Raw genomic sequence first — 118,778 nt, 5'->3', positions numbered from 1 at the left:
TTCTTATTATATCTTCACATTTAATTAATAGCTTAGTTTACCATGAACTTTATTGCAAATATTTCTCCATATGAATTTTAAAAAATATTTCATTTATTTCCAGAGAGAGGGGAAGAGAGGAAAAAGGAGAGAGAAATATCAATGTTTGTTTGTCTCTCACATGCCCCACCCTGGGGTTGACCCACAACCCAGGCATGTGTCCTGACTGGGAATCAAATCAGTGACCCTTTGGCGTGCAGGCCAGCACTCAATCCACCAGCCAGGGCTCCACATGAACTTTTAAGTTTATTTTATTGATTATGCTGTTACAGTTGTCCCAATTTTTCCTTTGCCCTCATCCATCCAACACCCCTCTTCACTCCAGCAATCCCCCCGTTAGTTCATTCATGTCCATGGGTCATGCATTTAAGTTCTTCAGCTTTTATCTTTCCTATATTATTTTTAACACCCCCCTGTCTACTTTGTTCCTACCAATTATGCTTCTTGACCCCTGCGCAAATTCCCCTCTTCTCTCCTTTTCCCCTCCCAGCTGATAACCCTCCAAATGTTCCTGTTCTGGTTGTTTGCCTAGTTTGTTTGTTTTTTATTTTTGTTTTTTAGATTCAGTTGTTGATAGTTGTGAGTTTGTTGTCATTTTAATGTTCATAGTTTTGATCTTTTCCTTTTTCTTAAATAAGTTCCTTTAACTTTTCATTTAATAATGGTTTAGTGATGATGAATTCCTTTAGCTTTACCTTGTCTGGGAAGCACTTTACCTGCCATTCCATTCTAAATGATAGCTTTGCTGGGTAGAGTAATCTTGGTTGTAGGTCCTTGCTTTTAATCACTTAGAATACTTCTTGTCTGCAAAGTTTCTTTTGAGAAATCAGCTGACAGTTCAATGGGAACTCCTTTGTAAGTAACTGTCTTCTTTTCTCTTGCTGCTTATAAGAGTCTCTCTTTATCTTTAGCCCTTGGTATTTTAATTATGATGTATTCTGGTGTCCTCATTGAACCTAACTTTATTGGGAATCTCTGTGCTTCTTGAACTTTCATCTCTATTTCCTTCACCAAATAAGGGAAGTTTACTTTCATTATTTTTTCAAATAGATTTCAGATTTCTTGCTCTTTCTCAAATAATGGTTGCTAATGCTGCTATTGAGTTCTGTTTACATTTACATTAATGAAATATTATGCTATTTATGTTATTAAATATTTTATCACTTTTTTTGCTTCAAAATTTTGTTTTTTATTTTCCTCTTCTAAAACCTGGGTGTATCTTATGGTCCGAAAAATACGGGTTTTTTTGAAGGAGTATTTTATTGAAGGAGTGCTCACCACAAAGAAAATTATGCAGGAAGGAAATAATGAGAATATGGTAGGTAAAAGAGCTGAGCAAGTGTCAAATCCGTGTTAAATTCTAGTCTTGGCTCAATCTACAGATTAACAATGGTTTCTGAAGCATAAATTGCAATGTATGGGTGTTCCGCGTGCATGGGTGTGTCTGTGGGCTTCTAGTGTGTCTCCTTCTGTTTATTTCCTGCTACTTGTGTGGAAATTATGCATTTATTCTCTATTACTTTAATAATTACCTTGGCTATTTTCATCTGCGTACATGACAAAAGCAACAGGTAGCTACCATTGGCAAAGATCAGGAGCAAGGGAACGGTCACCTCCTATGTTTGGAACAGAAGCTGGTGCACCCACTTTGGAAAACAGTTTCATAGCACGTAGTGAGGTTGAGCACGTGTGTGTCCTGTCCCCAGAATTTTCAGTTTTATGTCCTGGACAAACTTTTGAGCATATATCCTAAGAATGTTAACAACAGCATTGTTGCAATATTTTTTAAAGGAACAACTCAAAACATTCATTAATTGTAGAATGAAGTAACAACTTCAATTACATATGGAATACTGAGCAACAATGAAAATAGATGAAAACAGAATATGCAATGGATGGGTGGATCTCAAAAAATATGTTGAGCAAAACAATCAGAAGAATAAATAGAGTATACCTCTATGCAAAGCCCACACACAGGCGAAATTCACTGATATATTCTTGTGAGTACACGCATGGGTGCAAAACTTTAAAGAAGTAAGGAAATGATTAATAGAAAGTGAAATTTGGTAATTATTTCTGGATTGGGGGGTGGAGGGGGATACAAGCTACGGTGGAGGGAATTTCTCACTGTTTCTTAACCTGGGTGATAAGGAAATAGTGCCGATCATGCATAAATGGTTTGTATATACAAGCGGATGTAATTTTAACTTGATTAGTACGAAATATTTTAGAACTTAAGCTCATAAGTACCCTCATATGCCTTCCCTATTCAATTGCCTAATTAATACCATTGAGGTATTTTTATAGTGTCATGTTTGTCTTTTATAGTGGTTACAGTTTTTAATTATACATTTAACTGGGTGTCTATATGTTTGCTCTCTGTTTTTCCCACTTACTACATATTCCATGAGAGATAAAACCATATCTCTTTTGTTTACCCTGCTGAGGTTCAAAAACGATTTCTTCTACATGGGGTCGTACATGGTTGAGCTTTAAGGTTTTGAGAACTTCTCTATATATAGATAAATTTTGCTAGAAGTTGGAGTGGGAAGTTTTACTAAAGCAATTATGCAACTACTCCATTAAATAAGATAACATAAATAGAGCAGCATAATACATGGTACACAGTACATTCTCGACAAATGTCTGTAGCTGCTGGTGTTGGTGATGGTGGTCTGCATCTTTTTATTTAACTCTAACACCCAAAGTCGTTGTCCAAGTGATTTCATTCAAATTCATTTCAGTAGTTAAGTATTCATGTCACAGTCACTCTTTCCTGTTGGAAATATATACAAATATGGAACATTTTGTCAATCCATGAATAATGGTAATGGCATCGACAGCCTAAAGCTATGGAAATCCAGCAGGGCTAAGAGCAACTGAAGTTTTCATAGTGGATAAGAAAGGTCCCGAGATCTGGGATAGAGGTTGAGTGAAGGAGCAATCACTTCCTAATTCTAATCCTCAATCCACTTATCATGGGGTGACTTATTTTACTATTTTAGCAATGGAGTAACATCAAATGTCTTTCTTTTATCAGGGAGAGTTCCCATTTATCAGAAAGAAAATATGATAACTTTATATAAGAGACATCCTTGAAAAATGATTCAGAACCCAAGAGTGGGTGGAAAAATTAATTTACTATGTTTCAAACAATAATTATAGCAATAAGATAAAATAGAGTAATAAATATCAGATCACAGGCAAATAATTATGAAACTTTTGTTTTTGTTATATATATATCATTTTTAATTGGAACCAAGATGCTATCTATTCATTATGATAATTATGCTAATATCAAGAATGGTAATGGGGAAGAATGGCCAATAGCAATTGTAAGAAACAGTTGATTAAAAATTGACTTTTCTTTCACAGATGTTAAAATATTATTAAAAAGTATACTAAATTAAATAAAATAAGGCATATACACACACCAATACTGATTTATGTTATTAGATATATTTTTTTGTATGGACTGTGGCCAAAAACATTTGAAGGCCACTGCCTTTGAAAGAGTATTTTCTGTTCTTTAAATTAGAGGTAGATAGAATATTGCAAAATCATACATATATCAGACTGTTCAACTGTGGTTCTTATAAAAAAGTCTTTGGGAAATTAAAACTAAAGTAATATTTATAAAATTGACACAAAATTCATATATATGATCAAATAGTCAAGTTATAAATTAAATCAATAAAAATATTTCACTGACCATGAAATATACAAGCTAAACAAGATTGTGAGCATAATATTTGGCCCACTGAAGACCTTTATTCACAAAACACCAAGAAATTAGCCATAAATTTCTCAGGGACATAGACTCATAAAAGTTGTACCAGATTTTTTTGTGAAGTATACAATTTATTGCTAGCTATGTGTAGTAAGTTTTCAATACTTCTTTTTTTTAAGATTTTATTTATTTATCTTTAGAGGGGAAGGGAAGGAGAGAGGGAAAGAAACATCAATGTATGGTTGCCTTTCATGCGTCCCCTACTGGGAACTGGCCTGCAGGGAACCGGTCAATACTTCTAATAACTAAAATGAATAAAAATAATGAAACAATCACAGAAGCTTTTGATATCATTTGCTTAATTTGCTCTAAACACTGCTATTTTTTTCTTCTGCAGCATCAAGTACAGAATTGAGCAGATTGATAAATCTATAAACGTCATGGAAAGAATTGTAGAGAGGAACTGGGGCCACTCGGATGCCATTTGGTTCCCGCCTGTCACACTGTGGGGGGAAAGTAAAGTCACAACAGTTAGCATTATTCTCATAATGAATATCTGAATTAAAGACAAACTTATATGTAATAGTCATATGGATTTCACTTTAGTTAAAATATAGTGTTTCTTGTTGCTTGAAACCCTCCTTTTAATTATAACTAAAATATTAGTGGGTTACTATAAAATATGCAAAAGTACTTTCTGAAGTCCACTCAGCAATCATTTTTTAAAATTTATATTTATTTACTTTTAGAGAGGGGACAGGAGGGAAAAAGAGAGGGTTGGAAACATCAACGTGTGGTTGCCTCTCAGATGGCTCCCACTGGGGACCTAGCCTGCAATCCAGGCATGTGCCATGACTGGGCATTGAACCTACTACCCTTTGGTTTGCAGGCCCACATTCAATCCACTAAGCTATACAAGTCAGGGGACAGCAGTCATTTTCTTTATGCATTTAATAGAGCATATAAATGATTTGTCTGTGGGGAGACCCTGGGGAGCCTGGAATCTTTTAAATGAACTTAAATGAATGAGTACTAGACACTATTCTGGAAAGGTTTAGACAATTATCCTTGCATTGAAATCTCTAATTCTTAATCTTGCAGGAAATGAACTGACTGAATTTTTGGCATAGGCCCTGAGAAGAAAATTCATTTGATATGAGTATTGAAAAAGATTTATCTGCTGAGATGGACTTCCTAGGATGAAAAAAGGGCCTGGTTTATAGATAAGAATCTGGTGACCATTAGCGGACTGGGGCTCTTCACGCAAAGTACTTGGTACACCGAGAAACACTTCAGATTAAACTCTTGGCTCCCCACAGCTTGTTTATGCTATCTGAGTCAACAACTGGGGGGGACCCCTATCTTTCTATGAACAGAATGAGACCTGGCCAATCCATTTAGAATAGCACAATTTGCATCCTTATTTTAATCTGCACTGACCAATCAGAACTGCACAATTTGAATGCTTTATTTACATAAAATGGACATAATTAGAAACCTAGGTGGAAACTTCCACTATAAAAGTCAGTCTCCCCTTTGTCAGGGAAATGGTGAACACAATTTAGATTAGTACCTGAACCTGTATTCCCAGGCTGTATCTCCTTTTGCTCAAATAAATGTTTTTATTATTTATTACAGTGTAAAATTAATTTTGTTTTATACTGAGACTGCTGAAATATTATGAAATGGGCCAAGAGAAGTTGGCTGAGCCTGAAGATCATCACAACTATCTTAAGAAATATCCACTACAGGCCAGAGAGCATAGTAAATGGTTTATGTGTGTAGATCCATTTAATTCCCATAACAACTTCTTGAAGAAAGTTTACAAGGTGTGTCCAGAAAAAGCCAAACCATTGTTAATGTAACAAGAACAGTTTGTACCACATCGATGTAACCTGGCAACTAAGGAGAATGAACTGGAATGAGCATGTGTGAACAATGACTACTTCACTGTACTAGTCAATGGGGGTGGTAGACACCACTGAGTGAGCGTATGCATTGTGTGGCAGTTACAATCAATATGATTGAGCGAGCACAACAACAAATCCTCATCAGAGTTTGTGTTAAGCATGAACATTCCTCTGTGGAAACTTTGGATGATTCAGAAGATCATGGGCAGCTGGTGATCAGCAGCTTTATCACAACAATGTGCCCACTCATGCATCACGTCTTGTGAAAGGGAAGAGATTTTAGACTGTCAATGAGATTCAGGAAAATACAACAGGACAGCTGATGGTGACTGCAAGAAGTGTGTGAGGTCCCAAAATACCAAATTTGAAGGGGACTGAGGCATCATTATCCTATATAAAATGTTACTTGTATCTACTTATCTTCAGTAAATGTCTCTGTTTTTCATATTGTGTGGCTGGATACTTTCTGAACAACCTCACATTTGCAACCAAAAAACAGATGTTAACTAACTTGCCCAAGAGCATATAGCTTGCACACAGCAGGGATGGGTTTGAAATGCTGATATCCCGACTTGTGCTTCCAGAATCTGTGGTGACCTCTTCTAAAAGTTTCAGAGGACCACAGGGGTGGAACGGTCCCTAGATTACATTCTCACTGGAAATAGATTTGTTATCACCATTTTTTCCTGAAATTATTCTGTTAATACTTACTAGCTTCTTTCAAAAGACTGAGAAGACCCTTCAGGTCCAAAGGTTAAAGAAATTATTTTATACAATGTTAACATTCCTGAGATATGTCCATGTATATTTTATGACAAGTGACAATGTTCAAAATAAGTTAGTTTAATCAAACAACAAAATAAGACTGACTTCTTTTTCCTTCCATCATATTGAATTGTTCTTTAATTCTGTTTATTCAATAAATACATATTAGGAATTTTACTAGTAAAAATGGCTTAAAACATATCCTAATTATGATGAAACAATATTTGCTGCTCAAGCTATAAAGAAAGTGAATGAATTACATAAAGCTGTTCTCTATATGTAAAATTTGTAGTTTCTTCTCTTTTATCTGAGATGACAGATCTCCGTGTCTTTCAATTAGCAAGTGCTGAATATTTAGTTGGCACTTAATTTATCCTTACTAACTGTCTGATTGATGTTAAATAACAAGCAACAATGAATGAACCAAATAATCCAGATTTTACCCCTAATGTGCAATGCATAGAAAACCCTAGTAGTAGAAGCAAAAGATATACTTACAACCACTCCTCTTTTTTCTAGTTCTTGAAGTACATGTGTTATTGGAACAGAAAATGATAATGTCAGCTGGCAGCCACGATCCTTGATGTTGGATGGTGTAATTATGTTCACAAAAGGTTTCTTGGTTTCTGCTTTATCTTTTCCATAATAATGCTTGATCATGTATTCCAGATAACCAGTAAGCAAAATAGACTTTCTTCTCAATGCTTTCATGGTTGCTTTGTTAAAGATCTGTAGAACGAGAAACAGTCAGATAAACAATGTTAATCCTTTGATTTACAAAGAAGTAAAACTAGACTGTAAATCACACATAAAACAAAGAAATGACCACATTTAATATCTCCAAAACTCATCCCATTTTAAACAGCCTTTTGTAAAAACATGTGGTCTTTTAAGTCTTTTCCTACTAAAAATAAAGCTGATATAATGTTTCTTCAGAGTTATTTTAAATTAGCTTAGTATAATTAGTATAAGCATCCCCTAATAAATAAATTTAAGTATCATAAAATTCAACACTTTCTCCAAAACCATTTGTTACAATCATAACAAAGGAGACTCTTTTTCTATTGTGATAGAAAGTTTGGTCCACAAAACGATATAATAAGAAGTACATGTGCACGCATTATGTGGAAGCTGGTGTTACAAATGTTATTCAGAACTGTTTTGCCAATTCCTAAATCTCACCAGTTCAACATTAAGAAAACAAGCAGGTAAATAGTAAAGCTAAGTTTTATCAGACAAGAAGGCAAAAATGTTAGATGATACATTTATTCGTTCTGAAGCAGCAGACTTTCTTTTTCTCCTTTTTTTTTCTGTTTTTCTTCGTTCATCATTCTTTTTCACCGTTAAACTCTAGCACTGGTCTGAAAGCACTGCAATTCCCTGCCTGAGGTGTCTTACATTAAGATGAGTGACAAGGGCACACAATAACTGGTGTTAGATCATTAGAGGTCAGAACAGACACGCTTTTCTAGCTTATTCCTTCAGGTCAAGTAGAGTTTAAAAATACATCCTACATCGAAGAGCTGAATGAACTTCAGACAGAGTGTGATGCACTGGCGTGCTACTTACTGTCCCTTTAGTCTATCATGTCACGCCACAGAGCCAACACAGGGTCATTTGGTGATAGCTAGACTTTATAAAGCCTGTAAAAACACTTATGTCTGTACACTCATATATGCACATATGTGTGGGCAGGCATTCTAATAAATCCCAAACAATTTAGGCCTATATTTTCTTTGCTTTTATTGTATGGAGGCTATAGATTTGGCTGAAGGAGAGGAAGGGAGTTGCAGTTTTTTTCTAACCTTTATTTTCTCTACAAACAATCATTTGAAAAACAAGACAATTTTTACCAACCTGGACTTTCTCACCCAGAATCACATATCCCACTGCTACTTGCATTCTAGTTGGATACATATATGACAGGCATTTCAATATAAACATATTCAAAACTGGATTCCTGATATTCCTCCCAAAGTCACTTCCTCCTACAGCCCTCACCTCCTCAGATTTTGACAATTCTCTCCCTACCAGTTGCTCAGGTCCATCACTTGGGTGTCACCCTTGACTTTTTTATTTCCCAAACAATTTCACACAAGTCCATCTGAAAAACCTGGCAGCTCTATTTTTAAAATACATCTAAAGTAAGACCACTTCTAACTACCTGTTTTACTATGTCTCTGGCCTGAACCACTCATCTCCCAAAGGGAGGATAGAATGGCTTCCGTCTCTCCTGCCAACCAGACCTCATAGATGATGTCCACAGCCGGGAGAAATGTCAGCTACAAGTAAAGATGGTCTCTGTTTCAGCAGGCATCTGAGAGCCCAGTGAGAAGGACACAGTAATGCCCTCATATTCATGGTGTTTTCCCTGCCATCAAAGGTCCAAAAATATTACATAAAAATTCCAGAAATAGACCATTCATAAGTTTTAAATTGTGCACCATTCTAAGCAGCATGATGAAAACCTGTTGCACTTCTCCTCTGGCCCAGAATGGGAGCATCTCTTTGCTCAGTGTTTCCATGCTGTGCATCCTGTTCCTTAGCACCATTCCCACACCAGACTGACGGTCACGATATCACGGTGCTTCCAGTCAAGCAAGTCTTTGTTTTACTTAATAATGACCCCAAAGTGCAAGAGTAGTGATTCTGGCAACTCAGAAATGCCAAGGAGTTATAAAGTTTGTTTTTTAAGTGAAAAGGTAAAAGTTCTCTTCTTTTTTAAAAAAAAACTTTATTTGATTTTATTGATTATGCCATTACAGTTGTTCTATTCCCCCCTTCATTCCCCTCCACCCTGCACCCTCCACCCCCACCATTCCCCCCTTTAGTTTATGACCATGTGTCTCAAGTTCTTTAGATTCTGTATTTCCCATACTATTCTTGCCCTCCCCCTATTTATTTTCTACCTACCGTCTATGCTACTTACTTTCTGTACCTTCTCCCTCCTTCTCTTCCTCCCACTCCCCTGTTGCTAACCCTCCATGAGATCTTCATTTCTATGTTTTCTTCTTAACAAGGAAAGAAAAAAATGGCATGTTGAAGTGCCTAAGATCTATGGTAAAAATTAGTTTGTGAAAATGTAAGAAAGAAAAGAAACTATAAAGAAGGTGAGCATAGATGTTTTGAGACCATGTTTGCATAACTTTTATTACAGTATATGAGGGGTACCCCCAAAATTTTTTTACTAAAAAAATTTTTTTACTAAAAATGGTGTATTTATCCTTATATGTTTTTACTAAAAATGGTGTATTTATCCTTATATGTTTAAACTTGTCAATTCCAAAATACTCTCCACTGATGCAATATTCCTATCAAGACACTTTTCCACTGCTCAAAATTTGTGTACTTGATTTTGATGCTTTTTATTGCTTCTGCTATTTTTTGTTTCACGTCTTTCACCTGGGCAAAACAATCTCTTTTGAGGACTTCATTTCATCCGGTGAATCAAAAATAAAGTCTCTGGGGGTAAGATTAGATGAATAGGGAGGGCGGGGCACAGGGGTCATGCTGTTTTTGGTCAAAAACTGCTGAACACTCAGCTCGGTGTGGGCAAGTGCATTAATAAATTGCCCACCATGAAATAGACAAATGCACTGAATCTTCAAAAAAAGTCACTGAAGCTGAATGCAGCCTCTCACAATGGCTGCTGGTGCACTGATACAGATGAGTTCCTGGACACTCACCTAGTGGAGGAAGCCTGTACTGCACCGGGCCTACCTACCAGAAGATAATTCTGCTTTCTTTCTGGGGGAGTGGGTAGGGATGCCCACTTGTACTTCATTTTTAATGATTTTAAAGTATATTTTATCGATTACACTATCCCATTTTTCTCACCTTTATTTACCTCCACCCAGCACTCCTCTACCCTCCAGCATCCTTCTCCCCACTTTGTTCATGTCCATGGGTCATACATGTACGTTCTTTGGCTTCTTCATTTCCTATATTATTCTTACCCTCCCCCTGTCTATTTTGTACTACCATTTATGCTTCTATTCACTGTACCTTTTTACCCAATTCCTCACTCCCACTCCCCACTGATAACCCGCCATGTGATCTCTATTTCTGTGATTCTGTTCCTGTTCTAGGTGTTTGCTTAGTTTGTTTTTGGGTTCAGTTGTTGATAGTAGTGAGTTTGTTGTCATTTTACTGTTCAGATTTTTTTGTCTTCTTTTTCTTAGGTAAGTTCCTTTAATATTTTATATAATAAAGGCTTCGTAATAATGAACTCCTTTAACTTGACCTTATCTGGGAAGCACTTTATCTGTACTTGCATTCTAAATAATAGCTTGGCTGGGTAGAGTAATCTTGGATAGAGGTCCTTGTCTTTCATGACTTTGAATATTTCTTTCCAGCCCCTTCTTGCCTGCAAGTTTTCTTTTGAGAAATCAGCTAATAGTCTTATGGAAACTCCATTGTAGGTAACTGTCTCCTTTTCTCTTGCTGATTTTAAGATTCTCTCCTTATCTTTAATCTTGGGCAACTTAATGATGATATATATGCCTTGGGATGTTTCTTCTTGGATCTAAAATCTTTGGGACTCTCTGAGCTTCCTGGACCTCCTAGAAGTCTATTTTCTTCACCAGATTGGGGATGTTTTCTTTCATTATTTGTTTAAATAAGTTTTCAATTCCTTGCTGCTCTTCTTCTTCTCCTCCTCCTCCTCCTCCTCGCACCTCTATGATTAGCATATCGTAGTGCTTAAAGTTGTTGGAAAGGCTCCTAACCCTCTCTTCATTTTTTTTGAATTCTTGTTTCTTTATTCTGTTCTGCTTGAATGTTTATTTCTTCCTTTTGTCCCAAATCATTGATTTGAGTCCCAGTTTCCTTCCCTTCACTGTTGGTTCCCTATATATTTTCCTTTATTTCACTTTGTGTAGCTTTTATTTCTGCCTTCATTTCTTCCTTCAGTTTTCAACCAAGCTCAATCATTTCTGTGAGCATCTTGATTACCAGTGTTTTGAACTCTGCATTAGACAGATTTTCTATATTCTCATCTCTTAGTTCTTTACCTGGAATTTTGATCTGTTCATTTGGGCCATATTTCTTTGTCTTGCACCTGTGACATTGTAAGGGGCAGAGCCTTAGTTATTCACCAGGGTAAGGCAATCCTCTTTGCTCTTGTGGTGCTCTCTGTAGGGGTTGGGTCAGAGGGGGAACAATGACTCTTGCTCAACTCTCACCCCACTTTCTGTCACTTTCCTCACTTCCCACAAGCAGATATGCCCTTTCAGATGCTGATTCGTGGGTGGGTGGGTTTGTATACATTCTAGGACCCTGTGGGCTTCTCCAACATACTCTCCTGTGAGACTGGGAGTTCATCCTGCAGCTGCACCTGCATAGGTTTTTACAGCCAGAGGTTTTGAGTCTTTAGTTTCCTGTACTGAAACCCTGGGTTTCATGGTCTGTCTTACTCCCTGATGCTCCTCCTGGTTTCTCTATGTGTGAATGTGGGTGCTTCCACTCTACCAGCCCTTGCCTTGTCCACGCAGCCCGCTGCCTTCCCAGGTGTCCTGTCCACCTGTCTGCCTGTCTCCATCCCTCCAACCAGTCTGGATGAATGCTTATCTTCTTGGTTGTCAGAGTTCTAAGCAGTTTGATTTGGGGGTAGTTTTGCTTGTTTTTGGTTTTTAAATTGGTTGTTGTCCTTCTTTTGGTTGTATGAGGAAATGAAACATTTAGGCCTCCATGTTGGCCAGAACTCCCCACTTGTACTTCTTAATGATTCCGGTAACCCCAGTTACATGGAGTTTGGTAGGAAGCAGCTCTTCATGACCTTGTTTAAGACAGAATGTAACACATCTGGCAAAATGAGGACTCAAGGAAATCCTCCAAGTTTTAGAACAAGTGAGCCTGGTTCAAGAAACAGCACTCTCGTAGAGTACAGGGGCATCATCAGGCAAGACGTGGCCCACCAGTGTTTTGACTAGCAGGTTGGGAAGTTCAAAAACTTAGAGGATATTTTTGAAGCTTCACTTGGGAGACTAACAATTATTTGAAGAAATTTTAATAAATAATTCTGGAGAATTTTTTTGGTTCTGATGTGGGCCACAGAAGATGCAGATAGGGGCAATGTGTGAAGTCGTACTTTTAATGTTCATTTGTGCTCATAGGTTAGCAAGACTTTGGGGAATATTATTTAAATTCGTACTTTTTATAAGAAGTTTTCCTCTTGAGGATTTATCTTGGTAACTGGAAACCATTTTTATAACAAATATTTCAGGTTTAACTTGCTGCTATTCTTTGTTAACAACAAAATAACTTAAATCTAAGACTATTTTCCCTTTTATAACTACAAGGGTAGCTGCATTCTTAGATGCCCTAAAGGTCTTCTCACAGAGTACAAAAGTCTCTTCTGAAACATCACATAAAACTATCAAGGTGGGCTAATAGGAGGAGTTAACAGATAATAAAAGAGGAAAAAAGATCCTATTTTGGTCTTTGCTTCTTGCTATTTCTGTGCTTTCAGTGCTGGAATAATATTTTTTTAAATAAAAAGTAACTTGAAAATACCCAGTTTATAACAAAATTCTGGGCAGAGTTTCCTCTACTTGGGTTTCTCTCTCTCTTTCTTTTTTTCTTGAGTAAATGAATGCAAAACTAGAAAAGTTAGATAAATTTAAACAGAAAAAAAGTAAGCATAGCCTGATGATTTTAATTGTTATATTTTTTTCTATTAAAGTCCTAATAATGGCTCCCTAATAACTTTCTGTGGCAATACATAATTTCTTCTGACTTCCCATGTATTTTATTTGAATGGTCCATTTTTATTTTGAAGCTATTTATTTCATTTTAAATTTATGTCCTGGAAGGCTCCAAAAGTCATTTATACAAGTGTATTTCTACATACAAATATGATCTTTCAAAATATAATATAGATATCCTTTCATTTCAAGTTAGTAATTAAAAGATCGAGGAGACCTCTGAAGTGCTGTGGTCTAAACATCTTCACTTTAAAATCTGAGGCAAAACTATGAACAAGTAGTTGTCATTTGTATAAGCCACACTTAGTGTCCACATGAGGGGTGAGTATTTGCCAACTGGCTCCTACTCTTGGGCTCTTTTCCTTGACCTACAATTCTTTTAAAGGTATTGCATAAATGATTTAGAGGCAAGAATATAAAGAAAAAGACAGTTTGATATTGATTGTAAGGTGTTACTTTGAAAGTATCGATCAAATGTATGTAAACAAAGCCATTTTAATCTTTGTTTGAAAATCGTACTGTAAATTTGAGATCATGGTCATGAACACTGATTCTTATGCATAGAATCTCTCCTGCAGTTGACAGTTGGCAGTGTGCAATATATTTTGAAAGAGAAGTGGGGACAACAAAGAAAAGTAGTTTTATTCACATATTTATTTATCTAATTTACTCAAGCTTCAATTATATATGTTTTACATGCAATAACTTTTAAACAAAGTAAGTATCAGCACAGGTAATTTACTCATGCATACTGACATGGCAAACTCAAAATCATCTAGAAAGCAGAATAGTTTACCACTAGGAATAGAATGGGAAGCAATGGAATGTATGAGTTTGTAACTTCAAAATTTTGAAATTTATGATGTGGAGAAAAATTTTCTTTAAAAAAGTTTTCTTCAACATAAGGTTTGATTACTTAAATATAATTTTGCTTAGAATATAGCCTCAACAGTGAATGAATGACTTCAGTAAGTATTTCTATGAGGCTTCAGAGAAATACTTAGTGAGCCCTAGCTGGCGTGACTCAGTGGATTGAGTGTCAGCCTAAGAACTAAGGGGTCACCAATTTGATTCCCAGTCAGGACACATGCCTGCGTTGCAGGCCAGGTCCTCAGTAGGGGGTGCATGAGAGGCACTGACACATTGATGTTTCTCTCCCTGTGTTTCTCCTTCCCTTCCCCTCTCTCTAAAAATAAATAAATAAAGTCTTTTTAAAAGAAAGAGAGAGACTTAGGTGATAAGAAGCTCCAGGGAAATGTACCTCCCTCTTCTGGTGGCTCTTAGGTCCTTTTGCTAGGTTTAAGTTAAAATTAAAGAAAAAGAGAAATCAGTCTTCCCATTTTAGCTGATAATACAAACCTTGTCTAGGTGACTAAACTACTCTGATAGGAAACTAGTGGTAGGAGAAATAAGAATCTGACTCTTCCCATTGCAGAGGGGCAGAATCCTTCCTGGAAGAGCCTGCCCACTGCAGAGGAAATAGCCAACTGGAATGTCTAAAAGAAAAAGTCTTGATATGGATGAGTACTTACAAAGATAAAAAATAAGAGGAAATAACTTTAGGTACTAGGTTTTTCCTAATATGCCTTTGTGTCTGTTTCAAATAATGTAATTCATTCTCCCTGATATAAACTGGCAAAGTAAGCAAATCTTTGTTTTAAAATGATTAACATATTTTTATAAATGTATATTATAAAAAACAATTCAAATATCATTATTTAATTTGATAAGCATATTCTCCCCCAAAATATACCACCGAATAAAATCTTGTTCCTCGTTCTATTTTAACATTTAAAACAAAGCTAAAATGTTTGAACAGCACAAGTTCCATCTAGTGGTCAAACTGAGTACTGGGCTTTTTTTAAACTGGGATGGAATGAAATGAGTGGATTATCAAAACCTAGTGGTAGTTGTTTAAAAACAGAAGAACTTGGCACTGCTGCCCAGTGGGCAAAATGAGAAACTGCTATATATAAATGTTGACAGATTCCTAGCATTTTAGGTTCAGAAGTTTTGAAAGTCTTTATCCAGTCACTCCACAAATGGTTTCCTAAAATATTATAAACTAGATTATTTTAGGAGGTTTTACATTTTTTAAATAAAAATTTTATTTGAATAGCTATATATTTGAAATATCTACTGAAAATATATATGGTCACTTATATTTTACTGAAGTATGTGTATAAAAATATATAGTTTAATATACCTATTAATATTATGATATATTATATAACTATTAAAATACATTTACTTAAATTAATTTAGTCTCACTCTGAAATCAATTAATATTCAAAAATTAGCTGGAATATATAGGTAAAGATACATATGGAATATATAGGTAAATACATATGAACATCTAGATATATAGAAATAGGCAGATTATTTATGCATATCTAGGAAAATAAATTAATTCCTTGGAAATTATTATTTATGGTAAGAGTAACTTTATTTAAGTAAATAAATATAAATGAATTTAAAGAAAATATTCAGCCAGTAAAAGCAGAAATTATATATGGATATAATGGCACAGAAACCCCAATTTTAAAAAGTTACAGGACCTCATAAAACAATATTACCCAATCTTGGTTTTACTCTGACTTTTCATACATTTTTTTTTTAATTTTCCCTCCTTAAAGCTGGTCCTCCGATAGCTTCGTCACACGGCACTTTCTCAGCTCGTTGGTTCACAGAACTAGAAGAAGCAGACTCCCCAGTAATCACAGCATCGTCTGTCACATGGCGCTTTCTTAATGAATAAATATTGAATGATTGGATTAATTGAGAATTAACTACTGAATGTTTATTTTGTACATAGAGAGACCAGTAGAAGATTAAATAACCCATTCAAGTTCACACAAATTCGAAGTGAGATTAAAAATATGTCTCCCTTCATTTGTTCTGTTTAACATTTACTAAGTGCCCAGCATTCAGCTAGGGACTGGGTATCTACACAAAAGGTAACGATTCGCACACAGTCACTGTCCTACAGGAAGAAACCACCCTTAGCACAGCGTTTGTGTACAGCGTTTGTGCACAGTGCACACTTAAAATCTCACCGATTATCAGTGAAAGTACTACAACATGCCCCAGTCAGGTACCAAAAACGTAAAGATGCGGGAAGATGGGAGCAAAGATCACCTACCTCTAAACTCGCCTGTAAGGGACAGATCAACAATATCGGAGGGTTTGAAATTCTAAATCCATGGGCCCCGGGGATTAACTGCAACTCTGAAAAATTAATATCATGTCATGTTTATAGAATTTATCTTTAAAAATGTTCATTATTTGATTTTCTTCAATAACAGTAAAGTAGTAGAGAGACAAATAATAAGATTAAAATGTTTTTATCCGCAAGACTTCTGTGATATTTAAGGGAAAACCCATGAATCTAAAAATTGGCACGTTTCCCCATTCGCTGGCAATGATTGTCTCCCCTGCTCTCACCTTTTTGTCAACCTGCCAAAAACTAGAGTCCTTAGACAGAAGATAAAAATGGCCTCTTTTAGAAGCTTCTCTGGACCCCGACCTCTGCTATTTCCCAAAGCCATATTCCTTGTCCGATTCCATGCTTTGCTTTTCTGTATGTAACCATGTCAATGACAGAAAAGTATCAGGATTTAAAGGGCTTGTAACTGTAATGTTGCCCAAAGACAGACATATGAATAAAATGACCTTTGAAGGTAACTTTCAACTCTAGGTCAAATGGCTTCTCTTAGGGGGAAAAAAATAAAAGAGGCCTAAAAAAACAATCTGCCTAAGTGTGATATAGTAAAAAAGTAAATGCCAGATAGTATACTAATTAGAATGAGAGTGAATAGTAGAAAGTTAAATCCAATAGAGTTAAGATTGCTGACTAGAGTCTGAATTAAAACTAAAACTGCCTGAAAGAAATTTAGAATATTCTGTATCTTTAGAGATTCATCTAATCCAGATTAGGCAAAGTGTGCCCTGTGGTCCAAATGTGACCCTCCATTTGTTTCTGTAAATAAAGTTTTATTGGAATAGAGCCACACTCATTCATTTATGTATGTCTATGATGACTTTAGCACTACAAGGGCAGAGCTGAGCATTTACCACAGCGACAGTTTGGCCCCAAAAGCTTAAAATATTTCCTATCCAGCCCTTCACAGAAATACTTGGTCCAGTTCCCTCATTTACAGATAAGAAACCCAGCACAAAGAATTTAAGTAACTGGAATAACAATATAGCTAATTATTTCAGCAGCCAAGATAAAAAAGACACCTCCTGATTTGACTAGAAGAGCCCATCTTGATCCTTTGCATCTTGATTTCTGCAAATGTGAATTGGGTTAAAATACTATCTCAGGGTTGAAAGCAATTGGAACCACCAAGTTTGTTTAAGTTGAACTCTCACAACATTTGTGAAGCTTTTTGTATCCCACATGATTGAAAACAGTTACAGAGGAAAAGAAACTTGAGAGTCCACTGTGCCTGGTGTACGTTCATTTCTACCTACTGGGGTTTAACTGTTACTGTTTAGTACGTGGCAAAAGTTACAAAAGAAGGACAAATTGGGTGAAGAGGAGATAAAAGTGAATGTTTCTTTAATAACATTGCTGTTTGCTGTTTGAAATTGTCCTTACCCCCCAACCAAATCTTGAAAGAGATGTTATTCATATGAAATATGTAAGAATAAGAAGAAAAAAACAGGATGATGTAGCTTGTGTAGCATCACACAAGTATTAAGCAGTAAAGTGGGAATGATACCCAAGTCTCTCTGGGTCTGACTTCAAGCCAAAAACTGCTTCTTGTCCTCACTGCCTCATGCTTTGGATACTCCACATTGATGAGATCTGAGCCCTTCATGTTAGATTTTATTTCCTTTGATCTCCCTACAAAGGGATAGACTCAAAATCATGTTAAAAGCTACAAACACCTAGTCTTACACTGGAAATGTCATTTCTTACTTTAAAAATTCTCAGTGGCATTTTAGAAGTGCCCTCTCAGTGCCCTCTCCATGTGGCATGTATATTACATATCACACAAAGACAGATGAAAATTAAGAAAAAGTTAAAATAAAATTACAAAGTAAAATGGAGTACACTTACTGTTATCCATTTTAAATCTAGTGCTGAGTTCATGACCAAACCATCCCACTAACCTAAAATATAAATAACATCATTAGATATTTTGGTCTACAAAAATAAGCACAGTTAGCACATTAATCCAGGGCCTGCATAGTGAAACCACTTGCGATATGAACCATCAAATACTTAAGTATATAAATTCTATATGATATCTTAAAACAATGAATGCTTATAACCTTATCAAGAATAAGGATAAAATCAATTTATTCCTATTAAGTGTTATATTGTTTTTGCAAAGAGCTATTAGATAGTGACCTTTTTTATTTAAAATAAAATAAAAACAAAAAATGGTGAGATTTTTTCTATTTTAAAACAAAAATAAAGCTCAAAAAGAAAAACAATTAAAACAATATTTTTACAATAAAAACTTTAAAGAGAACTGGCATAAAAAAACCTTATGTAATAGTTGAAAAATTTTGAATAACTTTCTAAAGAAATTAATTGCCTTCATATTTTAATAAAAATGTTAATTGGCCAGACCTAAATATAAGATATACATGAAAATCACATATATGTATGTGTGTGCATGCATATTAGATGAAAAATTACAAAATAGATTAAAAACACAAAGTTGAAGAAAGAGTAATACAATATTTCTGATAATCAAATTTCACCTCAATAAATTTTTACTTTTAAAAGACTATAAAGCTGACCAGAGGGGAGAAGAAAGGGAAGTTAAGGGAAAAAAGGGGGAGGGATTTGGAGGAACGAATAGGAAGGACACAGGGACGAGAACTAAGGGGGGTGGAAATGGGAGGGAGGTGGGGAGCAAGGGGCAGGGGAGGCTGGGATGGGAGAAATAGACAAAAAAATGTACTTGAAAAATAACGAAATAAAATTAATAAAAAAATAAAAGACTATAAGGCAAGTGAATAAAGAAAACAGTAGAAACTATAAAATAATACTCTATAAGACAGAAAATTACTAAGTAGAATTGTAGGAATAAGACTCATATAGCTTGACAATAGGAGAGTTAAAAATGAGTTTACAAAAATCAGGAAAAAATTAGAAAATGAAAATAAAATACACACAAAAAGAGAAGAATTTGGGAAGAATGCAAAGAAGTCAGGAAACCTAGAAGACATCAAAGAGGATAGCTGTAAGGAAAAAAATAAACAAAAAGGGAAAGATTTAAAATAGTTTAGGGAGAAAGTTATAAACATAATAATCAGACAAAAAAGATCTATAATAAGTGAACTCTCAAAGAAGAAAAGCAAAAGAAAAACTTTTGAAAAAGTTGTAATTCAGGACAATTTTGATTAAATAAATACTGATTTGAATGAACATACTGAAAATATATGCAATATTACCTCTGAGAGACTTGGGAGAATTAACCCAGTGTCATTAATTGTATTTATAGCTTATTAGAGTTATTGAATCTTACAGATGAAGAAAAAATTGTGGTTCCAAGCAAAAAATGTGAAGACAAAACCAAGGAAAAAAACATCAGCTTGGCTTCAAGTTTAACTAATACAACCATAATGACAGAGAATACTGTAGAAACACCTGTAGTACTCAAAGAAAGAGAAGGAAAACATAATTATAAATATTATGTTTCAGTAAGCCAAACTGTACAAAAGTTACTGGTATTGATCAAACAAGGTTTCAGCTAACAATTTTCCCATGACCTCTTCTTGAAAATCTACCTGAGGGTTAACTTAAGTCAGCCAAGAAAAGAATGGGAAATCATGACAAAAAGATATGTGGTGACTAATGAATGCATTTAATTATTAAAATAGGATTAAACAAATGTGAGGACAGAACATAAAAAAGGAAATGTTATATGACAATATAAAACTAGGCAACTAGTAGAGGGAAATGAACTATTGCACTGGTAATCTATAACTTACTGGTAAAAGAATAGAAATACACTCAAGTTAAGAAATACAAAGTAAACTCTAAGAAGTATAAATTGATGAAATATAGATTAATGAGAGAATAGATAGGAGAAAGAGAAAACCTGCTAAATCTATTGTTGTTTATGCAATGGAACTAATAGAAAAAAATAAAAATGTAAATTAAGAAGGACATATTTCACAAATACAGAAGAAAATATTTCAAAAATCTCTATAGGACCATAAATGAGCCTGAATAGTCTCAGCAAGAACAAAGTAGGAGGGATTATAATACCTGATGTCAAACTGTATTACAAGGCTACTGTAATCAAAACAGTCTGCTACTGGCATAAGAACAGACACACAGACCAGTGGAACAGAATACAGAGCCCAGAAAAAGACCCATCTTTCTATGGTCAATTATTATTTGACAAAGGGAGCAGGAGCATAAAATGAAGTAACATTAGCATCTTCAATACATGAGGTTGGAAGATCTGGACAGCTACATGCAATAAAATAAATAAATAAAATTGGACCACCAATTTACACCAAGCACAAAAATAAACTCAAGAAGGATAAAAAACTTAAATATAAGACTTCTCCAACTTAAAAGTCCTGGAGAAGAACATAGGCAGAACAATTTCAGATATTGCACACAGCAATATATTCACCAAAATGTCCCCTAGAGCAAGGGATATAAAGAAAAGAATAAACTAATGGGACTACACCAAATACTAACAACAACACAAAACTTCTGCAATGCCAAAGAAAACATCAGCAAAAGGAAAAGGCAACCAACCATATGGGAAAATGTATTTGCCAATGATACTTCTGACAAGGGTATGATCTCCAAAATTACAAAGTACTCACACAAGTCCACTCCAGGAAGACAAACAACTGGATTAAAAAATGGGCAAAAGACATGAACAGACACTTCTCCAAGGAGGACATACAGAGGGCCTAGAGACATATGAAAGGATGCTCAGCATCAGAGAGATGCAAATTAAAACCACAATGAGATATCACTTCACAGCAGTCAGAATGACCATCATAAACAAATCAACAAACAACAAGTACTGGCAAGGTTGTACAAAAAAGGGAACCCTAGTACATTATTGGTGGGAATGCAGACTGGTACAGCCACTGTGCAAAACAGTGTGGAATTTCCTCAAAAACCTAAAAATGACACAGCCTTTTGATCTGGCAATTCCACGGCTAGGATTATACCCTAAGAATCCTGAAACACTAATTCAAAAGAACCTATGTGAACCAGTGTTCATAGCAGCATTATTTATAATAGCCAAGTGCTGGAAACAGCCTAAGAGTCCATCAGTATTTGAGTGGCAAAAAAACTGTGGTATATACTAATATATACCACAATTGTATGGAATGGAGTAGTATTCCATTCCATATACAATGGAATACTACTCGGCAGAAAGAAAGAAGGAACTCCTACCCTTTGCAACAGCAGGAATGGAACTGGAGAGCATTATGCTAAGTGAAATAAGCCAGGCAGTGGAAGACAAATACCATATGATCTCACCTATGAGTGGAACCTACTCAACAAAACAAATAAGGGAACAAAATAAAACAAGAGACAAGGAAATAAAGAAGTGACAGTGGCAAGAGGGAAGGAGGGGGGAGGGGAAAACAGAGGATTGAAGGGAAGGGATTAGGTCAAGGAACATGTATCAGGGACCCCTAGACAAAGACAACTGAGCGTGGGGGGTTGAATGTGGCAGGTGGGGAGTGGGTAGGGCAGGGGAGAGTAATCGGGAAAAATGGGGACAATTGTAACTGAACAACAATAAATTGTTTTCTTAATAAATTATTTTTAAAATAATAAAATATGAATAAGCAGAGAGTCTAACTGAAAAATAAATAAAAATAGCAAAATAAATCTCATGGTTTGTAATATGAACTCATGTTAAACTTTAGTTCAGATCCCATTTTGATCCTGGTCATGGGGTAAACTGAGAGAAAATTAAAAAACTTATGGCATATTTTTGTATGAGATGCTGAAATTTATCATAATATATATCTACTTTGAAAAACATTAAGAATTAATTTAAAAGATAGATATACAAAATACCTGAAATTTTCTGGTAGTAATTTACATCCTACACTCAAAAAATTCTGAATTTGTATTGTATAGAAACAAAAAAGAACTTAATTATTTTATTAAAAATAGCCAAAAGTTTTCTAAAATACATATTTTCATGTTGAAGGAAGTATCTATTTAAAAAAACATTTGAATTATGGTTACATACATTCCAGTCAAAGCAGTCATTAACCATGAATTTTACATAATAGTAATTAACTTAATACTTTACCTATAAAGATGCCCACTTTTGATTTTCAAAACTTCAGGGCAAGCTTTATAGAAGAGTTAACTTGCTAAAATTTTAACAGACTAAACTCTGAGTGCCAAGGTTATTCTAGAATTGTTTGATGTTTGAACTGAGAGCTAAATGATGGAATTTGAATTGTCTGTGGGAAAAAGTAGGGGAGATAGGATATATTTCAAAATGGAGAAAATAGAAAAGGCATTTCCTCAGTTCAGGCAAAAACATTTATTTCAAATTACTTGAAATTCCACGCAGGTCACTGCATTTATTTCAAAGATCTCAGCAATGAATTTCACATTGTTTGTGGTTGACATTCTACCTAAACTATACTATTTGTTATGAGGTAAAATGTAAATTGCCAATTCTATATGAGTTATTCCCGTCCATCCCAAAAGTCTTGCTTTAAAGGAAATTGTTTGGGATGGTTTTATTTATATCCTCAAAAATCAATGATTATATTTCAATAATCCTGCATACCACCAACCTTCTTCCCCATAAGCAAGTAAAAATAATAACAAAGCAAAAAGAGAAAAAAAATCTACCTAGGAAATAAGAAGGAATATTGTTCACATAAGTAAACAAACAAATATCTCAGCTTACATGTAGCATATATATTTGTGCCTCCAGGAGAGGCGGTTACTGTTTGCTCTTTCTTTGGTCACTAGCATTTGAACACTGATCCGATTTTCAGTTGTATCCGCGGACACTGTGAGTGACCACCAAATGCCAATTCATTGTTTGGCTCACTGAGCAGTTTGCATGATGTGCCTCCCTGGTCTGTCTTACATTCCCAACACAGACAGACTATGAGGGCTAATCCCCTCTCACCTCCCTTTCCCACTCTTACTCTTCTTTTTGTGCTATATTGTTTTAACCTAAATGGGTTCTGCTAATTTTTAAAGTTCACTAAATTTCTAGAAGTGTGCTTAATATTCAACTTTAGAATTGTTAAATAATTTTTTCAGAATAAAGTATTAAACCCTAGAAAATGGATGGTCTAGTTTAGGTTCTGCTCCCATTACTATGCTATTTTGGTCACACGTTAATTCCCAGTCTCCCCTCACCTGAAAAATGTATGGATTTAAGGACAACTATTAATATAATATTACTTGGGAAAATATTCGGGATAGTAAAATCCTTGAAGACATTAATCAAGAATTTTTTCATCATTTACAAATGGTTTCCTGCCACTCCTTCTCCAGAGTGAACCACTAAATTTCATTGCTTTGGGGTCATTTGTGAAGTGGAGAGCACTGCAGATAGTACCAAAACACCTTTTAGCTTTGACTTCTATATTGGGCTTTTGAAATTTAGAGCAGAGACAGTCATCTTTAAAAGTCAATGTTTCTGGTTTGCAATAGACAGATGTTTTGGAATTCTAATTGTCTCATGCCTCATATGGCCCAGCATAGATTTTGTGCTGTAAACAGCAAAAAAGAAAAGAGAATAGAAGAAACAATGAATGTAACCCATGAATAAGCTCAAGTTTTCTCACGCTAAGGAAAGAGAAGCTTTAAAATTGGAAGAGAAAGATTGGGTTCACCTTATTACTACTGAGCCACGCTGCACACCTTGTCCCAGGTAAGTTCTCAGGGATGGAAAGTGAGAGGTTGAGGGGTTAGTAGGAACTTTGGATGTGTTGAGGAGGACCTAATGATAAAAATTACCTGAGGCATGTTCCCTCACCTTCTGAGGCATTCCAAAGAGTTTGTATATAATCTCTTTATGCTAAATTGATACCACAGTCTTCATGTAAAAATGTCGAGAATGGACCTGAGAGAGTACCTCCGTTTACAACCTAGACTCATACTCTCCCAGGAGACCCGAGTGTCTCAGATTCCTGTGCCCTCAGAGAAGGGAGTAGAAGTGACTGAAATACTCATCATCTTCATTGGAACTGGAGGGTTGGCATAAAGAGCAAGGGGTCATGGTAATTCCACAAATATCTTGGAACATGCAGCAGTAGAGAGAAGATGATCACAGAGATGCCAAGTACATTGTAATGGATTCCAGGACTTGGCTATGCACCAGGTGCCTCATCCATACCTATTTCTGCGTGCTCTGAGTATCATTCATCCCTGCCACCTTAGATGTCTTCCTAAGGGCAAAGGACAAGAAGCAAGCTCTCTACTGACAATACTTAAACTATGAATTTACTGAGAAAAATCAGAAAATTACTCAGTTTACCTAGAAGTTACAAGATGGTATCCCCAGTATTAAATAAGTTGATAGATAAGTATGAAGAAAATAAAAGTATTTGCCCACCTAAGTTTAAGACCTGATGGCATATACACACATAGCTCTTAAAAATTATCAAATTTTTTACAAAAAGGCAACATTTTTTCATTTTTTAATGGGATCACTATAAAAATGGAGAGACTATTTCAATGCTTTTTTATTTAGCAACTTTCTTTTTCATTTTTGTGTATTTACTAATGCACTGGAATCAATAATAAAATTAAATGTATATTTATCAAAGTTCTGAAATAAAATGTTTTTGCATTAAATATCAGAATCTGGTTTACTTAATTTGGACACATAAGTGAGCTACATCAATGAGTAAAATTGAATGGGAAAAGAAAACCACCATACCAAATATTAGTTGATGTTTATTATAATGTGTATTTATCCAAAGATGACCCTTTCAGAAGGCAGGGAACCGTGCTGGGCACTAAGGAAAACTCAGTCTCACCCTCTCTATTGAGGCTCAGATTGTGTTTGCATGAAAAGGAGAAAGTAAGAAAGGGGTTCCTCCCTGAATGAACGTGATCCATTCACCATCATCTGGAACAGAGAAATTGACTGTACTTTCATTTTATGTCTTTTGAAAGAGAAGGGAAAAAACTACAGTTGTTAAAAAGAATTATTTATGTTTGTATTTACATATAAAAAGGGTCCCTCCTCACAAGGTGTGGCTGGGGGTAAGAATTAATTAAACAAATGTTAACCCAACAAAAGGGTGGCCAGGTACCCCTCCCAATCCCTGCTTCCTAGTGTTCATGCCTTTGAGTGACCCTTTTCCTCTTAATTATAGTGTTACCTATGACTCTTCAATAAGAAGCAAGGATTCAGGGCACATAGTGAAATGGAAAGAATCGAGAGGGAAAATGGACTCAGACCTACATGTCTGATATTAAGCAGAGCTGAGGGAGACAGAGTTGCTGACAAATCCTATCAGGAGTGGGACATTGAATGGATTTAAACCCTGAAAGAAATGAAACCAAAGACTCGGGAAGATAAGTGTCAGTTTCATCAACATAAATATTGAATTTACTCAAAGAAGGAAAGTAGAGTAAGAGAAGCAGAAGAAAATAACAGATTTTATAGACATGTTTTAGACCATAATTCCCTAACAAGAAGTCGTAAATGTGTCAAATTACTCCAGAGCAGGAGAATAATATAATTTCCTATTTAAAGTACCACAGAAGTCTAGTATCCAGATGTGACAGTGATGTCCAGTGATTAAACAATTACCTGAAGAAAATATTCATCAAAATAACTAAACAAATGATAAATACAAACTCTCTTACAGTTTTCTGCCAAGAAACCCTTTAAAAATGGGGAAATATATTCCATCTTGTGTGTACTTCACAGTCAGTACTGGTTAATTATTTTCAGACTGTCACTGATTTTTCGTATGATGCTTTTTTTCCTTTGCATCTATATTCTGATATTAAGTATTAATAATTACCATGTTCTTTTAATCATTGGTACTATCTATCTTCAATCTAAACACAATTCTAAATGTCATTTACTCTGGATATAATTGCATCTTTTAAAAATAAATTGTTCTACACTTTGACTTGATAAAAAGAAATTTAATTATTTAATTGGGCATTATAAAAATGAATGACATTTTTATCTTATTAAAATTTATTTCTATCTATAATCCCTTTTGAAGTAAAAATATTCTTTAGATCACTTTAATATCTAACATTTTTCAGGTTATCCAAATATTTTCATGAAAAACAATATCAATTATATATTTTAAATTTAAAAGCCCATCATGATATAACTCTTTGCATAATTAGATTAAAATTTTGGAGAACATTGTTCATTTACATAAAGTAAGAATACAAAAAATCTATTTACTAAAAGAATATGTTAGATAATTTTTTTCTACCTTATTGTCTTCCAGATGATAAAAAGTGAATGCAAGCCCAGGCGATTTGACTATTCAGTTAGCAAAGGTTTTGTAAAAATGGTCAAACAAGTTTAACCTAGGGGGAAATGTACGTTTTTTCTCACTAGGTCCTTGCAGTTGTTTCAATAATTCTGAGAGCAACAAAAACGAATGGTAATTGAATTCTAAGTCAGACAATGTTCTAAGCAATTACTTAATCTTCAAATACTCTTAAAAAGTAGATACTATTATTACCCTCATTACACAGATAGGGAAATTGAGGTTTCAAGATGCTTGACAAATAGCTTAAGATAACACAATTATTAGCAGATGAAGCCCAAATGTAGAAAGAATGCTGAAGTATATTCATAATCAAAAGCAAAATCACCAGTGGTAGAATATTTAAAAACAAAATCACCAGTGGTAGAATATTTAAAAACAAAATCACCAGTGGTAGAATATTTAAAAACAAATCTGAAATTCTATACAGCAATATTCTCCAAGTGACTTAAACACTGCACTTAGGCTTCTGAGCTGGCAGCATGCCAATTAGATAGCAGCCATGTGCTTTACTTATGCAATGCTTTTTTTCCCACCTTAACATAGATTCTTTTGACTTTCTCTGTTCTCTTATCATTTCTATAGTCAGTTTCTCTTCTTCAAAATACACTAAACTAGGCATCTAATTTAGGGAACTTAGGTAAGCACATCACTCATATTTATTATACCCTGAAGTCTTTACAGATGGATCGAGAGCTGCTTAAAGTCAAATAAAGAAGTGCTTATTTCAGAAATTATTCATTCAAACTCAAAATACATCACAAAGAACCTCGGGAAAAGTTAAATTTATTTTAAGATTTCTACCCCTTGGAACACAGGACAGGTAAAATCAAAATACAACAGAAGTATAGTCTAAATAAAATCTTGGCACAAATCTTAAGAAACAAATATTCTAAAGTTAACTCAGTAAAATTGAAAACCATTAAATTAGTTTATAAGTAGCTACTATCACAAGCTCATAAATCATTCCTACAAGCTGAACTTGAACAATAACAATTAAGATGCAATCTCATAGTACATAAACTAGAAATTTGAATCCTTTGCCATCAAAAATTTAAAATCAAGCAGGGAGTTAGATTACTTAGAATGAAAATATTAACATAATTTGGAGAAAAGATCTTGGAAGAAATTCAATAAATAATAAAAAAGGAAAAAATTTTAATATGCTTAGTGTTCTTTGAACATTATATATTCCTAAAAGAAATTTCAAATAAATATTATCCAATGGAAAGCATCACTTATTATAATAGCATCTTGAGGAATGATATTCAGATTCAGTAAGAGAGAACCACCAGGGACCCACCAAATGTGATTTTGCAAGCTAAGAATTATGAAATGAGTTATCCAAACTCTCCTTGATCTCTTTAATAAGCCTTTAGTGGCAGCATCTTCAGTATAAATCCCTAAATATTTCATGCACTGAATTAATTTAACTTATTCTGCAAACCTCTTATACCTCTTCTCACTCTGTACTTCACCAAAAGTAAACAAAATAACTTATCCCAGTTTTCTTAGCCTGTGTTAAATATGCAATTAATCACTGGAACAAAATCCAACAAATGAAAAAAATGAGATCATTTTTTTAAGAAGGTACAATTGCATTAAAGGCTGCTTTTATAATGTCTCTTAATTTAACCATTTATCATTTAACATTTAATAACATAAGTCTATACTTAGAGATATGAACCTGACTGAGACAAAATTTTATTTTTCCCTTTTGTTTTCCTCTTTCCTTTCCTCTTCCTCATCCCTTTCACTTCTCCTCACTTCTCTTCTCTCTCTTTCTCTTTCTCTTAAGGTCACAACTTGGCAATAAATACAACTTAGTTTTACTGTGCTCATGGTTTCAAAAAGTGTGTTCAATCAGACAAACTGTTATAGCATTGCAAAAACAGGGGACATTTGGGATACGACATAATTCATTCATAAGCAAAATCTGCAATAGCAACTGGGGATAAGTTGGAACCTGTCATCTTCCATCCCAATGTCCCCTATAACCTAACCTCAAGTAAAAGTGTATTACTTAAAACCTTCTTCAAATAGTCACATTTCACAAAATCAAAAGTAACACAAAGGTTGTTTTATTCAGAAAGCAATGAGACATTTATTCATTCACATAGCTTTGATATATTCTTAATTTTCATAACAAAATTTTTGACTGCTAAATTTTAAGAATTACATACAAATAACTTTCTCATACTTGAGAAAAGGGTAAAGATGAGCAAGTTATAGTAAAGTTTGTTACAAATTTGTCTGCACTCACTGTGCTTTATTGCATGCACCTCTCGAACAAAGGGGAAGAGAAAGAGGCTCACCAAAGCCACTGAATAGTCAATGACACACAGGTTTAGACCAAGTTGGTTTTAGATTCTGAACTACCCCTACCAGCAATGCCCCTTATTCCGGGGCTTCATTTTCATCATTTGAGAATCAGAGAGTTTAAAATCTAGAAGGGAAGTTTAGAGAATCGCTCAGGCCTAACCATTTATTTATTTTTCCTATGAGCAAACTAAGAACTGGTGAGGCAAAAAGACCTATATTTATAATCTTGTTCCAGAGGGACAGTCAATGGTTCATCTTTATCTTTAAGATAAAAATTGAAATGCTTCCTTGGAATGAAAAGACTTCAATGCCCTGGCCCAGACGTGGATGCAGGTAAAACCACTCTGCCTGGAATACCCATCACTACCTGCCCTCCCTCAGTCTGACACAGGGTCAGGAGGACTTCTCCAGTCAGGTCTAATGTTACTTCTTCAGCAAAAATTTCTTTAACCTCTCTCTCTTTTTCACTCTTCATAACTGAATAGTAAATTCTAGGACATAGGGTTTTATGCCTGTGTCCCCAGTGCTTTGCATACTGCTTAGCTTAGAGTAGATGCTCAAGAAATATTTTTAAAGTTAATAAATAAAATAACTGTATGACATTTGATTGATGATTTAGCATCTTTTCTCCCAAACATCGAATGAATATTTGATTATTATTTCATTCTTGCCCATCTACCCATACTTTTCTCTCTGTGCTCTCAATTTCCTCAGAACCCTGTCCTGCTTTCTTCCTCTCATTTCCATTGCCATATTTTAGATAATGAGCAGCTCTCTTCTGTATGATTGCAAACATTCCTTAACTGGCATTCATGTTTCTATTCTTATTTAGAGTGCTACAACCAACCTTTTAGAATAGATCCGAAATTCTACAACCTCTCGTCACACCTCTCTGCTACTCCCCTGCCTTGAGTTGTGGTCACTTCTTGCCTGCTTCCCATAATGGTTCCCCAGCAGGTCTACCAAAGCCCACCGTTATCTTCATACCGTCTATTCCTAACAATGCCACCAAAAAGATTATTTTAAAAGCTGCTATGTCACATCACTTTTATGGCAAAATGGGCAATGGGTCCCCAGTCTCCATATTGCCTTATAAGAGCCTGAATTTCTGGGGCCCTTTCTTTCTTTAATTTCATCTACTAATCCCCAGCTTGCTCAATCTATTTAGCCATGGGGACCTTACTGATGCTCCTGAAACAGTCAAGACACACTCCTGCCCTTGGATCCTTTGACAAAATATTCCCTTTCCTGGAGCACTCTTCCAAAATTACTGCTTGGTTATCTATATCTCCTTTGTCCTTTTCAAGCAGTTATTTATATTAATATGAATTGTTTCCATTACATATTTAATTACATCTTTAAATATTATTCAATAAGAGGCATCTTCAAATATGTCCAATGAGCTAACAGTATATTAAGCATAGTTATTTTATAAATACGTCCTGATATTATGAGTTTTAGTTAATGAAAATTGTTTCCTGAAGTTCCAGAATAATGTGTTGTCCTTACAAGAGTTAAGTAAATTCTTTGTATGAAAGCTTTATTAACAAATAAGGCCTTTGGAAATTTCCTGCATATAGTTTCTTAAAATACGTTATATTTTTGAAATATTGGTTTATAATACTTTGAGACAATGCTGATGTTAAAAGTACACAGAAGGAATGTCTGCATTTAGAACTTTAGAAAGAACTATTTGCCATGTTGATTAAATGATTATAAAATATTTTTAAGTTTCTACAGCTAGTTTTCATGAATATATTTGGTCTTTTTAGAAGCATATGGAAATACATATTTAATTTGGCAGTATTTTGCAAGTCATAGCCCTTCAGAGTAACTTGTAAAGTAGAAATCCTTTCACGTGCTAGAAAATGGTTTGTCTCTTATGCTAAGAATAAAGAAAGAGCTATATATTAAACAAAAATATTTAAAAATATTTTCTTAGGTATTGTGGATAATGGAAGTAAAGATCAAAGTGACAATGTCCCTGTACTTAAGAATTTCAGAATTAATTTATCACCAATTTTTAAGTAGCCTCCTTTAAAAATAAAAATAGCTAAATTGTCCTTTTCTGCCTCAGTTGCCATGCTTGTACCCAGTCTTCTGTGATTGGCCAAAGCAGATTGAAGATGGATTGATATAGGTACCAAGGCAAGTCATCTATCCATGACCTGGCTGTGATGAAGACAAATGTCAACTCTAGAGAAAAGGATAATTCCCATCCAATTAAATCTCCTTTGGAGTAGAATGAAAAGAAGAGAGCAGAGAGAAAATGGATCAGGTGTGTTCAGACCTTTGTTCTGAGCTACGTTTTACACATGGTCTTGAGGTGTGTGAAGTTAAGCTGCCCCAGTCTTGGACGACCAGGACACAGTGGGCCTGTGTGTGACCAGCAGTCCTCCATGCTGCCCCACACAGCATGTGTCACTGCACTCACTGCGACTTTCTGGCAATCATAAAGTGCCAGACACATGTATTTTCTCCACTGGAACAAATAAAAGTTTAGCAGTAACTCTTCGTAGTTAATATTAACAATGATTACAAAACCTACAGATTTCAAAGGTCACTTTAGGGATAAAACTCAAAACAATTAAAACAAGAGCTGAAGCTCTTTGACAAGTTTTACTTTTTGTGTCTTAAAGGTTAAATGACCTCCTATATCTTCAGAGACACTAGATTGCAATATTAGAAGAGAAAATAAAGTTTGAGGTTTCAGAAGGAGAGAGGTGTGGGTTATGTGTCAGAATTCCATCGATGGCTTTCCTTCAATCAATTTGTCTCCCTTTGTAATCCTTACAGTAAGAACCTGGGCACTAGGAGTTAGGACAGGTATAACCTACTCCTGCAGCGTGGCTTTGGAACTCAGTGAGAGCATGAGGCAAAATCAGCTTTACCTCTGTAATTTCAAAATATTGCATAGAATGGGGATAAAAAATAATTTTTTGATAAAAAGTGAAATTTTAAATTTGAAGCCAATAGCTCAGATGCCATGAAAAGTTTAGTGAAGAGTATGAAAAGGAAAAGATTACTTGACATATACCTTCAAGAAATGTCATTTAAGTAAGTCTTCCTTAAATTTATGGAACTAATCAAGTGAAGTCTCTGTCATAGGCACCTATTTCAGCTTTCAAAGTAACAGAGTAACTTTATTCATTTAGTTAACATAGCATTCCAATTTGTAAAGGATTTGTACCTATAAGTGCCCTACACCTGCTCAAGATGTTCTGAAGCAGCTCTGAGTGAAAGTCATCTGTCCCTCTGCTGTCCCTACGGCAGTGTCTGGGAATCCACCTCACACCAACCAAGGAGTTGCCTTGTGGCATATTTCTACCTCTGTGTGACCTGTTCTTCAAATCATTTATTTGACTATTGAAACTGTATTTCTCTAAACAGAGTATAAGATTTTAAAAATTGTAGGCATATCCTATATTTATTTCCATTCATGAAAGTTTCTTATACAAAAATATTTGTTGGTTATATTTTTTTATATGTCCTTAATTCACTCAGGTCATTCTTGTTATATGGTAAAATAGTGAACATGTTAGAAAGGACACTTTTGTTGAAATAAGTTAAAATGGAAGTTTCCTGAGATTAGAAAGTTATATGGATATATTAGAGGTCCTCATTATTTGATTACAAATAAAATATTTAAAAGATTCATTTAAAATAAATAAATGTTATACCAGTAGCTATACTTTTAAAGTAATTGATGGTGAAAAATAAAATATTTGATTGATATGCTCTGGAAATAGAGCTTAACATTATATAAAAATTTAAACTTAAATTTTTATGATATGTAGATTAAAATTATAATATGCTAATTATCAAAATGAATAAATACTAAATCTAGTTTTATTTTTGGTGTATTTTGGCAAATAAAATGATAGCAAAATATAATCTTTTTATTTTACATTTAACATTTTCAGCATGACCATAAAAATGATCATATCTACAAAAAATTTTTAAACATTCATCTTTTCTTTTTAATCCATGATGTTCAAGTCATTTGTTTTTGAAGTACCATGTTCAATTTCCTCTCTACTTCATCTGTTAATCATTCTAACTCTGAAAGACCTCATCGTTTGTGATTTTGTGATTCAGTAGTTTGTTAATGTCAATTGTATCATGAATTCCTGAATCTCTTGAGTATTTTACTTTACAATACATTTCATTATGTTTTCATTGTGTCTTCTGATATTTATAACATATACAATCATCAAGAGGCCAAGTATTTTTTATAGTGATTCAAAGATATAGATGCTAATACTACCTGGGAAAAGGTGCCAAATAAGTGCTAATTTTATACGTGGGTAATTCATAGTGAATGTTTCCTATCAGCCTTTGCTTTCCTCTATTATCATGTATTTTGGGGGACTGAAGAAATGCTTTGATAATCAGGAACTCTTATAATTTCCAATCAGATGAAAATAAGAGTAAAAAACTAAGCAAATGGTATAGATAAAAGTGTAAACTGGTGTCCTCCACAAATGTTTACTGTTGAAATCATTCATGATTGTAGAAGAGATACTCTTGGGCAAGAGGACCAAGGGTTGGGGCATTGAGAGAGTCTTCTAGAATATAGAAGAGTAATCACCTACTTTGGAACAGGAGCAAGAGAAAATGGTACACTGGAAGCTTAGAGCCATGGGAAGTAACGTTAATGACATAGGAGATGATCAAGTATATCTGATACTGCTGAGAGGTCAAGAATTCATGGCTGATAAGTCATCCATGTTAATAACTGAACAATTAACATCAGTAATCAGCTAAATAGCTAGAACAGATATTCTGAGAAGTCTAGGTCACATTTCAACTAGAGATTCTGTGAAAACTGTCACTTCAGAATTTCCTGATACTGGCCTATCCCAATGGAAATAATCTGGAGCCTTGTGAATTCACCACCTTGCTACTGCCACCTATATGTCTGTGTTCTTTCAGTCCTTATCAAGATGACCTTATGCAGGTACTGGGCAAGGATGTAAAGTTTAGTAAACCAGAAAGGATTACTGAGATACCAAACACAGTTTAAATTACAGATGAGTTGTGGATTATGGCATTCTCCAGTATTGTCTAGAGGAGGATGTGGAATCAAATGTACCAAGTGAGCATTGTCCAGAACAAAGATGCTTTAGATGCTCTCTACCAGTAGCCTTCATTGTAAAGCTGAGCTAAGTATGGCATATGCTTATCATTTTTATATCTTTTTGCTAAAATTTTGATGTTTACCTGTATCTTTTCTTAGGCTTTTATAACTATTGTTTAATGTGCCTTTTTTCAAGTTGCCAAATGGTAATAATAAAAAAAAACCAAAAAACTACATTTCTGAGTTCTAAAATTTGCCCTAGCCACACACTGAAGTCAGCGAGCCTCTTTGGCTGGTGCAAATTACTTATTACAATAAAGGACATGGCTGAAGCTCTTAATAAAGTTTTAAAAATGTCATCCATTTAAAGTCTTCAGTGAAACACCTCTAGATGTCATGCAAATGTGTTGGCATGATTTGAAATTCTAGCATGGCCATCAAAATGATCATTAGTCATCATTCTTGGTCACTCAGAATGTGGGATTCTTATGGGATTAAAAAATCCCAGGGGAAAAGAGCAGCTCAGCAGATTGAATGTGTAGGAGCATTGGGAAGTGTGTTGCAGCATCATGGAAAGTGAGGAAGAGCAGCTTAGTAGTATGTGTGATGTCACTGGACAGGGGAAAAAGTAAAATGGTAGAATGAATGTTAACACATCATACGATCCACTCCTGCATTCATGCTAGAGTGTCTCTGAACACTGTGGGGAGGGGATGGTGGGATCTTGAATTGCAGTCTATGGGTACCTACAGAAGAGGGTCCATGGGCTTGACTTATTTTTGAAGTCACTAAAATCAAAAGGTTAAGTAGTGATCCAAAGTGCACCAGAAAAACAACATTTATACAGTTAAAAATAAAAATGGAAAGGTATTTAAGTACTTATTTTAGTGATATATACCTGACTGTCAAATTATTACAATTGAAAGTATTTCCCTTCATATCTCAGAGCAATAATTACTAACTTTATAGACAATTACAGTCAGCCCTCAAGGAAAAATGTACAACATAGTATTTACTCAAGATCAGTTCTAATTTAATATAATTTGTAGCTACATTAGATACTTAGCATATGACTTTTGAATGAGATAAAGTGGTGATAAACTAGGAAAAGGTCAAATTCTAGTTGAGAATAGCAGCTTGAGTCATGATGCTTAATGCAGTGGATTGACTCTGACCTTTACTCATTCCCTTTATTGGCAAATGTTCTTGGAAAAAGTCTTAGGGCATCAGTATTGAACAATGGCCAAATATCTAATTTAAACAAACAAACAAAAAAGGAAGTGAAATATCTTGGTAGAAATGTAATTTACCAGTTGCTAATGGAAACATCATATCAAAGATATATCAAAATTATATACCAAATATTACACTTTTAGAGTGCATTTTTTAAAAAAATTTATTTAGTTATTTTTCAAGTACAGTTTTTTGTCTATTTCTCCCATCCCAGCCCCCCATTTTCATATCCTGGGCCCCTCTCTATACCAGGTGGGCCCAATGCCCTTCTTTCCCCATTCTGATGAACACAGGTGTGGGCTGTTTAACCTTGCACCTAGAATCCCTCTCACTTTACTGCCTGCTTTCATCTTGCTCTACCTCTTTATCAGAGGCTTTGATGACAAAATTTTTGCATTATAAATATGTAGCCAAATGATATGGAAGAATAAATTATTTAAATGTATATACTTTAAAAATACTTGATAAGGAATGAAAGATTCCAATAGGAAATGTTATTTGGATATTATTTATCTGAAATAATGTAGTTAGCCACTAGATGTCACCTGTTTTAAGCAACAAAATTTGTAACATCAATATCAGTTACTTTGCCTAGAGGGTATTAGTTGGGGTCATTGAAATTAGCCATACTAATCATCACATAAAAAAAGCTTTAACAAACTAACAAACAACAACAACCTAACAACAACCACGTTTTCCTGGAAGGAAGATTTTGTGAGTCAGGCCTGATTTGAGTCTTGTCAGTCTCCAAGGCGAGATAGGTAAAATTCAATAATAGGTAATAAAGTATAATTTAAAAAACAGTCAGAAGCATGGCTCTTACACAAATAAAAAAATGAACATGCATAAAGATCTTGTTCAACTCATTAATTAGTAAGATAAACCAGTAAGATGAAACGCCAGTATAAGAGAGAATCAAGAATGGAAACTTACATAGTCAGTCTGTCAAAGGCCTGTGGAAATGAACTTGGTGATAGGTAGGAAGTTGTATAATGTCCTAATGGTCAGAAAACATAGTGTTTGGGTTGTATTCTCTCCTTGAGAGAAATGAGCTCTACTAGGCAAAAGTCTGTAGTCAAAAATGCCACTTCGCAGAGAGGCAACAAAGTTCTCAGCTTACATTTGTGGATCACATATAATACTTGTGGGTTGTGCTTAGTGCTTTACGTGTATCACACCATTTTAGTCTCACACAACTGACAATGAGGTAGATGCTGATACTCTCTGTACTTAGAGGCTAGAACGGAACATGTAGAAACCAAGAAACATTCTTCAAATCGTGGACCAGCAAGCAGTCAAGCTGTCCTGTGAATCTGGTCTGCCTAGATGGTCTTTCTCCTACATGCATGGCAGTCTTATAACAAATGCTTTATATTATTTTCAGAGAATTTGGGACACAGGGAAAAATCTAATGTACTGACAATCAGTAGAGAAAAGCATCTGCCCGACAAAATATCTGTCTAGAGTCAATGATCTATTTAATGTTAAAACTCAGAATCTTTAAGGAAATTGTAGAATGAGTAAATGAACCATAAAAATTTATCTTAGATTTTTGGGGCTTATGTATGCAGAATCCCAGAAATATGAGGTACCCCAAGCCTTATTACTAATTCGGCTTCAATTCTTGTAAAGATTTTACCACTCAGACAGGGGCTGAGAAGATTCAGAAAATTAATTGAACTTTATTATATTACCAAGTAAGAGTTTAGTCAGTCTCCTTATCACACATACTTGGGTACAACTATGAAAGGTTTTTTTCCCCCAGAATATGATTTTCCCCTCATACCAGATAACAGGAAAAAATACACTGTGAGTTCCCCAGTCACATAAAAATGTGTAAATATGTTGGCGTATCACATTTGCATTTACACTTGCTCTAAAAAAATGCAGTTATATAACATAAAAGATGTATTGGTTTTTATGTAGCTAATCAGTTGTTTAGTGTTCAACTTTTTCAGTTTTCATAGATTATAAAATCTTTTAGGGCATAAGATATTCCTTACAAGACCATCATATTATGTTTCTAGCTTCGGCAGTAGATGTGACTTAAATAACAACACACTACATTTAAAACTCTATTAGAAACATCTCTGGTTGCCTTTGATTTATTCATCAATGTGACAAATCAGAACTTTTTTGAAGTCTAATTTTTGAAAAAAAAAAGAAATCTCTTTGCATTAAACCATCTGCTCTATGTGATTCCAATAACTCATTTTTGGCATTGGAGTCTCCCTTTTGTGATTTATTTTACTCAACCAGTTGCATTTCTTTCTGATAAAGCACATCATTGTTAATACAATAGTAAAATAATTACAATCAATGCATATTCATAATGGATGGCATCTTAAAGAAGTCACATAAATTTAGCATTTTATTAATGCAAATTAATTTATTCATCACCGAAGGAGAATTTAAAATGGTACTCACGCTGGTTTAACTGTATGGGTGTGTTTTTCATGGACAAAGGCGCCGGCAATTCCTCCTGCTCCTGAATTTAAATACTGGATTGAAAATAAATGAAATCATATGGGTTCATCTGAATATATGTCAAAGATAAACAATGTAACCAGACTTTTTTGTTGTTATGAAACCAACTTTTAACCAGTTCAAAATGTGTGATTATTTAAGCATTCATAATGAAACGTAATTTTGGGTCACGTTATCCAAAGAAAAGCAAATGAAACATAGAATTATTAATTGATAATAAATAGCTATTATTTTGGCCAAATTTTGCCCTGACAAGTAGATAATAGTTCCAATGAAATCAATCTAATTTCAAAATAAATTAATTTCAATTATTTTGTCACCAAAATATTTAAATAATAAAACTATCATATTTTAAAATTTTCTAAATGAAAATAAATTGAGTTTATTCCTATGCTTCCTGTTAAATTGTCTTCAAATGTTACTATCAACTCAATTCCATAAAAATTTACCTTATACATGTAGAAATTTTACAACATACCAAGAAAAAAAACCCTAACTAAAAAACTTAATTAACTTAAAATAACTTTTAAGTGCTGAGTTGTTTTTTCTTTTTCATAACCTTCTGACTTTTTATAGCAGCCAGAGAACTGAGGGAATAAATACTGAACAGTGGATGGAAACACCAAATTTAATTATCATACTATTCTATTGTATGACTATAATTAACTAAAATCAGGAAGTACACTACTAAAAGAAATTGGCAAAAGTAATTCCAATAGTTAAAATTGGTCACCTCTACATTTTTTAATTTAGGTTAATGTTAATGTGGAAGAGAAGGATATAAATATATTAACAACTTTGTACCTTATAGGAACACCAGCAGGCAAAATCGACTCCCCAGTCATGTAAGCGGAGTTCAACATTTCCAACTGCGTGTGCTAGATCAAAGCCAACAAAACAACCCTGGGGGAAAACATAATAACACGCTTTAAATTTGTTTAGTGATTAGAAATAATAAGTACAAATATCTTTAAGAGAATCTTCAACAAACTGCTGTAATAGTCAATGTAAATCTGGGTTACCCTTTGGTTCTCTGGTTCACTATGTGAGAACCATAAAACTCTGGGCATTCACAAAGTTCTTGTAGGTCAAAACAATTTTCATAATACCAAGACATTCTTTCCCTCTTGCACTGTGCTGATATTTGCAGTGGTTAAGCAAAAGCAGTGATGGGCAAAACTGCTCATCCACTGGTGGCTTAGCACGAATCCAGCCAGTGGCACCAAACTCTGCGAGTGGTCACTACATCCTAAAGCCATTCAACTGCAGGGGAGAAAGATGATTTTACTTAAAAGGCTCTTTCATAAATCTGCAAAAATGATAAATTTTTAGATCCATCATTTGAATCATTTTCATTCAAAAGACGAAAACACAAAACCTAACTTTTCATATTTTTAAGGTTTAATAAAGTGGGAAGTATGCATTAAGTATTTGACCACATTTTGAAGATGGTTGTCTCAAAGTAATGCACTTAATGTTATAATTTAAGTTGCATCTCAACAAGCTACTTTTACTTGATGAATAACCTTTTTTTTTCATGTAACGGAAACTGATCAGTAATAGTATGAATCATATCAGTCTGTCAGTTCGAGAAAAACAATTCATAGTATTTGTTTCCAATGAAAAAAAGTTCCCAAGAGATGTTAGAACTTTGGGAAACTTGTATTCACTTCTGTGGATATTACCTTTTCCCAGTATTTAAAAATGTTTCTGATTACCTTAGTAGTGATATATAATTAAAAAATAATACATAATGAAATATGTAAACATTTGGAAAATCTTCATAGCTCAGAAAACCAAGTGACCAATGCTTAATGTAATGCATCATGGATTACAGCTCTATTCAAAATGCAAAATCAACCAATAAATTTTCCTGGAGCAAAGGAGAGAAAGTTTAGTCATTTTGTTTCACATTCCACACTACTACTCCAAGAAGTCCTCGCTTGTCAAATTCTGGTGCATTATCAAAAAACATCTTCGATTAAACTACTTCTGCTTTTTCTGACTCTGTATCTGCATGAGGAACAATTTTCTTCATAATCTTCACAGGATAAAAAAAGCAAGAGATTGAATGCATCAGTAGATATAAAAATAGCTATCTTTTATGAAATCAAACAATAAAGTAATTTGTCAAATATAAAACATTTTTACTTGTTTCAGAAAAGTTTGTTTTTCTAACAATATATAATTTATGTTAAAATGTAATAGGCTTTTAATTTGCTATTCTAAAATAAATAAAAAATTATAAAAATTTAAAACTTATTAAATTGTAATTTCATTGAATATAAATAAATATAAATATAACATGAAAACCTTTTTGAGTCCTCTGTGATTTTTAAGTTTAGAAAAGCTTTGTGTTACTGAAACATTCAAGAACAGTTGCTGTAGTGTATCCTACTGAACTGAAGGAATTAATGGAAGTTTTTAGTTTATCACTTAATCTCACATCAAGCCACATTTAATTTGATTAACTCAAGTGTATACATGCTGTGACAAATTTCCTTAACAGTTGGGATTCTTTGTCCCTTCTTATATTCATGTTCTTTGCCAGATAACCCTGTGGACAGGGTTCAATTCTGTGCCACTGGGATGAGCCAGATAAGTTGTTTTGGTCCAAGGAATGTTAGCACATGTATTACAAGCAGAATCTCAAAAGCACTTGAGTGTATAGGAATGCTCTCTCCTGCCCTTTGCCATCTCTGTGAGAAGAGATAGCATGAGCCAACCTGCTGCCCAGATGGAAGATGAAAGAAATGTATTTAGATCAGAATCATTCTTAGTGAGCTCAGCCTGGATCTGCTTGCTCCCCACCCTCCTCCAGTGAGCTAGAGATACCTGCATGAGCTCAGCTGAGACTAGCAGGATTCCTGAGACCAAGTCCTGCCTCAATCAGCTGATATAAAGATAACTGTGGGGCACTGAGAATGAGTCACACCAAGATGTGCCTCAGCGGTGCCCTGGCTCATGTGGGTCAGTGAAATGAGCACCAGCCTGTAAAACAAAAAGTGGCCAGGGGGGGAAAATAAAAAAAGGAAGGATTGAGGATAAGAAGGACAAGACAGGGGGGGGGGGGGGGGGGGGGGGGGGGGGAGGGGGGGGGGGAAAAAAAAAAAATTTGAAAAAAAAAAATTAATTTAAAAAAAAAGTGGCCAGTTCCATTCCCAGTCAGGGTTCCTGCCTGGGTTGTAGGCCTGACCCTGAGTTGGGGACATGCACAGAAACAACCGATCAATGTTCCCCTCCCTCTCTTCCTTCCTCCCTTCCCCTCTCTCTGAAAATAAGTAAATAAAATTATTTTAAAAAACACTTTAAAGTACTTAGACTTGGATGTAAAATAAATAAATAAATACAAAGATGTGCTTCAATGGTATGCAGATTACTTAGAGCTAATATCAACTTTAGCAGCAGACTCAAGAGAAATTTCTGCACCTCCCTTTAACTACCTAAAAAAAGTGAATTTGGGGTTTTGCCTGTAATAAGACATCATCAGATATAACTTGTATTTAATAAGCATCTTCTATTATGATCTCCCACTGACTCTTTGAAGCCTCCCAGGCACATCACTGCATCCCTAGCTCTGCGTGTCCTACATGCCCACATCCCCTTGTTATCTCTGAGCCATTTCTGCTTGTGGGGCCTCTGACTCTCACATACGCAGGATTCCCATACAGACATATGCATTAAACTTAGTTATTTTCTCTTGCTAATTTGTCTTATGTCTGTTTGATTATTATTCAGACAGAAAACCTTGATGATAGAGAAAAGTTTGTTTCTCCCCCACACAACTCTTAAAAATATTTCTGACTCTATACTGTGTTCTCTACATACATTGACTTGAATCTTTTTTTTAAGATTTTATTTATTTATCTTTAGAAGGAAAGGGAAGGAAAGAGGAAGAGAAATATCAGTGTATGGTTGCCTCTCATGTGCCCCCTGCTGGGAAATGGCCTGCAACCCAGGAATGTTCCCTGACTGGAAATTGAACTGTGATCCTTTGGTTCGAAGGCACGTGCTCAATCCACTGAGATACACCAGCCAGAGCAACTTGAATCTTTAACAGCTTCATATCATCTGACTTTATTCTCTCATTGCTTACTTATATGGCTTCAAGTGTTTTGTATGTCTGCCTAGTAGAATTCAGTGTTTTAGAAACAAATTCTTCCAGAAGGACAATCCGGATTAGTGAATTTGTATTATCCAGACTGTACCCAAGTAGCAATTTTCTAAATTAATAGCCAACCATCAAAACCATTTAGCTTTCTGCATATCAAAATATTAAGTTTTGCTTAGAGAATATAGTGATTCACTTCACAGTAAGACAACTTTGTGCATTGACTGGTATTGCTCAGTTGGTTGGGTATTGTTCTGCAAAGCAAAAGGTCACTGGTTTGATTCGTGGTCAGGGCACATGCCTGGGTTGTGCATTTGATCCCTGGTCTGGGTGGTGTGAGAGGAAACTGATCAATGTTTCTCTTTCACATTGATATTTCCCCTCCCTCTCTTTTTTCCTCCCTTCCCCTTTCTAAATAAATAAATAAATAAATAAATAAATAAATAAATAAAATCTTTTAAAAGAGACAACTTTTTACATGAGCATGAAACAAAACAAAAACCAACTGGTCATTAAATAAGGGTGATAATTCACCTTGCAAAAATGTTTTACCTCTGAGATCTGTATTGTTAGTTTGCTAATAGCATGTATGTAACATTCTCAAAACTTTAGATTTTCTGCAACTTTGAAGAAACATCTACCAATTGATATTTTGAGGGAAATAATTATAGAAGGACCAATTTTAGATTGCTCTAACATCACTTAAGAATAACCCCAAACCAGGTGCGCCTCACTCAGCACTGACAGCCTCACACTGCCATCTGCAATTCCAGCAGCAGGCAGGGTACAGTTCCCCGTTGGTGAGCACCACAGCCTGGCAAGATAGTGATGGGGCCCACGACCACTGGGGAAGACGGCTGAGAACAAGGGGACTACATGCAGCTTAGGGCATGAGTCTGTTTGCATTGGGTGGCCCACAAGACAGTTGGGGATATTAGAATGTGAGAAGACTAACCCGTGTGATTGAGCATTGGAGATTTCTGGACCCACAGTCACAGAGTTTTTGATGGAGTCTGTTTGTAGAAAAGCCAGCAGAGAGATATTTTTGACAGTCCTTTTAGATAAAATTTGACCATGCTGGTTCCAAGTTGGCAATGGAGTAGGACAGGGCCGGTTCCATCTCATTGTACACATGGGAGAAAATCTTGGCTCATCTACTGAGGAACAGCACAAACAGCCAACAGTTCCCCAGCATATATGAAAATAAGGGACCAGAAATCGCGACGGTCATGGAAGATCCAAATGATCATAAAAAATAAAAAAAGAGTAGGTGAAAGCGGAGAATACCAGGATACCCAAAGGACACTGTACCACTGAATTTCACAGGTATTCCACCACAGAAGTTCACACCATAAACCCAAGGAGTAAGAACAAATCAATTTAGGAAGCTGAGGCTAACAAGAAGAGTCTCACAAACAATGGGAAGACAAAGAAACAATCCCCAAACACAAAAAAGGAGGAAGTCTCAGAAAGAATGCTAGATAAGATAGAGGCAAGTCAACTATCAGATATTGAATTCAAAGCACTAATTATCAGGAAGTTCAATAATGACCTACCAGAAACTACAGGGGAGCCAAAACGAATTAACTGCAAACTATATGAACATGAAAAAGGAAACAGAAACTATCAGGGAGGAAAAAGAGGAAAGGAAGAATACAATTTCTGAACTGAAGAACACAGTAAAGAATCAAAACCAGAATGGAGGAAGCAGAAGATTGGATCAGTGAGTTGGAGGACAAAGTAGAAAAAAAACTCCCAGAAAGAGCAAGAAAAGAAAGACAGGCTCAGAAAGAAAGAAGAGGGATTAAGAGAAATGCAAGATAATATGAAACATAATAATATCTGAATAATAGGGATACCAGAAGGAGAAGAAGAAGAAGAAGAAAAGATAGAAAACCTATTTGAAAAAACTAATCAGGAAAAACTTCTCTACTTTGATGAGAGAAAAAGTCACACAAATTCAGGAATCACAGAGTCCCAATCAAGAGGAACTCAAAGAGGCCCACTTCAAGACACATCATCATTAAAATGGCAAAATTCCAAGATAAAGAGAGAATCTTGAAGGTAGCAAGGGAGAAAAAGGAAGTGACATAGAAGGGAGCCCCATTAAGGTTAGCTACTGACTTCTCAATGGAAACACTCCAAGCAAGAAGAGAATGGTAAGAAATATTCCAAATAATGAGAACCAGAGGCCTGCACCAAAGGCTACTTTACCCAGCAAGGCTCTCAGTCAAGATAGAAGGCCAAATAAAGAGCTTCCAAGATAAAAGAAGTCTAAAAAAATATGCCTCCACCAAGCCAGCCCTGGAAGAGATACTAAAGGACTGCTTTCAAGAAGGAAAACAGAGAGACAGAGAGGAACACAGGTACAAAAATGGCAATGAATAAGTACCTATCAATAATAACATTAAATGTAAGTGGATTAAATGCTTCAATCAACAGACATAGAATAGCTGAATGGATAAGAAAGAATGACCCACACATATGCTGCTACAAGAGACCCACCACAGGACAAAAGACCTACACAGACTAAAAGCAAAGGGCTGAAAACAAATTTTCCAAACAAATGAACAGGGAAGAAAAAAAAAACAGGATAGCAATACTCATATCAGACAAAACAGACTTCAAAAAAAGGGCCATAAAGAGAGAACAAGAAAGTCGTTTCATAATACTCAAGGGAAGAATCCACCAAGAAGACATTAACATTGTAAATATATATGCACCCAAAATAGGAGTATACAAATACATAAAGAAAATCTTAGGGGACTTCAAGAAAGATATTGACAGCAACACAATTATAGTACAGGATTTTAATAACGCACTGTCAAAAATGAAGAGATCTTCTGAACAAAATATCAAAAAAAGATATTGTGGCATTGAACAATGCCCTAGATGAAATGGACTTAACTGATTTATATATATATATATATATATATATATATATATAGAGAGAGAGAGAGAGAGAGAGAGAGAGAGAGAGAGAGAACCCTTCATCCCAAAGAATCTAAATACACATTCTTTTCAAATGCACATAAAACATTTTCAAAGATAAGCCACATGATAGGACACAAAACGAGCCTCAACAAATTCAAGAAAATTGAAACAATACCAGGCATTTTCTCTGACCACAAGTGACTAAAACTGGAAACCAACCACAAAAGAAAAAACCCAAAACACTCAAAATCATAGATTGAATGGCATGCTAATAAACAAGGACTGGGTCAAGAATGAAATTGGGGAAGAAATAAAAAGTTTCTGGAAACAAATGACAATGAACTCACAACAAACCAAAAGTTATGGGACACAGGGAAGGCAGTCCTCAGAGGGAAGTTCATAGCAATGCAGGCCTACCTAAAAAAGACAGAAACATTTCAAACAAACAACCTAACCTTATGCCTGCAAGAACTTGAGGAACAACACCAAAGACAGCCCAGAGCAAGTAGAAGGAAGGAAATAACCAAGATCAGAGCACAATTAAATTACATAGAGTCTAAAAGCAAAATTCTAAGGATCAACGCATCCAGGAGCTGGTTTTTTGAAAAGATAAACAAAATTAACAAGCCTTTAAGTAACTTCATCAAGAGGAAAAGAGAGAACCCCAATAAACACAATCAGAAATAAAAGAAGAGAGATAACAACTGATACCACAGAAACAGAAAGGATTGTAAGAAATTACTATGCAGAACTGTATGACAAGAAATTTGAAAATCTTGGTGAAATGTACAAATTTCTAGAAAAATATAATCTTCCACAACTCAATGAAGAAGAAGCAGAAAGCCTGAACAGACCAATAACAGCAGATGAAATTGAAGCAGTAATCAAAATGCTCCTGATACAGAAAAGCCCTGGACCAGATGGTTTCCCAGGAGAATTCTACAAAGCATTTAAGGAAGAGCTAACCCCTATTCTTCACAGAATATTCCAAAAATTTAAAAGGATAAAAAACTCCCAAACTCTTTTTATGAAGCCAGCATCATTCTAATTCCAAAACCAGATAGAGACACAACAAAGAAAGAAAACTTCAGGCCAATAGCACTGATGAACATAGAGGCTAAAATCCTCAACAAAATATTGGCAAATCGCATCCAACAATACATTAAAAATATCTGAGAAAATTCCATACTGTTTTCCATAATGGTTGTACCAGTCTGCAATCCCACCAACAGTGAACTAAGGCCCCCTTTTCCCCACAACCTCTCCAACATTTGTTGTTTGTTGCTTTGTCTATTATAGCCATCCTGACTGGTGTAAAGTGGTATCTCATTGTGGTTTTCATTTGCATCTCTCTGATAGCTAACGATATTGAGCATCTCTTCATGTGTCTCTGGATCCTCTGTACGTCCTCCTCAGAGAAGTGTCTGTTCAAGTCCTTTTCCCATTTTTTTAATTGGGTTGGTTGTCTTCTTAGAGTGGAGTTGTGTAAGTTCTTTGCATATTTTGGAGATTAAACCTTTGTCTGAGGTATCATTGGCAACTATGTTTTCCCATACAGTTGGTTGTCTTTTTAATTTAATACTGTTTTCTTTAGCCATGCAGAAGCTTTTTATTTTGATGAGATCCCATTTGTTTATTCTTTCCTTTATATTCCTTGCTCTAGGGGACATATCGCATATTTCACAGACATAGAACAAACACTTCAAAAATTTGTATGGAATCATAAACGAGCCCGAATAGCAGCTGCTCTTTTGAGAAAGAAGAACAAAGTAGGAGGGATCACAATATCTGATACCAAACTGTATTACAAAACCACTGTAATCAAAACCGCCTGGTACTGGCATAAAAACAGGCACAGAGACCAATGGAACAGAACAGAGAGCCCAGAAATCAACCCAACTCTCTACAGTCAATTAATATTTGACAAAGGGGGCAGTAACATAAAATGGAGTAAAGATAGCCTCTTCAACAAATGGTGTTGGGAGAACTGGACAGCTACGTGCAAAAAAATGAAACTTGAGCACCAACTTACACCATACACCAAAATAAATTCAAGGTGGATAAAAGACTTAAATATAAGCCATGAAACCATTAAAGTCCTAGAGGAGAATATTGGCACGAAAATCTCAGATATTCCACGCAGCAACATTTTTACCGATATGTCCCCTAGAGCAAGGAATATAAAGGAAAGAATAAACAAATGGGATCTCATCAAAATAAAAAGCTTCTGCGTGGCTGAAGAGAACAGTATTAAATTAAAAAGACAACCAACTGTATGGGAAAACATAGTTGCCAATGATACCTCAGACAAAGGTTTAATCTCCAAAATATGCAAAGAACTTACACAACTCCACTCTAAGAAGACAACCAACCCAATTAAAAAAATGGGAAAAGGACTTGAACAGATACTTCTCCAAGGAAAACATACAGAATATCCAGAGACACATGAAGAGATGCTCAATATCGTTAGCTATCAGAGAGATGCAAATGAAAACCACAATGAGATACCACTTTACACCAGTCAGGATGGCTATAATAGACAAAGCAACAAACAACAAATGTTGGAGAGGGTGTGGGGAAAAGGGGACCTTAGTTCACTGTTGGTGGGATTGCAGACTGGTACAACCATTATGGAAAACACTATGGAATTTTCTCAGAAAAATAAAAATTGACCTGCCTTTTGATCCAGCAATTCCACTGCTAAGATTATATCCTAAGAATCCTAAAACATCGATATCAAAGAACCTATGCACCACAATGTTCATAGCAGCACAATTTACAATAGCCAAGAATTGGAAGCAACCTAGGTGCCTGTCAGTAAATGAATGGATCAAAAAATTGTGGTACATATACACAATGGAATTCTATGCAGCAGAGAGAAAGAAGGAGCTCCTACCCTTTGCAACAACATGGAATGGAACTGGAAAGCATTATGCTGAGTGAAATAGGCCAGGCATTGAAGGACAAATACCATATGATCTCACCTTTGACAGGAAGCTAAAGAATAAAACAAACAAGCAAACAGAATAAAAACAAAGACACTGAAATAGAGAACAAGTGGGCAGCGACCAGAGGGGAGAGGGAAGGGAACTTAAGGGGAAAAATGGGGAGGGATTTTGAGGAACAAGTATGAAAGACACAGAGATGAGGACTGGGGGGGGAATGGGAGGGAGGGGGGAGACCGGGTGGGGGGGTGGGGTGGGATGGGAGAAATAGATAAAAAAAAATGTACTTGAAAAGTAACTAAATAAAATTTAATATTAAAAATATATATCTTACACCATGACCAAGTGGGATACATCCCAGGGACTCAAGGATGGTTCAATATTCGCAAATCAGTAAATATAATAAATCACATAAATAAAAGCAAAGACAAAAATCACATGATCATATCAATAGATGCGGAAAAAGCTTTTGATAAGGTACAACATCCATTTATGATAAAGACACTCAGCAAAGTGGGAAAGGAGGGAGCATTTCTCAATACAACAAAGGCCATCTATGAGAGGCCTACAGCCAACATCAATGGGCAAAAACTAAAAGCTTTTCCACTAAGATCAGGAACAAGACAAGGTTGTCCACTTTCACCACTTCTATTCAATATAGTGTTGCAAGTTTTAGCCACAGTGATCAGACAAGAAAAGGAAATACAAGGCATGCAAATTGGAAAGGAGGAAACAAAACTGTCATTGTTTGTAGATGACATGATACTGTACATGGAAAATCCTATAGGCTCTACCCAAAAACTGCTTGACCTAATAAATGAATTTGGCAAAACAGCAGCTTACAAAGTCAATATCCAGAAATCAAAGGCATTTTTATATACTAACAATGAATCAGCAGAAGCAGAAATCAAGGAAAAAATCCCATTTAATATAGCAAAAAAAAAAAAAAATCTGGGAATAAACCTAACCAAGGAGGTAAAAGACCTATATTCAGAAAACTATACAACACTGAAGAAAAAAATCAAGGAAAAAACAAACAAATGGAAACATATACTTTGTTCATGGATTGGAAGAATTAACATAATCAAAATGTCCATACTATTCAAAGCAATTTACAGATTAAATACAATACCTATTAAAGTACCAATGGAATATTTCACAGACATAGAACAAACACTTCAAAAATTTATATGGAACCATAAATGACCCTGAATAGCAGTTGCAATTTTGAGAAAGAAGAACAAAGTTGGAGGGATCACAATACCTGATATCAAACTGTATTACAAGGCCACGGAAATTAAAACAGCCTGTTACTGGCATAAAAAACAGGCACATAAACCAATGGAACAGAACAGAGAGCCCAGAAATAAACCCAAGTCTCTACAGTCACTTAATATTTGACAAAGGGGGCAGTAACATAAAATGGAGTAAAAATAGCCTTTTCAACAAATGGTGTTGCGAAAACTAGACAGCTACTGCAAAAAAAAAAAAAAAGAAACTTGAGCACCAACTTACACCATACACCAAAATAAATTCAAGATGGATAAAAGACTTAAATATAATTGGTAAAACCATTAAAGTCCTAGAAGAGAACATCGGCAGGAAAATCTCAGATATCTCATGCAGCAACATTTTTACTGATATGTCCCCTAGAGCAAGGGATATAAAGGAATGAATAAAGAAATAGGATATCATCAAAATAAAAAGCTTCTGCATAGCTAAAGAAAATAGCATTAAAATTAAGATAACCAACTGTATGGGAAAACATATTTACAAATGATACCTCAGACAAAGGTTTAATATCCAAAATATAAAAAGAATTTACACAACTAGACTCTAAGAAGAAAACTAACCCAATTAAAAAGTGGGCAAAGCACTTGAACACACACTTCTCCAAGGAGGACATACAGAGGATCCAGAGACACATGAAAAGATGCTCAATAGCTAGCTATCAGAGAGATGCAAATTAAAACCACAGTGAGACACCACTTTACACCAGTCAGGATGGCTATCATAAATAAAGCAACAAACAACAAATGTTGGAGAGGTTGTGGGGAAAAGGAAACCCTAGTTCACTGTTGGTGGGATTGCAGACTGGTACAACCATTATTGAAAACAGTATGGAATTTTCTCAGAAAACTAAAAATGGACCTGCCTTTTGACCCAGCAATTCCACTGCTGGGATTATATCCCAAGAACCCTAAAACACCAATCCAAAAGAACCTATGTACCCCAATGTTCATAGCAGCACCATTGTTACAATAGCCAAAAGTTGGAAGCAACCTAGGTGCCCATCAGTAAATGAATGAATCAAAAATTATGGTATATATAAACAATGGAATTCTGTGCAGCAGAAAAAAGAAGGAGCTACTACCCTTTGCAACAGCATGGATGGAAATACAAAGCATTATGCTGAGTGAAGTAAGCCAGGTATTGAAAGACAAATGCCTGGTTATCAAATGGTCTTATTAAGACCATATGAGAACACCTTTAACAGGAAGCTAAACAACAAAACAAAGAAGCAAGCAAAATAAAAACAAAGATACTGAAATAGAGAACAGGGGACAGTGACCAGAGGGAAGAGAATTTCAGGGGGAAAAGGGGGAGGATTTACAGGAACTAGTATAAAGGACACATGGACAACAACTAAGGGGGTTGGAAGTGGGAGGGAGCACTAGGTGGGGTGGGCTGGGATGGGATTAAAAGACAGAAAGCTGTACTTGGCTGGAATGGGAGAAATAGACAAAAAACTGTACTTGAAAAATAACTAAATAAAATTAAAAAATTAAAATAAAAATAAAAAAATTAAATTAAATTAAAAAAATAAAATATTAAAAAAAAGAATAACCCAAAACCACTATTATAAGAATTTCACCTAGAAGAGATGGTAGAAACTGACATGTTTTTTATAAATAAAGTTATATTTGACCCCAATTTCTCATGTGCTTGAATATTACCTGTTGATGCTTTTGCAAGTGAATTGAGTAGCTGCAACAGAGACCATATGGCTGGTAAAGTATAAATTATTTACTATCCCACCTTTTGCAGAAAAAAAAGAATTTCTGTTTCTTACCATAAAGCATAATTTCTATTTTACAAACATCAATATATTGAAGAATTAGTTAATTAGAAATCTTGCTCATTATCATGTGGACATAAGTAACATCTCAGAAAAGTTTTTACTGGTTAAAAAATAACTAATTTTTTTCAGGGGTATAGATTTGGGCTTTGTTTCTCTCAAAAAATAAGTAATGTACAGCATAAAAATACAACAGATTTTGCATTTTAACATAAGGTTTAGGAATGATAGAAAAGAAATATGATTAACTTTTATTAAGATTTAGAGGTTATCAAAACCTGGTTTTGCAGACTAATGAGTTTTCATCTTAACTGAAATTTTAGACTAACTCAATTTTTATAGATATGATTTTTCAAATCACCCTTCTTTTAGAAAACTCAAGAAATAGAAAAGACAGCACTTTTATTTTATTATCAGTTTATTATAAAGAATGGCACAATGAGGAACTATGGAACTTCACACTTATTACTAAAAGCCCTGTGGTCACATCTGTGACACCACCTTAAAAAAACACTTGTGGCTCCTATAATATGTTCTACTGTGTGTACAATTCTTTCCTAATCGATGGCATCAAACATAATTGATTAAAAGACCAGAAGATACAAACTTGATTATCACAGAGTGATTTCACCAAAGGTTCACTAGAGGGCAGCATCATAAAAAGAAAGAATGCATAGTTCCCACAAACCTCCCCAGCTAGTTAAAATTTTTATTTTACTTTTAAGAGTAAATTTTACACTTACTTAAATCTACTTAAAAGAGTAAGTAAAAAATATGAATGGGATGAAATGTAAACCCCATACTTGAGTACCTACATCATGCAAATTTTCAAATAAACCAATATTTCTTAACAGATTTTAATAAAATTACCCATAGGGCTCACACTCTGAGATTGATACAGCCACCAAAAACCTTGCTTTATAAACACTCCCCAGAGTATTGCCGTGGTCTTCTAATCATTCTAAGAACTGCCAGCCTGCCTCCCTCCAATACACTCCCTACATCACTCACTTGATTGTGTGATTCCCTGGGCCTCTTCAAAGAACCACCCATTAACTTCAGAGTGTAACTCATTTTATTTGGTATGACCTTTAACTGCATTGAATCTGGCCCTTTCCAGCTTCTCCTCTGGGGTACCCCATACATGTCACCATCTATTTGCATAAATCCTTCTCTGTCTCCAAGGTACTCTATCCTTCTTCACTTGCCTGGGGAACTCAGATTTTGACCACAATGTAACTTCCATGGAAACATTCCTTTGCCAAAGCCTCTCTCTTCTCTCTCATTTCACAGCCCTGTTTGCACAGATATCTTGTAGCAATTTTACCTCTACTTTTACAAAGTATAAACCCAAATCATTGTTGAATAAATAAGGGAACACATAAATAATAAAATCATAAAATTGTCAAATATTCTTTAAACTGGTGTTAAATTTTAAGAGAATATTATTTGAGGTCCTTTCTTTCTGTAGTAATTTGATTGCATAATCTATTCAGAAAGCATCCTTTAAAATGAAATTTTTTGCCTTGGCTGGTGTGGCTCAGTGGATTGAGTATCAGTCTTCGAATCAAAGGGTTGTTGGTTTGATTCCCAGTCAGGGCACATGCCTGGGTTGCAGGCCAGGTTCCCAGTTGGGGGTGTGCAAGAGCCAACCACACATTGCTGTTTCTCTCCCTCCCTTTCTCCTTCCCTTCCCCTCTCTAAAAATGAATAAATTCTTTAAAAAATGTAATAAAAATAAATAAAATAAAATGAAAATAGCAGTTTTTAAATGTTCAAAACCTATCTTAATAATACAAATAATATTATGTGCTTTGTTCTTGCCATCTTTAACAAAATACTAAATATAGTTTTAAACAGTAAAATATTATACACAGCACTTGTGTATGATATTCGCACAGAGCGCGAATGCAGAAGCTACATTAATCCTTTTAGAACAGGTTATTTTAAAGGAGATATTGATGAGACAGGCAAATCTAGAGATGAGAAATACGAGGTGAGGAGCATGGTAATATTCTGATAATAAAATGTAAGGGGAATGTATTTGTTAAGAAGGTATGAGGCAGAGCTAACAGCTACATGCTGAGAAAGCATAAAGGATTTGGGAAATAAGAAAAGGAAAAAGATCTTGAGACCCTGAAGGGCTGAGTAATTTGTAGATGAAAATATCTTAGAATCTAAGGGTGTGCTTCCAAAAACAAATGCCAGCTTTGTTTTTAAACTGGAAGAACAGTGATTGTCTTCTCTGTTTATTATCAACATAAGTACAAACTGAAGGGGAGAATGAAACTGATTGTCTTCTTGAGTCTGTCTGCAGCTCGTAAGGACCTCACACAAAACATAGTTTGTTTATTTCAGATACCGAAGATAGGAAAAATAGATCAAGATAATATTTTAAGCTTAATTTAGTTCATTTAATATTTACTGACTTAATTAAGCACTGTGCATGTTATAAGTGTGCCAACAAACAAAAATGAAATTTGAAAGATTACTCAAAATTTACAAAAATGTATTGTAATTTTTAGAGTAATTAATCATATAAGTCATTCTTCAGAAGTTTCTGAGTCTATTTAAACGGGAACAGAGTTGTGATTTTTATGTAGTATGTGATCCATAAAAGTCTGATCTACTCTTCCTAATGCACACTCACTTATTCTTCCACTGGCCAAACGGGTGTGCATTTAAATACAAACGACAATATGCAAAGCACAAGCATAAATCTGTGAGTTTTGTAGGGTCAACCCTCAACCAGTCATTAAACACTCCATTGACATAATCCTCTTAAATTTGAAAGTTAAGATAGGCATAGAAATAATTGCAAGACAGTGCAATGATACATCGTGTTATAAAAATACAATGGAAAGAGATATTTAGCTTGACAGAGAAGCACAGAAATTTTGTTTGTGGTCACTAATTGAACACTCATGTTTCTACAGGAGTTAGTCAAGTAATATATGAATTTGGTCCATACAAATGCTTTGCTTTACCCCTTATTGTAAGGATACCGCACCATGAACATAACTACTTATGCCAGCTGGCACTGTCCTTCAGTGTGGGGGTCAATAGCGCAGGTGGAAGTTGCGTTGAACTTCAGGTATGCAAAATCATAAAAGGCTAAAGTATTTTAACTTCTTTCCCCCATAAGTGATAGAAGAAGAGTGCTAGCCAGGAACTGAAAGCAACATAGATGTTCCTCAGTAGATGAACGGATAAAGATGTGATATTATTTAGTCATGAAAATGAGTGAAATCTTGCTATTTGCAGCAATACAATGGACCTAGATGTCATTATGCTGAGTGAATTAAATCAGAGAAAGACAAATACCATGTGATCTCCCGTACATGTGCAATCTAAAAATAAATGACTAAACAAAACAGAAATAAAACCTGAGGTACAGAGAATAAGTTGATGGTTGACAAAGGGGAGAGGGTGATGGAGTGAAATGTAAATACATAAATGAATGAAATCTTCCTTCCCCCTCCAAAATATTGTGCAATACAATTCACAGGCATATGGGGAAAGTGTTTTTTGGGGACAGCACTTAAAAACTTGGTGACACACAAAAAATGGAAAGGCACCTGATAAAGATGACAACACAATTTTACATGTTAAATAGTTATGAAACGTCTAATAAATGTGCAGAAGCCTTGAATATTTTTTTTCAGAAAAGACAGACAGATGGCCAACAGTCACATGAAAACACTCTTAATGTCACTAATCATCAGGGAAATGCTAAAGTGAGATACCATTGTCAGAACAGCGATTATCAAAAAGTTTTAAAAAATGTTGGTGAGGATGTAGAGAAATGTGATTCTTCATACACTGCTGGTAGGAATGTAAGTTGTGCAGCAGCTAAAAACAGTAGAGTTCTTCAAAAAATTAAAAATACTGTTACCATATGATCCATCAATTCATCTTGTGGGTATTTATTCAAAATATCTGAAATAGTAATTTGAAGAGCCATACACACCCGTGTTCATTGAAGCATTATTTAAAATAGCCAAGGTATGTAAACAACCTAAGTGTCCATCAGTAGAGTCATGGGCGAACATGGTGTGGTAGATTTACACAATGGAATATAACTGCGGCATAAAAATAATGAAGACTCTCCATTTATGACAACATGGACACACCTGGGTAGTGTGCTAAGTGAAATACATCAGAGAAAGACAAATACTGTATGATTTCACCATTAACAGGAAGCTAAATAACAAACAAACAATCAAGCAAAATAAAAACAAAGACACTGAAATAGAGAACAGGGGGACAGCGACCAGAGGGAAGAGGGGAGGGAATTTCAGGGGGGAAAAAAAGGAAGGATTTACAGGAACTAGCATGAAGGACACATGGACAAAAACTAAGGTGAGTGGAAAGGGGAGGGAGGTGGGGGGCACGGGGGTGGGCTGGGAAGGGAGTAAAAGAAAGAATACTGTAGTTAAAAAATAATTTTAAAAAATAAATTAATTAATTAAAAACAAACAAAAAAACACAAATGGACAAACAAAACAAAATCTAAGCAGATTTATAGAGCCAGGAAACAAAGTAGTGTTTAGCAGAAAGGGGAGTGTTTGCAGGGGGGTAAAATAAGTGAAGGGGTTTAAAAGGTATAAACACTCTGTGTTAAGATAATGTTACAGGTGTGTAATACAAAGGATAGGGGATATAGCAATAATATTGTAATAACTTTGTATATATGTTGATTATACATCAAGAAAAAAACCTACAGTGTAGCTACTATTACAAACTAATCAGATCTGCTTTTGAGAGCAATAGAAACTCTTATTCAAGCTGGTAACAGTACATGACAGATTGATACTTTGGAAAGTTGGCATTATTGATTAAAAATCATCATACACATACCTAAGAATTCCACTTCTTTTTTTAAATTTATTTATTTTTAGAGAGAGCGGAAGGGGAGGAGAAAGAGAGGGAGAGAAACATCAATGTGTGGTTGCCTCTTATGTGTCTCCTACTGGGGACCTGGCCTGCAACCCAAGGCATGTGCCCTGACTGGGAATTGAGCCGGTGACCTTTTGCTTCACAAGCCCATGCTCAATCCACTGAGCTACACCAGCCAGGGCAGAATTCCACTTCTAACTGCATATTTAGCAGAAATGTGTATGAATGCTTACCCAAAGAATACGAATGCTTTCTATAAATGTTCAAAGTAGCATTTATTTTAAAAGCCCTGGAGTGAAAATAAAACCCAAATATCTATTCTGATTGAAATGGATAAAAATAAATTGTGATCTATTTGATACACTGTAATAATACACTGAAATAAAAAAAACACAACTACTGCTACATGCAACATGGATAAACCTTACAAGTGCAATAGTCATCAAGTAAGCCAGGCACAAAAGAAATATATGAATCCATTTATATAGTTCAAAGATGGACAGAGCTAATATATAAAGTTAGAAGTCAGAAGAGTGTGGTACCTTTGGAAAAGAGCTAACAGGCAGTATTTAGAAGGCACAGCTGAGGATTCTGAGTAATATAAATGTTCTAAAAAGTTTCTTGATGTAGGTGTGATGGTTTTAAGGATTCAAAATAACTTATCAAGCTATTTATGATTGTTGTTATTTTTCACATGCATGCATTTCTTAATGAGTATGTTATTTAAAACTCCTATCTTCAATTCCATTTTACATAATTTGAAGCCAAAAGTCAAAATCTATTCTTGTTGATTTTCATTGCTCCATAACAACATGATTTTTGTTGTCATACTGTGTTTCTGAAAGCTTTCATCTTTTTTTATCTCACTGAGCCATTTCTAATGACCTTTTCTAGAATTTCCTATCTCTGTCTTGATTGACACCTTTAATATTGTCTCTGCCTCTCATTCAGGTTTATCTTTATATACCACCTAAGAGAGCTATGTATGTCTACATTTTAAAAAACTTTTCCCCACCTTCAGTGAAAATAGAGGGGAGAAATTTGTATAACAAGATTATAAATGTTTGTTAAAATAAGTTTTAAATATATATATATACATATATATTTAAAATATATATATATTTGCTATGTCACCATTCCACTCCCACAGCACATCGTACCCTTGTGGTTTCATTTAGATGGAACTGCTCACTCTTGTCTTTATTGGACTGAAAGCTCTGAGAGAATTTCAGTTGGCAGGCACTTACTGCATTTTTTTAACTGAAAGAAAGCATGCAAAATACTGAGAGAATGATTTCAGCAACCCAAGTAGTTAAGAGTGAGAATAGCATATAACACCTAAGTAAACAAGTGCATTTTGCTTTCAGCTGGGAAATTAAAAAAAACATACATCTGAGCACTTTCCCTGACTTCATATTTGCTGAGGACAGGGAAGGGGGAAGGTGGCCATTACTTAACAGCAGAATGTGTGCAACTGAACAGATTTTCTATACTCTTACACATCTACACAAAATATATGAACTGGCTCTTGGCATCGCAAAATAACAGTTTTGAAAACAGAGACTCAGAAAAGTCAAATAATTTGACTGAGACTATATAACAGATGGTGTAGCCAAGATTTGAACCTCAGACTGTGTGGTTGACTCCTAAACCCATGATCTTTCTTCTGTATCTCAGTGAAGGTTAATGAGATGTGCATGTATACTGAGGGACTCAGCGACTGCTGATTTCTTGTATAACATTTTAAAACATGATGCTTTACTTGTCTCCCTTTATTTTGGTACTTAACATTTGATATCTAAATTAAGAAGACATCATCTTTATATCTTTTGTAATGCACCACTTTCACAGTTATCCATCAAACCAGCTGGTAGTTGTTGTTGGAAATTCCTAGAGACTGCTGATAGTGGTGCTAAATTTCTCTTCATTAGTTCCATTCATTAGCTTCAATAACTGAATATATTAACTAGACCTCACACGTACATTACTCCCATAACTTATTGATGTTCAGAACAAAATTAGGTTGTCACCTTTTTCAATACATGACTTGATTGCCAAATCAAATAGAACGTATTTAAAGATTTTTAAATCTAAATTTTAAATCTTGAGTATTGGACTGCTCTGATTTCTTTTTTTAGCAAACAAATGTTAAAATAACATTTTTGTAAACACATATATAAAGAGACAAAACTTCAAAATGCTAAACAGTTTAATGTGATTTAGTAATACTTAAGGAATTGTGATAGGCGGAATTATTTTTTAAGATTCTTAAGGGGGGGACGTCTTCGTTAATGTAAACTGTGCAAAACTCAATCTACTGATAAATGTTTATTCTTCATTTATTTTTCTTCAGATACCTAAGATTAATAGATAGTGAATTATATTTATAATGGGTCACAGTAGGACAAACAGTCCTAGCATGTAGTTACTATCCTAAATATTACATTTGCTTCTGTTGACTTAGCAGCTCATTACCATCAATACTACCTGTAGGAAGCTTGCCTGTTCCCCTGATTAGAGGTAAAAGTTGAGGCAGGAGGTGCCAGTAAAAAGGTGAGACCAGAGAAGGGACAAAAAGAGGTTTATAAAGAGATGCCTAAAGCAAAATAGACTATAGGTTTTTTAAATGCAAAGCGTTCTCTTTTTTTTTTAACTCTTTAAACACTTTTACACAGACAGAAAGGTGCTTTACTCGAAGTGCAGTTAGCATACTTCTCAGCAGAGTGATGTCTGGGTGTGATGGGAAGGAGCCAATGAGCCACATACCTTTGCTTGCCCTGCCTTTGTGATGGCAGGCATATCAAAGAACTGTCCAGTACGGAAATGCAGGCCGCTGAACAGGATCACTGCGACAGAGTCTCCTTCCTTCTCAATTACCTCAAGGATATCTTCTGTTCTCAAGGTCTCTTCCCCCTAAAGTTGAGTAAAGCCTAGGTTACATCATATCCACAGTAATAAGTTTCTCACTTCATGTTTCCCCAGCTAAAATTCTTCATGAACTCCTTTTCACCATAAGTAAAATCAAAGGTAGGTTTTTTTCAGGTTATTGATTTTCCAAAATTTGGCAAGAAAGAAGCATTTGAGCGTGTTTTGTCTTATTATTAAGTAATGATAATAGAAGAGTAAAAAACGTTTTATAAAGTGTATATTATGTTTAACCATCAATTGTTTCTTTCCTATTCCTATTTAATACAACACAGGAAGTAAAAGTTCATGAAATATTCAATAGTGAGATAATTTTTTAGAAATTAGTATTTCAATGTAATATATTATTTTCAGCTCAAATAAAAACACATGCATATTTTATAAATAAAGCATATGTGCCTTTCATCTGAATAGCCTAATTGAGATCTTCTATTAACTGAAGCATGAAATCTCCTCCACAACAATCTAAAGATCAAAACTCAAATATGAAGAAAAATATCAATAAAACAATTATTAAGGCTATTTTTCTTCATATCTCCCTAGGTAAAATTAGTGATTGGTTACTCAGTGAAAATTGTGAATGAATTTAGATTTGGCCTTACAAACAACAGGAACAAGAAGAAATCAGCTACATAGGAAGTATCAACTTGTTATCACAACAATTTGTATCTATTTATAAAGTGTTAAGGACTCTTCTCCAGGACTGAATCTCACATGACTGGGAGGTCAAAGCATTATTAATTGTATAAATATCTGAGGAAAATTTGTTATTCTATTAATAAGTTTTCCTTCAGTTATGTTTAATTTTTGGTAATTCTTGCTGCTTGCTAATTACTGCATCTCATATCAGACATAAATTATGTATATCGCAAACATAATACACACCCTAAGTTCTACTAAAACCTTAGAACTTGTTCACAGAATGGAATCTATGAAAACAATATTGATATGAAATCTCTAAGTTGTTAAGTGATGCATACTTTATTTACAAAAAAGAATTATTTCAGTAATTCTGACAAAATCTAAGTAAAAGTAATAATGCAGTAATATAGAACTTGTTTTCTTAAAAGACTCTAATTGTTGTGTCCATCATAATTTCAAAATGAGTAGGGAAACAATATAATAATATGTGTTATTTATTTTAAGACAGTATTAAGCAAGCAAATATATTTATAAAATATAGAATATGGCAGCCATTTTCAACTGGTGTGCTGAGAAAATTTTCAAAACATGCAATACTCAACTATTTAGCCATGAATGCTGACCTTTTTTCCTTGAGGCTGTTAAATAAAAAAATGACAATAGTCAACACAATAGCCACCCAAGGAGATAGAATCAACATTATACCTATTTTTGTCAGATTGGCAAAAATATAACATATTTTAGTGTGCCACAGACTTTTAGTAATCAGTTTATGTGTGCCATGGAGGAAAGTGGTCGAAAATTCCTGGGATATGGTCCTCTTTTGTGTTGACTTGCTCTAATCTACTGATGCCCCAAAGTGCCCCCAAGATTATGACTGCCCAGTGAGGCTTCACAACACTTGTCATTTTTAAAATTAAGACGTGACATATTGGTGGCTATGTTCATTTTTGTTTGACATAAGCTATTTATATGTGACCAATGAAAACATGTCCTCTCACAGGTGTGGGAACTTTCTGTTTCATTCATTTACTGCATATTGACAAATAAAATGCCTGTATTCATGTAAACTGAGCAATATTTTAGATCTTGAACCCATGCTCAAATTTTTTAGGTATTTCCTTTGTTACCTGTTTAGATATGGAGGAATCCCAGAGAGATAAAGTAACTTTCCTAAGGTCCCTTACCCAGTAAGTTGGTGGGTATGAAATTTCTCAGGGGTACATTAGCCACTTACAAAGACCAACCTTTTTTCTACTATATGAATTCCTTCCTGCACCTTAGTCTGAGCTCCGAAGAAAACATTTGATCCTTATATTAAGAAGAGATAAAAGACTGGCATCATTCAGCAGTTCCAAAACATTATCACTAGTTTTTAATGTTATTTTCATCTGTAGACAATGACATTTGAAATTAAAATTTTTCAGTAAAACATCATGTTTGTAATATGACTAGCCTTTGAAAAATTATATATATATATAATTTTTATATAATTATATATATATCTGAGTTACTTCTTATATAATTTTTATATAATTATATATATATAATATATATATAACTTCTGAGTTAATTTTTATATAATTATATATATATCTGAGTTACTTCTCCATTTTTAGCAAAATGATTTGTTATACAAATATAGGTTCTTTATACTTCCTTGAAAGTTCCATTGAAATAAAGAAGATAATAAATTGAAGAATAAATTTTAAAAATCAATTTTAAATAGAGGCATGATGAATATTTATTTGTTTCTCATATACCTCTCTCGGCTTTATCATCCGCATGCTTTCCTCAATGCTGAGTCCGTGAAGTTGCAGCTGGGATTCAACAGCATACTGGAAAACAAGGATAGTTTATTGAATCAAGTCCAATATATACAACTACTTTGAAATAAACTCTGAAAATACATAATGAAATAACAATAAAAGTGTATTGTTATATTAAATCCAAGGTCAAGGTTAAAAATGATAACCATAACACATTAGAGAAGACCTGCTTAATTAATGGACACGTTGAGGAATCTGAACATTCCTCAAAACACTAAATTATAGAGATACATGAAAACACAGGAGTGATCTAGGCTTTATGAGGTTACAAGAAATTTTTTAATAGGATATAAAATCACTTATGAAAGGCAAAACCAGAATTTATAAAATAACCAAAGTGAGAACTGTCAACTCACTAGTCTAGAACAGAGCATACAGAAATGGCTTACCCAAGAAAGAGCAAGCTAGTAAAAGGAAAGAACATCAACATTTCTCTCCCTTGAGAGTACAAGATGTGAATGGGTTGCAATTACAGTGACCTTGAATTTTTTCAAGATATTGAGGGATTTTTTTTTACTATAGTAATAACTATTAACATGGACACATTTAAAAGACTTAAAATTACAAGATATATGCTAGCACAGTTTAACAGTGAAAATATAAAGACAAGAGTTTCTTTGACATTAAAATAGAAATGTGCAATATACTTTTATCTGTGTCTGTGTATGGAATGATCAGATCTCTTAATTGAATAGCTGATAAAGTGGCATATTTTTTTTAGTGAACTATATGAGATATTTTTAATACCTAATAAGTAATTTTTCAATATTTATGCTAGAATGCTATAAAAATGAACAGATAAGAGTTTATATTACCATTTGTAATATAAATACTAAAGGGTTAAGCGCTGGCTTATGTATCAGTTTGGTTTTATATAAAATAAAAAAGTAGCATGAATTAACAAAGCTTTTCTAACTGCACGAGACTTAGATCAGCAGTTTGTTCAATGTTGTTAGAAAACACTAACAAATCAATGTCCTGGTTCAATTCTTACCTTCCTTAGCACATGCTTTACTTGAACAAAAGAAATAAAGATATAATCTATTTTTTTAAAAATGCATAAATTAGAACATTTGGCAGATCTTTTATTCTAAGGTTACTTGGAAAAAACTAGACAATAAACATTCAAGTCAGGCAAGTGATACACTCTTCTAGAAAGAATAGGTAGAATACAAATATAATTTGAAGAATCCTTACATGGTCTGAAGGGAAGGCTTTGGCTTCTAGAAGAATTTTATACCGTTTTGGTGTAGGCTTAAAAAATGATAACTGCAATAAAATGGATTTATTGAGAAAAGCATTAATGCACAATTATACATTTATTTATAACTATATACCATTTTCTAATGTCCAGCATTTTAAATGCATTAATTATACATCTAGGTATCTGTTGAGCATATTTTCCAATTAGCCTCATTTCTAATGAATTATAAAAAGAAAAAATACTGGCTCATTTTATTTATTGATGTAGAAGCAAATTTAGGAGAAAATGTGAATCTCAAAATACAAACCCTTAAAGCTATTTCAATTTCAATTAAAAATTATCTTCCCAATGCATTCATTGGTAATTTCTCTATTGTGAGACTGAGATCTCATGGTCTATGCATGTCTTATTTATGTTGACTTACCTTCCACTGCAGATTTGGTTTCTAGTGCAGAATATTTTCACTGCTTTATTATTTTATGAAATTTTATTTTAGGTCTAACTAAAAAGTACCTAAGCCCTAATATAAAACATTGCACATTTCTAGAGGCAGCAGGGAGAAATGGCTCGTTTGTGCAATGGGGCCCTTTTATTTCTCCCCTCAGCTCCCAGCGGAGAATGACAGTAACAGCAACGGAGATGATCACTGCGGTGATTCGGCGCCGATCACTGGTCTGAGTGCTAAAGCAATTTCCACATGGCGTTACATTTCACACTTGTGCATACCCACAAGGGAGGTACTATTTCTCTCATTTTTAGAAAGAATAATATTAGGATTTAAAAATGCCAAAAAACTTGTCCAAATTCAATCAGGCACTAAGTAACTTAGGTGGGAGTCAGACCCAGAGGTGTCTGAACTTAAAACTATGCTTTTTACCTCGATACTTAACACACTCGATAAGTATGTTTCTTTAGTCATATTAGTAATCATTTCTCCATTTTACTAAAATGAAATATTAATATCTTCATTGTGCATCTTGGTCATGTAGACATGTTAACAAAAACTTAAAAAGAAATTTCAAAACATCAAGCAATTACTGTAGATGTTATACTTCAAATCCAGAATATACTGAGTTGGCCGAAAAGTCTGTCTGTTTTGTTTCATAAAGTACAAGACACATTTTTCATTTTCACCAATAACTTTATTGATTTGGGTATTTTGAGTGTGTCTACTATCTCCTGCAGGGTATAGTGTTGATTGTTCTCAATTAATGTCTCATTTTGGTTGCCATCAACTTCAATTGGCCTACCCCACCATGGAGCATCGTCCAGTAAGAAATCTCCAGCACAGAATCTCACAAACCACTTTTGACATTTTCGGTTTCTCACAGCACCTTCTCCGCATCTTTTGCTGCATTTAAGTTGTGTTTTTGCCTTTCTTCAAATGATAAAGAATAATATGGCAAAAATATTGCATACTTTCTTCCATCTTCAGTATTAAAATGGCCATACAAAAATTCACCAATCTTGACAAGTTTTTTCTTTAATGCACACTGGTATGACAGCTGTCATAATGTCACAATAAAACCTAACAAAATTGTTTTAAATGAAGTTAAAGACAACTAAGTGCTATTACAACCATCTTTGAGAAAAAGAAACTTGGAAACTTTTTGGCAAACCCAATATTTGACATTTATTAAATACTTATAGTATAAGAAGCACCTTAAGCATGGTAACTCATTTCAGTTAATAGGTCCCTTTTCTCCAATTTAATCTTATTTTCAAATCTATTTCAAATCTATTTTTAATCTATTTCTTTTTAAATCTATTTTTTAAATCTATTTCAAAAAATTAATCTACTGATCCATACTGATCCATAATCCTCCCCTTCTAAATTCCAGCATATTGAAAAACTACCTCTCTATAAAGTTCGGTGTTTGCTAGCATTTGTACATCATTAGTTTGCATGCTTGCAAGCAGGGGTTTTTTTTGTACCCACTGTGACTCTTATTCCTTACATTCGGAGATAAGAGTTGTTCATTATTCTAAGGCTCTTTGCAAGTGTCAACTCTCCCATGAGTATGAAGAAGCCATTTTGTCACGGGCTAGCATTTCCTGCTAAAAATGAAAATAACCTCACGACTTATTTTTAAGGAAGTAAACCACCAGATGCTCATGAATTAAAGATAGAAATATGTCAGATTCTGTAAAGAATGTATACTAAACATTGGCAGGAAAGGGAACTTACCAGTAGAAGATGCAAATTAACAGTCAAACCATTCATTAGGACTATTTCTTTTTCATTGGCTCCTGCAAAGTAAATATGTCACAATTAAAATGTTTCTATTAGTGCTAAAGATACTCGAGAAAATAAAGCAGGAAGGTTTCACTCTTTCCTCGTGAATGTTTTTAGGGATAAGAGCACATTTGATGTGCCATCACAAAGAAATGGAAGTTTTCCCACTTGACTCATTTTATGAAACAATATCTGGACTTAATGCACACAGCCAGCTAAAAAATATGTTTTATTTTTATATAATAAATAATAACAGCAAAATAATGAAGCCTTTGTTTTTTCCTGTAAACTAGAAATGATTTACTCTATTATCAGCTAGTTGGTCAAATTCCCCCAGAGCACATTTTTGTGGTAAGTGTATGTCCAAAAGTAATTGTAAATGAGCCCTGGCTGGTGTAGCTCAGTGGATTGAGCACAGGCTCTCAACCAAAGGGTCACTGGTTTGATTCCCAGTCAGGGCACATGCCTGGGTTGCAGGCCAGGTCCCCAGTGGGGGCCATGTGAGAAGCAACCACAGACTAATGTTGCTCTCCCTCTCTCCTTCCCTTCCCCTCTCTCTATAAATAAATAAATAAAATATTTAAAGAAAAAAATTGTAAATGAAATAAAGTCCAATCACATTTTTAAGCTTATTATTTTAAATATCAAATTAAAATACACCTTTCATAAAAGAAGGCTACTACACCAAATATAATTCACTTTTATTCCAGAGAGCTAAGTGATAGGTTAGAAGACAAAAGAGATAGCAAGTAAAAATACAAATATCTAAATAGCCCTGGGGCTTATTTATACACACTGATATAAGATAATTAACATAGATAAGTATTGTCTGATGGAAAAAAACAAGCAAAATTAAGATATCCACTACACAATCATGTCTTATTCAATTTCTATTACTGAGGGTTTTGGTGGTAGAAACAGACCTAGAGTACATACTGGACAATAAAGTCAGAGCCTATTAAAAACAATAATAATACTTTTTCTATTTTTAGTTCTCATGTTGTCTCTTAAAGCCAATTAGACCTGTGCAATGGAATAATGCCTCTTTACCATCATTGGGAAAAATAGGGTATGAGCTTTAATATTTGTAAAGCTGAACTAAATATTAGAAAAAATGTATAATACAAGTCTTTTATTCTGCATGCAAAGAGATGCTTCTACTAGAGTCATTGTAATAGAAGAGACAGTAATTGGAATAATTATTCTAAATAAAAGATACATTACAGGATTAGTCTACTTGAGGGGAGGCCACTAGAAATAATTGTACAACTTATGCATTTAAATTTCAACATATCCATTTAGGAAGGAAGCTGTGTCTTCACACAGAAACAACAAACACAGAGCCAAAAAAAAACACCGCTTGTTGGACTTGGCAAATGGATTTCCCCATTCGAAATGCAGGGTTTGATATGCAAGGTGGGTGTATGCCTGGTCATTGTGAGATGTACAGTGTCTGAAGTCAAGGGGCAGTAGAAACAATCTGATTCTACATTCCAAGGACTAAGTTAAATTTCTTAAACATACTTCATAGATATGGATATGATGTGCTTATGATGTATACATGGCATGTATTTCCTATCAAATGACAATCTTTTTGAAACCTGGTAAAAGAAATAATGCCAGCTCTATGACGTTTGTTTCTCTGCATGACGGTATAAATTTTTGCTATTATTTGCACAACAAAGCATTATCTAAGATCTGTAATCTGATATTATCCTTAACTCCCTGTTAGTTATTTACACAGTTATTTACAATGGTTTCTGAAAACCATTTATTGCAATAAAATATCAGGGAGAGTCGAAGGAAAAGTAAAGAGACAATGAATTAATAGAAAAGAAAGCATTGAAAGAGTAAGGAGAAGAAAACACACACCAAAAAAATCACAAAATGAAACTAAAGAAATAGAAGAGTCAGGATGGGGTAGGGGAGAATTTCTATAGAAGCTCAGACATTCCATTTTTGCTTAATTCCAATTTTGATTACAATGATTATAAATTCCTGGAAAACTTTAGTCCTCCATACAATGCAGCACTCATCTGAGGTCACCTATATTTTTTTCTTGCATGAAAATGAGGTGAGCCAGATGTACTGAGCTGAATTAATCCAGACACACACTTGGCATTGTGCTCTCCTCCCCTCAGAAACTAACACCGAATCAATTCTTTGTAAAGAATCCCTCAGTGACTAGAATAATTTGTCTGCCCAAACACATGAAAATAAAAATTCAACCAGGTGCTTCTCAAAATGCTGTCCTCATGTGCTACTGAAATTTGTGAAGAACAAGGTCAGCCTGACACACATACACACACACATATGTACACCTGAGCATGGTGTTATGACTACAGCTTCAGAACACTAACAGAAATGTTCATTCCAAATATAAGCCAAAGGCGCTGACGAATAAAATTTTCTTGACATCAAATGGCCAAAAATGATTTTTAGTGCATTTTAAATAGAAAAGTGACAGAATGGACACATCTTTTCCAGTTCAAGTTGTATTTCTGAAACCATCATTGCTTTTCTAATATATTTAAATATTGTCAGTATTCCCTAAGAAAATAAACCTTTAAAATAAAACCTAAAACTCTTTCAAGTTGCTTCTCTTTCTCTTCTTTTTTTAAAGATCTTTTAAAAATTAATGTTGCATCATCAACAAGTATTGAAGAAAATTTTTTTAAAAAGCTTCCCAGCCCTGGCTGGTGTAGCTCAGTGGATTGAGTGCGGGCCTGCAAACCAGACAATGGTGGTTCGATTCTCAGTCAGGGCACATGCTTGGGTTGCAGGCCAGTTCCCAGTGCGGGACACATAAGAGGCAACCTATATTGATGTTTCTCTCCCTCTCTCCTCTCTTCCCCTCTAAAGATAAATAAATAAATAAATCTTTAAAAAAGCTTCCCCAAAGCTTATCAGGCCCTGAAAGTGTCTTCACTTTGAAGATCATCCTATAATTCACTGCAGTATGTGTTAAGATTTGAATCACTTCATTTGAGATGGGTGTGAACCACATCTCTCATCCGGAAAGTGAATTCCTACTTGTTTATTTATTGAGCTTATATATATACAAGCAATACTTTCTTCTTTCTTTGCCTGGCAAGCTAAAGTTTTTTGAGCCCATACTATGAGCCAACACTTTTAAATATGTGACATGTATTATCTCATATAGTCTTCATAGTAAACTGATGAGGTTATCTACTTAGATTTTTCATATTTTATCAACGAATAGAATGATGTCCAAAGAGATGAACTAACTTTCCCAAAATGTCACAAGAAGAAGACAAATAATTAGCCTCTCATAGAAAAAAATGTAATTAAAGTCTTTGTTCACAATTACACAAAAGTTGCCTATTCCCTGTACATCAAATATAGGAAGCCACATAATTCACCGGCTTTCTCCTGCATCTTTCTAATTGTAATGTATTTTCAGGTATTTTGAAAAGTGAACATGACAGGGTGCCCAGCTGCTTAACATTTGGTAACAGGGCTCATGATGGGTCTTGCAATTTCCATATCCTTTTCTGTTTATTTTATGAAGCAGATGCAAATATTATTGTGGATGTAAAGTTTGTGGCTGGGAGAAGTTTGAGAACTCTCCACTTTATCTTTCAAGCAGCAAATTCCTTTAGCTTCTCAAGGTGGCTAGTGCATGGCTGAGCATTCAGACTCCTTGGAGAGCCTTCAGGAATGACTGCTTCTCTGAGGGTCAATTTCAATTTCATAAAGCAAATTTATGTTCACATTACAACAATATTATAAGCTGGTATTTTTATGTACCCATGGAGAAGTAGGCTTAGTAATGGTACTAATAATATTCTTCAGCAATTCTATCTCTAGTATCTTGATAATATGATATTAATTATAACAGAAAATTATTACATGTTTTGAAGAATCATTGGCTCTATATAAAATGTTTCCTTAATACATATTCTTCTCATCTGAAATTGATAGTTTTCTATGTCTATGCATAAATACTATTTATTCATTGTCTCTTCTTCATTTCTATCTACTCTATCAATTTGTACAGCATAATAATTTTTATTATCCTCCTGTTACTTCTTTTTGAAATATTTTATGATGAAATAAAGGCTGTGGTTTTAAGAACCTGGAGGAGTCAGTCAATCACAGACCAAAATGCAGAACTCGTCTATTTGCCTAGCAAGCAGCAAAAGCAAATTTGGTTTCTGCTGACTTTTACTGTACTTACCACACCGTCATTTTAAGTATTTTGTGATTGTTAACCAATTCTGCTCTCAAAGAGGATTCCAGGATTCTAGTATTACAATGTGAAAAAATGATAAAAGTAGTTATAGAGTACAATATATGCAACTAAAAACAAATGAGTAGCTATTAAATGTTTTTGCTATTTTAAAGTTGACCAATCTTTTTCAGAACTTTCTAGCAACTGAGACAGAAAAGGAAGTTGCATGGGATTTGCAACAAACAAGATAAATATATGCCAACACCTTCTAAAGGATGTGTTTCTACTAAACCAAAGTGAAATCTTTCATTTTTTCCACGTGATTGAAGAACCATTTCTCTGACTAGTACATACAATTTTAAGAGTAAAGGAATTTGGGCCTAATAGCTACTCAAATTAAAAGAAAATACCAAGCTTTTAAAATATTGCTCATAATAAACTTTTGCAGATGCTGTCAACTGGTATATTTCAGATCAAAAACAAAAAATAAATAAACAATAAAATAATAATTAAAATAAAGATTACCTTCATTTACTGGCAATATTTCAAAGGAAATATGACAGAAACACAGATAATTAAGATAATTTTGTCCCATACATGTTATATAACTTTGTATGGTATTTCCAAGACTAGCAGAACACCCTAAGGCTTGAGTTCATAAATATGCTTTAAAAAATTAAATAACTTCAGTCTCTTTACCATTCTAAACAAATATGAATTTTCTTTCATTTTTCTTAGAAATTATAATGATTACTGGTTTGAAGTTTTAGGGATTATTGTGACATATATTTATTTACTAGGCAACAAAATACATGCATATTTACTAAGCAGCAAAAGAGCTCTATACTTTTTAAAAATATTTTCTTTACTTATCTTTAGAGTGGAAGAGAAGGAGAGAGGGAGAGAAATATCAAGGTATGGTTGCCTTTTGTGTGTCCCCTGCTGAAAACTGGCCTGCAACCCAGGCATGTGCCGTGACTGGGAATCAAACTGTGATCCTCTGGGTCTCAGGCCTGCGCCCAATCCACTGAGCTACACCAGCCACGGCAAGAGCTATATACTTTTAAATGGTCAAAGGAGATCTTCTTGCAGGGTTTATTGGCTTTATAAATAAATCCCAGTAAATAATATTGGCTGACCACTTCCCTGGACTGGATGTAAACATCCTAACTCCTCTTTAGAGAATGATAAATATTGAGCACAAAGTAACAGGATCAGAATAGAATTTATATTCTGAAAGCAAACCTAGAGGGAGAAAAAAGAGCCACAGCTAAGGAAAACATATTCTCAGGTCAAATTAGTGGAGGAGCTATTTTAGGCTTTTTTGTTTATATGTTAGACATTTGAATGAATATAAGTGGCTTCTAAAAAGTGAACACAGATGAAAGCATTATTAAACAAATGCTTACTATGTCTTTAGACACAATTCAGGGTTGTTCAGGGGGTGAGTTCCTCCATTAGAATATGCACTCCTTTTACTAATGCCCACAGCCTGAACAAGTGCTGCGTTTTTAAGAACCTGGCTGGTCTGGCAGAAAATGCTTGGTTTTTGCCTAAAATACTCAGAACCAGGCTGACAAAAAAGTATGGCTTTGTCAAAAGAATAGCTGTGTTAAAATTCCAGGAGGCTTCACGGGACAGTCCTGGACTCAGGCCCTGCACACGGCCCCCCATCCTGCCCTTCCAGACTCTCCACTGCTCCTTTCTTCAGCAATGGCAATGTTTCTGGTTTGTAATGATCTCAGTTTAATTCTTTAAAGGTACTATATGTTTGTTAACTAAATTTTTGTACCACTCCTCTGTGTTTGGAATAGAAGGAAGAGTTTTCAGTTTGTACTTCATTGATTATCGTAAACTAGAAGTCAACATGCTGATCTTGTAATATAAAACAGGTAGAAATGTGCAGAGTATAAAGATTACTTAAAAAATAACTACTTGGAAGTAGACCTTGCAACCATTCTATGAAGTTTTTTATTTTTTAAATATTTTGAATTGGTAACATTAATATGTTTCATAAACTAAAGACAGATTATCCTTAAAATTCTGGTAATTTGGGCTATTTTAAATATGAGTATACTCTTTTTTCTGCATGTGGTAGAATTTGATATAAGGTGATTCTAGGGGGCCATGGTACTGGGGAAAATATGTCAGAATCTTTGGTTGTCCAAGTGTCACAGAGAAGACTTTTTCAGTGAGATCACAGAAGGTGGCATCTATAAGCCAGAAAGAGAGGCCAAGCCAGAACACAACCTTTGTTCTTGGACTTCTTGCCTCCTTCCAGCACTGTGAGAAAACTTTTTGTTGCTTAAGCCACCCAGCTCTCCTCACTCTAATTCCATTTTTTTCACCAGTTCAAGTTGATTTTGTCTTCTGATTACTGGCCAAGATACAATTGGGGTAAAATAAAGATATTTTTATACTTGCCTATAAGGAAAGAGTTTTGAAAAAGCCTTTTGAAAGTCAAGATTCTCCTATTTCCTCCATATATTTCCAAATAACACCATTCCAATTGCTTAAATATTATTTTTCATTTGTTTAAAACCCTAAATATCATATAATATTGCAGGCAATATGGAATATTCAACCCAATTAAGTAAACACTTTTCAAAATGTTAATACATTTACCATGTAAAATTAACTTGAATACCACGAAGAGTACACATAACTCACTTTAGAAAATACATTATATTGGTGTCCTGTGCAATTCCATTCATTTCAATTAGTTTTGCCTCCATATATTTGTCTAATTTGTGGCTAAAATCAACCAGTTCTGTGAGGATCCTGATCACCAGTGTTTTAAACTGTGCATCTGAGAGTTTGGCTATTTCTTCATTGCTTAGATTTATAGGCTCTGGGGCTTTGAGATCTTCTTGAGACACTTTTGGTCTGTTTGCACCCTTTAAGTGTGAGGAGTGGCGCCTTGGACTCCCAGGTTCCTGGGTTGTGACGCTGTATGTGGGGGTGTGGTCCGAGAATGGAAGGACAGATAAAGTGCTTCTCAGATAAGATCAAATTCAAGTTCATCATCACCAAGCCCTTATTATATGAAATGTTAAAGGGACTTATCTAAGAAAAAGAAGTTAAAGAAACATGAACAGTGAAAGGACAACAAACTCACAGTTATTAACAACCACACATAAAATGAAAGCAAACTAAAAGGACAGCTAGATCAGGAGTGGAAACATAGAAATGAAGATCTCAAGGAGGGTTAGCAACAGGGGAGTGGGAGGAGGAGAAGGGGGGAGAAGGTACAGAAAATAAGTAGCATAGACAGTAGATAGAAAATAGATAGGGGAGCAAGTATAGCATGGGAAATATAGAATCGAAAGGACTTGAGACACATGGACATAAACTAAAGGGGGGTAATGGTGGGGATGGGGGTAGGGTGGTGGGGAATGAAGGGGGGGAATAGAACAACTGTAACAGCATAATCAATAAAAAATTTAAAAAAGAAAATACATTATAGACCAAAAAACAGCATAAACTGTTATTTTAAATAATGCTCATTATAATCTTCAACACAACTCCATGGATTGAATTGTAAGGAGCCAAAAAAAAAAAAAAAAGAAAAGAACAGAAAAAAATCATTGGTGTTTTAAGCCTTTATTATATAAAGGCTAGAGTTTATTTTACTATATAATGAAATCTTAGAAATTTCACTTAAGTTGATTTTTATGAATTTTGTTTAATTATAGTTAATGCAATTTATGTGTTTTACTGGAGAGTAAATATTAGTTTTAAAATAGACAAGGAAAGCTATAACATGTTTTATTTTTGTACCAAATAACCTAGTTATATTCTTGGTCTATAGCAATCGAGTCCCAATTAAAACTATGCTTGCTCTTTGCTATTATGGATTAAAATGGAAAATCAGGATGTTTTTCAATAAGGTTTTGACTTCATAATCCATGTCTATAATTAAATAATAAGGTCTGTATAATTATTTTGGGATAAATTGTTTTGTACTTACCGACAATGTCTGTCATAAGGCCTGTGACAACCTCATCTCCTGTAATCCAAGGACGTTTCCCTGTGTTGTGACCATAGCTTCCCCTGAAAGGGAAAAAGGGCATAAACATTCTTCCCTTGCCTGTGTGTGTGTGTGTGATATTTTCAAATATCATCATTAGCAACTGGACAATTCTACATGAGCTTTGTAATGTTTTAATAATTACATGCAAAACATGCTTCTAAAACCAAAGGCAATACTTGAGAACTCTGTTTTTTAACTTGGCATTTAAAAATTTATTTGACTCACTTTCTCTGCAGGGTGTAGGGGAAATTACCCATATACTATTTATTACTTTTTTTTAAAGAATCTGAGATACTTTTAAAAATTATTTTCAAAATGTCAACACTATTTGTGTCACTACTTGTATACCTGTAGCTTATGTAGTATCTATAATAAAACACACCTTTTCTGAGGTTAAACATTACATTAATTACAAATTCAGTGATAAATTATGGTTACAATCTCTAAAAAGTATGTACAATATAGTTATACTTATGATGACATTTTAGGTAGATAAAGAAACTTGGCAATAAAATTCATACTACATCTTGGCCTATGTCTAGCAATTTCATCTATCACATTTCAGATTGATTTCATTATTTTAGTGAGTATCCCAGTAGGCATAATAAAAAATTAATTAAATACAAGAGGACTTCAACTCACAAGTTTTTGTTAAATGAACAAGGCAAATAAATACATGAAAATACAAAAAATTAAAACTTTGTAGGTTGTAGTTGTAGGGAGGGATGGAAGGATGGATGCTGTTACAAACTTCTATTTTAGGAAGCTCCTAATTAATTGTTCTTAATTTTTAGGGAATCAAGACCTATGTAAACTTGGAAGAAAGAAAAAGTGTGTGTTTTTGTTGTTTCATTTTCATTTTTGTTTTTGTTTTTTATTTTTGCATAGAGCAGACTGGGAAGGAAATTCAGGAAGCTGGCAGTAGTGAGCTGTTACACCTGTTCTCAGAGTTGAAGGGTAGCAGAATATGCCACCCTCAAAATATCACGCAGTGCGTTATTTTGAGCTGTAGACAGTTGAAAAACATCAAATGCAGGGGAGGCTGCCTCCAAACTCCTCTCTTTGCCAAACGACAGATACCTCAAAGAAAGTAGATTTTATAAATACCCTCTGCAGGAATTCCATCAACCATGGAAGACTGACTCATCGCAGAAGAGATTAGAGGTCAAAACCACATCCAGATAAACTTTGTCACAAACTTCTTATTTCCCATCTATTACTCATGGGCCTATTCATCTTTTTTAAAAATCATTTACCCTCTCTTGCCCCTCTCCATATTAAGATGGGAGTTAAGCCTGAATTCTACGCCACCTTGGGAAGTTATTCATTTCCCCCTGGCTATCCCATATGTACATATGAGGGATACATGTTAATAAACATGTTAGTTTTTCTCTTGTTTATCATTTATTACAGACGTTTCAGCTAAGAACTCAAGGTTGGAGGCTGGGGTGAAGGTGGAGGTCATGGATTTTTTCTCCTTCCCTAGAGAGCAGTGGAAAAATTGGAGAAGGGGCACCCTGTTTTTCAACCTTTGCTAATTTTCATGGTTTGAGTTCCTCCACTGTGACTGCCTTCAGGGTATCAACAAAAATCCTGAATAGTTAATAGTTGCTTTTCATCACCTAGTCTGAGCCAGTTCAATGTCAATGATGGTTATGAGACTGTCTTTATTAGAAGCTTATCAGGCCTAATCTTCCAGTTCTTTAAAAGTATTAAATGGGTGACAACATACACTTGAAAGGATTGTCACGAAAACTAAATAAAATAGCATGCAAAAGAAGACTGCTGTACACTAGGCCTTTTTTGAGTCCTCTTGACTAATGTGAATCTAATGTTAAAATTCCTTTCTTTCATGGGTATGTGCTGTACAGCACAATTTGAAAACTAATATTTCAATTACCATATAAACTAAGATGAGGGAAGAGGACTGTCTGTGAGAATAAACATAAATTGCAAGATCTAAGGAGGAAGAGAAGGGCCATTGTTAGTTATTATATTCATATTATTATTAGATAGCCTGCAGCTTGGCTTGTTCTTGACTTCAAATATAAATGCTAAAGACAAAAGTCATTATCATTAAATGGTAGTTAAAGGCAGATACTTGAATCCTTTTTTATTTTAATCACACAGAGCTCGATGGCCTTCCCTGAGAGCACAATACATCTTTTTACATTTAGGTAGTAAAATTCTACGTTCTGCCTCAGAGAATTTATATCTCAGAATATTATGCCACCTACTTCTCACTCTACTAGACACTGTGGTAGTGGTAATAATCTTTAAGAATATGTTTCTTCCTGCAATGCTTTTGGCATCTCTGTCCCTTTAAAATACCATACACAGAATCTGCTTCTTCATTTTGTCAGGCCACTAGCCTGGGGTAATAAAATGTACTTATAAACTGTTACCCAAATAAACTCAAAGGAAAGTGGCCTGTCAATGGAAAGAATTGATGTAGATTAGAGTGCAGTTATAAGCATTTATATTAAAGAAAAAAATACATCACTTTCATTCAAAACTGCTTAAAATAAGTTGCAATCTTCATTTACAAATACTAGAAAGAGGATAGGAGAGGGTTAACTCACTCCAAGTTAGTAGACAGACAGACAGATGTGAGCGGAATAGAAAAGATAAGCTAGGTATTCAAGGTCAGGAAGGCAGAAATCCCTGGGGAGCTAGCAAGGGGAGAAGATGGGCTGGCATGTCACGCACAGGGTGACCTATCTTATCTAACCTAGCAGGTCCCTGGTCACGTGGTTTAGATCCCCTGACCTTTCATATTGCTGGTCAGGAGGCTTTGACCCTCCTCTGACCTTTCCTTCCCTGGCATGACCCTAGCCATTAGGCCAGAAAATAACCCCACATGACCTCCATACAAACCCTTGCACAACTTCTCCCTTAAGCATTAACTGCTGGAAGATAATATCTAAGCCTCAGTTGTGTTTCAGCTCAAGGCACAGAAAACCATCAAGGCCAGGTCGGGCAGTGCCATGGCTGACATCAGGACCAGCTGCAGCGACTAATGACCCACCCCCCTGCCTTGGCACCAACCAATCAGTGGAGACCACGCCCTGAAGGGACACACTTGGAAAGCTGATGAATATTCTATTGAGATCCTCCCCAGGGACCTCCTCTAAAATCCTCACCCTTGAAAGCCCTTAAGTAGAACCCAGCATGGCTTTTTCTTTCTCTGGAGCTCTGCAAAGCCTTTTCCTCTCGCCTTCCCCCGGATCAATATATCCTTGCCTTCTTTTTCCTAATTTCCCAGGACCCTTCTTTTGCCTCTATAACTTGTTTTCTGAGCAAACACAGCCCACCGGCTCATTCCTTCCATGGCTCACTTCTTCTAACTCTGTGTCTTTCTAAATGAACTTTTGCTTGTATTTGAGTTTTGGCGTGGAATTTGTTCTTAGCTGGAACTCAGATACCAAAGTTGCTGAACTGAGATCCAATCACCAGTAACATTCAGGTGCCATTTTACCACTAACACCAGGGGATACCTGGCCAGGAGTGGGGTGTTCTCTGAGAAGTCCAGGAAGCAGTATTTGCTCATGAAATTCAATTTCAGGATACACAATCTAATCAAACATAGATCCTCTTTCCAATAGGACTATGATTTAACCATCCTACAAAAGGAAAAGTGGCCCTGCTTTAAAAAACCCTCCATGCCAATAAGTAAATAAATGATTTTAGAGTTTTCTTTCATGATATCACAGCTCTTGTGTGTTTTGTGTGTGTGTGTGTGTGTTATACCCAGCTAGAAAAATTACAGCTAGGGCATTACCCAACCCTAAATCTGCAGTTCCTGGAACACGGTAATGAACAAACATCAGGGAACAATTGGGTTTAAAATTCTAGCCAAATAAGGTAACTAACCCAGCCCGCCAGAAAGTGCCCGCCAGCAGCAGCACCCACCAATCAGGGCCCCTCGCCGTTTTTAAATAAGCCAATAGCTAACCGCCACCTCTGCTTCTGTATGCCTTTGCTTGCTTGCTAGAAAATATAAATACCCAGTAGTCTGTAAGCCAGGCGCGACTTCCATTTTGTAGCTCTGAGTAGCTACGTGACTCCGGTCACAGTTGGGAAAGTTGGCCCCTGCGCAGGAAAATCTTTGGCCATTAAAATTTTTATCAATTTGGTTCCGGACTCCGAGAGTGTGTATTTACCCACCGATCATCTACAACATTTGGCGGCTCGTCCGGGATCTACATACACTCAGAAGACCATCAACCGCTGGGCGGTAAGTTTCGGCAGAACTGAGGTACCCCAATCTTGGAAATGGTCTAGACCTCTTGAGCCCCGAGGGGGTAGGTGGGACGCCTAGGGAGAGGGAGAAGGAAGGAGTCTGTGTGTCTGTGGGTATCCTAAAGGACTTTAATATTTTAATGAAGACATTAGGTCACTACTTTAAGTCTGTATAGCTTTAAATAAACATTTCCTTTCCTTTTCACAAATCTCTGACATTTAGAGACATCTTTCCTCTGGCAGCAGACATAGCAAACCTTAGTTGGGGGTCCTTTCAGTAATAGTATATCATACCCCCCATGGCCCTGTTCTGTAATGTAGCTTCACTTTACCACTCTGATTGTTAACCCATGTTATTCTCCTTGACCATTAGTAAATACTTAATATAAAATGCTCTCAAAAAATTCTTTAAGCAAATTGCCTGCTCATTCTAGCATACCTATAGGGTCCAAACATATTTGTAAAAAGGTGCAAAGCATTGGTCCCCAGAATATAGGAGAAGTTCACCACAGCCCATGGTTGTGGGAAGGGGTTGCAGATGACATGGCAGTTAAGACACTTTTCGCAACAGTGGAAAGTTGATAGCCACATCCTTCCTGAAGGGAAGCAGACTGCTGCTCAGGACAAAAGGACTACATGACTTTCAGAGCATATAGTGACTCAGGATGCAGTTGGGGGAGTTTATGCAGAGCCTGTGTGAGAGGCAGGGAACTAGTGACTTCTTGTGTCATGGAGAACTCATGCCCTGACTAAAGATGGCAGCCAAAAGAAGGTAAAAGATATAGGAACTCAGGAAAAAGTAGCACATTGTAGGAGGGACCAGATGTGAGGTCCTGTAGGAAGTCCCAGGTCAAGCATTCAACATAAGGGTGGGCTGAAAGAGAAGGGAATTCTGCTGTGAGTGCCAGAAGAGTAGAGAAGCAACCATGCAGGCTGAAGGGGGATTCTGTCCTGAGGCCTGAGAGAGGAAGCAGTGAGCAGTTATGCAGTTTGCAGTGAAGTGGTCCACAATGAGGGCTGCTGTGTAAGGTAGATGGCATGCTGGTAGGAGTCAGGATTCCACCATGTGGGGGTAGGAAGGCAGCCATGTGGGCTGAGGAAAGGGTGTCATGAGAGAGCTGATGGAGCTGTGCATGGACCTGCCTAACCAAGCAGATTCATGGGTGGTGCTTTGGAACCTAACTGTGACCAGGAGTGCAGACTTCTGCTTCTCTGAGGGATGTACAGAGAAGCCACTCTCTTGGGATGTGTGTCTCCCGGGACTCTACCATGATCCAGTGTGACAAGGCACATGTTTCCTAGACATTGTACCCTGATCCTAAAGGAGAGGGCTGCTGGGAAAGGAGGTGACTCTGAAACTCAGGAGTGTACCTTCCAGAGGGGATGGAGACCCGTTAGCACAGCTGGCTTAAGAACAGTTAAGAATATGGGGACCATTTGGGCATGATTTTGGCTTATAGCCTGATGGGGACAAAGGGAAGTGCTGAATCTTGTGAGAGAACAGGGCTCTGAACAGAAGTGCTCCCAGACCCCCTGCCCCAAGGTTGGAAACCTGTAAATAAAATCCTGCTTCCTTCGACCCTAATCATTGGGTCATGTGTAGAGGTACCATGTGGATGTGCCTCAGGTTACTTGGTTATATATTAATCTTGTGGCTTCTTTTTGTTATGAGACAATTTTGTTGATAATTATTATATATCGAATGAGTCAAATAACCCTAAATATTTTCTATTTCAGAATATTATCTAAATACTGTCATCTCACAAGACAAATATATTTTCTAAAGTAAGTGTTTTAATCTAATTTAGAAAAGTGACAGAGTTGAAAGTGATATTGGGAAATAACAATAATAAGCATTTAAAAAACATGGAGGTGAGTGCTGTATTTTTGGTTTTGCCTTGAATAACTTGAACTTTTAGAAGAAATCACTTGGGTCCTAAAATATTTCAAACATTCTCAAATCTTGACCTTCTTTATTGTAACAGTCAAGATTATACCATATGAATTATAAGATCATTTGACAAGTTACTGTCAAATAACATTTTGATGTGTTATTGTTTTTTATAGATAGGTAGTAGATAAGGAGGTATTATGTCTGAAATGGGCCATAGAAGATGAAGACAAAAAAATGACAACCATGAACCAAGTGGCATTTCCTACCTTGGGTCATGATGGCCAATCAGAGACTTGACACTATTATCCCAGAGCAAAATCTCACTTAGTTAAAGCACTGTGATTTTTATGACTATTTAGATTATAAATTGTTAACATTATTATTTCCCTTTTAAACAACAACAGCCCACAAGACTGGCATGATTACTTTACACTGAAGCATGTGAACAAACAGTAGCCAAAGACAGAGCATCTAAACTTAAGCAGAGCCTTGCAAAAATACAGCCGCCACTGACTTCCCTCAGAAGGTGGGAGACACAGCACTGGGAGGTGTGAATTCAGTTGCCATCGGTCTCCCTCTTTTGGAGCTTCCAGCCAGGAAGGATACCACACAGGATCATCACCATGAAAAGCCTTAATGGAACCTTCTGTGCTTTCCTACTGAAACCCTAAAACTAGCCCCTTCTGTTAGCTTGGTACATAAGACTGTACTCCTGGCAGGTCAGGGAACGACTCCCTGTAGAGTGCTTTTGCATGTGAAATAAACTTTTCTCTTGTTAATCTGGTAGTTGTTAACTAATGCAGAGGCCCCCAACCAAAAGAGCTAGAGTTGGTGGAATAAAAGTTTTCCTCCCAGCAGAACCTTAGCTGGAAAAGGTCAGAATGGGATTTTAAACTAAACATTCAGAAGCAAAGAAATAAAAAACACTTTTGAGGTCAAGGTGGGAGATGGGGTGGGAGGTCACGGGATTGGAGTCATGCATGTCACACTCTACTGACATCAGTGGGCAAGCAGGGCCACCATGTGGACTTGCCCCACTTAAAACAAAACAGCTAAATAAAACAATGACGGAGCTAAGCAAACTAGTTACCTATTCTTTTGCTCAAAAGAAATGATCTTTGAGCTTCCTGGATTTCCTGGAAGTCTATTTCCTTTGCCAGATTGTTGGACCCAAGAAGAAACACACCAAGGCACATCATAATTACATTAGCCAAGATTAAAATGAAGGAGAGAATCCTAGAAGCAGCAAGAGATAAGGGGACAGTCACCTACAAAGGAGTTCCCATCAGACTGTCAGCGGATTTCTCAAAAGAGACCTTACAGGCAAGAAGGGGCTGGAAAGAGGTATTCCAAGTCATAAAATCCAAACACCTACAACCAAGATTGCTCTATCCAGCAAAACTTTCATTTAGAATGGAAGGACAGATAAAGTGCTTCTCAGATAAGATCAAATTGAAGGAGTTCATCATCACCAAGCCCTTATTATATGAAATGTTAAAGGGACTTATCTAAGAAAAAGAAGTTAAAAAAAAAACATGAACAGTGAAAGGACAACAAACTCACAGTTATTAACAACCACACCTAAAACAAAAACAAACTAAAAGGACAGCTGGATCAGGAGTGGAAACATAGAAATGAAGATCTCAAGGAGGGTTAGCAACAGGGGAGTGGGAGGAGGAGAAGGGGAGAGAAGGTACAGAAAATAAGTAGCATAAATGGTAGATAGGAAATAGATGGGGGGGCAAGAATAGTATGGAAAATATAGAATCCAAAGAACTTGAGACACATGGTCATAAACTAAAGGGAGGGTAATGGTGGGGACGGGGGCGTAGGGTGGAAGGGAATGAAGAGGGGAATAGAACAACTGTAATGGCATAATCAATAAAAATAAATTAATTAAAAAATGTACAAATAGGTAGTTTCAGAATAGTCATGGGGGTTTAAAGTACAACATAGGAAACAGAGTAGCTAAAGTACATATGTAAATGACCCATGAACACGAACAGTAGTGTGCAGATTGCCTGAGGGAATGGGGTGGGCTTGATAGAGGGGGCAAAGGGGGGAAATTAGGACAACTGTAATAGCATAAACAATAAAATATAGTTTAAAATTTTTTTTAAAAGAAATGATCTTTAAAAAAAATTTAGTTTGTGTTGTTTGAAGCATTAAAATGTACCTCCTTTCTGAATAATCTGTCTAATAAAAATTGGGAAAGATGTTTTAAGATTATGCAATATTCTACTGTCACAGGCAAAGTGTAAAGTTAAAAGGTAATATAGCAGGGTAAGAGTTATGACAGAGAGACACTTTTCTGAAATATAACTCCAGTATCAAAAATAATCAACGATTCCCTGAATAAAGTAAGATAATCATAAGGATATGAGTGGGATAGCAAGGCAGCATATTTTAAAGAACCTAGAGGCTAAAAATGCACAGCATAGCTGATTGAATATTCAAGAGTCAAAGACATTCTCTGAAGTTCAAATTCCTTCAACCTAATTCTCTGCTGTCTTTTACATTAGGACCAAAAATGAACATTAATCATTTTTATTAACTCTGACCTTCATTTTAAAAATATTAAAACCTGCTAGGACAAACTGCTTCCAAATGTAGTGATATTTATTTTCCAATGTATTCATAAAAGCTATGTGGATAAAGTTATAACAGGCTTAATGAATTATATAAACCTCTATATTTTTGTGTTAAGTTGTGAACTTATATTTTAACCACTGAAATTAAGAGCTTGCCATGTTATTTAATAGCTGCAAACTAACTTTAAAGATCAGATACTATTCCAAGTATAAAAGGCCAGTGAGAAAATGAATAAAGAGAGATGGAACAGACACTCTGGGTTTCTATGGGAGCCCAATGTCTTGCCTTTTGAGTTCTCACATGGTTTGATTTCTTTCTCATTTTTTTTGTTTCTGACCTTCAAGTTTGGCTCCCCCTTCATAACTACTTTTTAGAATCAGAAAATATTTCTATTTATTTTTAATATTTTAACTATGTAAACATTATAAATAACTATAAATATTTTGAAAGTATTTCTAGTTTTTTGTTTTATCAGTAGTAAACTGAGGAACTATAACAAGTACATAAGATTAGGTATTTATAATGTAGCTAAGAATATGGAACTAATGAAAATTGACATCTTTAAACTGCCTATTAAAACAATGGATATTCAGGAGAGATAATCAGGGTGTTCAAAAAGTTTTGGATTAAAGATAGTATGCATTCAGGTAAACCAATTGTGGGAAAGTTTTCTCAGGCAGAAAATTAAAAGTAGATGGAAAAGGATGGAGAAAACAATGGACCCTGATTTAAGATCCCTGAATGGTTGGGGTGAAGCTGCTTAGCTAAGCCCCAGTGGAGCATCTTCTTAATAATCATGCCCCGTTTGGGAAGAAAATGCCTTCAGTCTCACTCAACTTCTTACACCTCCCTCAATAATTTTATTTTCTTATTTATGAAAATTACTATGATAGAGTTTAGCCAAGAACCGATCATAAAAATACTAATTTAAATCCCAAATGTTAACTCCTTTGCAAGTCATTAAAGAAATAAAACAAAATAATTACATATGTTTTTACTGTGACAAGTCAGAAAAGATACTTAACTTTTTTAATATTTTAAAAGTTTTACTCTTGACTTTGACAGTAACTGGCCACATGATCTTATTTACTGATCTCATTTATTTCATCAGTAAAGTGAAAGTGTTCAGTGACATGATCACTAAAATTCCTTTCTGCCCTAAAATTTTATTATACATTTTTCAAATATTAGACAATCTAGTGTGACTTTTAAAATTCTAACATGAGATGGTGAGTGATAACTTGAAATCATACTCACATTTTGGCCCACTTTTGTAGTTCTTCCTCCAGATATGTTTTAACTATTTTTGGTTGAAGGCCAAGAGAATTTCCCAAGAAATAGATGGCATTTTCATCCTTATTCACTAATGATAAATCAACTGAAATAGAAGAAAATGTACATAATGCTTGTTTAATTACTTCACATTCTTCCATTTGGCATTGTTAACCCAATGCAAACAATTAATATAATTAACTTCACAAAAGATAATAAATAACTTCAATTTCTCCCAAGGATAACAATAGGTTCTGTGAAAAAGATTCATCCTTTCCATTTATATTTTAAAATATAACTTATACCTATGGAAGCTTTTGCTGAGATCTTTTATATTTAATGTGTTCCATGAAAAAATTTAAATGATCAATTACTCCCAATTTTAAATTCTCAAAGGAATTAGAAAAGTTTTAAAAACAGTAATTTTCCAGGAAGTATATCAGACTCCTCAATCACAGTGAAAAGTTACCAGAATTTAGGCATGTACTAAACTCCCGAATAACAGATGCTGTAGATATGCCAAATAAAAAAAAAGTCTAAATGATCATATACATGTCTTGACTAGATAAATTGGCTTGTTACTTCTTTCATTCTATATTTCTATACACATGTAATGTCAATACATTAGGCAAAGATTGTTCTCTTTATCTACTTCTTCTTCAAATAAAGCAGAACTTTAGTGACTTGTTTGTATTACAACTCTCCTGGTAGTACAAAATGCAGTTTCATTAGCAATTAATCTATGTGCTTAAACTATAGCCCAGAAATACACATGTTTATAATTGTGTTCTACTAAGATTTCTGTTAACTGTAAGGGAAGTAAAAGTAACTTTTGGCTTATATTTCCTTCGAATCATTTTGGTAATATAATGGTCTTTACTTTAGACTACCTCATTGAACCTTTGCAGACTTTTTACAGACATACAATCTATCTCCACCTGATTGCTTTTATAGGGGCTGGGCCTCTTTTTTATCAAGACCATTTAAGCCTGACCCAATAAAAGAGGTGTAAATATTGTTCTTAGTCTTAAATTGGATTCATTAACAGTTTTTTTGTTGAGCTAGAAAACAAATATTGAAAGATTTTATTTAGAATTCAGGGCTTTGCATTGGTGTGTTATGTGTCAAAATTGAACTCAGCACTCAAATAAATACACATGGAAGATGAGACATGTCCTCTGTCAGCCCCATTGATGATTGAGGATGAGGAGGCAACCACTCAGGCAGAACTCTGTCCCCACTGTATTAATTGTGTTATTTCACTGCTCATGCTTTTACAGACAAATAGGTAGGAAACTTCTTTTACTTAGAAAGTCAGTTTTAATATGTGCTTATGTGAGAGAAAAGCACAATTGTAAACTAAGTTATCCAGTCTCATGCTGGCCCAAAGTATGACTCATTATGAATTAGCATTAATTTTTCTCAGACCTCTGCTCTTCAAACAAATTGTGCTTAAAACTCATGCGTCCACCTGAGTGGTAGCTCCTGTAGGGCCCACACGTGTAGATAATACAGATTCATTTTCTTTCTCTCCCCTTCCCAGCTCTCCTTTGCCCGCTTCTCCCCACTCGCCATAGCACTGCCAGAATGGCTTGTTTTCTTATGGAAAAATGAGTGTAAGGCTAGAAATAAGAGAAGAATAGTTGGCACCAGAGGTTGGGAAGAACGATCTCTCACCTTTACACATACCTACTATACAATCACCAACTCCCCACTCCCCCCCATCTGCAATTACCAGAAACAATAGCCAGGAGAGTTTGCTAAGGGAGGAGATATAGAACTCAAGTGACAGCAGTAAAGAACCCTGGAGGGTATAGAGACAGCTGCTGTGCAAAGAATGCATCATGCACATAAATATTATGCTTGTAATTATATGGATCAAAGTTCTCTCCCTTTTCCTTTTCTCTTCTCTTTATTCTTCATAGCAACCCAGGGACTCTTTCCATATTCTATATAGAAGGAAAGGGAAATAAGCTGAACATAGCATTCTCAAATTGTGATTAGCTTCTGGATCTTCTTCAGTTATAGGATTCTTTATATGTTCCTGGAGTGTCAGGGGGTTATTTGGCATTTGTGCCAAGAGAAGGCCTTGATTAGGATACCAATTATTTGCTAGACCTTGGTGTTGGCTATGAGTCTTTGACTCCAGTCCTCAAGATTATCATGATAGTTGTTATTGCCTGTCACATCAATCATTACTGATAATCATGTGCTGCTCTTTTGTAGCTAGAGTCCAAATTTAGAGTCTTCTGGAAAATATCTATGAGAAGGTTAGGGCTCTAGGTGAGAGCATGTTCTGTTTTTTTTTTGTTTTTTTTTTTTAATTTTAGAATTAGCCAGCTACACTCAGTTTAGATGCTCCAAATTTTGTTGGCAACATCCAAAGCATCACAGTCATGAGCCAGGTGAACATAGGCCTTCTTCCCTCCATCAGGCCTGATCAGGGTATTGACCTTGACTGCATTGATTTCACAGAGCTTCTAAATGGCCTGGTTGACCTGGTGCTTGTTGGCCTTGACATCCACAATGAAGACAGATATATCGTTGTCTTCTATCTTCTTCACGCTGTCTTAGTAGTCAGGGGAAATTTGATTATGGCATAGTGATCAAGCTTGCTTCTCCTGGGGACACTCTTCTGAGAATACTTAGGATGCCTTCAGAGCTACAGTGTCTTTGGCCATCGAAGGGTGGATGATGTGTAGATCTTTTTGCTGTATGGCTGTGTATGCCTTTTGTCACTGCTTTCTTTGCTTTCAAAGCTTTTGCTTTGGGAGGGGTGGGAACTTCCTTCTTTGCTTTTGTTGTCATCTTAGTAAAAAGCATGAACATACTTCTTACTGTTTCAGTGCCAGTGGCTTGGTTGTTGCACAGCTCAACATCTTGTAGGCCTTGTAGAATAATTTCTTTAATATGTCTTTACAGTCTTGGGAGAGTCTTCTTTATAAAAACATTTATTGCATTTATTATTTTCTTCCAATGTCATGTCTGGATTGACATAAAGCAACCATTTTTGTTCTTCAGAATATTTTCCCTCTGTTGATAAACTTTTAGCATATCGAGGATTTGGTGTTCTCCCAGGTGTGTGCAGTCATACCTCAGTGCTCCCTGGCTTCAGAACTTGTCAAACCCTACAATCATTGTATTTTGACAAGAAAAAAATGTTTCAGCAGTCGGCACTTTTTCTGAACTCGTCCCACTTGCTAGAACTTATATGAGTCATTATACCATCCTGCAAGAGAAAATTCTTCATCGTTCAGTCCTCATTGGTTTTGGCACTGATCATGAATTCTGAAATAAATGAAAAATATCGATATACCACTATATTGAAAGTATGTTAGAAATGATGAAATTCAAATTTCTTTTTTTTCAAAGTAGGAGTTGTCACTTTGGGCATGGGCTTTTGTAATTTCTCAATAATCTTTTTTGGTTTTATCATGAAATTCAATATCTTTTTCACAAAGAACATGGAGCTTACTTCAATCTCTCTCTTTAAAAAATCACTTTCTGCTTAATTAACATATATAATTTTGATGGGTTCCAAAATCTTGGTTAAGCCTTAAGACTGTGAATAACTGTTTCTTTCACAACTCTTGCTTTCAGTGCCTTTATTGATTTTACTTGGAAGTTCTTTTTCCTTTGGATTTGTCTCCAGCTCATGATTGGGATGAAGAAGTAAATGAAGGGTTTTGTTTCCTTCCTCTTCATCCATTTTAATTCTGTCAAGATCTACTCTAAAAAGTCATGATTTTGTGATCCTGTGACATTGTGCAATAGAAAGACCCAGTAGGTAGGATGCCCGGGCAGTGATTTTGTCCTAGGCAAGACCAGGAAAACCCATTCTTTCAAGGTCCAGAGAGCAAATAATTTAGGCTTTGTGAAACATATTATCTCTGCTGCAAGGACTCGTTCTGTCACTGTAACATAAGAAGAGCCAGAGGACAATATGTAAATAAGTACATCCCTATTCTCATAAATTTTTATTATAACAAATGTTTGCTGTCCCTTGTCTTAAGGTCACTCTCAAAATTCTAGCACAGATTGGGCATGCTGAAAGAGTTCATGAATTTTCTCTGTCAGTCAAGTCTCTGTTTTCCATAAATCCTCCTTGGTCTGTTTTCTGTTATAGACCATCTGTATTGGTTTGCTAGGGGTTTCATATCAGAGCTCTACAAACAGTGCTTAAACAATGGAAATGTATCACTTCACCATTCTGGAGGCTGGAAGTCCCAAATCGAGGTATTGGATTTGTTCTTTCTGAGGGCCGGGAGGGGAGGATCTGTCCTAGGCTTCTCTGATTGACCTGTAAATGGCTGTCTTCATGATCACAGAGTTCTTCCTGTACATATCCCTGTCTGTCTCCAAAAATCCCCTCTTCATAAGTCACATTGGATTAGAGCCCACCCCAAGGACCTTATTTTAACCCTATTGAGGTCACATTCTGTGGCAGTAGTGGTTAGGACTTCCGCACATGACTTTTTAGGGAATGCAATTCAACCTGTAACAACCCCCTTAAAGGTTCATTTGACTGCATGTAGTCTAAGAACTCTAAGAACTCAAGAGTGTCAGCTTTCTACCAAGAAGACTCCCTTCAGTTAGGCCTTGAGTCAAAAGTCTTATAATAATTTGGTTGGATGTCTCACCTCTTGAAAAAATTACAACATGATTTCTATAAAGCTCAAGAGTATGGAAATTCACTTGATGGCTTCTGAGTAACATTTTAAATGCATTAAAAATGTCCACCACACTAAATTTCACTTCTTTCCTCATTCAGTTTATTTATATGTTTCAAGTCTAACCCAGAAAGTAGCTTCATTTATGCAGATTGATACAAGAGCTACAAAGTAACCCAAAAGTATTTTTCTTTTTACAAGTTGAAGAGAAAAATCTAGAAGTATGTTAGTGTGATTTGATGAAAAACAAAGTAAATTCTAAAAGTATTTAAACTGACTTATTTATACAAAGAAAATTTTAAGTGAAATTGTTATTAAAAGCAATTCAAATATTAGTGATCTCATCTATCAGGTGCCAATATGTAACTTTATATGCATGCCATAGGGTCAATGTATACATATAAGCCAACATTAAATAGGGCTCTCAGTGTGTGAAATGAGTATAAATATTTCTTATCAAAATTGCAGAAATTTCATCCATTCCACATAATTAATGTTTATTGTGGAGTATTATTAGTTTTATATTTTTATTAGACTAAATGTTTAGCTTGATCTATTTTGTAGAGTAACCTTTCTTTTCTTAAAACATCATTTAGTTTGAATTGACTTATTTACTGTTGAGCATATAGATCGCACTTTCTACTTGTTACACACTTCAATAGTCTAAGATATAACTTGATATAAAAAAGCAAAACTGACTCAAAACCTAGGATTATGATTGCTCAAACATTATTTTGTTAAGCATTTTTCTGTGATTGGTGGATGTGACTGCTAGATTTTAATGCTGCTTTTTGATTGAAAATGTAGAGAATAAAAAGAAAATGTCTCTGTAGAAGTTAACCACTACAAGAAATACATTTGCTTATTTTTTGAAAGAATTGATATTTGAGGCATCTTTCCTTCCATATATTTATGAAAAGAAGAAGGCCCTTTAAAAAGCCATATGATGTATGGATATAGGTGCATTATTACAGTGCTCTGCTGATTAGAAATCCTGGGATAAAATTCCAACACATTATGACTGCTCTTTTGAGAAATCTAACCTAATTTGTTTAAACTACAGCTTCTGTTCTCAAATTTAATATGAAAAAGAAAAGAAACAAGAAAGAAAAAGAAAATACCCTCCTTAAAGATATACAGTGTTTCTGCATATTGGTGAACATGACATTGTTGCTGATTACTTTACAATTAGTAATGTAAAGCAGAGAGATTCCAGCCTGTTTGTTTCATTTATGTTTTGTGTATTTGGAGTTCTGATACTACCAAGAAGATTATAAGCAGCGAACACAAATTTTTTAGATAAGAATGATCTAATTGTAAAATTGTTATAATCTATATACTTGTGATATTAATGTGTTAGGTTTTGGTTGTTCTTGTTGTTGGCAATATTGATTTGAATTTAGCAATTTGGAATACTCATTAAATGGGATTAATGTTTATGTCCATTAATCTCTCATACCATAGTTTTTTGAAAAACTAGGTCAACATTTTATCACTATGCAAACAATGTCCAGCAGCAAACCAATGAGCCAAGAACTTATTGCTTTTATTATATGACACAAAGAACACTGTATCTCAAATTTCCTAAGGACTAATTCTGAAAAACTAGCTTAATAACATTCTTCTAAAAATATTTAAAAGGAAGTGTTTCTTTTTTTTAAATATAATTTAGGGAAGTACTCTAGGCTTTTTTTCCCATCTGTACGTGTGTGTATGATCTCCCATGGTGATCACCAGTCAACTTTGTGATGGGGGGACAGTTATAACAGCAGCAGCTGCACATGCACCTAAATCACTGAGTAGGAAACTGCCACGTCCACAGTTGGATCCCTTCCTTGACAAAGTCAGGAGGGGAGGTCCAAGACTTCAAAGAAGCATTTTCCAACCTGGTGGACGTGGCATGGAGGGCATGTTTACCCCCCCCAAGTCAATTTTAGACATATCTAAAACGCAGAATAAGAATAGGCCCCCTGCGATAGCCTAACCAAGGCAGACAGCCAAGTTCCTGTTCAGACCAAGAAGCATAGTAACAGTAACTGCAAAAGCCAATGAATCCGAAATCGCTTGCCAGCTGAAATCGCCTGCCAGCTAGAATAGTATAAAAGCTTCAGCCTTACTTTCAATAAAGGTCTTCAGAGCATCACCTGCCTTAAGCTGCGTAGTTGCCTGATTTCCGCGCCGACTCCTACCTTCACCTCCAGGGGACCCTTAGACCCGCTGCGTCCGGACCGCGGTAGGAAACCACTTCTCTATAGCCAGATTATCGAATGGTTCTAAGAATATGGTCTGACTCTGCTTTTGTTTTCTGATGCCTTGCATCATCAGAAACAAGCATAGTCACACGAAGTAATAACAAAAGTGTAAATTATAATTTCAGTTTTCTGGCCAGAGGAAAATGAAAGTAGGCCTCTGAGAGCAGGAAAGTTAGCTTATTGCAAAGAGGCAGCTTAAGAAAATGATCATATGAAGTTGTACACAAAATCCTGAGCTCACCTCTGAAGTGTGTCTGAATTTATCTAACCCTAAAAAGTGTAAGAGAACTGTTACAACTGATCCTAGATCTCAAATTGATGACTGAGTGGCACGTGTGCAGGACATATCCTTGCAAACCAAATTTATCCAGGTAGACTATGTGCTAAGATAAACCAAAGGAATCAACATTCACTATAAGATTTAAAAAAGATACAAAGTCATGTAAGATAAAATCAAAAATTATTCAAGACAAGAATTAAAACCAACTCAATGTCTCTGACAGGAAAATAGTCAATAAATATCAACCCTAAAAGAACATGGCTATTGGAATGATCAGACAAAGGTTTTAAGAAGAGCTATTATCACCCTAATGTATTACATAAAGGAAATTACTATTGAAATGAATGAAAATGTAGAAAGTTTCAGCATCAGAGAAGTAAAATATTTTAACAAGAAATAAATGAAAACTTTATGACTAAAATACAATAAATAATAATTGCAATAGTTTCAAGAAGAACTGGAAAATAGAGTAGAGATGGCAGAGAAAAGAGTTAACTTACACACACATCAACAGAAAAAAGGAGATTATGAGAAAATGAACATGACATATAGGCTAACATCAAAATGTGTAATATTTATATCACTGGAATACCAGAAGGGAAGAAGAAAGAGTAGGCTGCAATAGGATTTTAAGAAATAATGGTTGAAAATTCCTCAAAAGAGTTAAACATACACTTTCAAAAATCTCAGTGAACTCCAAGTAGGATACATTCAAATATGTGATTCCAGACATGTTGTAATCCAACAGCTGAAAACTAAAAACAAGAAAAGAGAAATAATTTCTTTTTTTTAACTTTTCAATCTTGTTTAATTTAAAAAAATGAAATATATTTCATGTATAGCATCAAATCTGATTTTTTATGGGAACATTGAAGTATTTATTTTTCAAAAAGTGTTTAGTTTTATAAGGAATTCTTTTTTCTAAATTTTTATTTAGTTATTTTTCAAGTACAGTTTTTTGTCTATTTCTCCCATCCCAGCCCCCCTAGCCTGTGCTCCCCACCTCCCTCCAATTTCCTCCCCCCCAGTCCTCATCCCTGTGTCTTCCATATTTGTTCCTCAAAATCCCTCCCCTTTTTCCCCCTTAACTTCCCTTCCCTCTCCCCTCTGGTCACTGTCCCCTTGTTCTCTATTTCAATAGTGTCTTTTGTTTTTATTCTGCTTGCTTGTTTGTTTTGTTGTTTAGCTTCCTATTAAAAGTGAGATCATATGATATTTGTCTTTCAACACCTGGCCTATTTCACTCAGCATTATAACTTCTTTAAAGTGGTATGATAATACTTTTAAGAGGATTAAAATGTTTGTTTATATTTAATATATACTAATAATTATTAATTAATATACTGCACATTATGTAGATTATATATATTATATATATTATAACTTCTAGAGCAACTACAAAAACAAAAACTACACAAAATGGTATAATTCAAAACTCTATATGTAACTTAATATTATAAAATCAAAACAAAACATGATCAAAGAAAAAGCAAAAAAAGAGGGGGGGAGAAAATTTTTAAAACCTGAAGAACAGAAAACAAACAATAAAGTCGTAGACCTAAGTCAAAACATTAATGTTCATATTAAATTAAATGGTTTAAATGCAACAGTTAAAGGACACTGCCAGGAAAAATTAGAAGTGACTCGACTAAATTCCATCTCTACACATACCATTTGCACTTTAATTGTAATGACAGAGGTAGAAACAAGATAAAAGGTGGAAAAGGACTTGCCATGGAAACACTGATCAAAATGAAACTTGATCTGTAGACCAATGTCAGAACAAGTAGACGGTACAGAAAGCAAATCACCGGGGGTGAAGTAGGACATTACATGGTAATGGATGTATCAACTGAACAAAAAGATAACAATCGCAAATATGACTACATCTAATGACAGTGTCCTGACCCATGCAAAGCAAAACCAAAAGGACTGCTAGGAGAAGTAGAAAAACCTACATAGTCATTATTGAAGACTTCAGTGCCTTTCTCACAATAATTAAGATGATAAGTAAATAGAAAATCAATAAGGATATAGAGCTGAAAAATACCATTAAGCAAATGAATGTAATTGCTATTTATTGAACTCTCCAGCAAACAACAGAGTAAACATTCTTTTAATTGCACACAAAGAGTTCAACAAGATAAAGCATTATACTAATTCAGAAACAAAAAAGTAAGAAAATTAAAAAATTGAAATCATACAGTGAATGTTCTGTGATCATAATAGTGTTAACTAGAGATCAGTAATAAAAAAAAATGAAATATATCCAAACACTTGAAAATAAAAAAGCACACGTCTAAATAAAACAAGGGTCCAAGAAGCCTTCGGTATTGAAGTTTGGGTGAAAAGTTCTCTGGCATGACACTAAAAGCACAATCCATAAAGGAAAAAAATCAATATATTAGCCATCCTCAAACTTAAAAACCTTTGTTCTGTGAAAGACGTTTACAACTGTAGAAAAATGAGCTGCAGACTTGGAGAAAATATTTTCATGTCATTTATTCAACAAATAATTTATGTACTGACTAGAAAAAGAACTCTTAAAATTAATAATAGGAAAAACAACACAACTGGAAAATGGTTAAATAAAAAACAAACTGACAGTAAGCAGAGAGGAGTGGGGAGGGGGGCAATGAGGGAAATAAGGGGGAGAGTCATCAAGGGACCTGTGAAAAGGACCCACAGACAAAGCCAAAGCAAGCGGGGAGAGTTGAAGGTGGGAGATGGGGGGGCAGGGGACAGCGGTGGCAGGAAAATGGAGACCGCTCTACTTGAACAATAATTAAAAGATTTGAGCAGACATTTTTAAAGGAAATATATGGAGAGTTCACAAGCTCATAAAACAATTAATTCTTAAGTACAATGACCACTAGGGAAATACATATAAATACCAAAATAAGATATTACTACACACATTAGAAGGACTAAAAGAAGAATAACAAAACATGGCAACACCAACTGCTAGTAATAACAGGGAACAACAGACACACAGTGCTGATAGCAATGCAAAATGGCACAGCTATTCTGGAAAACAGTTTGGCAGTTCCTTATAAAGTTAAAAATACATGTTCAATGTGATCCCACAATCAACTTATAACACACTAGACCAGGAATGGACAAATTATGGTTTGTGTGCCAATTCTCACCCACGGATTATTTCTGTAGAGCCTGCAAGCTAATAATTATTTTTTCTTTTCTTTGTTTTTTATTTTTTCAGTTTTAAGTGGAAGGGGGGGGAGATGGAAAAGTGAATATGTAGCCTGCCGAAAGTCAAATATTGATTGTCTTACCTCTCACGTGCACAAAATATGTTTGGTAAAAATATATTCACACATATCCTGTTCATGGTGGTATGTGTACCAATTATTGAGAGTTACCACAGCTGGACAGAACTCAAATGTCCTTTTAAAAAATTGAATCAAACCGAAACCGGACTTGATGGTTTCTGAGCAGACCACACCAGTTCAGACATTTTTATTTAGCTTATTATCAATCATTGTGAAGAATAAAGAGTCATTGCCTTTATAAACTGCTTTAGAACAATATACCCCTCATCCTCATTTAATGTTTTGGTTTGAATGCTCCTGGTTTCTAAACTGTCTTTTTAGTATGTGCACACATACACACAAAAAGAAAATTGTTACTAATTACTACTTCAGTGATTCATTGGTTTTACTTTGGCTATTTCTGATCTTTTGAAATCCATAGCGTCAGAAGTGGGACCCAAAGAAGACTAACCCCAGCTACTCTGAGGCCAGTGAGAAAACCAGATGCTGGTACCCAGGGGCCCGTTGGACTCACTGGCTGCTTCCTCACCGAACACAGATTGATGGGGAATTTGCTGCTGTGTGAGCTTTGCTCTTGCTGCATTCTGAGCTCTCCAACTTTATTGTACACACTGAATTTCTATTTCTGTTTGTACTGTTCTGTCTCTTCGTTAAAACTTCATGGTAAGTCATCCATCTTGTCTTTAAAAAAAGGGAAACATGATTCTTGGTATTATGAAACAACTATTGGGAACATATTTAAGAAGTTTTAGAGAACCCAAAGGCAAGATAGGTTCCATGCAGTCCTTGTCCTGGAACTTATTTTTTTCTAAAAAAAAGAATAGGGGCTCTTTTGGATAATTTGGAATTGTAATGGTCATTCTGGGAAACTGTTTTTAGATAAGTCCATGTTAAGGGACTTCCTTAAAAAGAAACACTGTCATACTTCTTGGGGAAAAATTGTGATGCACACTTTGCTTGAGGTGGGGAGAGAGAGAGAGAAAGAGAAAGAGAGAGAGAGAGAGAGACTACACTGCAAGAGAAAAACATGGATTAGTTGCCTCTCATAGGCTCCTTAATTGGAGGCTGAACTGGCAACCCAAGTATGTGTCCCAACCAGGAATCAAACTGGCAAGTATTAAATTATAGGATGATGCTCCAACCAACCAAGCCATTATCAGCCAGGGCTGTTCTTGGAAGATTTTAGAAAGAGAGGAAATATTGGTGACATATTCTTGTGTTGACCAAAAAGAAAAGTTCATGTATGTGACAACCTTGTTCTTTAGTTCACTGATAAACTGTTCTGAAAATGGTTTCCTGAACAGAGTAGTGCCTAAAAAAATGTGTTGAAAGAATGAGCCCTCAGAGAATAATAAGCACCTAGAGTGAGAATAAGAAGTTATTGATCCAATTCTATGACACCATCCCAAGTCATCCAGCCTGGACTCCCCTCAGAGTCTCTGACTCAGTAATTCAGGGGTGGGACTCAAGAACTTACAGTGCTGGTGAACTACCCTGTGACCCCCATGTAGCTGGTCAGGAGACCACTTTGACAATGCTTGATTGATAAGAACTTTAGGGCTAAGGAAGTAATTTTTTCATTCAAAACTGTACTTTTTCAATAACAAATAAATTGTTATAATTCTTTTTTTGTAAGTATTCACTTAAGTTTTAATTTAAGGCTTTAACTTTTATTTTCAAATAAACATATTATGCTTTTATAGCCAGGGGTACAAGGACTTGATTATCTTTGTTGGAAAAAGTGTTGGTTCTCCTCTGTCTGGGGAAGTCACTGTACAGTTAAGGCCTGGGAGGCACTCTAAGAAAGTAAAGGTTTTTCTCAGAATAAAGGTGGTTATTAGTCCCCTCTAGACTATTACTGCAGCTACAATTTCAGAAATGGTGTATAGAAGTTCACTTTCTCTTCATTCTTTATGGATTATACCACTCTGATTAACAGCTACTTCTAAATATGATGGTTAAAACTCCAAGGTCTTCATTCTTTAAACTTAATTATTCAAGCAGTGTGGCCATAAAGTGTGAAAACACCATATTTTCCCTGAGAATATGTCTGAATGCCAAGAATTTAAGTGAGCAATGGCAGTAACACCACAGCAATTAGGGTTCATTCTGCAATTTGTGTGGGATATCTCTACTTGTTAATCTAAAAATTCAAACAGGATTTTTAATTTGTGTGTGAATATCTCCTAATACAATCTGAAGAGGTCCCAGGTAAAACTTTACTCATTTTTTCAAGTATGTGTTTTCTAATTTGGTTCTAAGAACTTGAATCTATCAGTGGAAAGGTCACATGCTTCTGAGTCTTGTGATTGGGTAGTTTCTTCATTTAAAACACATCATCCTCTATAAAATTTCTGATCCTTAGTTTTAATGTTTCAGGGGTTTTTTTTTTTTAGATTTTACTTATTTATTTTTAGAGAGAGGGGAAGGGAAGGAGAAAGAGAGGAAGAGAAACATCAATGTGTGGTTGCCTCTCATGCGCCCCTTACTGGGGACCAGGCACACCTCAGGCATGTGCCCTGACTGGGAATCAAACTGGCGACCCTTTGGTTCACAGGCCCATGCTCAGTCCACTGAGCTACAGCAGCCAGGGCTCAGTTTCTTTTTTCAAGGTCTGGTAACTTAGCAGTTTGTTAAATGACTGTATCTGGGCACCAAAAGGCAGAGACTCCTCCAAGCTCTCCAGAGATTCCTGCTTTGCAGAATGACTATCTGGGTCAGACTTTATGCCATCTTCTTCAAGTTCTTCTTTAACCAGAGGGGTTACAGAGGGTTCAAAAGCATAATTCTGGCTCTATAAAACCTTCAAAGTTTCTTTTGTCTTCCACTCAGAGTCTCCTTCAGAACTTACAGTGAGTTTGCCTTTGCAACTTCAGGACACATGTGCACTGAACTAGAAGCTTATCTAGAAACTTGTTTTGATTTGGTAAATTTCCTCTTAAAATGCTCAGCACTTTTCTTACTTGTGCCTACTACAGTTATTTTTGAGATTTCTAATTTTTTCTCTCAAAGGACTATTTGAAGTAATTGGGTATTTTTTGTGAAGAAGTTCTTAAGTAGCAGCTTCTCTGACTATCTAATCGTAATTGCCTAACTAGTAACATCTATTACTGTTCTTTGTCTTCTTGCTTGAAGTGAGCTTTTTGATCAGCTTTCTTATTCATGATTTTATTTCACAGCTGTGGACTTACACCTGTTGCATTAGTTCTGCCTGGAAAAATGAAGGGTAAAAAAAAGTCTTGCTCGTTACACTGTTACTGTCACTATGAGTGCTAGAAGAACTAGATTCATACCACTTATCAAAATGGCCAGGGTTGTCAATACCTGATATTTGAATGGCCTTACTGTATAACTGTACTTCTCCAGAATGGACACTTTGTACTTCCTGTAGCAGCCTTTCTTCTCTTCAAACCCACACTGGAGTTTTAGGAATTTGGGCTTCAAAAAAATAGTTATTTTTTAACAAAATTGCTGAAAAACACTTCCCTCAGTAATAGCATAGGTTTTATTGGTTTTAGAGGAAATTTTATATTTCTTTTTGGTACAATGCCTAGCTTCTCGTGACCGAGCTGGATAATAGATCATTCACTCATGACATTGCTGTAGTGAGCAAGTGTGACAATTTCCCACACTTTCTTAAGAATTCTTCTGTAATATTTTCTTCTGAAAGCTGTTCAAGAATATGTAGAGCTTTTCTCAAATCCAAATTTTTTTCTCACAGTCTCTTCTCTTTCTGCTTTCCTTTCACAAGCACCTTCTCATTTCAAGGTAGTGCCTGCAGTGTTTTGGGAAGGCACCAGGCGGCTGGGGGAGAGGCGGGGCTTATGGCAGATTCCCATAGGAAGCAGCGGGGTCAGAAGACCCAGATGTCTATCAGAGGTTCTGCCTCCCCTAGCATTAATTGTATGAGTCAGGGAAGCAAGGACAGGACCTGGAGACATTAAACTCTTCATTGAACCAATTCATCTTCTTTCCCTTTATATTCTTTAAGAAAAAAACCCATAACTTATCCAAGATTGTAATTTTCTTAGTCATTTTCTACTGGATATCTGATTAAAACAAATGTAATACCTATCATGAGGATACTAGAGTCAAGTATTTCATATAATGAAATATTTAACTGTACAATGATATCTTTACCTGGGTTGTGATTATTTTTTCTCCAGATAAGTCGAAGAGCCCTGCGCTGATGTGGTATTAATAATTCCTATTAAAGCTAAAAGTCTGCAATAAAAGGCCAGACAAACATTCTGGTCCCTTTTTAACTCTCATTTTCATGCTCTTTAAAATCTTAAACATTTTCCAGCAGCTTTTGTCTTTTCCACGTGGAGAAACTGTGTTTCTGAAAGGCTACTTGCTTCTCAAAATTCACCCAACTATAGCGTTAGAGCCAAAAATTCACAGCAATCTCAGACCACAGTGGCTCCCAGGAAAACATTATGACTTGTTAGTTGTTTATGCTGTGAATTCATTGAGCTAGGAGTAGGAGACATGGATTAGAAAACAGTTTCAAAGCATGAGGAGAAATATATAGATAATAAATATCTGTTGAATGAAAGTGACTCAACATGAGAATTAAAATTGTTAGTTGGTGAGTATTAGGTTTAGCAACACAAAAAGCAAAAAACTCAAAATGCCATTTTAACTTTCTATGTACCCCTTCATTTTAACAGCCTTTTGTTTCCAGAAATTCAGGGTTGGGTTCTGCCACAAATCTTGAATATTATTATATAAAAGTGTTTTTAAAAAGAAACTCAAAGACATCAACTCCCTAATGCATCACCGCTAGTGTCCAGGAAGTAGTCATTGCTCGTAAATGTGTGTCCAGGTGTGGCAGTTATTTAGCATCATTCCCCAAGAAAACACAGCCAAAACACAGTGGATCACTGGCCCATTTCTCTCCTCAGTGCTTCCACCATGTTCTTCCTTCTCCCTGTAATATCACCATCTGCCCTTACTGGAAAGGTTCTGTTACTGTTTTTGTTTGCTTACTTTTTTGTGCCTGTTTTTCTTATCACTCATGAAAATCAATAAAACAAATTTTATTAAATGGTGAGGAAATTATAGCTTTCATCAAATGTCATGATGGTCTAGAGCACTGATTCCTGACTATAGTTCTTGTTGCACACTGGGAAGGCAACCTAAAGCTCTGTGGCACTCCAAAGTTCTGCTCTCCTACGGCAAACAGGAGCTTAACTGACCTCTCTCTCAGGCAGCTCACAGTCCATTGGGGCTGACTTGTCTCTGTTGGGTCATGGGCATTTCTGAGGATGTCCACATTGTGTGCTGCATGTCCCTCCCATCACTGAAAGAATGTTCTTAGACTTAATTTCCTAATTTCACCCATTATTAATTATTTTCATTCCTGAAGGTTCAAATCAAAATGCCCTTTAATTCTAGATTCTAGGAAGACATACAAAGTTTTTCTTTTGAGATCTCAGAACTCTTCACTTATGGCCCCATTTTATTTGGTCTCATATAGGTGTCATTTGTACTGATATGTTCTTACCTAGTATCAAGCAACTTTAAATTGGATATAGGGATTTCCCTTATTTCATCTTTTTGTTATTCTGTAGGATGTCATACTGTTTGACATAATATAGAAGTCAGTTAAGACAGTTACGTGAGTCACTCTCACCCTAAAACCATATTAGCTGATTCTCCTGGATTATGAATATCCAAAATTGCACCTCCCTCACTTAATTTGAAGAAAAAGTGAACAAAGACTCTATTGTAAACTGTAATGTGAAACCCATTTTTGTAGATCAATTTTATTCAACCTGGCAACCTTTTTCATTGAAGTAAATTGAAGCAAAGCTAAATGTAAAAAAATCATTTTGTATTCTTGAGTTACCTAGATTTTTAAAACAGCATGTCTCCCTAACCAGGGACAGAGTCAGTTTACTTACTCTATTATGGTTTTTTAAATGAATTATTCATTTATTACTCATTGATTGTTTTATTTCTTTTCTGTAAGTCTTCTTCATGCTGTCTTTACTCACAGCACAAAATAATGGTTATTCACATAAAATCCTTCCTAATATACTAAGTCCCCAAATTATATTTTCTCAAAGGCAAATATCATGCTATCATAAACTTAGGTGCCACAAAAATCAGAGATCTTCTAATACTAATATATTGAAAAGGGATTATTTTGAGCTCAAAGTGCTTAAAGAACAAGTAAATTATTCTGTTTATATATAGTTGGGTAAAAATAATGTCCCCTTTTATTAAAAAGTCATATGCATGTAATTTTGTAACATAACAATATCACACTCAAGCACGCCATATGACATTTTAGGTGAAATGTTCAAATTAAAACTAGAAATTATTACACCTATATTATTACACTTGATCTTAGCCAAAAGGCTGAGAAGCGATACACACCTATATTATTACTCTATCAACCACACTTAAGCAGACCTTACTTCTGCTGGACACTGTATATATTTTATTGACTGATTTTGGGAGAAAGAGAGAGAGACAGTAACAATGATTTGTTGTTCTACTTATTTATGTATTCATTGGTTGACTCGTTTATTTGCTCTGACTGGGATCCAACTCAAAACCTTGGCATATGAGGCATATGATGTGCTAACCAACTGAGCTACCCAGAAAGGGGATATAATTTTTCAATCAGTCACTCTATTGTTCAGGGAAGTTGATGATTCTATTAGCACCCTTTAAGTATTCTATTCAGAAGGAGAGAGGGCACACGAAGCTAAGGGGACCTGACAGGTTGATTTGGTAGCACCAGGAGCCTGCTGTTTCTTAGACAATCTCAATGGCTCTATTTGTAATGGAATGATGATTTTCAAAGATTTATAGAAAACATGCCCAGTAACAAAAATGAATTAATAAATTGATTAAAAAATAAAACCCATTTCTACTATTCTTACTTGGAGGCAGATCCTGCATTTTGGGAATATAAAAATATTCCCTGAAGTGCCTCAGTTTATCTTCCTCATCAAGACGGAGAGCGACCCTTTCATCTGTAGGGTGACATCTAAGTTCCGACGCCACGCGTTGCACCGTGTCAGCTGGCATTTCAAAAGGTAAAGGCTCCATTGCAAGGTGTACTCTAAAAATGAATAATAATAATAATAATAATAATAATAAAAATTACATCACCATTATTTTCTTTTCTGCAGAAAATTAGCCCTTTAGATAAAACCCCTTTTGATTTAACTAAGATTCTCATCTTCCCAAGCACAGAAATAGTACAGTTATCCAAACAGCATTAAACTCTACGCCCGGGTTTTTCTCATGTGTAAAACAAAGAAAATACTGGTCACTTAGGGATGCTGAAAGGACTCAGTTAAGTAATGGTGCTCTCAATAAATGCTAGTTTTATTTTCTGGAAAGTGAACCAAATTAGTGACTGTCAAATGTACATCAGTTCCCCTTTTCCTCTAAATGCCTTACAAGAAGGTAACAGTTAAAGATACTTTTGTGAAAGTGTAGGGCAGTGTCCCACCAAGCTTGTCCTTCTCCCTATCTTGCCTCCACTAACTCAACTCCGGTGATTCTGAGGTCACAGTGTTAAAGCTATGGAGATTATATATATATATATATATAATGATATATATATATAATGATATATATATATATATATATAATGATATATATATCATTAACAAAATTTTTAATGTGAAAAAATGATGTTGATTAAAAAAGGTAACTTTACTTTAAATAATATTAGTATTTTTTGGCATATGAAGAGCACAGAGAGCTACCTCCTGCTAACAATGAGAAACTTGTCTTTTACTACCATATCTTAGATCAAAGCAGGTCTTTGTGGTGTTCTTGAAACCACATTCTACTCCATTTAATTATCATTGAACATTCCCCACCTTCTTGGGAAGAAAACTTTTTTTTCCTGAAAGGGATGAATAACAATGGAGATTCCAGAAGGGAGAGGGGAGACAGTTTCAGGGGAAAGGGAAAAGGATTCACAGGAACAAGTATAAAGGACACATGGACAAAAACTAAGGGGGGTGGAAATGGGAGGGAGGTGGGGTGCACTGGGGGGAGTTGGGCTGGGATGTGAGTAAAAGAAAGAAAACTGTACTTGAACAATAATTAAATTTAAAAGTGCTTAAAAATAAATAAATACATGTTTTAGACTTTAACCCAAGTTTTATACATTTTTTTACATTTCTCAAAGTTTTAGTTTGTTGAAATTAAGAATGGTATTAAAGTAAAAAAAAAGTTGTTTTCCACAGGCTATCTTAATTTACACATGTATACTTTTGCTGGCTTCATTTCTACATTTTTCCATTAATTTTCTCTTCCAGTAAATATCTATTGAGAACCTACCACATGGCACTGTGCACTGGGGGATCAGCAGTGCATAAGTAGTGACTCTTGTAGAATTTACTTTATAAGAGAATGAAAAATGATTAAAATATACAATTTCAGATGGTTTCAAGGTCTGTGAGTAAACAGAGCAGAGTACTGGGATAGAAAGTAATGGGGGTATGGAATAAATACTATGGGAGATCAAACACACCTCTATGGGCCAGGAATATATTATCATTTCTGAATTCTGATATGGGTAAGAGGAAGATATTCCTCTTATGGGTAAGATATTCCTGGAGGAAGACAACAGGTTCTAAGGCAACAGGAAGATACAAGGTTCTAAGGTGGAGATGGACTTGACCCATTCGACTAATGCACTAAGAGAGGGAGGGGAGTAGGAGACTATGATGGAGGAGAGGCAGAAGTACAAGTCAGTCATGAAGAACTTCGAAGCCCAGCGGAAGTTTGTATATTTTTCTAAATTTAATGGGAAATTATTGGACTATCTTAGGTAAAAAAAATGATATGAAGTAATTTTATTAAAGAAAAATCACTTTTTCTGCTCTCTGTTGATTTATTAATTTAAAACAGAGGTAAATTAAGGCTCTTTTAACAGTTAAAAGGAAAACAATGGTAGATTGAATGTGGTGAGGAGAAAGGTACAGGGAAATATCTGGATTTATAATGTGTTTTGGAGAAAAACTTTAGATAATCTCTGGTGAAGGCAAGCAAGGGGGTAACTTTTAGCTTTTGGAGAAATACCTAAAGAAATACCTGGGGAAGAAACATTTTAAGAAGGAGAATCAGAATTCTATTTAGAATATGTTAAGTTTGAGATAAATACTGAACATTCAGGTAGAAATATCAAGCTGGCTCTTGAATGTTTGTGTCTGTAGCTCAGGAGAAAAATGGATCACAAGTTATACATTTGATAGTTTCCACTCATAGAGTGTACTTTAGATCTAGAATGCCTAGGGATAAACTAAGACTAACATAGATAAGAGTCTAGAATTGCAATTTAATTATCTTTTTCCCACTCCCCACTCTCCTTCCTCTTACCCCAACACACACAGTATTAGACAATAAAGAACTGCATGTCTAAATGTACACAATGCCAGTAAGATAGACACTCTTCCTATCCTCTAAATTAAATTCTTATTCTTACCTGACCTCTTCTTTTCTCATTTACCAAGGGTCTCCCTTGATGGCCATCCTTTACATTATGCCCAGATAAGAATACTGAGCTTCATCTGAGCATTTTTTAATAGTTTAGATACCCATAAAGGCTTTTGATTATTACAATTCATGCTTCTTTATGAAAGTCAGTAACTTTACAACTGATCCTGATTTTCTTTATAACATCTCACCATGCTAAATTATTATTTGTTCTCTGCATAAATTTTTTTCTGGATTTTTCTCATACCGTACCCTTTGCCAAAAATGTTCTACATCCCCTTGTACATATTGAAATCCTACTCATCTTTCAAAGTCTTAGCTGAAATGTGACTTTTTCATGAGGCCTGTCATGATGTCTCAGCTAAAGCAGTCTCTCCTCCTCTGAACACATAATACTTACAGGCACATATCTTATAATAAGTAATACATTTTGTGAGGTCCTGTATTTATTTTGATATATACATGGATGGGAAAAGTCAAACATGCTTGTCATGTTTACAACTTAATTCTAAATGGGTCTCCACCCATAGTTTTCTTTTATTTAAATTATATTTTATTGATTATGCTATTATAGTTGTCCTGATTTTCCCCTTTGCTCTCCCCTCCACCCAGCACCTCTCATTCTATCAGGCAATCATCCCACCTTTGTTCGTGTCCATGGGTCATGCATGTAAGTTCTTTGGTTAGTCCCTTTCCTAAATTGTATCTTACATCCTGGTGGCTATTCTGTAACTATCTATTTTTGCTCCTTAATCATCTCACCTGTCACCCATTCTCCCACACCACCCTCCCATCTTTTTATCTTTAACCTTTGGCATTTTAATTATGATGTGTCTTGGGTGAGCCTTTTTAATCCATTTTGTTTGGGACTCTCTGAGCTTTCTGGACTTGCATGTATGTTTCCTTCACCAAATTAGAAAAGTTTTCTTTCATTATTATTTCATAAATTTCCAAGATCTTGCTTTTTTCTTTTCTCCTTCTGGCACCTCCCATGAAATGAATGTTGGATTTCTTAAAGTTGTCCCACAGGCTGTTGACACTATTCTTGTTTTTTTTCGATTCTACTTTCTTCTTGTTCTGATTGGTTGTTTTTTGCTTTCTTATATTCCAAATCATTCATTTGATGCTTGGCTTCATCTACTTTCCTGTTTTTTTCTCTGTAAATTGTTCTTTATTTCAATTCATGTATCCTTTGTTTCTGACTGGATCTTTTTTATGCTGTTGAGGTCCTCACTAAATTCCTTGAGCATCCTTACAAACAGTGTTTTGAAAGCTTCATCTGATAAACTGCTTATCTCCTTTTTATTTAGCTCTTTTTCTGGAGTTTTGATCTGTCATTTCATTTGGGCCCTGTTTCTTTGCCTCTTCCTTTTGGCTGCCTCCCTGTGTTTGTTTCTGTGTATTAGGTACAACTCCCTGTCTTAGTAGTATGGCCTAATGCATGAGCTGTCTTGTAGGGTCCAGTGGCACAGCCTCCCCTATCACCCAAACTGGGTATTTGAGGTATAACCTTTGTGTGGGCTGAATACACACTCCTCTTGTAATTGAGACTTGGTCACTGTTGGCAGGTCAATGGGAGGAGTTTTCCCAGGCCATTCAGCTGCAGGGACTACTACCATCAACCTCTATTCTCCTTGGAGGATCAGCTGTGTGGGGGCAGGATGGAGGTACTATAAAGCGGTCTACAGCTGTCCATTGGGTGTGGAGGCCCTAGAGTGTCCCAGGTGGTGCAGGCCAAGTTCATCCCCCACCTGTGTTTTGCCCAGGGCCACCCTGCCTGAGCTAGAAAGCAATCTGAGATGGCTGCTACTAGTTCTGGGCTTGGAGATTTCCAACTGATACCAAGCTGTGAATCTGGGCTGACGGTTCATGGCCTGGGGCTTACTGAGTCCAGCTGCTGCTTGTCTGAGAAGATTTAGGAAGTTGTGTAGTATGAGCCAGGACCAGCCATTCATATGGAAGAGCAGCTTGGGTGGGCCCATAAATCTGGTGGGGTGAAGTCTCCAGGGGTTTCTGTGGTGGGTCAAACAATGTTAGCCAGGATAATGGAATTTTAGATACAGCACCAGTCTGCCCATTCTGTGATGGAAAGGCCCAAAAAAGGTACAGTGGCCTCTGCTCACCTTGATGCCTCCCTCTGCATGCCACTGGTGCCCCTCAAGCTGCCTTTCTGGCATCAAAACTCAGAGATAGTAAGTCTGAGTAAGTGAGTCTGTGTGTGGGTTCTTTAAGTGGAACTATATGGGGCTCCAGAATTGTCTTCTACCTGCTCAATCCCCACTGGTTTTCACAGCGGGAAGTTGTGGGGACTTATCTTCCTGTCCCGGGAACCCTGGGCTGTGGGTGTTGGTGTGGGACCGGGACTCCTTGCTCCCAAGATAATCCTCAAATTTTTATCCACCACACATGGATGTGGGGCCAACCCATTCTATATCTGTGCCCCTCCTACAAGTCTAGATTAGATGTGGTTTTATTATTTCTGTAGTTGTTAGACTTCCATTCAACTCAATTTCTGTCAGTTCTGAGCAAATTTGTTCTGTATTTTAGTTTTAATTCTGATGTGGTTGTGTGAAGAGGTGAGCCACATTGGGAGCCGACCAACAGCCCTCCCTTGACACAGTCAGGATGGAAGAGATGCATCTGCACAGCAGAGGCAACTGTGGCCTGTCTATCTCTCCTTGCATGTCTGTCTTTTTGATCAATAGGTGGTGGGATTTTTAGACACCTGTATTTCAGGTCCAATGATCTGCAGAATTCCAATGAAGTTGTACAAAATGATTTCTTGGCCATAGAACAAAAGTTCCCCCTGATGGGGTAGCCCCTGAACATCTAAAAGTTGGTGGAGTAACAGCCCCTTTTCTACCTTGGACAGGAATATATATTAATGGAATTAGACAGGTAAAGAAGCAGGAGAAGCTGGTTAACTATTACAAACTGAGCATGTAGAAACAATTACTAAGGAGTCCAAAATACATGAAGTAGATTATAGACAAGAAGATAAATAGCTAAGTTAGATACCACAAAGGCCTTGTAATAAATTTCCTATAATCACTGTTCAGTCTGGTGTATCCTTTTGACCTGCACCAAATTCTAAGAACTTTAATAAACAATAAGATATTTAAAACTCTGCACATACAGCTATTTCTAATTGTCTTATTGATGGCTCTCCTGGACAAAATAACCTTTGTTTATCATAACTGAATGTATGGAATTTCCTGTACTTTTCCTAGTTACCTCTGTATTGATTTTTTTCTGCTTAACTGATCATGCCATACACCTGTTTCTTTAATGTTATTGTAAAAATCTCTATTAAAATAAAGCTTAAATCAAACTCTGTGAGTTCTGTCAGGCCCACAGAGGCTGGCTGTTCTCTGCCATCCAACTGGGTGTCTGACCCTTCTTCATTCGTCACCTGCACCGTCCATCCTTCGGGGACCCTAAGACCAGCTGAGGCCAGACCCCGGCAGAGCCACATCTGCCTATGCCATCATCTTGACCAGAAGTTCTCTACCTATAGATTTCTAATGAAGAAAATATTTTCTGAGTAGAGAGAACTATAACTCTACCACTTGACATTATCAATTGACTGATTACCATTAATTAGAGTGCTCCCAGATACTTGACCCACTAAAGACATTGGTGTTGTCAAAGGTCTGTGAGTAACTTGGCTGTAAAAACTCTAACCAAACATTTATAATGGTGTTATCCAATTTTATAATCAAATTCATTCAGGAATGAGCTGTGAGATTTTGTTATTCATTCAGTTAGAAACAGGAGCAAAATTTGAAAGAATCACAGAAAGAAAGAATTAAATAGTAGAGTGTAGAAGGAGTATTGTCAAGTGATTTATTTTCTGTAGTCATGCAAAGCCACTGATTGTTAAAGTTTGAAGTGATTCCAGCAGAAAACAAGAATCAACTGTTATAACATAGCTGGAAGATAGAATGTCTATGGTTCCTGAAAAGGAGACAGGGCAAGTCAGTCTGCACAGTCACTGAATTCTTCCCTGTAACAAATTGTGTGCAAGGCCTGGGAGGCTGCCTGCATCACTGTTCTGAAAACCCATGGGCTGTTTTCCTTCCTCTCTATCAAGTATATCTTTACTATAAACCTATTACAGGAGAACCCCAGTTTTCAAACTTAAATTGTTCTAGAACCTGTTTGAGAAACCATTTTTTCTTAATTGGATCTCCTTTGTCATTGAGGGATGCATGACTTACCATACAAGTACCAGAATGAAAATGTTGTTGGGTAGGAAACCAAAGTTTTGCTAAACAACTGAGACACTTTTTTTTTCCTGTTAACAACTTGATTGAGAGCCAAATTGTTTGAGATGGGAGATGTTCAAGAACTGTGGTTTGACTGTATTTACCATGGCTCAAATGAGTTGCTGGTCTACCATACTGAACTGTATTCAACTTGGGGGGCCTGAATCTTGTTTAATTTATCTCTGTAATCATCCCATTGTTGAGAAATTCATTTTAGATAGTGTTCCACCAATTGGCAGCTGAATGAGAATACATAAAATAGCTGGGTGAATTATTTGACATGACAAATTACATGTTACTAGAGGGATACCCTCTCCCATCCAACTACATGGGAAACAATTGGAGAAGCACTTCCAGTGAGGCTTGGAATCAAGGGAGTTTACCTCATATTTGGAAATTTCCTTGAACAGTCAGAATTTTAAGACATCATTGGAGTTAAGTCTGAGCTCTAAATTGGGTTTCCAAAATAATATACGAATAGTTTTGGTACCATCATATTCCAGTAAAATTCAACTTTCCTTAATAAAAAATATACATCTTCATTCATTAGCTTCTTTATATTTGTTTCTTATTCAGTGTTACTTGTAATAATCTTGATCAGTGTTATTTTCTGTACTTAGGAACTAAATTCTGGAATAAACAGCAGAAAAACCAGAAATAGAAAACTAATAAATGTCGCTATGTGGGACTACATTTTGCCTGAGAAGCTGACTCAGCAGTGCTGACTGCGTCACGTCATGTGGGTGGGATGAGCAGAGCAAAATACCTGGCCCAAGATGAACCTCTCACTTTATTTTTACTTACCTCTTCCATATATCCCCCACACCCCACACACACACATTATACACACACACACACACTTACACATTATACACACATTATATACACACACACATACACATTTTACTATTTCTTCACCCCATTGCTTTTATTACTTGTTTTGGTCCTCTATTTAGTCTGAAAAGCACCAAATACTATGAATCCATCTACTCTTTTTAATCAACCCTTCTTGTTTCGTGCCCATGATACCACAGTACCCTCACTCTAAGGAAGCAACTTATTAATTCATAAAAATTTCTGCTTAGCCCTGGCTGGTACAGCTTGCTGGATTGAGTGCCAGCCTGCAAGGCAAAGGGTCATTGGTTTGATTCTCAGTCAAAGCACATGCCTGGGTTGTGGGCCAGATTTCTGATGGGGGGCATGCGAGAGGCAACCACACAGCGATGTTTCTCTCCCTCTCTTTCTCCCTCCCTTCCCCTCTCTAAAAAACAAATATATAAAGTCTTAAAAAACTGCTACTTAATCCTGCCTTCAACTCACCAGCTCAGACAATGCTTTGCAAGCCATAATTTTATGCTTTTTAGGTTTTCCTTTTGCAAGCAACTTGACATGCTATTATTCTGAAATCAATTCAAGTTAAACAAAACTATGGATCTTATATCTGACATTTTTAGCACTAATTTTATGAAGAATGTGGGCATATACAAATATGGTCTTGGGAAAGTCACCTAAACTTTTTGTGTTGCAGTGTTACATAAAAGTAAGTGAAATATTGCTTTCTTCAGAAGATCTTCAACACTAACCCTTGCAAACCACTTTGGACACATTCGATCAGTCACAGTACCCTCTCCCTTCTCCATACATTGCACAAATCTTTTTGTTTCTTTCTTGAAATAATAAAGCATAATATGGCAAGAATGTTGTTTATTTTCTTCTATCTTCAATATTAAAGTGGCTTCATAAAACACAATTTTTGATGTTTTTTTAATGCATGCTGATATGATAGCTGTCACAATATAGTCTAACAAAATTGTTTTAAATAAAGTTAAAGAAAACTAAGAGCTACTAAAGTCATCTTATGGGAAAAACCAAACAAACTTTTTGGCCAGCCCCATACTTCTTGAAATCAAAGTGGAAGTAACTCTGTTTAAAAGACATACATTTTCACTCCTCTAAATAAATAGTTAATGACTAATAGCACTGTAAGGCAACTAAAGAGTTACCAGAAAACAAGGGACTTACAGCTTAATTAATGATCTGAATTTTGACCTAATTTTACCATTTAAACTCAAGTAACCACAGGATTAACTTTAATTAATCAAAAATATTTATCTTTTAGTAGATAAATTCAGTGAACTATTGACATGAATTCTTTCCACTACATTGAAAAAAATCTCTTTATTTGACACAAAATTTTACAAACTGTAGAAATGATCTCTGGAAATGTAAAAGAAGAGTTATTAGGGGATTTTACTACCTTTATGAATATAATTTAGAGAAAAAAGAAGAAGAACCTTCCAGAAGAAACCTCTAAAGCATTGTGACAAGAATACTAACAGAGAGAATATCTCTTTGGAAAAATCATTAAATATATATTTGTGTACAGAGTATATATCAAGTGTCTCAGTGCTTACCAGCTAGGGTTCCAATGAGTTGACAGCTCCTGGTCTCTTGTAAAAGAAAAAAATCTCTCAAGAGTTTCTGGCAGATTTAGAGACCAAACCTCAGGTTCAGAAATTCAACCACTTCTGCTCCAAGTTCACCCTGTGGGGAATTTTTGAGCTAACTTTAGTTCCTCCCACTATTTCTAACGTAATCGTAAATTTCCAGTTACCCTCAAAGATGTCAGCAAAATGCTTCTTTCACTTTCTCTTTTAAACACTAGGAGCTCTGCTTGCACTCTGTTTCTTAAGCAGCTCCACTCTTTAGACTGTGATAAACACTTCCTTGCCTTCCAACTACACTGACCCCTGGGCCTGTGAACTACATCTTCTATTATCCTGTAGATCAAGTAGGGTATCCTCACTAGTGTGTGAGCTGCATGAAAAACTTTGTCCAGGAAACAGATTCCAAAGTTTGCTTTTCTTGCTTGCTTTGGGATTTGGTAGACTAAGGGCTGCAGATAAGTTCTTTCTTAACTCTGTAGATAGAGGAAACCTGTATCCCTTATTTCCCAGGATGTGTGTTGTACAGTTCCTAGATCATAAATCTAGGCAGGTAATAAGCCAATCAAGGAAGGATAAGTTAAAGTTTCAAAATCATGTTGAAAGTAGCCTAGGAAACTTCATAAAAGTAGATTATCCCTTTAAGCCTGGAGGCTGCATATTGTTCTACTTTACATTATCTCTTTCTCCTTATTTTCAAATTTAGGTCTTTTGATGACGGTCTTTTTAGTTATAAAAACCAACAGCGAAGGCTTTCAAAATTAAGACCAAAGATAGAAAGTGGGCCTGAATAATTGAATCACTTTTGTATACTTACACCTTGTTGAGCTCACACATCCCACCAGGTAGAGCAGTATTGATACACGGAGATATTGCGCCCAGACTACAGGGAGTGGGCTGAGTGTAGGGAACAGGAGGAGCCGCACAGGAAGATGGCTAACCAAACCAGAGTTATGAAAGGGCAGTGCCAGGTCCTGCCAGGTCTTGAGGGGGGAGCCACATTACCTGGGTAACTGAAGGCATGATTTCTGCCCCTCTGGGCAAGATGGCAGCAGGAGGAATTTCTTACCCTTAGCAATGTAAGGCTGGCAAGATAACTGAATAAGAGGAACCCTCCTACCACCTTCTGGTACCAGGTTGGGACAGGACAAAAGGATGGCAATTATATAGTATGTAATATATATTACATATTGCATAATATATACATATGTATATATAATTGCATGTAGAAAGTATACCAAGATACATAAGGCAATGAATGTATTTTGTTTATTACTCTTTGTTTTTAAATTAACCAGACCCCAAATACTTCTATTTTGTTTATGAGGGGGGATAAAACATAATGCAATTACTTTAATATACGTCATTGAAAAGTGAAAAGAAAATATATTTTCTTGTATCACTCCTATCTCTACAGTAATCCTAATAATGAGTACAGTGTCCTCATTTTATTCAGTTTGAAGTATAAAAACTTGTACTTTTCTTAAAAGTACAAGTGTGTCTCAAAACTTGTACTTTTTCATATTTTTTGTATGCCTTCCTGCAAGAACTTTGGAAGATCTACTAAGCTTGAATATTCAGGAAATGAGCCTGGGGGGTAAAGTGTGCTATTGTTTGTAGGAAAATCATATTCCTTCAATTACTGACTAGGATATTAAAATAGAAATAGAGATAGAGGTCTACATAAGAAATTTTTACATTCATCTTGTTTCTTCTAAAGTCTTTTGATAATAGTGTTAAAAACCATTCCATCAAAATATTATCTTGAAAACTATTATTTAAGAGAGTTGCTCTTAAAGAACTCACTTGGAGTTCTAAGCTATACTCTAATTTCTTATATTTGGTAAATCTTTGTTCTTTAATTTGTTACCTTCATTCATTTCTTAAAAAGCATTCAACATATTCTTTGTACTAGGTACAAAGCTAAATGTCAGGGATATAGTGTTGAACATATTCTCTGTATATTAACATAAGCCCCCCCCCTCCAAATAGAAAGGAATTGTGAGATAGCAAGTCATGGGAGCAGTGGTGAAAGCAAAATCAACTGTGGGGCCAGTTGTGGAGGGAAAAGAAAGAAGGAAGTGAGTTTCTACCCCTCCTTTTTTGAAAACAGGAAGAAGAACCATGTTGCCAGGACAAATATTAGTACCAATTCAGAGTTGTCCATTAATTTCCTTGTATGTCATCTTGCTTACAACATGTCTCTGAGCAGCAGAGACTGATTTTATCTCTCTTTAAGACTTGCTCATGAATGAAGCTAAATAAATATCTGTTGGATTCGTTATTTTTTCCAAAATAGATTAGTTCCTCCCATCATAATTCATAATCAGGGTTTTAAGGAAAGTTCTGTTCTCCCAAAGAGTAATTCTTAAACTGTAAACTTCATCCTTATTCTTCAGGTTTGTTCACTAGAGCTAATGTAGATTTCAATGGATGTTTGTAGTGCTATTAATGAAATTAAATTCAGTGTAGCAATATGTCTCTGTAAGATCCCAAGGCTACAGATACAATTGTGACACACCATTTCTGAATGTTTGCTAAACAAAAGTGGGTAACAGGATCGTTAAGTAAAAATGGGTGAAGCTTGGTGGCCAATTCAGGTCCCACAATTAAAAGTGTTTTGTAGAAACAAAAGAAAACTACAACCCCAGAAGCCAGTTTGGGGAAGATAGACAAAAACTGCATTCTCAAACTTGGGTAATGAAAGGTAGCAGAATATACCACCCTGACATGTGACTAGGTGTTTAAAGCTTGCCATTGCAAAATATGCTGCATTGGTATATTAATTATTTTTGTGCAGTAGGCACTTGAAAACCAGACAAAGCAGGCAGAGACTGTCCCTAGAGTCCCTCATTTGCCTAAAGACAGATCCTCATAAAGGAACCCAATAGTCGTAAACACCCTCCCTGGGAGTTTCATCAGTGGGGGAGACGTTTTATGATTCTTATCATTAAAAAAGGACACCACACAGGCAAACTTTGTCACAAACTTCACACCTCTCATTTCTTCTTCAAGGGCCTATATGTCTTTCCTAAAAATCATTGGCTTTCCCCTCAAAGGTCTTCATTTCTCCCCTTTCCCCATTAAGATGAGATTTAAGCCTGAATTCTAAGCCACCTTAGTAAGTTACTCACTGTTCCTGTGTATCTCCCATATACACATGACAGAAACATATATGTTAATAAACTCCTGTCTATTCTTTTTTCTCTTTTTTAAAATTAATTTTATTTAGTTATTTTTCAAGTACAGTTTTTTGTCTGTTTCTGCCATCCCAGCCTCCCCCGCCCCTTGCTCCCCACCTCCCTCCCATTTCCACCCCCCTTAGTTCTAGTCCCTGTGTCCTTCCTATTTGTTCCTCCAATCTTTTTTTCTCTTGTTAATCCATCTTTTATTACAGGGATCTCAGCTAAGAACTCAGAAAGTTAAAGAAATTTTTTTTCTTCCCCTCTAGTATAGAGGAAATTTCTCATTACTTTAGAGTTTCAATTAAATAAAATTTTTAAAAGCTTATTTCTCACTTTTGTAGAGGGAAGTTTAATCTGAGTCATTATTAGGACTCTCCTTTCTTCTTCAAGAGAGTGATGGAAATTTCCCAGATGTTTCACCCACAGCCAACTACTCTGGCAGTGGCCTGTTGGCTTCCTTCTGTCTTCCCTTTGAATTCTCAGTTTTCCCCCACCCCACAACTCTGCACACCCAAGCACTCTGTCTTTCCACTTGGGGATGAGAAATATAACATAACATATGCTTTCCCAAAAAGCCAGGTCAGGACTTTCTCATCAAGCCATTTCCATTCTGAAGCCAAGGAATGTAGAATTTTCCATATCTGTACAGGAAAAAATTATAAAGAACAGGAGACACACACCAAAAATTCTCTCTTCTCTGCTCTTTTCCTTCTCCTTTCCTTTTCCCCTTCTCTACCCTCTACTTTCCTCCCCTTCCCTTTTCCTTTCCACCCTCCTCCCCTTACCTTCCTTCTTCCTCCTCCCCCTTTCATCCTCTCTCCCCTTGCCCTCCCCTCTCCCATCCCCATTTCCTCTTCCCCATGCCTTCTCTCTAACTCTACCTCTCCCCTTTTCCTCTTTCCCATTTCTTCCCCTCCTCAACCTTCTCCTCTCCTCTTGACCCTCCTGTCTTTTCTCTCTTCTCTCTCCCCCTCATTTCTCTAGCAAGGAAAGCAGAGCAAATTGATGTACCAGTAAATAACTAGGTTTTATTTAGATAATCTATTCTCTTCTTCCTGTGAGTTATATATTTTCATTATTAGAAATATTTCCCAGTAATAGGCAGGGGCTTTCCTTTTTGTTATATGTAATATTTTTTTCTGAGAACATACAGGTTCATTATAAGCAGTGTGCCAGTTGGTGATTAAAATTCATTTAGAAACTAAAATTCCTATGAACCATTCCCTTGTTTCCTAGATCAGCATTCTTCTCTCACTGTTAAATTCACATAAATATTTAAGGCAATGTAGCACAGTTTTTAGCCAGAGAACTTTAATAGTTCTTTATTACATGATTGCATGTCAATTAACCCAATGTCTGATTGTTTACGTGAAGAATTGAAATTAACAAAATAATCTATTTTTCTGCATTTAAATACTAAGTGAATAAAAGAATCAGAGCTGAGCTACATGAAGTTTTCAAAATAATTTTGAAATAAGCAAATGCTTTTAACATTGCTGGCTTCAATGAGTCATAACATCAGAATATACAGAACTTTGTTCAGTTAGTAAATTAACATTAAGAATTATAAAATTTTCATTGTAGAGTAAGAGTTTGTTCTCAAATAAACCATTGTATAGTCATAGTTGTTTTTGTTGTTTATTTAATGACACAGATTTTGTCAAAGTAATGCTGTTATTGCTATCCTCATCCTTTGGTAACTAGAGTTCCCCTGAGGCTTCTGTAAAATGGGAAATATGAGTAATGAATTATTTGGACATTATTGACATTGTGATGACATTTTGCAAACTGTGAACAAACAATGCAAAATTTCCATTGAAAGGCAATGCTTTTATACACTAGGACTTCTTTCACAGTGCAAAGTACAACACAAGTGCTCTATTTTTACCATAATAACTCACATCTCACTAAAACATTTTTAAAACAATTTTTAAGATATAAAAAGTGACTACCAAGATAGGCAGCAAAGGGTATTTTTTTGGAGGTAATTATTCAAATTCTTCTTGTGGCATCTGACTTTCTTCCTATGATTGAGCGGTAAAGAACTTTCTACTACCACTAACAAATGCTGTAAAAGTTCCCATTGCTCATGTGTCCAGCAGCTGGACCCCGATTTTGCCAGTTAGTATTCATTTATGACCTTTACAGCTATAATGCCTACCCACCAAAATACACCAAATTCCAAAATTTTCTTAATTGCACACTGCAGAGAAGATTTTATTAGTCTAGAATCCAAAAAAAAAATTAAACTAAGTAACAAAGAAAGAGAAGAAAATGTTTCTAAATGTTCTTCATTTAGATAAGGAAGGTACATATTAGAGAAGAGTAAAAGCTTATAACAGGTGGGAAAGGAAAGCCATACTTGAAAATTTAACTTGCACTTATATATAAGAATCATATCTTATTCTATAAAATTATTTTCTCTAATGTTGAGTGAAAAGAGGTCATTTTTAGTAAAATAGACATTTTAAAAATTGAGTGAATTAGAGGAACACTTAAAAACAATAATCCCTTTAGAAGAAATTGAAAATGTGTTTTGAGGGTTAGCATAAAGATGGCTATATTATGTTTGAATTGTTTGCACAATGAAGGTCAAGTTCTAGCATTTCTTTCTTGCTTGCTTGCTTTCTTCTTTCCTGTCTTTCTTCCTTCCTCCTTTCCTTCTTTCCTTCTTTCCTTCCTTCCTTCCTTCCTTCCTTCCTTCCTTCCTTCCTTCCTTCCTTCCTTCCTTCCTTCCTTTTCCCCCATAAATCCTTTTAATCTTTTAAAGTACATTAAGTACATCTTCTTTTAAAACTCACATTTTATTGTAAAATCAAAATTAACTAATATTTTTAGTGATGCTGGTGATTCTCACTGGCACATTCTTATTTTTGTTTTTTACTTAGTTTTATTGGGGTGACATTTTTTAATAAGTTATATAAACATAAGTGTATACTTCTATGATACAAGATCTGTATATTATATTTAGTGCCCACCACCTGAAGTCAATTCATCTTTATCGACACTGTATATTTGGCAGCTACTTTGGAAAATAATATGGAAATTCCTCAAAACAATAAGAATATGTTGTTATGACCCAAAACCCCTCTCTTGGGTATCTCCTCCAAAATTTTGAAGATGTTTATTTGTAAAGATATAGGTACCATTATGTAAAATGCAATCTTATTCACTGTGGGCAAGACATGGAAACAACCTCAAGACATGATTCTGCTTTGAGAAACCATAACAGAAATGTCATTCAGAGTTTAGTTTTTGGAAACTATGCGGAATTGTGCTATGATTTGTTCTGATGGCTAGAATTAAAATGAAGTCTTCACTCTACACTTAGTACCCTTGTGGGAACTTTACATAAAGTGTGAAACCCTCACTTTGTCCAAGTACGACTGCCTGTTTGTTTCCTCCATCCCATGTCCACTGCCACTGCCTTTCCCAGTCTAATCTGTCATCACCTCATGACTTCTTTTGGGCAGACTCTTAACATTTTTCTCTGTCTTTATATTTTTCCCTATAATCTAAACTCCAAGTCATTCACAGATTAGTATTTTCAGTCTATCTTAAAATGCTCATAAAAGGCCTTTTAAAACAGTATTCAGAAAGTACAAAATTCTTGACATCTTCTACAAGGCTCTTTGTGTTCTGGCCTCTACTTACCTCTGGAGTCTCCTTTCAGGCCCTTCTTCCCCATGGATGCTGTAGTCCAGACACATCAAACCCAGCATGAGAATTCGTCCCAACTCTCACAACCCTTGTGTTTTCCTTCATGCAGTTTACCCCCTTCTGGTTTGAATATTCTTTTATCTCTTGATTGCCTCTTCCAAAAATCAACTTAAATTTTTATCTGAAATGTGAAGCCTTTTTTTATAGTTTAGTCAGATAGTATTATTTGTTTTATAATGCTTCCCATGATATTTTATTTAATTAATTATGTGTTGAAAGTGTTAAAATCTTATATAACTCAGAAGCATGACTGAGGTGTTTGGGAGGTGTGAGGGGGATTTATATACCCAGTATGGCTTAATTCTTTTTTTCTTGTTGTTAATGAAATAAACCAGCATGTCCTAGTGCTTAGGTCCAGGTGACACAGGTTTTTGTGTTGTGACATTACTTAGCTAATTCTTATTATTGTGTATATAGCAAATTGCTGCACTGTTTCCTCCACTGCCATATTGATTGCAGTTTCTTATGATAATGGATGATCTCTGTACTTCCTTCTCCAGTCTTATGTCTCTTTCCAATACTCAGTGTGGAATGGAGTTTAGAGATTGCTCCCCAGCCTATCCAATTTTCCAGAATTACTGCTCTGGATAAGGTATTTGTCACTGCATCCCATTGGACCATGTCACCTGCCTTGAGAGAACTCCAGGGCCCACATGAGATATGAGTATACTACCTGCATCCAGACTCGTTAGTTCTGAAACTTTATTGTGTTCAGCAGCTATTCTTCACAACTGGTGGTTTGGAATTACAGCTACTACTATATTAATAAAGAGAGTCTTCTTTTTGCTTTGCAAGTTTTCTCTTGGCTTCAGAAAGAAGAGCAGAGTAGAGATGCCATTAATATGCTCCCTTAATGTCCAGCACCTTTTAAATCTTACTTCTGCTTTCTCTGTATAACTGAACTTCCTCTCTGGTAAACCTCTGAGATTTCCTGATTGGCAAATCCAGTCTTTGCTGCTTACAGCCCCTATATTAAAAGCACTTGTTCCTATCACTTCTTTTAAAGTGAGTATCTCAGGTTAATCTCCTTTCTCATTCACCCTTGAGAAAGGAGATTAACTCTTCCGTTCCAGTCTTATTCACTTCTTCCGCACTCTTATTCACTCTTCTCTTCCAGGCTTATTCCGCAGTATTTTTCTTTGCTAATAATAAACATGAGTCCCTTTGTTTTTGTACTTGTAGCACTTTTTGTACTACTCTTTATAGCCTTTAGTTCAGGCTGAGTTCTCAATTTATCTTATGCATGATTACCTTCCTTCTAGGTTATTTGTTAGTTGAGCATGAGGTTTTATCTCTTTATACTGCCTTTACTATAGTAGATATTAAAATACTATTAATTCAGTAAATTAATTAGATTGCCTCCATTTACCTGGATACATTATTAACCAGATAAATTCATAAATTAAATATATTAAAATGTCACTACTTGTAATGAATAGCAAAAGAAGCATTATGTTAATGCAATAGAAAATTAAAAACAAGCAAACAAAAAATAAAACAAAACTCTAAACCATGAACCTGGAATTCTGTTTACAGTCTTGACCCAACATTATTGGAAATGAACATGGGACCTTAGGAAAGTAGGCACATAAGAAGTAGACAAGAATAAAGTTATTTCACACACATAATATGTTCAATTTTAAAATCTTGGGTTCAGAGATTCTTTAATTTCAAGGATTTGGACTATATTTTAGTCTATAATTTTACTCTTACAAAATTTTATAAGTAAAGCATTACAGAGGTATGCAATATTAATAAAACAGAAAAAATTCCACCAATAAATCTAACATGTTTTTTGGGTTAATAAATATATCCACCCACTATTAAACTCTAGCCGTAGAGGTGCTAGGAAAGGGAATATGATTTATCAGATCTTCTTCCTTCATTATCGCACCCTCACAGCCAACTCTCAAAAATAATGCTGCCTCTAATATGAGCCATCATAGGTGTGTTTGGGAAAATATACACACATAGTAAGAACTAATTCTTTCCAGTGTATGCCCACAAAAATATTGTGCCTACATTCGCTGCTAAACAAATGTTATGAAAACTTATTCTTTGCAATTCTGCCTCTTTACCTAAGAGCTGACCCAGAGTTTTTGCTTATTAAAGGAAAGTCTCATCATATATGAGGTAGAACTAGCATCTGTTACTGTTGCTTCTTGTCTCTATCTGAATTACAGTACAATTAAAGAGCAACACAATAAAAGGAGCACTTTTGTTTGTGAGACTTGAGCCTATTGACATATTGTTTACAGAACAGTGTGCTGTCTAATAAGTCTTTGTTGATAATCCAAAGAAAACAGCAGAAGTCACCTATTGCTCACTGGACCACATAAGAGGGTTAACTTTGTTTAAAAAGATCTAGCACACGCTCAGTCTCTAAATCCACAATACCTGGCAATCCACTTGAGTAG

General features: G+C 35.4%; 1 protein-coding gene, 1 long non-coding RNA gene and 2 pseudogenes across 2 annotated transcripts; 1 reads left to right on the top strand and 3 right to left on the bottom strand.

The window, feature by feature from the left end:
* Window positions 1–3,264: 3,264 nt before the first annotated feature.
* Window positions 3,265–109,609, bottom strand: KYNU (kynureninase). The gene is made up of 14 exons (XM_053669623.1): window positions 109,427–109,609; window positions 100,167–100,348; window positions 82,761–82,881; window positions 72,713–72,795; window positions 64,500–64,561; window positions 62,305–62,376; window positions 61,042–61,116; window positions 58,478–58,624; window positions 38,548–38,646; window positions 37,684–37,757; window positions 18,217–18,269; window positions 16,291–16,376; window positions 6,943–7,173; window positions 3,265–4,272 (listed from the first exon to the last, which is right to left on the bottom strand). Exons 2-14 carry the CDS (start codon window positions 100,333–100,335, stop codon window positions 4,138–4,140), a joined length of 1,407 nt encoding a protein of 468 aa, XP_053525598.1. The 5' UTR covers window positions 100,336–100,348; window positions 109,427–109,609; the 3' UTR covers window positions 3,265–4,137.
* LOC128628064 (uncharacterized) lies at window positions 78,799–79,690 on the top strand. The gene is made up of 2 exons (XR_008392393.1): window positions 78,799–78,889; window positions 79,316–79,690. It is a non-coding gene; the product is annotated as an uncharacterized LOC128628064 (long non-coding RNA).
* On the bottom strand, window positions 93,758–97,220 carry LOC128628062 (putative RNA polymerase II subunit B1 CTD phosphatase RPAP2; annotated as a pseudogene).
* On the bottom strand, window positions 99,500–99,648 carry LOC119041626 (uncharacterized; annotated as a pseudogene).
* Window positions 109,610–118,778: the final 9,169 nt, after the last annotated feature.

The sequence above is a fragment of the Artibeus jamaicensis genome, unplaced genomic scaffold (genome assembly GCF_021234435.1).
Source record: "Artibeus jamaicensis isolate MK-2021 breed Jamaican fruit bat unplaced genomic scaffold, CSHL_Jam_final contig_1621, whole genome shotgun sequence".
Lineage (NCBI taxonomy): Eukaryota > Metazoa > Chordata > Mammalia > Chiroptera > Phyllostomidae > Artibeus > Artibeus jamaicensis.
This window is presented reverse-complemented; position numbering and strand designations above follow the sequence as displayed.

Bases quoted from the DNA above. Each gene is read 5' to 3' on its own strand.
- KYNU (XM_053669623.1), bottom strand. From the start codon at position 100,335: ATGGAGCCTTTACCTTTTGAAATGCCAGCTGACACGGTGCAACGCGTG. The intron at 72,796-82,760 runs GTGAGTATGATT...TTTCCCTTTCAG, and splicing joins CTACAAAAGTGGGCCAAAAT to GGGAAGCTATGGTCACAACA. The intron at 61,117-62,304 runs GTAAGGATTCTT...CTTGTTTTCCAG, and splicing joins AAGCCTTCCCTTCAGACCAT to TATGCTGTTGAATCCCAGCT.